Source organism: Coptis chinensis, chromosome 4 (assembly GCF_015680905.1).
Source record: "Coptis chinensis isolate HL-2020 chromosome 4, ASM1568090v1, whole genome shotgun sequence".
NCBI classification, from domain to species: Eukaryota; Viridiplantae; Streptophyta; class Magnoliopsida; order Ranunculales; family Ranunculaceae; genus Coptis; species Coptis chinensis.
The window spans coordinates 5,883,905-6,027,770 of record NC_141459.1 but is presented as its reverse complement, the minus strand read 5'-3'; the positions used below and the strand labels follow the sequence as shown (position 1 = coordinate 6,027,770).

Here is a 143,866-nt window from a genome sequence, read left to right as displayed (position 1 = left end):
ATCATCTGGCATACTTATCTGATTGTCGACAGTTTTTCCAGATCGTAGAGTAGTGATTGCATGCACCTCACCTTGGTTGGGGGTGCTTGTACGAGGGCATTAATTAGGTTCAAAGGTCGTGTTTGCTTTGGTTTAGGGTTTGGAAACTGCTTGTGTAGGAAACACCTTCTCGACTCTTTTCTTGTGCCAATTGCTGAAGTGATTGTTGGATAGACGTTAAAATTTGAGACTGTTGGTTCATGTAAGCCAAGAAAGTCTCATTTGTCCTATCCGTAATGGTTGGCACAAGTTGTGCAACAGGTAGTAGTTCTCGATTATTGCTTAGAAGTTGTTGATTATAGTTGGGATTTGGATTAGCTGGAACAAGGCTGCGGTTGGTCTGATAATTAGCATTAGAATTATTTTGAAATTGACCTTATTGGTATTGTTGATTATTTCCTTGGCGGTATGGAATAAAATTATTGGTAGGTCGAACAGGTTGATTAGCGAAACCAGGAGGAGCCCCCATTTGTTGGTTATTTTGACGCTTGGCGAAATTCGGATGTTGTCTCCACGGTGCATTGGGAATGTTGAATGCATATGCCTCCTCCGCTTGTTGAGTAGGGGAAGCATATAACAAGGGACAATATGCATCAGGATGATCAGGACTAAGACAAAGGACACAAGGAGTGGTATCAACATTCATGACTGGTTTTGGTAGTTGATCGTTTACTTGAACTGCAAGGGCATCTACTTTTTTAGTTAGGGATTCTATCAAATTTTTTATTTCAGGATCGGGTTTTACCTCAAAAATAGATGTGGCTTTTGTAACAGTATCCTTTGATGATCTAGATGACTTAGTGTTACCCCAGTGTGTACCTTTTTTCGTTTGTTTTTCAAGAAAAGTATAAGCTTCGGTAGCTCCTTTGTCCATGAAGCAACCTCCGCTCATTATATCAAGAGTTTTTTGATGATCGAGACACCATTAAAGAATGAACGAACAAGGACGACTTTTTCTAGTTGGTGGTGAGGACATTCTAACAAAAGATCGATAAAACGACTCCATGCTTCCGTAAAAGGATTCATGAGGATTTTGACTTTAAGAATTGAATTTTCTCAAGCATTTTAGTTGTTTTCTTCGAGTGTAAAACCGAAGCATAAAAGCTTGAACTAGTTTATTCCATGTGTCTATGGATTGTGATTGTTGTCCCGCTAGCCGATTGACGCTTTTTCCGCTAAAAGTGAATGGAAACAAATCGAAGCAAAAGAGTTGTTCCTTAGAGACTACCGGATGATGAAATGTTGTTGCCACTTGTTGAAGTCTACGAAGATGATTGTACGGTTTTTCGTGCTCCAAACCATGATATATTGGTAACAAATTGAAAACGTTCGGTGGGATACAAAATCACCGACAATGTCCTCAAGTTTGATCGCGGGGAAGAAGGTCCTTCCCTCAGAATGCAAGATAGAAGTCCGAGAGGGCTTCTCTGGCTGTGTAGGATAATAGGATCGTCGGCCATAATGACAAAAGTTGATGGCGACGAAGGATTGATGAAGGTAATTAGCAGAAGAAGAACAATTTTTATGTGAGAACTTACGCAATTGCTTATCGTATTTTTTCGACGATAGGTATGTTCGGTTTCTTTAGTGGAACCGGACCTTAATCTCATGCAAGCATAAAATTAAATCTAACTTACGTAAGGAATTATGAGGACTCGAATTTTATTATTATCTTAAGCATTAGGGTTGAACAACATATGCCTAAGCCACCGCTAACGTAGCGAGGGAAGCTAGGAATACGTGTGCATAAACCAACAAATAGTCACAAGAGAGATATGAGGGAGGATTTCCGTGCAAGCACGGTTCTAATTAAGTAACCTCAATCTTTCAAGTTTCCTAGACACCATTGGAATATGATTAAGATTTATGGAATTAAAATTTATGCAAAGGTGGTATTAAATTAATTTTAATTTAATTTAATTTAATTTATTTATTTATTTATTTATTTATTTTAAGATTTATGCAAGGTTTAAAATACAAACATACAAATACGATCTACTCATACAATACTAGGTGCAGTAGCATGTGAAGGTACTCTACTCATACGTATAGCTATACGAATAGGCAAGCTTGTGTCATCGATAAATATTTCCATACGTACAGGCAAATATACATCAGTAATACGTATATGTACGCTAATTTGTAAATCGATATTACGTAAATGTATATCAACAAGAATAAAGCGATTTGAATCACACTCATACATTATCTAAATACATTAGCATACGAATACAGTATACATACGCATGAGAGATGACAAAACTAAACATGCAAAGTATTATACCTAAACTAAAATACGACTCTTGTATTGCATAATAAATCGATTTCGACAATACTCATTGAGATTGTGAATGTCCCAGAGAGCGAAATTTTACCCCGTAGGTTTAGAAACAACTTACCCAACTCAGATTTTAACCCTCGTTGGAATGTTCTCCTTTTTCTTGACAAAATAGACTTATTAGACAATACCGTGTACGTATACGTAGAGAAATATCAAACATTGAACAAGCAACATTTATACATAGAAAGACATATACCCATGCAAAACAGTACCATTAATATGTAAATATACATTCATATGCAAATCATGTCCGAGTAATCTTATATAAATATTTACCGGTATACAAACTTGATTCATGCATAATTCGAGGCTAAAGCTTAAATAATAATCCATAAATTTTTCCTAATACTATATACATGGCATACATGCAAAAAACATAATAATAATAAAAAAAATTACAATATCTTGAAAATTGAAACTGAAGCTTCCGTTTTAAGCCAAAAACAAACGTTTCAATTAAATCGACGCGATTAATCCCAAAGGATTATCGATATTTTCAGGTACAAGGCCAGATATTTAGGCCTGGAAATGGATCAAGGTAGATCTAGGAGATGCTGGTGGTTGAAAGGAGCAACAACTGAAGAATTCATTCACCCGCTGACGCTGTCCCCCACACAAGACGCGCGACTCTACCAAGACACGACAGCACCACGCTTTGTCCAATAATTCAGAATACTTTCAAATTTTCTCAGAAGTCTTATAATCTCCTGTATTTATCTTTCCCAGTCCTAACTTTTGGTACCTGGAAGTGGAACGAATTTTTTTTTAGATTACAGGTCTATTTCAAGGCAAAAATACGAAAAAAAAAAAAAAAAAACGTAAACGAACGAAAAGGAAAGGAAGGAAGAGAATGGGGGTTCCCCCTTGATGCAACTTCCGATCTTTAGCACAAGTTCTATGGCTTTAGCCCGGCAGCGGCGCCATTTGATATATGCTTGGAGAACACTACTTAGAGTTTTGAACTCTCTAAATTGGTGCAAAAGCAATCAAGGTTCCTTACTCACGATCTTCGTTTCGTAGAGTTGGAATAAAGATTCGAACTAAACTAAAGCTTAGAACAACTACAAATTGGAATTTACAATTAAGGGAAACTAAGGAGTAAGGTCATAATATAAATGCTAGATTTTTCTTTCCTACATAAACATTAAGAAAACATTAACGTTGAAAACATTCACTTAATACCGAAATAAAGATTTGAAAGAGAAGGTGGAGAGTTAATCCTCCTCATGTGAAACTATCATTAGTGTTGATTTGAAAAAGGTTTTGATTCTTCCTAGACTCATAGACAAGTCCCTAATGGAAAAATAGATTTGATCCCTAACATGCATGACTCACTAAAGAGCTCATACATGCTAGCAAGTGAAACCAAACAATGACTTATCTCTAAGCTCATTGCTTGATTCCTAACTAAACTCTACACCAACTACCATTTTGGGATAGGATGTAGAGTTAGTTGTTCTTCCTAAACCTATCAAACCAACAACAATTTGTTTACCCTCACATGAGTTGGATTAACTCCCCAAAAGGGAAGTTAGCTCATGATCCTTGGGACAAAGATTTATGAACTAAGAAAAACACAAAAGAGAGAGAGAGAGAGAGAGAGAGAGAGAGAGAGAGAGAGAGAGAGAGAGAGAGAAGAAAGATAGAGAAAATGAACAACCAAACTCACTTCTATTATTTTCTAGAAGAACAAGTGTTCCTCCATTAAAACTATTACAAGCTTTTTTTTTCATAAAAACTAAAACTAACTTCTCCTTTTCACTAAGGAACTAAAATAATGTCATGTGAGGAAAATAAGTCAAGGGAGTAAATGGAGTGTCCCCACATTTGTCTAATTTCTTCTCCATTTGAGAGAAATCTCATTTTCTCCCACGTGAATTATCAAACCACATTGATTCATTTTTATCTACCACATTAAAACAAAGTGACACCTTGCCTTTTTTTCACTATTAACACCTAATCTAATTTATTACATGCAAGGTGTCAACTTTGCACCAATAATTTGTTATCTTTGTCTTGACATGCTTCATGATTGATGACTCATCCAATCTTGTGGCCCCGCATAGTGGGTCCATGTAATGCGATCGATGGCGGTCCCGGTATTTTTTTCGTTGTTACAATTTCCCGCCTATGCGTAGAGTTCATCGCCCTGATTGTCTGAGCATCTCTCGTGTCACATTCGGAGTCCTGGTTCGAGAGGTAGGAGCTTTGGAAGTTTGATGCTTCTGTGTGGATTTGGGAGAATTCGTATATACGCCGTTCCTCATGCTTTATTTCAGGTTTAACCAATATTTCCATGTTTACTGCAAATACCTGCAAAAGTATGAAAACATATTTATTTCATGATTATTAAACACATAATTAACCAAATTTATATGTCTCAATGGGGTTTCATAATACACTTTTGGGTGCTTATCAAAAAGCAAGATCAAGGGTTAGGTCATAAGAGAGAAGAGAAAACCTATGAAGAGATAAGAGAAAACCTAATAGAGAGGGAGGTTGGTTAGTAGGGAGAGGACTGATAACAGAGGGAGGAAGAATTAGGTCATCACAATTGGTGACGTCCGAGTGGACTGAACCCACGACCACACCGATTAAAAGCCATGGTGCTAAGAGAAGAGATGGCACCACCAAAAGGAAAAACAAGAGAGGATACAGAAACGGAAGTCTCGTGGAAGCAAATAGTAGAGAAGTGGTCAACCAAATAGTGGTGGTAGGAAGAGAAGCAGATCTGGCGGCAGTTGAGAGAATGAGAGAGATAGAGATAGAGATTTTTAGCCTGAGGGAAGAGAATGGAAAGCTTAGGAGAGAGAGAGAAACGGCAGAGACGAGAAGAAAAGAAAACGAAGAGGAAGAAGACTCAGATGAAGAAGACTCAGTGGGGGAACCTTTGCAGCCGTTAGACGGAGCAGATCCACAAGTGGAAGGCGGCGAAATAACAAATGGTGTCACTTTGCAGCAAGTTTAGTACATGTTAGAAATGGAGAGAGAGGCCATCCGACCAATACAGCTGGAGAACAGAGGAGCGGTGAACCAGATAATAGTAGGACTAAGTCATAATCCACTAGCACCGGTGGTAAGAGCAACGGAGGTCCTAAGGCGATTTACACTGCGTCCGGTTTGATCGATTTGACAAAAAAGGGGATCCAGTGCATCATGTCCAACACTTTCGCCAACAGTTGGCGTTATGGCAAGAAGATAAGTTCAATGGCTTATGGTGTATGCTTTTTCTGGCGAGTTTGAAAGAAAGAACTTCCAATTGGTTTTGCCAACTACCGGCAGGAAGTATAAACAGATTTAGTGATATGGAGAAGGCATTCGTCATTCACTATATCCACCAAAAGAAAAGGGCAGTGGATGTATCTGCGCTATTCTATGTGAACTAAGGAGAGGCGGAGACATTACGAGAATTTGTCTCTAGATTCAATGTAGAGGCTATGAAGGTTGAGAATCTGGATGAGAAGACTGCGGTGATAGTGTTCAAAAACAGAGTACGCCAAGGGAGCGAGGGGCACATGTCCATCGTTAGAAATGAGGAAAAAATATCAAGTATGGCGGAGTTGTATCTAAAACTGGAAAATACATCAGATGTGAAGATTATATACCGCGGACCAGCAAAAGAAGGGGAAAAGGAGTTAGTGCGGTGGAAAATGAAGGCAAAAGGAAAGACAATAGAGAAGAGGTAAGGATACCGGAGGATCATCGCATTCTGGGAACCATAAATGTCATATTCAGTGGTGAAATTCCAACGCGGAACAGACAGAGAGATAAGATGAGGCGGACTATGTTGATGCAACAAGTGTGTGAAGTGAATCTTTTACCCAGGGCAATACCACAGAGTGTCACATGATACAATAATGTCACTTTCACGAAGGGGGATAGAGAAAGGATAAGTCTTCCACATGATGACGCACTAGTAGTAATGCTACAAGTAGCTAGGTAACTATCTCATAAAAAGAATTTTAATTGATTGTGGTAGTTCTGTTGATTTAATATTTTGCATTGCTTTAGATGAAATGCATATAGACTCTATGGTATTGAGACAACCGGCAAAGGTAAAAATAATTTATTTGGCTTCAATGGAATGATGACTGAACCAATTAGGGAGATAGATTTGTTAGTATATGTAGATCCGGTTACCATCAATGCTACATTCGTGGTGGTAGATTCCACGTTGCAGTACAATATGATTTTGGGATGCAAATGGATACATGCAATGAAGGATGTCCCATCTACCTATTATTACCAAATACATGCAATGAAGGTTCCCTATTACAGTGAAGACTTATGAAATCAAGAGAGACCAATCCACAGCACAAGCAAGTTATTTTGCTATGGTGAAAGATATATGGTGAAGATAAATGGTGGGGCAGAAAGTTCTAAGCCCCAAGAGAAAGCATAACAATTACAGATAGGGCTGTCCGTAGATAAGCCTCATCTGCGGACCAAGTCTAATTGTGGAAGAGGTACAAATGGTAATGAAGTGGAACTCACTGATGTGGGAACATTGTTAGTAAAATCTATCATGGAAGAAGAGACTAGTAAAATTATATGAATCAAATAATGCAATTGATATAGTGTCTTGTAAATGATATGTAATGAAAATGATATTTTCTTTTCCATAACATAAATCTTTTTACTTGTTCTCTAAAAGAAAAAGGGGGCAGATAATAGTTAGTTGTCCCAGGACTTGGCATGGTGTGCCAGTTCGAATCAAAGAGATAGGGGCGGAGGTGTACGCCAGTCCAAATCAAAGACTCGGGGGCAGATATTAGTTGTTCTCGGACTCGGCATGGTACATACGCTGGTCCGAATCAAAGACATAGGGGTGGAGGTCCCTGGATGCTGCATGGTATGCTAGTAGGGCAGAGAATCGGGTCAAGTTTGACCCGAATCTGACCCGACCTGAATTCGAATAGTTCGAGTTCAGGTCGATTTTCATATCCGTTTATTTATTCGGATTTGAGTTCGGATATATCTTTTGGGCTTTTTTTGCATTTTTAGTGTTATCCGATCGGGTTGGTCGGGTTCAATTCGGGTTTGGGTCGGATTCGGATATAAGATTTCGGTTTTATTTGGATTCGGGTTCGAATATTGTTAAACTATCCGGGTTTGGATTCGAATATAGCCATATCCGACCCGTTCCCTACCTTATATGCCAGTCCGAATAAAAAACTTGGGGCGGAGGTCCCTGGACACGGCATGGTATGCCAGTCCGAATCAAAGACTTAGGGGCAGATAATAGTTGTCCCCGGACTTGGCATGGTACGCCAGTCCGAATCAAAGACTTGGGGGCAGATAATAGTTGTCCCCGGACTTGGCATGGTTTGCCAATCCAAATCAAAGACTTGGGGCAAAGGTCCTTGGACACGGGCATGGTATGCATGTCCGAATCAAAGACTTGGGGGCAGATAATAGTTGTCCCCGGACTTGGCATGGTACGCCAGTCCGAATCAAAGATATAGGGGCGAAGGTTCCTGGACTTGGCGTGGTATGCAATCCGAATCAAAGGCTCGGGGTAGATATTAGTTATTCCTGAACTTGGCATGGTGTCTCAATCCAAATCAAAGACATAGGGGTGGAGGTCCCTGGACGCGGCATGGTACGCCAGTTCGAATCAAAGACTCGGGGGCAGATAATAGTTATCCTTGGACTTAGTACGGTGCGCTAGTCCAAATCAAAGACATAGGGGCTAAGGTCCCTAAACGCGTACGCCATTCCGAATAAAAGATATAGAGACGGAGGTCCCTGGACGCACCAATCCAAATCAAAATTGGGGGCAGATATTAGTTATCCCTGGACTTGGCATAGTACTCCAATCTGAATCAAAGCTGGAGACATATATTAGATGTCCCCGTACATGGCATGGTATGCCCAAAATAAAATAAAGGGGTAATATAAATTGTCAGCAGACTAATAACAAAACAAAGGTGTCAATTACAATTGAAAGTAAATACTACAACACAAATTAAATATGTGTGTGTGTGTGTGCAGCAAAAAAGCAGCAATGAAAAGTCTAATATATATATCATTAGAAAAAGAGAATTCACTGTTTTGGCTAAAGGTCAATACGACAAAAGAAAAAATCAATTGCAGCTTCTTAACAAAGAATGGGCTGAAAAACCCAGTTATGACTGGGGACATGTACAAAGAAAGAAAGGAAAACAGTAAAAGTTGAATTAAACATAAAGAATGGAAGATGGGGAGTCTACGATAACATTATTAGACAGAATTTCAAAGTGACTCCGATTTCCTAGAATAGCAACACAAATACACTTGTTGTAATTGTAGCAAAGTACCATGACAAACTTTGTACGAGAGTGGTGGTGTTTGTGATGGTAGGTTGCATAGTATGTGGTCTCAGTAGTTTGCGTCGGCCTCATTGGCATCAAGACCATGACAAAACTAGGGGGCACGTGGATATCCGGAGGAACAAATACAAATATACCATGTTACAGTATCAAATGTGACACAAGAAATTATTAATTATTAACACCAAAGTGAAAGGAAAAACGTTCACATATATTCAAAGTAATTCTTAAATGCAAATTTAAGCACCGAAAGTTGTGTATAATGATCTCACGTGACTCATTGAAACAATTTTGGACCATTTCCTACTAAATAAGGCATTACATTTGTTGATTATGTCAAAACTAGTTTGTGGTGGCATACTTGGCACATAGAGTGTGACCCAGCTAAAGGGCATGCGGGCATAGCAATGGATTACAAAGGTGGGGATCACCAGTTTAGGGTGTAAGTCGGGAACTGAACATTGGCCGCCTCTGAGTTCGCAGATATGCTCCAATAACGGGGACAACTTTGGGGAACGACTCTTCATATCAGTGAATCAACCTGAGGACAAATACAACGGAGTGAGCAGTGAGCAAAAATGAAATAATCGAGATGATAAATTAATATCAGACACTCACTATCAAAGAAAAATTTTGAGTACCACAATGGGATGCGGGGTTTGGCTTCCACAGACTACAAGTTCCCCAACATATACAAGGGAAAGAATTCCCTATTTGTATATGGGTGATATCTAGATTCAAAATGAATGACTTCTTACAAAGTAATGTGGTATGGGTGATACCGCGGACCTATCTCTTGGATAGTAGACTAGCTGATAGAGCGAGTTGGCTATGGGTGATATCACGGACCTATCCGTTGGATAATAGACTAGTTGATAGAGTGAATTGGGCATGGGTGATACCATGGACCTATCCTTGAATAGTTGACAGAGTGAGTTGGATATGGGTGATACTGCTGACCTATCCCTTGGATAGTAAACTAGTGGACAGAGCGAATTGGGTATGGGTGATACCGCGGACCTTCAGATAGTTGACATAGCAAATTGGGCATGGGTGATACCGCGGACCTATCCTCGAATAGTTGACAGAGTAAGTTGGATATGGGTGATACTACTGACCTATCCCTTGGATAGTAAACTAGTGGACAGAGTGAATTGGGTACGGGTGATACCGCGGACCTTCAGATAGTTGACAGAGCGAGTTGGATATGGGTGATACCACAGACCTATCCCTTGGATAATAGACTAGTTAACAGAGCGAATTGGCTATGGGTGATATTGCGAACCTATCATTTGGATAGTACAGAGCAAGTTGTGTATTGTTGATGCCGCAGACCTATATATAAAATTCTTTCAATTAAACTTAGTAGATTGAGTTAAAAGATCTTTAGTGAGTTTTGATAAACTGAAGTTTCATGGCACTGCGGACCTATGGACAGTCAGCAGAGCAGTACTAGGGGCAAAGGGGAATTGTAATCATATGCCTCTAGACAAATAGAAGAAGGAACAAAGTAATTAAAGTGATTCTCCCTTTTGTGGTATATTCACCCTTCTACTAAGAGAGCGGGGCAATCTAATTGAGATGCTAGTTTGAACTGGAGCAACGCGACAAATACTTTTCAGTGTAGTAAGACTATTTACATGAGTCAAGGGTAGGTAAATTTAAAGGAGCTTGTTGAGTCTAGAATAGACATGCAAGGAGGGGAACTAAATCCTTATATCACTATTGGAGGCAAAATTCTTCACCAAGATATTCAAAAGCTTTCTTAAATGACCATATCGAGACAAAAGCCAATAGTGCCTGGGATACCAAGAAATCCACTAGGGGCCGATATGCGGAACAAACAAAAATCAACAAGTCTTAAACCAGAAGTGGTGAAAGCGCCATAGTAGTAAGATTACTCTGCAACTGGAGTATCGTCCACAACCACGTGATTTGATTCTTCCTCGATGGTTTTTTTCGGTAACGTCAAGGGAATTAAATCCGCAACAACTTCCTCTTGATTACCGACCATAGGAGAATCCGGCTCAACTAAAAGGGTAAGTGGCTGATATTCGGGGACAATATGGTGAATAGTTTCCAAGAAAGTTTCTCCTATAGCAATTTCAAGAATGGATGAGGTTCTGCCCAAATGAGCCAACTTTCGTCCTTTCTTAATCTGCTCCACGTATTCCAGGGCTTCACGTTGATACTGAGTTTGGAGTTTGGAAATTTTCCCTAGAAAACAGTTGTGGAGTTCATTTTCTTTCTCAGCTTCACCTTCACTTTCCCACGTTCTTCAACAGATGCCTTGGGAGGAGCAGTAGGAACCGCAGACACAGTGGAACTGGGGGCATGGGGTCTGTGGACCTGAGATTCTTTTGGGGGTCATTTGAGACATGGGTATCATGCACGTCATCATCAGAGGAATCACGATTGGGAAACAGTTTTGGAGCTGTGGGAAACTTCATTTGGGGTTGGAGGATCATTCCGAGACACTAATTAAAGGGAAGTTGGTAGTTAGAGAGCTATCACAAGTAGGAGCAAAAGAGTGTGAGTGAGAAGAACGAGACGGTTTAGCTTTCAAACAAGGAACTGGGGGACCTATTTTCTTTTTGGCCTTCTTTATGGAAATCTTGGAGGACTTAGGGGGACAAGGGTTTAACCCACAGGAACAATGATCTGACATATGTTATACATTGGCTCAGGTATCAATGATGATGTGTGGAATTGGTAACTTGAGATAAGTGTAATATTCAAACCACAATAGACCATAAGGGAGGAGTTCTTGGCACCGCGGACTTGTAGTCCGTAGCCCTAAGAGGGGGCAACTGTTACCGTCTAGTTTGAGCCTAATGGGATTCATAGGTCCAGAGGAATGAATGGGCTGTTAGGACGAAGACCAAAGAGGAGGAGTACGCAGAAACCATAGAACGGAGGATATCGAATAATTGGCTAGGCAGTGGACATATATGCCACGTAGTAGAGGACACGTGGGAGAAGCAAGAGAGATGGATGAAAGCAAGATCAAGGGCTAGGCGTAGAGTGCGGAGGACCGAGTATAAGAGAGAAGAGAAAACCTAATAGAGAGGGAGGTTGGTTAGTAGGGAAAGGACTGATAACAGAAGGAAGAAGAATTAGGTCATAACATACATAACCAGGTATGTGAGCGATATTACTTATATGATGATGCAAAGTAGATATTTTATTATTGTTACTAGTAGATGTTGAAGCATGTGGTCTATGGTTTGAATTTATATTCTTAAGTGTAGTGTTAACAAAAAAAGTAAGGTTTAGATTCTCCTTGTCAAAAGCTTTGAGTCTTCTTTTCCATTGAATCCTTATAGCTATTAGTATAGACCCCCTATCCGCTGCTCATCTATCAAACTTCTCCAGATTCCTATTATCCCACATAGTTTGCAATAGGGTGCATGCATACACACTCAAATTTGCTATGTCAGGGGTCTTGTTTTCACACTATTTCATGATCTCATCCACCCATCTTCTAATTGACCATCCTATGTTGACCTTTGTTCATAAACACAAAGCTTTTTCCCAATCACATTCAAGAAAGATATATTGCACAATTTCTTTTTTCCTGAAGCAAAAGCTACACATAATATCATTGTTCCTGATCCTCTTCTGTATCTTCTCTCCAGTTGGTAATATGTCCATGTATAATTTCTACATGAAAACTTGTTCCCTAGCTGCCAGACAAGCTCTCCAAATTCTTCTAATAGTTTTTGCTTAAAAAGTAGAGTCACATCCCTCCCAATCATTTGCTTTGAGCATATGAAAAGCATATTTGACAGAGAATTTTCCTTTAATAGCAGGCCACCAGGTTAACTCATCATCCCCTCCATCCTGTGGTTTGATGTGTGTTCCCTTGATAAGCCCGGCCTGATACTATAGGATCAAAAACTTCGTTAATAAGTTGATCATTCCATGCTGATCCTTCCTTATTCATGAGATTTTTCACTTTTTAGTATTTCTGGATCCCCACTGGTGGGTGCAAATCCTTTATTAGTATAGGATGATCATGGAACATAAGCCAAGGATCATTGAACAAAGAGGTGTGAGCACCATCCCCGATGGTCCAGATAGACCATTTATGCACCAGATCAAAACTTTTATTGACCCCCTTTCCAAAAGTAAGAGGCATTAGGTGGTAACTTTTGTTTTGTCCCCATACTTTTTTTTTCCATAAGCCGCATGAAAAGTTTTAAAATAGATGGAATTCTCATCCTTTAAAGCTCTCCAACTCTGTTTGGCCAACAAAGCTTTGTTCATATAAGAAATTTTCCTGAAACCTAGCTTAGTCCTCCAAGGGACTTAGGCTTGCAAAGTTTATCCCACTCAATAGTGTAGATACTCTTAGATTCATCATCACCATGCCACCAAAATTCCCTGCACACTTTATCCATATTGTCACAAATAGATACAGGGAGGGAATATGAGTCATGGCATAAAAGGGTGTAGCTTTAGCTATAGCTTGGATCAAAACTGTTCTGCCAGCTTGGGATAAAAGCATGGCTCTCCAACCTTTTATCTTATTATGTACAATATCCACCAAGTAATCAAAATTAGCTTTCGTACTGCCAGTGAGTAAAATAGGTACCCCTAGGTACTTATCTTTATTTGAAAATTCTCTCATGTTCTAGTATTTTCTCAAAATTTTCCTATGTTTAGCATGCACATTCCTACTAAAATAGATACTAAATTTATCAAAATTGATCTTTTGGCCAAAGTCCAGACAATACTCATGCAGAATATCTTTAAGAACACCTGCTTCACTTAAAAAAGCTTTAGTGAAAAACAGTAAATCATCAGCATATAATAAATGAGCAATGGGAGGAGCATACTTCCTAATTTTAATACCATGTATAGTATGATCATTTTCAGTTTTATTAATCATGCAAGAGAGAGCTTCAGAAATAAGAATAAAAAGATAAGGAGATAAATTATCCCTTTGTCGCAAACCCCTTTGAGGGAAGAACTGTTCCAAGGGAGAGCCATTAAGGAGCACTTTAAAAAAGAAAACAGAAGATAAATATTGATTAATAAAAGTTCTCCATTTTCACAGAAACCAAGCTTTTCAAAAATATTATTTAGAAAAGACCACTCTACTCTATCATAAGCCTTAGACATATCAAGTTTTAAAGCTGCCTAGCCTTCCTTCTTCTTATACATGTTCTTCATGTTGTGAAACACTTCACTAACAAGGCCTATATTATCCCCTATATTCCTACCCTTAACAAAAGCTCCTTGAAAAGGGGACACTTTAATCTATTATCTAAAAATTTTGAAATAATTTTATAAACAAAATTGCAAAGACTGATGGGTCTAAATTTTGAAATATGTTCAGGTGAGGAAATTTTTGGAATTAAAGAAATAAAAGTTTCATTGAACTTGAGGTTTAAGACACCATTACAGAAAAAATCCTGGGCACAGTCAATAATTGCTGGTCCAACCACATCCCAAGCAGCTTGGAAGAAAACCCCCTAGAATCCATCAGGTCCAGGGGCTTTAAGAGAGCCCATTTTTTTAACCACCAACCAGATATTCTCACCAGAAGGAATTTTAAAAAGCATATAATTTTCAATCTGTATAGTTTAAGCGCCTATTAATTGCCGATTAATCGGCAAGTAATTGCTATGCGCCACTTGAACGATCCGCTTTGACGAAAAAAAAATAAACTTTTAGCGGGTGCCACAAATCGGGTGATTTCTTCCGATTTATCGGCCGATTTCCGAGAAATCGACTACAAAAAATCGTTTTAACAGGCAAACTACACAACACAAAAAATCAATCACAAATTTCACAATTGCCAAACTACACACGCGACACACCTTAATCATCATTAATCTCTTAACTAATAAATGCAAGCCATACTTTGGGTTTTGTTTGCAAAAAGGAATCGCAAGGTTCTCCGAGATAACATCTAGGGCATCACTAAGTCTGCTATCCATCATTTGACGAGGCGTGGTGGTGTGAAGCATATTAGCAGTATGATTTATGAAGAGACCAAAGGTGCTATGGATGTGGTTTATGCTTTGAAGAGGCAAGGAAGGACTCTGTATGAGTTTTGTTGATATTAATAATTGAAGTGGTTTTTTGAAGTTCTCTATTTTCTCAATCTAGTTTGTGAAAATTGATTAGTTGTGAAATATGTTAGCTTGATTGAAATTGAAATGTTTGGTTAGTGTTAGATCTGATGTATGAAGTGGTTTTTATTAAAAATATCAAGTGGTTTCTCTTATGCCGAATTTTTCTCTGCGCCCGTCCCGTAGAAGCAATTTTGGTTGTTCGTCTCTTTGTGAAGATGGTGTGCTACTGTTACTGTAGAAATGAAACCCCTCCCTAAGTCCAGAACCAAAGCCCAAGACTATTGAATATAGGTTGGGTATTGGTTTATTATTATTTTTTAAAAGGGAAAATTAAGACATAAACAAATACTATAGTAAATAAAGGGTGATCTTGGACATACCCATAAAAATACTCCCATACCCCATAACTAACTCAGTTTTTGCCATATCCCAATAACCGCTTCAATCCAATAATATCTTCCAAATTAATTTGAGATATTTCCAATAGGGGTAAAGCAATCCAATAATATCTTCCAAATTAATTTGAGATATTTCCAATAGGGGTAAAGAAAGAGAAAAAACAAAAAGACTGAGAGACTCATTCCAAAAGGAAACAACAAATAAAAAAAATTGAAAATAATATTCTGGACCTTGAAGAATCTTTGTGTTACTACAACACACTACACAATAAGAGAACTTCTAATAAAGGTAAAAGAATGCCCAAAAAACAAATTGTTTTTTTCCTCTTCTAGAAGTTGCTTCAAATTTGATTTTTTTTTCTTATTGCAATTACTTCTTCTTCATCATTGTAGAAGGGTTAAAGGAGTTTAGTAGAAATATATCAAATTGAAAATTTCTCAAGCGGAAATGAGAAAAGACAATGAAGGAGTACTTGATGAGGAAAAAATACATTAATGGCTGGTGAGTGAGAGGAGGAGGAAGACTAAATTCTACAATTTTATCTCTTTCTAATTCCTTTCGTAAAGGAGAAAAAAAAAATGACAACAAAAAAGGAAAATAAATGCGAAGGGTTTGTGTTTGCTGGAAGGATAAACAATTGTTTTGTTTTGTCTTTGATATACTTAATAAAAGAAAGGGTAATTTAGGAATCTAAATATATCTTAAACAATTTTATTTATTTATTTCAAAGTTGGGGTACGGGAGTGTTTTTATGGGTATGTCCAAGATCACCCTAAATAAATTAAACTAAAATTAAAATTAATTTTCTATTAATTCTGATTAATCCCGATAAATCCGATTAATCTCTATAAGCTCTTAGAGCGATTTGATGCCGATTAACGCTTAAACTGCACAGTTTTCAATATCAGTAATACATGGGTCAAAAAGATAGTCTATATCAACATTATTCACAGACATATAAGATTTAAATAAGTCTTGAAAGAAAGAGTTTATGTTCTTACCAATCATGTCCCTACCTTCCATTATCATCCTTTAACTTATCGATACAGTTTTTTCTTCTTCTATAGATAGTAGGAGTATGAAAAAACTTGGTATTCCTTTCCTGTTCTTTCAACCAAAGAGCCCCCGATTTTTTGCGCCAAAGGTCTTCTTCCTTATCAAACTAGTCATTAAATTGACTTTTAAGAGCTCTAATCTCTTCACATATGACCTCAGATAAAATATTTTTCATAAGCTTCTCGAGCCGATTTTGGATCTTTCTAATATTAGAAAACACATTCCCAAAAACATCTTTATTCCATTTTTTTAAGTTTTATTCTAGTTTTTGTAAGTTTAGTTAACACATTGCAGTCCGATTTATTATGATTAGCAGCATTCCATGCTTCCTCAATGGTAGGAATACAAAAAGAATCTTTAAGCCACATGTTAAAAAATCTAAAATGTCTATACACTTTACCACTATTACTTTTCAGGTTGATGTTCAAAGCTAAATGATCAGATGTAGCACAAATAACAAATTTTACAGAAACTTGTGGAAACAATTCAAGCCAAGTTGGGGTAACCATAACTCTATCCAATCTTTCCATAATATGATTCTTAAATCTACGATTGTTAGACTAGGTGAATTTAGTCCCAGAGAAACCTAAATCAATCAAGCCCAAATCATTGATAAAGGGATTGAAATCTAGCATGCATTTAGTAAAAATAGATCTACCACAAATTTTTTCTTGCAAAGATGTTATGGTATTGAAATCCCCTAGAAGTATCCAAGGCCCAGGGATCCTGGGTGCCAAATCCCTTAGCTCATTCCAAACTCTAAGTCTATTACTTGAAACAGGTTCACCATACACTAAAATAAAACACCAATAATAATGCGAATTAGGGTAGTTTGTGATATTACCTGTCACATGATTTTGTGTTCCTCCCAAGATATCCAGTTGTACTCCGTCCTTCCAGAAGATTGCTAAGCCACCCCTAGCCCCAATAGCTGGTAAACATAACCTACCCTTATAATTAATCTCATTACCTACTTTTTCTATCATCTTCTCCTATTTTCCAAAAGACATATAATATCCGGTTGATGTTGCCGGATCAAGTCTTTAAGATTCTGAACCATCGTGGAGGTTCCTATTCCACGACAATTCCATGTTATCATTGGTAGTGAGGCAGCTATTTAGGGACAGGCATTGCAAACCAGAGAGGATAGGACAAAACCCCCACCGCCGAACAAAGATCCAGCCAAGAAAACGTAGTTAGCAAAAACAAATCTTTAAGACAACACAGATGGTGGAGCTTAGATCCTAGGGCAACACTACTACTGCAATTGGTGCTTAAAAAAGAGTAACCAAAAACTGTAAGTTAAAACCCGATCTTGCTCTAGCAGTCACAACAATCACTCTTGGAGAAAATAGTATTATGCTAGCATGCAAATGTATATGAATTAGTTGATTAAAAAAAAAGATATCTTGTTAATCACAACTAACAGAAACTCTAATATGTCACGATAAAAGATACTTGAACACAAAAGCCAGAGTTGGCTTTAGAGATTATCTGCGTGTAAACCCAGAATATGTCAATAAGATCGTCTCGCAACAAATAGGGAATATCCAGGCGTTAATATTCTAATTATTGCGCAGGAGAGTAAAGAGTAGGCGTTGTTGCAAGGTGGTGGTACTGAACTAGTGCCCCGTCAGAGATAAGCTCAAAGGAGCTACTTGTGATGGTGGCAAAGAGTCGTTTCTTGTGGTGGCAAAAGAGCTGTTAGTTTTCTCGCCAGAGAGAGATGTAAACACATATGTCGATAAGTCAACAAGATCGTCTCGCAACAAATCGGGAATTTTCGAGCCTTCCCACTATATTAAGGCGTTAAGATTCTGATTATTGTATAGGGGAGTAAAGAGCAGGCGCCGCTGCAAGGTGGTTGGACTGGACTAGAACCCTGTCAATAAATAAGCTCGAAGGAGCTACTGGTGGCACAGAGCCATTTCTTAAGGTGGCAAATTAGCTCTACACCATAACAACATATTTGTGACACCGAGCATTTTCTAATTGTGATGCCATATTGATGTCAGAAATTTTGTGACTGTGTTTTGAAGTCCGAAATTTATAATTACCATAAAAAAATACATAAATTTACATGATTTAATTCTGGCATTTATTCTAAAACATGCCAACAGCTTCTTGGCGTCAGAAATAAGGCACGTGTTAGGTCACGCAACTTCAAAGGGAAGCTCTCGTAAATTTGTAATAAAGTTTTATCGATCTCATCTCTTCTGTCGACTCCAATTTCTTGAAGAAGAACAAGCAACAAGCAATCCAGAACACCCCCCCCCCCCCCCCATTCTTCATCTTCTTCTCCATTCGCGGGGAGTCACACTCACATCCACAAAAGTGTTCGGTATTTCTCTCTCTCTCTCTCTCTCTTTTATTTATCCCATGTTCACAGGTTGATCTGAATTTTGAATCCCTAGAATAATTTTTATGGTTAAAATCCTGAAGCTATAGTTAGTGGTAGTAGCTTCAAAAGATTGTAAGAAGTGAGGTTCACTATAGATTGTTTAGAGTTTGAATGGTTGGGAGTTGAAGAAAGGAAGGGATGATCTTAATTAGGACAAGTTTTTGGTTCTAAGTTATGAAGAACAATGAAAACTAAAGTTGTTTTGAAGATTGAAAAGACTTTAGTCCTACTTTTGGTAGTCAAACTCGTTGATTGTCTTGTATTTTGCTTAATATCTAGAATACCCTTATACGTGCGTCTCACACGTTTGATTAATTTTAGGACCAAAGCCTAATATCGTTATTATAAATAGGACCAAAGGCTAAATACCCCTAATTTTAGACAGACAAAAGGTATTAATACAAAAGGGATTAATTTTTATTCTTCCCTTTCGATTGCCCTTTTCTTGCATGACAATTTTCTTACTGGTTCATTGCCACCACATATACGTAATTTAACTGATCTTCTAGTGTTGTTAGTTTCTGGAAACAAATTGTCATGTCACATTTCGGAATCGCTTGGTTATTGCTTGAACCTTAGAGCCCTTTAATTACTTGGCCAACAACATCTTTGGAAGAGATTTACCCAGGTCGTTGAGTGCTTTAAGAGGTCTAGAAGAATTTGATATTTCTCGTAACAAATTGTTGGGTGAGATTCCATAATATTTAGAGCAGTTCCCTCTTTTAAACCTAAATTTGTCCTCTAACCAGCTTAAGGGACGAGTTCTAACTAAAAAGGTATTTGCAAGCGCTAATGTAACTGCAATTTCACTTGTTGGAAATAAGAACGTACTTGTGCGGAGGAATAGTAGAATTGGAGCTCCCTCCATGCATCCAAAAAGGGATCAAAAAGTAAAAGAAAACTTCCTTTCCTGTTAAAGTGGTTGTTCCTGTCATTGTTGGGAGCATGTCATCTTCTATTATCGTGTGTTTTTCTTGTACGCTGGCGAAGAACAAAGGCTAAAAATGAACCATCTTCAAAAGAAACATCGTTCAACCAGCTTCTTTATGAAAGGATCTCTTATGGAGAGTTCTTTAAAGCCACGAATGGATTCTCTATGGACAATCTGATTGGTGTTAGGAGTTATGGCTCTGTGTTTAGAGGTGTTATCCAAGACATGAACAAAACTATTGTTGTGAAGGTCCTAAATCTTCATCGAGAAGGAGCTTCAAATAGTTTCCTAACCGAATCCAAAGCTTTGAGAAATCTCCACCATCGAAATCTTCTCAAAATCATAATAGCTTGCTCAAGTGTGGACTTTCAAGGGAATGATTTCAGAGCTCTAGTTTTTTAATACATGCCTAACGGGAGTTTAGAGGAGTGGATACATCTAACGACTGATGAGCACCAACTTCAACCAAGAAATTTAAGTTTCAAACAGAGACTTAATATAGCCATCGGTTTTGCTTCTGCACTTGATTATCTTAACCACTATTCTGAACCGGAGATTGTCCATTGTGACATAAAGCCAAGCAATGTTCTTCTCAATGATGACATGACTGCTCATGTAGCTGATTTTGGAATAGCAAAGATATTTTCTATTACTGGTGATGATTCTTCTCAAAGCCAAATCAACTCATTTGCAATCAAAGGATCAATTGGTTATGTTGCTCCAGGTAATTGTGAATTCATTATGGGATTTTTTGGAATATTTAGGCTTTGGTCCTATTTATAGTAGCAATATTAGGCTTTGGTCCTAAAATTAATCAAACGTGTGAGATGTACGTGCAAGAGTATTCTAGGTATTAAGCAAAATACAAGACAATCAACGAGTTTGACTACCAAAAGTTGGACTAAAGTCTAATTTCCAACTATAAATGTATTAAAGCTAAGCCTAATATCGCTACTATTATCTTTGTGTTCATTATCTTGCTAGCCAGCCAGTACTCCAACATGTCCATTCAAACAATACAATTACCTTTTCTACGTGGAGCATTTTTTATTAGGTGACTGACCCATTGCATGAGAGCTTGTACTTGGGATTTCACCTGAAAAGCTTTTTACCCACCTAACTTCTTATCGTATCCATGTACTGTGTTTATGGTCAATTTTGGATATATAGTGTATGTGTACGTTTTTCAGAATACAAATTCAAGAACAAAACCAAGGACAGGTTGGTCCTTCTCTTCTCCCATTCATTTTTTTCCCAATTGAATTACATTGAACTATTACTAATTTGGTATGTTTTTCAATTTTTGCAGCAAATCATGTCCCTTTATCCTTAGTAGGTTAGAAAAGTTTTGTTTGCCTCTTTGTAGATTTTGAGTACGAAATGTAGACTTGATTGGTTGAAAAGCAAAAGGAGAAAGAAGGCTTAAAAAGGGATGAAGGTTTGTTTCTTTTTGGCATCGAATTTTTGTTGTGACTAATTTGCCATTATTTAGAACTAATTTGGAATTTCCGGGTCATAGACTGGTTGGTCCATCTATGGTGCTTGCAGGTTCCATTTCTCCCATGCCCCATGTGAAAGAGAGAGGAACTTAACCTTCCATGAGGCCATCCTAGTATGATATTATCCATGGGGACATATATAAGTAGATCTTAAATAGTGTTAGCACTTGTAAGTGGATCCTTTTTTAGGTGATTGTTGAATTTGTGTTTGCTTTATGTGCTGATCATTTAGATGTGGTGTTCATTTTGTTGGCGTTAATGTGTTTGAATGCGGTTGATAAACCTTTTTGTGGTTGGACGATTTTAACATTGTTCTTAAGGTGAGTTAACTATGGATGTGTGTTGATTTCTTGGTGAGACTGTTTATTTGATGCAATAAAGATCTTAGTTATATGTTCTTTGAATGATTTTTTTCTTTTAGAAAAACATTATTAGTATCTTTGCCATTGCTGCCATACTTGAGATGGATGTTTTCCTTTTCATTTATAAGTTGTTTAGTTTTCAACTTGTTTACCATTAAATAGTTCATGTTATCATTTTTTATTTTAGTGGTCAATTGGATTTTCCGTTTACTTGCATAAACTTCTTTCTCATTTTGTGGTGGTACTAGACTGGTATTGCGGGTGTTGCTGCAGCTGCAGCTTCTAGGTGTTGTTGCTAGCTAGTGCATGAGTGTGTGCAGGTGGTGATGTGAGTGTGCTGCTAGCTAGTGTGTGAGTGTGTGCATGTGGTAATATGAGTGTACTGCTAGCTGGTGTGTGTGTGTGTGTGTGTGTGCATGTGGTAATATGAGTGTACTGCTAGCTGGTGTGTGTGTGTGTGTGTGTGTGTGTGTGTGTGATGGTGGTGGTGAGTTTTTTTTTTTTTTTCCATTTATCGAAATTTGGTTTATTGTTCAAATGCCTAGAGAAAAGGTGGTTGAGGCATTTCTTGACTTAACCAATATGTTCACAACTTTTGTCAAGTCGAAATGCAATGAGGGAATATATAAAACGTCTGATTTTGTAATTGTGCTACTCTTTTTTTTTGCCTCCGAGAATTTAGTGGAACTGAGGATGCTCGCACCTTGTTGGTTTGGAAGTACATTAGTAGTTTTGCGCCTAAAGTTCTCAAGAAGGCATTGGGATTTTGCACCATGCATGTAAATAACAATGACATCTTCTTCTTTGAATTTAAGCACCATTTTCATTTTCTGGTTTTTAAGTATATGTTTTTTTACTGGTTTTGAAGGGTTGGGCCAATTAATACAGAATGAAGGAAAGGAAAGTTATGACTCGCGGAAACTTGGTTAGAGTGTGAGTGTGGTGTTATTGCTGCTGGGTAGTGTGTGTTGGGTGCACACTGCTTCTTTTTCTTGTTCTTCTTCTGCCGTTGGTGCTGGCTGGTGCCTCATTACTACCGTGGACCACCGGTGGTGTAATTTCCGGTGCCCTTGGTGTTTAGTTCTTCTGTGAAGGGCTAAGTATCAAAAGCCTTTGGTACTTAAGTCCATTATGGCCTCACTGTTTCTATAATGTAGGCATTGTTAATACTATTGTTGAGTGAAATTTATAATTTGGGACAACGCATGTAGCCGGTTTACATTTGTTGACAATTGAGAATATAATACAATGTTGTATAAAGTATTTTTAATATAAGATTATTTTTTCACTTGTGATATGGTAATGAGTTATGGATGAATGGAAAGAAATTTATAGTAGTGATTAGAGCACTTGGCAGGTAGTTTCAGAATGCCCCATCAACATTTTTTTTTTTTTTTTTTTTTTGAAATATTAATACAAAAAAATGGCGTCAAAATCTAGAATAGCGTCACAAATTTGTGACGCCAAAACGCCACCACAAAATAAGTGACGCTAGAATGCCGTGTCAAATGTGAAAATGCCGTCACAAATTTGTGACGCCAAAATGTCGTCACAAAAATTACTGACACACCAAAATGCCGTCACAAAAATTAGTGACGCAAATTGAGACGCCAAATAGGCGTCACAAAAAAGTTGTTATGGTGTAGTATAGCCGAAAGATTCCTCGCCAGAGAGAGATGTAACCAAGTATGGAGCGTTGTTAACAAATGACGAAGGTGAGGAATAACGGAAGATCTGATTAGGTTATAAAAGATTGGATTTTTTTTCCTTTTTTTTCCCATAAATATGGAAGATAAGAGATTTTGGGGAATTAGTTGATGCTCAAAGAAGCCTCACGTGGAGATGATTCTCCTCTGTAATGCGCATTGTGGAGTTAAACTCCGGTGAAAGTCCGACTAGCGGTGCTCAAAAAGAGCTGTTGGATGTTGGAAACTAGAAGTCGCAGAAAAATCGCCCGTGACGTCACGGGAGCACTCAAAAAAGTCTATGGATTTTAGGATTTAGCCTTATCCTCTTGTGACGCCCAGGCTTACTGGAGAGTCTACTTTCTCAATAGTTGTGAACTTATGATGCATTTAATTTGCATTTAAATATGGATATAGCCCACTGAATATTCTTCACAATTTAGGCCATTATTTTTTACTAGGTATTTGATACTGTACATTTCTGCTCAGAAGTCCATTTTTATTGCACAGCAAACTTTTGGTGATTCACATTTCTTTGACTCGTCCCTTCTAGTTTAATTTACATTATGTATGAAAAACGAAGTCCCATGTTTATATGTGTATGAAATTATCTCTGTAATCATAACAATATAACATCATACGCAGTCACGCTCGCACATATGAAAAATCTCTTGTAGCAATTGCTTAGTCGCCTATAAGATCAGAAGTTCAGAACAGAACAGCATGAAATCCAGCCAAAATCAAAACTACCAACAAACAAACACCTATTTCACTCTCCAATAACACAGTACCGTTGTGTCTCATATGGGTATTTGTGCTTCTTCTCAATCTACAAGAAGACATGGACGGGGAGCTATGTTCACATGGTCATATACAGCCAAGGTTATTCATGCAGATTGTAGACTAGAGGAGTTTAATCAACCAGTTAGTGCATTGTGCAAGACACGTCCTCATACAAAATCCCAACTGTTTTCTCTGCAGCTTATAATCCATTTACCTTGAATCTTGCTTGCCTCATGTGCCAGACACACAAGAGTTGCAACTAGCAGGACATATTTACCTTCTCATGCCACTGTCCAAATCTTTCTCACCTCTCTTTATTTCTGATTTACGTGCATTAGCCATTAAAGCTAGCACGGCTTTAAGCAGAGTAGCAGACACCACCAAGAATTTTCTTCAAGACAATTAACAACCTTTCCCAGCAGGTTGGTTATCAAATTATTGGCTAGTTCTTGTGGAAGTTATTGGATTCCTGCAAGTTTTCTTGCAATGGGTAGGCACGCGGGCATTTGTTAAAGTTAAATTGTAATTTCATACGAGATTATATGGCCGCAAGAAGGGTGCACATGGTATCTGATTACCCGAAACCGTTTACAGTGGTTCTGACTTCTGAGTCTTAAAATATTAGACCCATTAAAAATGGGTCTTCAAAAACCAAACTGATAAAAGAACCGAACCACTAGAACATAATGGTAAAAAACTTGTGGATATCCGAATCGAAACTGGAACCGATTATTATGATTTTGATATATAAAGTTTAGTATTATATAATACTAAATAAATGCAAACCCAAACATTATAATATACAGTTTTTTTTTAGGTGTAAAAGTCTACTACATATATAAGGGTAGCATAATAGTAAATGTACGTTATTAAATGCATGTTTTGTAACATTACATTGAACATGTGTATTATAAATACTAGCAAAATGCACGTGCTCTGCACATGAACGATACACAAAATCACATTGAATACCAGTTCCCATGCCTAACTAAGCTTAATGTTGGTTGTTGTTATCATGGCAAAAAATGTGTTCCTCTTTTTGGTCCACCAGCTAGCTTGCCATACAGAAGCTTCATAGACCTTTAAGATTTGAGGTTATGTGTACTATGGAATAACCTGTTGTTATCCATAGACAAAGTTAAGACAAAAATGTCTTAAAGATACGAAAATTCAAGTCAGATACAACAAGGATAAAACAAACTAAATCAAAAAGAAATGTAACTTACCTCACATTGTTCAGCATCAATGTCACATGGTCCTAGAAACCCATCAAAACCTACAAAAAATCCATCAACTTCACTGAAAATAAGTAGATGTACGTAAATCATAGCCTCCAAACTATCCAGAAAAAAAAAAAAAAAAAAGGTCAAACAACTAATCGATGACCCTATGAATAATTTGACTAAACAACATAGGAAACAAATTAGAATAAAAAACTATAAAAAAAAATAATAAAAAAAAAATTGCTTTGGTGATGCTACGATGTTACATTTAACTAATAATCAGCTGAATAACTGATTGTTGATCCAGTTACAACTATACTTGGTTGTTATGCCCACTATAACAATGATCATTTGAATGGAACAAATTATTCATTCTTAGTGTAGTCTGAGCGAGCCTCACAAAATGCTCTGAGCCACACGTGCAAGTTTCCTGCAGGATTGAATATTGTCGTCCTTTCAACCCTCTCCCTGGGTTAGGGATAGGGAGGCCTCTTAGACAGGCAAGGAATAGTGATTAGTCACACCCTTAAAAAGAAAGAAATAATTGCTCACCATTGAATAGAAAAGAAAGGAAACCCACCATTCCTAACGTTAGGAGCGAATGGCATCCGGCCCGACCCTAACCTGGCCTTTGCTAATCAAAAGCCCAAGGTCCTGTCGGGCAAAGAAAGTCACACCCTTCCCTTTTCTGCTAGGAGAGGAAGATTGATCAAAGTTCCTTACTAGTGGAGCTACTTCCACTTCTCTTCTACTATAATTCAGGACTTGGTAGCAAGTAAAGGCTTCAACAAAATTAGGACTTGGCAAAAGTTTCCACATATATTGGAAGCAATAAGGGTAGTAGTAGGCTTTCCACCCTGACACTAGTGTATCCAAGACTCAACAATAAGGGAAGGAAGCTCTCCGCACTCATACCATTGCAACCAACAGTGTACAATGCATACAATAGAATTTAAGGTAGGCATAATTACCTCCTCCTCCTTGGCGCTGGTGAAAAACTTGTTGCCTCCAAAGTTAAGTAATCTGCATCCAGTTAAAGAAACAATCACAAACTGTAACAACACATTATCCATTCTGCAGTTTTATACAATAACTTCCCAGCAAACATAAACACGTCAAACATAATCTTGATGTAGTGATTTCAGGAAAACCTAACTTGTGTAGTTAATATTGATGCAGGAACACAATACAATATCAATTCCTTTGGTTACACATGCGAATGGATATGTACAGGCAAAAATTCAAAAATTCAAATTTCTTCTCAACAGAAATGAACTTAAGGGAACAACATAAAAATTAATTTTTTTCTCGAAAAAAACCTATTTAAATTTCTAGCTATAACCAAAATTAGTGCAATTGACTTGTGCAATTTCACACCAAATGATTACACATCATTAAACCTCCTTCGATGGATTAACCGCTGCATAACACAAGGAAATTGCAGAGGCAACTATAGTTCTATATTGTATACCTAAGAGACACAATCAATGTATGAAGTAAGCAAGATTAAAATAACATACATATGTCTAAGCCAATAATTAGGTAGCAAAGAACATAACACACCAATGGCTATTGTGCATTGCAAGAACGGAGGATGTCGTTGTAGACAACATTTTTAGTGTAAGTTCCAAAGAGACCCTTTAATGTTCCCTTCTTAACTAAAACTCTAGTCGAAGATTGTGACACTCCTCTTGATAAAGCAACATAGAGTTGGTCGTGGGAGAAAACATGCTCGGGTACATATACTCCAACATTTGGTATTGTTTGACCTTGTGATTTGTTTATTGTAAGAGCAAAGCTTAGCTTTATAGGAAATTGTTTCCTAGTTAGCTCAAAAGGTAACCTTGCATCTTGAGAAGGGTGCAGCGGAATGCAGGGCAAGAAAACTCTAGCACCAGCAGAATTTCTAGTAACGATTTTTGCATCAATTACATGTGTGTCGAACCCTCTACATATTAGTCGTGTTCCATTACATAGGCCACTCTTAGGATCTAAATTTCTCATTAGAATAACCAGAGCTCCCAACTTAAGTTTCAACTCGTGAGGAGGCAGACCACTAGGACAAATAGAATTTAAGTACTCTTGCGGGTACTGTATCGACCCCCACCTACGTGGCAAACGTCCATTGGTAGGAGTCTCCACTTTATTCATTTAATCAACAGGGCTAAAACCCAATTTGCAATATCATGGATCAATGTACAGGCCCATTTATAGGAACAGTTATGGTTTCGCCAAATGATTTACTACGAACTGCGAAACGCCCACGCGCAGCGGAATAAGGGGTGTCACAGTTTGGTTAGAAATTTACCTTTAGATCAGCTTCTTGATATCTCTGAGAATCCAATAGCTATGAAATCAGCAACCACCTCTTGATCTTTTGTTGTATTCCTTTTAATAGATTGGACATTGTGTGGGCAATGATCTACCAACCCCCTTCTTTCTCATAAAGCTAGAACCGATTTTGGATCTATCTTTTCTTGCCTCTCTTTTCAATCCAGATGAATAGTGAATTCGGCCAGGAGAGAAGGGTTTGTTTTTATAGGCTACAACAGGGACCATGAGGAGAAATTAGGGTTGGGCCTCCTGACGGGCTTGGGCTTCCCATGTTCACCCAGAACACACAGCCCAAGTCCATCAACAAATGGCTTATTCCACTAAAGGCCATTGTTGCACTACCGCCCTAATCCCAAATTACATGTCAGCGTTTATGGGCTCCATATTATATGCTCGTTGATCTCCCCGTGTTTAAGATATCGAATGCCCGTTGATTAAGTCAAGTTACTGACAACTACATTAATCAACTTCTTATGTCCTTGAGTAGTACCACTCAACCTCATTGTCATGTCGAATCAAATCTACTTGTAGAGTTTACATGACAATCCTTATGAGCTCCTCAAGGGGACATTATCAGCCCAACTTCTTGCTGGACACAGATTTCTTCTATAATCAATAGCATACCTTACATACAATGTCATTACCCAATCCATCGAGTTTGTTGATTCACAAAATAATCTCACTCATTGATGATTTAAAGTAATGTACAATGCACGTAAGTGCCGTTATTATATCCGGATTAAGAGGACAATCATCCATAATAATAGAGGCATTTGTTCTCTTATATAGTCAGTATAAAGAGAAACAACCTCACTTGGTCATGGTCAATACACACAAAGTGTACTAGTGTAATCCTATAGTCAAGATAGACTAATACCAGATTATACTACAACCGTACCAATGGCTTGTCCAAATCCATCTAGGTTATGATCGATTACTTATACTTTATAAGGTACTGATGATATGATCTTCTGTATGTCACCACACACCATATCATCTACAACATAAAGTATTAGACACATGCATATAACTAATAACATATATAATATGCATAACATTTGCCCATATGATTCTCATTCAAAATATAAAGAATTAGAGTTATTACAAAAGTAATGATTTTAGTTTATAACCATATCATCATTAACTCATGTGTCTAAGGCTTAACCTTAGCCACATGGCTCGCCACTAATGTACGTTAATTTATGTCCAAATTCATTTCTTATCAAAGAGATAATTATCAGTTGAGAGTTATATTCAATCACAATTACTTAAGATACAATAATACTTGAGCTACAAGGACTCTCTACTCTACCTATATAAATACCAAACTATTTTTCATACAGAACTACGTTCTTGAGACTTGATCCCATTGATAATTTGGGTACGTAGGCAACCGCAAGGTACAGTCTCATCATTCTCCCGATCACCATCCCTTTTCTAACTAATTTTCTACGTTCTTCGTCTCTTTCTTCACCACTTAGTGTTTTGATTATATTTGGTCGAAACATAATTGGCGCCGTCTGCGGTTCTTATTCAACACCCTCGATCACATTCTGCAAAAGTTATGACGTATACTCGAAGAGCTCAAGGTCCCGATGTAATTACTGACGATCATCACGAACATGATGGTCAAGGTCAACTTGGCGATGATGGAATAATACCTCCTCATACTGTCGTTCCACCAATGCGCCAAATTATTCAGCGCGAGTTTATTGCCTCTGACGATTCTCCAGTATCTGATGCGGATAATGTAAGTCATATGTCTCGCGAAACACTTCTTCAAAAGTTAAAGACTGTCTGCAAACAGAACAACTACTACAGGCGTCGTCTTAAACGACCCACTCCACTCGCAGATGATGTTGTATCTGTCACACACGCCAACGACATAATAGTGTGTGGGATCATTTAAGTGGTGAAGATGAGATTCACGATATTCGCAACAGCCATCAACGAGTTCAAAGTAATGGGCGACAAATTCCCGGCCTCCACCGAGAAACTTCCAACCACTTGGCCACGTTTTCGATAGGCAAGGTACTGCTAATAACCGTCCGACTGCACCCCACGGTCCTACAGATTATCGGCATGTCCCGAGGAATTCGGGTGGCAAACAGAATAATAGTCGCACTCATAATCGAAACCATCAGTATGGTAAAACACTTCAGCGACGCGGTTCTTATCATTCCAAACATTATCGTACTGAAGGTCCAACATACCAACCACATTCCTCTCGACACAGTCCCGATGAATCTTCGTCATTTTCTTCTCGTTCTGTTCATTCCCATAGGCGTCATCGCGATCATGATTATGAGCCAACCGATATGGATCTGATGACTCCTCAACGTGTTCGAGAAATGATTAAAAAAGCTCTTCTTGATAGTGATCCTTTTGAATCGACATTAGAGAATCTTGCAGTTGAAGATGGTATTTTTGACAAATTTTCTCTCACCGTCCAACGTGCTACTCACAACAAAGATTTTAAACAACCTGAGTTTGATCAATATGATGATGTCGAGGGATGTCCTATGCTTTATGTGATTAATTTAACCAACAAACTGGTTTTATCGGGTGGTGACGATGCTTTAAAATATAAACTTTTCCCTTCTACATTAAAGGGGGAAGCATTGGTATGGTTTAGTGAATTACCCCGTGATCTATTCATCGGTTCAAGGACTTAACTAAAAAGTTTGCGAAGCGTTTTCATCATAATCTGAAACGTCCAAATGGTGTTCGGGTTCTTTTCAACATCAAGCAACAACGTGATGAAACTCTCCGCAGTTTTGTCGCTCATTTCCGCCAAGCTGCAGCTGAGATTTCTGAACAATCCAATCTAATGGTGGTTTACGCTTTTAAAGAATCTATCTTATTTGATAAAGACGGGTTGTACAACTCTCTTGTTCGGGATATTCCATCTTTCCGACGTGCGTTATGCCAGCGAGTTCAACAATTTATCAATGTTGAGGATGATACGGCTGCTCGAACTTCTCGTGACAAAGATAATAAAGGAAAGGATTTCAATGATCAGTGGAATAAACAGAAGAATCCGATTTTTGATCAACAGCAACCCAGTCAGAAGCCTCCGTATAAGAAAGAAGACTCCACAAGCAGGACCGGAAAGCCTTTTACGAATTTTGAATTAACTCCGCTTAATACTAAATATGCGGTAGTTTACGATAAAAATCAAGCATAAAAGTCTGCTCACTCCGCAATTTCCCCTACGCGACGACACTAAAACAACTCGCGATAAATCATTATGGTGCAAATTTCATAATGATTATGGTCATGAGACTGAGAATTGTTGGTCTTTGCGGGGAAGAATTGAAAAGCTTGTGCAGAATGGGAAACTTGATCAATATGTGCAGAAAAAAGTGACCCAACTCAAGCTTTAACTGTAACCGATCACAATGTCATTAAGGTTGGACATGTCGTCATTGATTCATTGTCCAATACTTAGCGGAAAAATGCTCGTCGTTTTAAAGTCAAATATCTTGCTAATTTTTACGAAGTTAACGGGATCAATTTCATGGAAGGTTTTCGTATGGAGACTATTGAAGACGAACCATTGTGTTTCACTGACCAAGATCTAATGGGAGTGCATGTTCCTCATTATGATGTTGTCGTAATAACTGCGTATATCAGCTGTATATGTATACACCGTATAATGATCGACACTGGTAGTTCAGCTAGCGTCATGTTTTATGGGTGTTATCATAGTATTCCTTTTATTGATAACTTGGTCACTCCTGAAAATGCGCCTATCGTTGGTTTTGATGGTACCGCTATTCATTACATTAGAAAGGTTTCTCTCCCGATCACTCTTATGTAGAAGAAAGTCAATGTCATCATTAGTCGCGATTGGATTAATTATATGGAAGCTGTCGTCTCAACATATCATCAAGCCATCAAGTTTTCATTCAATAAAAAAGTTTGTAAAGTACGCAGCGATCAACTTGCATCTCTAATTTGCCATGACAATGTTCTCGATGATTATAAGAAGTCTAAAGTTGTTGGACGAATTATTCTGAGTTCCAATGCCATCAAATAGCAATTACAGCATCCGGGACCTTCAGTTTACTCTGCCAATAGAAATATTGAAGGACCCCCGACCGTCGATCCACTTTTAGAAGTTCAAATTAGCCAACTCCCTGAAGAGACAACTTTTATTTCAGCCGAACTTCCAGAAGTGGAGAGACAAGAGCTTATTTTGTTATTGAGGAAGAATAGTCATGTTTTTGCTTGGCGAATAGAGCAAATGCCTGGTATAGGTCCTTCTGTGGCTTGTCATAAACTCGACATTGATCCTAATGCAAAGCCGGTTAGACAAAAGCCCAGAAGGATGGCCCCCGATAGAAAGATGAAAGTGAAAGAAGAAATCGACCATCTCTTTTCTGTCAATTTTATAAGGCATGTGACTTATCCAACAAAGCTGTCAAATGTAGTCGTAATGCCTAAAAAGAACGGCAAGTTACGTGTTTGTATCGATTTCATGAATCTCAATAAATTATGTCCAATTCACCCGTATCTATTGCCTCGTATATCTGAAATGGTCGATGTCACATCTGGTTTTCAGCGTTTGTCTTTTTTGGATGCTTATTCTGGTTATCATTAGATTCGGTTATTCATTGAGGACCAAGAGTTAACTGCATTCATTACAGACCAAGGAATTTATTGTTACCAGGTAATGTCTTTCGGTCTGAAAAACGCTGGAGCCACATATCAAAAGCTAGTCAACACTATTTTTTTCTGATCTACTTGGAAAGACAGTCGTATCATACATCAACGACATGGTTGTCAAATCTATAGAAGCACCTGATCATCTTACTGATTTGCAAGCTGTTTTCGACAGACTCTCTAATGTCAACATGCGTTTGAATCCGGCTAAGTATTCTTTCGGTTTATCGTCTAGTAAATTCTTAGGATACATGATGACTAGACGCGGAATTGAAGCAAATCCGGATCAAATTCGGGATATCCTTGAAATGCCTTCTCCAACGTCAAAGAAAGAGATTCAACAATTTAAAGGACGTTTGGCTGCCCTAAATCGCTTTATCTCTCGGTATTCTGATCGATGTCGTCTTTTTTTCCAAACATTGAAAGATGCATCAATTTGGACGGAGGACTATGAACTTGCATTTCTTCAATTGAAAGCATACTTAATCCAACCTCCAGTTCTTGCCAGTCTAGCAACGGGGTAACCTATAGGTCTATATTTAGTCGCTACTGATCATGCCGTAAGCGCTGTCTTATTTGTCAACGGTGGCGATGGTCGTCTTATATTCTTTGTTAGTAAAACTCTTACAACGGCTGAAACAAAGTATTCTCGAGTGGAGAAAATTGCATTGGCCTTGGTTTATGTTGCCCGACGTCTTAAACCTTATTTCCAGGGACGAGTTGTCAAAGTTTATACCGAATATCCACTGCAAAAGCTTTTTCGCAATGCCCAGGAATCAAGTCGCCTCACAGAATGGGAAAATTACCTTAGGGCTTATACCATTGTTTTTGAAACTCGCACAGCTGAGAAAGGACAAGCTTTGGCTTTGCTAATAGCTGATTTTCCTATTGATGATATTCTTATGTCTGACGCATTACTGGACGAAGAAAATTTCATCGACAACACGCCATTACCTTTTGGGGGCGATGACTTGCCATACTTATCAGATATATCTGCTGATTGTTAGATTGTTTACACTGATGGTTCACATAATAAGTCTGGCTTCGGTATTGGGTGTGTAATCTTGCGGCCAAATGGAGAAAAAATTGAGAAGTCAGTGCATTTGGGTTTTGACGCTTCAAATAATGAGGCAAAGTACGAAACTGTCATTTGCGGCTTGCGCACTACTCTTCACCTGGGGGCGACTAAAGTACAATTATTCACAGATTCTAAGTTAGTCGCTAGCCAATTCGGAGGATCGTATGCAACTCGTGACGAGAGAATGGCAGCTTATTTGGACTTAATTCATCAGATTGCTCAAAATTTTGGATCTATTAGTATTGTGCAACGTCCGCATCATGATGTGCGATATGCTGATTCTCTCGCATATTTATCCATGGTAGTTAAGTCAGATGAGCCTCGCTAGATTACCATTGAATTTTAAAAGGAGCCGAGTATCGATCTATCCATCGAGGATTTGTGCGATATGTACATCACTCAGAGTTGTTTTTTCGTCCAGACATTTTTTGATGAATCACGTCAAGCCAATTTGATATCTCCTGTGCTGACTCAGAAGGGCAAGCGTGATCTTGATAATCAAGCTGTCGTTGCAGAGAAAACACTTGATCCACAACTTATGCTATCAGATGACCCCAATGATCTTGTCAATGATATTGTCTCGGCCCATACCGACGATGATCATGAAGCTGACAATGCTCCAGAAATTCCTGAGATAGAGCTAAGTTTTCCGCTTACGCCTTGTGACAAGTATGATTGGCGTCTTCCTTATATCACATATTTACATGATCACATCTTGCCTCCCGATCCTAAAGTGGGTGATCGTGTCAAACACGATGCTTGGAAATATTGTCTCATCTCGACTTTGGACGTCTTTTGCAGCTTTATCGCAAAGGTACAAGTTTTAACCCTATGCTTCATTGTCTCAACAGAGCTGCAGGTTTACTCATCCTTGCGGAAATTCATTCAGGCATATGTGGGAACCACTCCCGGGGGCAAAGTCTCGCTCACAGAGCAATGACACAAGGGTACTGGTGGCCATACATGCAAATGGATGCTAAGCATTTGTCTGAGAAGTGTGTTCCTTGTCAGAAATATGCTAATATAGGAAATCTTCCAGCGACGGAACTTCATCCAATCTTGAGCCCTTGGCAGTTTACGAAGTGGGGTCTTGACATTGTCGGTCCTCTTCCAAAAGCTCCTGGTAGTGTTCGTTTCTTACTCGTTGCAACTGATTATTTTACCAAGTGGGCTGAAGTTGTGCCCTTTGCCCAAATACATGCTTCTGATGTTAAAAAGTTCTTATGGCATGACATTGTTTGTCGTTTTGGTATTCCTACATCATTGACTTCTGACAATGGCAAGCAATTTGATGCTGAAGAAATTCGACAATTTTGTTCTGACTTGAAGATTAGTCACAATTTCTCAGCACCGTACCATCCTCAAGCTAATGGACAAGCTGAAGCTACTAACAAATCCATTCTTGCAATGCTCAAGCGACGACTTTAACAGGACAAAGGAAATTGGGTTAAGGAACTTCCTGCGGTTATGTGGGCTTATCGAACCACACCTAAGCATTCAACATAATTTTCTCCATTTAATCTTGCTTACGGTATGGAAGCGGTCTTGCCTACAGAGTTGATGACTCCAACCACACGAACTTCTATCATGGAATTGGAGTCGAATGATCAAGCACTTGCTTAAGCCAAAGCCTTGATAGATGAGATGAGAGATGTTGGTCTTTAATAGTTAATTCGTTATCAAGCTGATATGAAACGAAAATATGATAAGAAAGTTCGACTTAAAGTGTTTCAGAAAGATGACTAGATACTCTGTCGAAAGACGAGGTTGATATATTTCGGTAAATTTGGAGAAAACTGGACAAGTCCATACATCATTGATCGCTCCACCACCAAAGGATCTTATTTTCTCTGAGATTTAGATGGGAATGTTCTCGAGAAGTCGTGGAATGCATTTCATCTATGCAAGTTCTATAAGTAGATTTTAGTTGTTGATTTCCCGTTATCCTGAAAAAAAAAATAATACAATCTTTAGTTTGTTTCCAGTTCCGTCATTTATTTTCCGTTATTATCTTTGCATTTTTCAAGACTCGGTAATCAATAAAGAAGTAGTTCTTTCACTTCAGTTCCAATGGTATTATTTTGGTTCTAGAGAACCTTATTATCGCTACGACAAAATCTGACAAAGTTACCACTTTTAATTTCGTCAGTCTAAGTTTGAACGCTTTTACGCTCGCTTAGTCCGTTACTATCGTTACGAAAAAATCTGACGAAATTACCACATTTAATTTCGTCAGTCTAAGTTTGAACGTTTTTACACTCGCTTAGTTCGTTACGACAAAATCTGACGAAATTACCACGTTTAATTTCGTCAGTTTAAGTTTGAACGTTTTTACGCTCGCTTAGTTCGTTACTATTGCTACGACAAAATCTGACGAAATTACCACGTTTAATTTCGCCAGTCTAAGTTTAAACGCTTTTACACTCGCTTAGTTCATTACTATCGCTACGACAAAATCTGACGAAGTTACCATGTTTAGCTTCGTCAGTCTAAGTTTGAACGTTTTTACGCTCACTTAGTCTCATTTTGCCAAGTCAAAGTTAGCATTGGGGGTGTTTCATTATATTTCGTTTTATCTACATAACTCAACAACATTACCAGTTTTCCACATGGATGTTATCTGACATCGCAACGATATTCAATTGCCAACACATACTTTATTTTTATTTTTATCAATAGAATTTTTAGCTCTTTGCTATTACATTCACACATTCACATAATAATTGGTTTGGGAAAATCCAATGGTTCCTTACCAATTCTTCGCTTATACAACTCGTACAAATCTTTGTAATTCATCTTTTCACGTTCTAGTTCATCTCCCGTTTCCGTTAGGTTCTCTGTCAATTGTCTTACGGTCGATTCACAATGTGCCATTTGCACGTGATCTTGGCCGAACCGCTCGTTTAAATCTGTCATTCGCTTGTTAAGTTTTTATACCTCTTTTTGCATATATTTAAGTTCCTAATCTTTGGTCGCCGCGAGTGCCTTCAATTCTGTCACCTCTGTTTTTAAGCGTTTGTGTTCTTCCATTATCTCATAGGCCTTCTCGAATTCTTCATACGATCTGCGCTCTGCTTCTTCCGTTCGCTCGATTAAGTCTTTATTTTCCTCTTCTAACTCTCTGTTGGTTCCGCTTAACGCTTTGTTTGCTTCTTCCAATTTTCGGTTGAGTATCTTCACTTTCTTTATTTCTTCTAAGGCATTAACATCATTCGAAACAAAACTTTTTTTCGCGGCCTTTTTGTGAATTTCTTTTACCCGTCCTACCGCCGTTTTAACCTGCGGCAGGAAAATATCTAGTTTTTCATCAATCTTTCAGACTTGATCACAAGTTCACAATAACTGATAAGAAATACTGACATACCTGGTTCATACTGTCAAAGATTATTGACACTGCTCTGTCATATTCTCCGATATTCTCCGTGTTTTAGTCACATTTTCGATATTTTTCAAGCCCCTCCTTTGGCGTGGTCCCTGGCGATACCTTCGCTTCGTCTTCCAGACTTGAACATCTCTGCTTCATCTACCAATTTCATCGGATTAGTGTTGGATACAAATTTCTTTACCGTCCAAACGTAATAATAAAATTCAACGGTCAACTTACTGTTAACAGGTTTTGTGGTTTTCCTCCGTGAGTAGTATTACCCCTGACAGTACTTGCTAGTGGTCGTGGGATTCTTTGCTCCTGCATTTTGCTTTGCCGTTTGTTTTCTCTCACCAACTTTGTGTTTTTCACTGCACTATCTTTTACAAGTCTCACTGTTTCGTTCTTTCCCCTGCCATTCTTTTCCTACATATACCAAAACAAAACAATATATTACACCTCCCAGGCCGTTTTACATATCTATGTTTTCTACGGTACATACCTTTTCTTTTTTGTGTTGAGAACGTCTTATATTTCGTATGGGCTGTTTTGTGCATTGTAGTCTCGTCCCTCGGGGAATCATACATTGTCGCGTCGGTTGTCTCTCTTGGTCTCCGTTCGCCCTGTTTCTTGTGAAACATTTTCTTTTGTACAATTCACTATTTGTGCTTGGCAAGCTCAGCACTAATTCTCACTTTGTTAATTCCGTTCCATCTTCTTTTTCAATATCGATATCGCTGCCAAATATTGCATTTCTGAGTCTTTTACTCTTCTTCTCCATTTCACTATGTGTCTCCCTAGACCTATCAGGTCATTGTTCGATACTCCTATAGTTTCTGAAATTAACAATATCATCGAAGTAGCTCAGATCTACCAATCTTTCGTCGGAACATTCATTAAAGAAGAAACGAAGGTTGTTCTCCACTTCCTTGTCCAATTCAATTTCTGGTAGTATACTTGCGTTTTTTGTTAGCCACAAAATAACTCATATTAGTCAATAATTTACTCGTAGTACAATTTTCAATACTAATGTTTGGGCTTACCTCGAAATTTGTTTAGCACTTTAAACTCTGTAGAATTCCAGTTTCCTCACAAGCGATATAGAAATCTATCCATCCGGTATATATTTTTGGGAACCCTTTAAATCTTCTGTTTTGATTTTTGAATTCAACTTCAAATTTTATACACCCTTTCGTCAGTATGGCTTTCGGTTGTATCAACGCGAAGAATTCTTGAGCCCTGAACCTTCTGTTAAATTCATTTTGTAAACGGTGTGCTCTCGTAAAGATTAACCAGAATGATATTGGCAGTTGTCCCGGTGCAATTTGCCACCACTCCAATAATTACACAATTTCTTTGCTCAACGGAATTGCACTCCCGCAACTTAATTGTGAGTAAGCCATTACTACTTCATCTTCTTCAACTTTCGTTTCAAATTCATACACTTCGTCCATCTCAAATCTCTCGAGTACTAATATTTTCTGTAGTTCTTTAAGTGACCATCGCCGCGGCTTCGTGTGTTCGCTGTATCTGTCACCTTCTTTCCACCTCACCAAGTCTATGATCGTCATCGAGTTTTATTCTTCTCGATTATCTTTTGCCCGTATAGTATGGTCGTTTCTACCTATGAAAAAAAATCGGGTCAGATAACTCAAAAACCGGGTTCACTAATTCCACAAGGTGAACCGGGCCAGATCAATGCAACACAGGTACGGTGCCCTTCCTTTGCTGGCGCTGCACCGTATCATATTGTGTTGAAACAAGTTTTGAATACTGGCGCCATCAGTATCGCCATCACGAAGTGTCCTCCACACCAGACCATGAAGCGGTTCACTCCAACAACCAACGTTAATAATTTTTGTCGCCACCATATGTTCCATGCAGAGGATATCCTGAGGAAAGCGTTCCAACGTTCAAAGGCTGAGCTGTTGTCCAAAAAAAAAACAAGGATGCGCTGAGTAGTGAATATTTGATGGAAGCGGCTGTTGTTTTTTTATATACGGAGTGATGGTCTACAGAGACACACCACTTTGCAACCAAACTCACCATATTTCAAACACTTGAGATCAGAAACAAGATGACCATCCGCACCGACATGCGATATTTGGTGCTAGTTGATCGTGCACTGATCTGAAATCCTTATCACGTGAGTACCTCATACACACGTCGTTTCATTGAGACAGCACGAGCATCACATGCACACAGCTTCATGCAACAGCACGTACCTCGCATGAACACGACGCTTCATGGCGAGAGCACGTACCGATGGCCTGTCACAAGTTTATATATAAACAAAGGTTAATGGAGAGAGACGTACTTGTTGGTCGACGCGACGAAGAATCAAAGCGTTATACAGCAGCAGTGTTGGTGATACTGCAGCAGACGAATCACTTGTTTGTTATACCACGACTCCTTTCTCTGTCTCACTTAAACCTGGCGGGGGGATTTTGGGTCCGTGTACACGGCTAAGGGTTGGAGTAAGGTCGTGTTGGTTGCTGAGCTTCCTCGCAGAACTCTCGTCAGGTTGTGACCACGTTTTGTTTGATGAGAATGACTGTTTTTTCCTGGATTGGGATATGTGGCACACCACTTATATAAGGTTTTGTTGTTTTAGTATTTAACTTCCTTTTATTACTATTATTACTAAACTGCCCCTACACTTAATTTCAACGCGTCGTCCAAATCAACTTTAGTATTATTACGTAGTGCGTTCGGTACAGTTTTCGACAATCAATTTCTTTTGAAATTTCTTCTATGCATCTTTTATTTTTTCTGTGCATTTTTCAACCATTTTTTAACTACATTGCGTCCCGTATACATTAGTTTGATATTATTTCGTTTCCGATAATTCATGAATTTTTTCCAATTGTTCATTTTTCTATCGTTTACGTTCACACGACACTTTGTTATACATTCTGCTTACTCTTTTCTTATTCCATTTTTTTCTTGATTTTTCTTCTCTTCTTTGCCATATGAACTTTGTTCGCATGCCAAAGAGGGGGCAGTGTTTCGACCCCCACCTACGTGGCAAACGTCCATTGGTAGGAGTCTCCACTTTATTAGTTTAATCAATAGGGCTAAAGCCCAATTTGCAATACCATGGATCAATGTATAGGCCCATTAACTCATGTGTCTAAGCCTGAACCTTAGCCACATGGTTTGCCACTAATGTACGTTAATTTATGTTCAGATTCGTTTCTTATCAAAGAGATAATTATCAGTTGAGAGTTATATTCAATCACAGTTACTTAAGATACAAGAATACTTGAGGTACAATGACTCTCTACTCTACCTATATAAATACCAAACTATTTTTCATACAGAACTACGTTCTTGAGACTTGATTCCATCGATAATTTGGGTATGTAGGCAACAGCAAGGTACAATCTCATCATTCTCCCAATCACCATCCCTTTTCTAACTACTTTTCTACATTCTTCGTCTCTTTCTTCACCACTTAGTGTTTTGATTATATTTGGTCGAAACATATACAAACCATGCAAATCATTTTCCACCGAATCAAAAGAGTAATACGACACTTGGTCACTGAAACCGATCAATTATTTCATCATTCAATAACTCGACAGTTTCATTCCTAGGATTTATTATTGCCCTCTTAATCATGTAGTCAGTGTCACCCTGTATTTTCATGTAATCTTGGAAAGATCTCATTTATAAGATTCACACGTGAATGCTCATTCTCCCACGGCACGACAATATCTCTAGGAAGGTCAATCATGTCCCCATCAATAAATGGTTTAGTCCCATCGCCTATGCTCATAAGAAACTTCGCAAAAGCATGATCATTTTTCGCTCGCATGTTTTCCTTAAGACGTATCACATGCACTTTCTCCCAAAGTGGTGAGTTTGTAATACATGCATCAATAGTTTGTGCTCTTGTACTACGTGAAACAATATGGAGTACTTGACAGAAATCTCCACCCATAACGAAAACCTTCCCTCCAAAAGGCAATTCACTGCCTGTGATGTCTTTTAAAGTTCTGTCCAGTGTCTCAAACGCATAACTATGTGTCATTGTAGCCTCATCCCATATTAGTATGCTCGCTTGTTGTAACAAACATGCCAATTTGCCCTCTTTGCTTATTTTGCAAGTGGATGTAGATGTAATTGGTATTGGAATCTTGAACCTAGAATGGGTTGTACGACCGCCAAGCATCATTATAGCAGCAATTCTCGAAGTTGCAATTGCAATAGCAAGTTGGCCCTCACTCCGGAGTTTTGCCAGAATGGATTTATATAAGTATATTTTGCTTGTTCCACCTGGTTCGTCAACAAAATATACCCCACCCTCTCTCCGTTGAACCGAACTTATAATCTTTTCAAAAGCATTTTTTTTTTATCATTATTAAGTTTACTTATAGAAGTAATGTCTTCTAAAACAATGGGAATAGACAGTTCCTCTCTGACCAAATTAGATATATCATCTAGTTCAAGTTGTTCACCGGTTATTGCAGGCAAATTGTAGCCCAAAATATTTTGACCATGCTATTCCAATAACACCTTAAGTTTGCGTAACAAACGATTTGTCGCATACGTTGAGTTCAAACTCAATGCGGCATAATCTTTGACTATATAGCTAAGGAATTCATTCCACAAATCACGAACTCCGACAGGATTACAATAGACCAAGATTGTAACAAATAATTTCTGCAGAGAAGATGGCATTTGTATTCTCGATGCTTCTAGCAAACATTCATGAACATCATTATCCCTTTTAAGCAACCCCACTGCTTCAGCCGCCTCTTTGAATGTGGGGTTTACATTAGATCCGACAGTTCGTAGATGCTCAAATGATGTTGGTCCTTGAACATGATTAAGCAATACCCTCAAGTAGTACCTCTCACCTTCAAGAGGGGATACTAAATAAAGCCTTCCAATAACACGATTATGTCCATTTCTTTCTTTCCAATGATTAGACGACTTGTTCCATACATAATGTCCAGGGATCTCATGATAAAGATACTTTCGAGAAGCCTCATCAATGCTATTAAAATTAAAACAATTATGTTAACATTGTACAGGAGTTCTTATCATCATCCAAAACATCCTCAATGAGTTGGTTGCCTTGATAGGTTACCTCATGCATATTCTTAAGATGGACTTGCAAAGAATATACAGATGGCTATATCTGACTAAGCGAGAATTCAAAAATTCTCCAAAGGGCTTCCTATGGGCAAATCCAATGTCCATCTACATACTGCTTTATTTCATCTTGTTCTTCTATGTTTGTAAATGTTACTTCCACTGCCACTCGATTTGAACCCTTGTAGATATACTTGTACAAATATGTTACACTTTTAATGCTCGAGCATATCTCAACAGTGATATGGCAGTTGTATTTTTTAATAACCATGGGTTATAGGGTACAACCTAACAATTATCGACATAGTAACGACAACCATGATTCTTGACAATTGCAAAAGCACCATTGTCTCGCCTCATATATGTAGCATAGGAATCAATTCCTCGATTAGTTATTGGAGCAAATTGTTTTGGGAAATTTCTTGTACACTTCTGATCTTTCATGCAGACATATGTTGGATTCACATCACAGAACCACACGGTCCATGAATCATGGGTTTGACAACAATCTCATATAGCTCCGGTTTAATATTTGGATCTGGAATTTCCGCTCTAATAATATTGTCATAATTGTCTGCAGTTGTTAGCTTGTCATTCTAGTCAAGAATTAGATGGATGTGTGCATGAGGCAATCCTCTTTTCTAGAATTCAATAACATGAACATGTGCCACTACTTTCTCAAGAACTCCTTTAGTAAACAGATCATTCTTCAACTCTTCAAGCTTTGCACGAAAGATCCTTACTATCAAATCTGGCCTGTCATTTGAAACTTGACCTTCTAACAACTCATCAGTGATCTCCTCCCAAGACGGATTGCAAGTCATTGTGATAAACAAACCTGGCCTCCCATACTTTTAAACTAATGTCATAGCATTGTGATATCGCCGATGCATGTCACGGGGACATCCCACAAAAGATGCAGGCAAGATTGTTTTGCGTCCAACATTACCTAAATTTTATAAGAAAAGATGGATATAAGGATGTCTAGCCGGTTAAATGGTAATAAATTTTAAAACTTAATACACACTTGAATGAATTTCTCCCGAGGTTAAAGAGTCTTGCAATCCTTGATAAAGCTCAGCCCTAATTTCTTGTTGGTGATCACGTATCCACCTTATCTCATAGTTGATATTTTAACATAGTTCTCAACAATGTATTGTTGCAAAAGACGACCACTACGGAGAAGTAGAAGTGGATCATTTGGTCGAATCTAACAATGAGAGTAGACATTGGTCAGGTAATTGTTTTGGAAAACCAATACAGAACAAAACACTAAATAGATTGAAGTTGAAGGCTAACTTGGAGCAAGTAACAATAAAATTGTTGACTCGTGAGTCATTTTCTATTAGAACGGAACATATGCAAATTCCATCCCAGGCTGCCGTAAGGGAGTAGAAAAGGGTATTGAAGTGGATCATAATAGCCAGCTGTGTCAGGAACATTCTCAAACTCTCCAGATATTCTTTGAGCTATGATGTCCCTTTCATTTAGGTTAATTGGATCCTCACCACCAACTAATATCGTTACTACTTGAGAAGATGTAGGCATGCTATATTGATGAGCTCTTGTTGGGTTATCTCTAATAAGCAGACGAAGATTCGGTGATGACAACCATTGGGACACTTGGCAAAAAATCTGGACATATGGATTCTCCTTTAAAACATTATGAATGATAGCCAATACCCGTTTGTCCAACACTCCATTTTCAGCCATACGATTGTCAAGCTCATGATCTGTGTCGTATATATACATTTGAATAAATCTAGGTCTGTGACCAGGATTTGGCAAAAGGCTACCAACACGATGATAAATAGAACCCCGGGCTTTATACGTGTAAATTCCTTCTCGACCGTCAGCAAGATCATCATCTATGTCAACCACCATAGAAGTAAATGAGAAGACATGATTATATGCACGTATGTTTTTCCTAAAATCGACAGCAGCAGTTGATTGAGATGAAAATAAATTAACCAACTCAGTCGGTGCTCCTAGAGCAGGTAAACTTATTGTCCCATTTGAGCAGTAAAAACTAGGTGGTTCACGATGGAATAGTTTCACTTGGCATCGTGGACAATTCGTAGGTTGTGGTAAACGATGTGTCTGAACATCTAAAGAGTTGTCATAGCCTCGTGCACAATTATGGTTCCGCCTTTTTCTAGCCGCGACTCCCCTCCTCCGGCCACTCTAACCGTTACCTAAGGCAACACACTCTTCTAAGTAAATGTATTAATCATGGAAGCCTAACCACTAAAAACACCAAAATACATAAAATAGATATACTTAATTACAGTGCAAAGTTTAACCTTGCATAGGAACAACTTCTTCTCTTGAACTTTCATGGTTCCCCCCTACATCATCAGAGTGCATTACAGTATCAATCCCATTGAATGGATTAATGACATCCACATTGAAATCCCCGTGATCAGCGTATGTGTCTACAAAATAAATAAAGGTCCTTGTTTTGCAAGATACTTAAATGAAAAGAACTAATTTATTATTGGGTAAAGAGTAAGGTACACATGTAACCTTCAAAAGGCTCACCTTCACTGCCACTACTGATCTGGATGTCAACGTTATTGATAGCATAGTCATCAGGAATATCATCAGCAAGGATGCCCAAACCTGATTAGAGTCCATTTTTTTTCCGAGATAAATAATTGGTTGTGAATCTAAGCGGATAAGTAATTAGTAGGGGTAGTTACCGTCATTGCCAGCACTTTCTGATGTAGATGACATTGCATTAATATAGTTCCGAGCATATTGCCTTATATGAGTTAGACGTCTTTGTTGCACACCACGTTCTCCATAAAGCAATAGGTGTGAAACATCTCTAGATGGGTGTCGGCCTTGAATTAACTCGTGAGGCGTCGAATTGTTGGTGTCCAACGATCCATCAGCAAGAATCGATTGAGGGGCACGCCACGCTACAAATATGTGTTCTCTCTGAGAAGTCAATTCTTCATTTCTTTGGTTTCGGTTCGTTGGTAATAATTTATTCGCCTACGCTCCCTTCGTTCGGCCATCTATTCTGAGCTCATATTGCTTCCCCTTTCTCTTTCTTGATTCTGCCGGTTTTGTTGTTATTGTTGCCGCACGTCATGATCACTAAGGGAACTCAAACTTGGGTGGTCCTCGTGCGCATCCATATCTAAATGGCTGTAAATGGAAAATATGTTGGCTTCACACACCACTTTTCCAAGGTAGAAAAAGAAATGATATCTAGGCAATTATTCAGAAAAATCCAACGATAAAAAAGAGATATGAAACCAGCGCAAACAACATAAATTTAAAAATTAATAAAACAAAAAAAAAAATATAATAGTCTATACTTGAATAGAAGACACAAATAAGTTAAACATACCTTCAAGCACACGAGGCTTATAAGAAAAAAGAATTAAACATATAGTTGTTGATGGTCCAGACAATTAAAATAACATCATCATATTTGGTTAGGTACTAAAGTAATATTTAAATTAAAATAAGTTGTGGAATGCAGTTATAGTTTATCCAGAAGTGCATGCTGACAAATTTGTTATCGAAATTGATCAAATGCGATGCATGAAAAGATGGTAAATATGAAAGTGTATTTCATTTGATTGAAGAGAGGAGCATAATCAAAAGGTGATCCAAAATATCCCAATATACAACTTTTATTCGAATAATACCGATTTTGAGAAAGAAGAAGATGTTCAAGAGTGAAACCAGCTCACCTAAATTTCAAACTGGACGAAGATAAACTTATCCTTATAACGATGCACACAACTTGAAAGATCGACAGAGTGCTTCTGAACCGTATTGACTACAAACAACAAAAGAGAACAGGTAAAAAAAACTTGTGGAAACATACTAAAGGCTCCATACCCCTCCAAATGGGAAAAATTGGCTTTTGATGTTGTAGAAGCATTTGCTTTGACGGCTGCTTGACTTGATCCTACCTTGGGCCCTTTTTATGTAACACTAATCTAGTCATTCTAGTATAAATTTTAAAGTGAAATGGAATCATCCTTTTTTATTTAAGCCTTTTTTATATCATAGCATCTAATGAAGATGTAAAGACTGTATTGGAATGATCCTTATAAGGCTTAAAATACTTTTTAGAACGTGCGCAAGTGATTTTGATATGAACAATGTTAATGAAAAATCTAATCATAGCTGAGATGAATAAAAAAAAAAAAATCCATGACTACTGTGTGGATGACTATGAGGGGCACAATGACACTTGACCATAATTCTAGTGTTAGAGTAAAGCCTTAAAGGCTTAACCACATCTAAGTGTTAGAGTAAAGCCTTAAAGGCTTAACCACATCTAGTAAAATGAGTCGCCTTCAGGAGATTGTTTATCATGTCACATTAGACTTGGAATGACCTCTAAACAAAGCTGTTATAAATAATTAAATATGCATATACGAAATTAGGAGTAAAATCATTCCAAGCAAGAACATGGTCACGAAGTGTTTGATTAGACATCTGCCTAGTCGCTATAAAAATGGGAAAGGACATCAAATATTTGTAGGTAGGCATGTGGAATTGTTAGATATCTAGTTACTTAATTATTGCAGACTCTGTTTTGGTAACGCATCAAGGCAGGTTGGAGACAAAAGTTCATAAAACTAAACCACCAAACCAACTCTGTCAAAGGTGCGGTAAAGGCTAAAGAACCACAAAATCATATTATAATTGACCACAAAGCAAAATAGCCTAAATTAAAAGCAGAAATATATAAACACAACAAATCTAAGAGAAGTATTAAATTGATATGACTTGTATACTTATCAAACCGTTCGATAAGTATTAAAAAATTATTGTTCCAAGTATACATGTAAGGTTGTCTTGCACCTAAATGCCTCAAAAACGAAAGCACCATAGACATTGCCATTTAAAAAAAGCAGCTTGTTGGCTTATCAGTAATGAGCTAGATTATGTCCATTATGATTCGGAAAAACACACGCACACAAAAGACCAGATTCTCACTTATTGAACATGCAAGCCACTGATTAAATGCATGGCTCTTGTAAGATGTCCATTTCTATTTAGCAAATCCACAATGTCCACAGGCTAACAACGTAACTACAATAGAATCAACCCTATTAGACTCGATGCCAACTGATTTAATTTCTAATGAACTTTGCAAGCCCCATACATGGTTGGGTAACCACGGAGGATAAGATTAGAGTTGTCGAAGAGATCATTTTTTTATCATGCCCATCCAATGAACATAACATAAATGATACCAAGAGGAGGTTGGTCCTGTTTGTTATTAAATGGTGATATAGAACATCGGCTATGACTTAAGCATATCGAAGCATACAACTTTAATAAACAAACCATATAGTCTATTATAAACATCAAAGTCAAAAGAGCAAAGAAAGTGAAATAATATTATTATCTAGAATGAAGAAAACATAACAAATTTACAGAACATCTATCCATTATCACATATAGAAAACCACCTGGATTGAAGGTGCTATGTCCAACTAAATTTGCTATGTCCATATTTAGTATGATAAACTAAATTAAAAGTTATCTAATATGGACTATTTTCAGTGCAATGTCATCTTAAAAGGTTTATCATATTATGTCCAACTGAAGTGCAATGTCGTTCTCATTCTCACATAGCACAGCTTCATTCCAGGTCCTTCAAGGTATAATATACAGATGTATTAGTATTTAGAATCTTACATGTTTGCTCCTTTACACATTAGGAAAATGTGTCCGTCCTCATCCTACACAATAATGACAACGGCTTTTGTTTGCTACTCAACCCCATGGCTCCATTTCAGTTGGTAAGGCACTGGAAAACCACCCATAAAAATGAGCATTAATTGAATCCAAATTCAATCCCAAATGAAGACATAGTAAGTCACCACTCTTGCTAAACCAGTAAAAAAATATTCAACATTCTAATCTATGAGTTAAGGAAAATGAAATAAACAATAAAGCAATTCAAAACCATCAAATTAAAATGATTGTGAAAGCAAATCATCAAATTTAGGAAGTGGGAGAAGGGGTTCAAAAGTATTGAAAAGAGGACATCTCCTGAGGGTCGAACTGGTTTGAATAGTGTCAAGTTTTAAGAAGGAAAATATAAAGATAGCAGGCAATCATAACAATGTTTTACAACCACGAGCAATACATATTAGAATTCAAAGTGAACTCACCTGCTACAGGTGGAATTAGTCTCTTTCATGGTGAAATCCTGCTACAGAAATCATGAAAATGAAAAGTTATAAAATCAGAATTACAAAAGATTGATCAAAAGAATAACAATAATGACCAATGACCACACTCAAGCCTATATTCAATTCTGGCTACTTCGAACCTGATGAGTAAATACCCATCAATGTATAAACAACAACATAGCAAAATTAAACACAATCAAGTCTCATTTCACAATATATTAAAATCAATGCATAAATCGTAACATGCATACACAAAAAGTTGAATATAACTAAAAACCAATCATCATATCACCAGTATTACCTTAGATATTGCTTTGATACGTAAAAACTCGAACCTACATTCCTTTAAAAAAAAAGCAAACTCAGAAACCCATCACCAAACAAACAACAAAAAATTAACAAAATCCCAACAAATATCAACCCTTACCAATTACCATAGACTGATATGCAAAGTTGGACTTGAACTCAACCCTAACAACACCACTATGACCGTGAGGCCCAATAACTTTTCCCCCAAACGCGCCTACAATGAGACCCATTCTTCATTTTTATTCACACCCAGTCTTGATGCAAAGAAACAAACATTAACGAAGAGGACGAAGAGATGCGCAAGAGTTTTAAATCAATATCGATATCGAAATCAAGTAATCAAATATAACTGGAGAAATATATTACCTTTGAAATATATATATATATATATATATATATATATATATATATATATATATATATATATATTTTTATTTATTTATTTTTATTTATTTTTTATTTTTTTTTTTTTTTTTTTTTTTGTTGTTGCTTTACTTATAATAATAATCGGCAGTAGAGAGACAACTAGGGATATATATATGTTTTTTTTTTTTTTTTTGGCTTTCAGTTTTAGTTTTTTTAAGAGAGAGCAAATTAGGGGAGATTTGGGAGAGAGAAATGGGTAAGAAGAAGAGATAGACGTCTGGTTTCCTTACATTTAAATTCGGTATAAATGGTAATAATTTGGCAATTAATGTAAAGACTAAGTTGCGAACAATTGAATAGTGGCATGTAGTTGATTTCCGACTTGAATTTTACATATATGTCCTTAAGGGTACTATGTAATCTTAAGGGTATAAAACTATAAATGGTAGTAAATTTTGAAATGACAAAGTAATCCTTCTTAAAGGTAGTGAATAATTTGTTTGAATATTTTATCAAAGATATTTAATGGTAGAAAAAAGGTTGGTCCAATTTAAATGTCCATATTAATTATGGTGTACTCTACTAATTGAGATTAATAATAATGTCAACGACTACACGCTCAATTTGAAATGCAAGTTAATACACGCATACGTACGATTTATGAGATGTATTAAATTTTTTAGAAAACTTTCAAATATTATTGAATTTAGGACCATTACAAGTGTTATTGTCGCACTAAAAACCAACTTCTATATCGGTTACGTAATTAAAAACGTAATTTTAGCAATAATAATGTATAATCTGAGAAAGAATTGAAACCCGAACCCGAACCTACTTAATTAATTGGTACAATTTCGCGTTTTCTAAATATAAGAAAAAAAACGAAAGAACCGAACCAAATAAAAAGTGTTAAAAATAAAATCGACCCGTAAACACCCCTACTTGCAAGCCTATACATTAACTAAAGATAAATTGATAAATTTAAAATAGTTTCTATTACTACCAGACATGGATTTGAGGACTGGGTGTGTTTGATTGCACCTTGAAAATATTCGTTGGGTAAATTTCGCTATTAATGGGAAGCTCGAGCAGGGGCGGATCCAGGGGGGCTGTAGCCCACCCCAAGTTTGACAAGAAAAAAAAAATAGTAGTAATAGTATATAGTGTATAATTCACCCAAAAAAAAATAGTAATATAAATTAGAAGTAGCAGCACAGTTAGATTGGAAATCCTGAATCCGCGCCTGAGCTCAAGCATTCTTAAAATCTATCAATTTGTGAATCGAATAATGCAAGAGATATAGACATATAGCAACGTGAAAAACTTTTATTTTGCCATCATAGTATATTAATTCAAATAACGGAACACACACCTTATGGCAATTACAGATGATCACTTTTGTCGAATAAACAGACACATAGTTTAGAGCAAGTCCAATGGGATGCTCTATGGGCTGCCCAAAAAATCAAAATTTTATTCCAATGGGACTGTTAGAATTAGGGGTGGGAATTTGGCCTTAACGACCCTAACCCGGCCCTGACCGACCCGATCTTAAGCCCTATAAAACCCTTACAACTAAAGCCCTCACAGAGTTTAGGGCAGGGCCGACCCGACCCTAAGGCCTTCTAGGGCAGGGTTAGGGCTAGGGCTAAGGTTCTGAAACATAGGCCTGACCCTAATTCAAAAACTAACCAAGCCCTAGTTATAGTTTCACATTTTCACTATAAATACACGCACTATAATTGTCCAACTCTTTTGTTAAATATTTTAAATTAAAATAACATCATGTCCTTTCAGTAATTTATCACTTACACCCAAGGGTTTCTTTCAATAACTTGTCTTATATAACAAAAACTTGCATTGTCAACCTATCTAGCAGCGACCATGAAGAACAATGAGCACTAGCCTAATAAAAAAATAAGACTTTATTCCTTTGATCATCAAATCAAAGTCTATAACTTATTATTTTCAATTTATTTTCCCACTTACTTCTTATAAATTATATTTTTATTCACATCCAAGCCAAGTCTAGAACTAAAAGTTTTCGTCCACACCATTAAAGCGAAATACAGAGCAGAAATTTGTAACACAGAAACCAAAAAAACAACCTTTGTCTGAAAAATGACATTTGTAAAACGAAGAAAATATATAGGCCCGGCCCTAAAACCCGGCCCTAAAGCCTTTAAAGAGGGCTTAGGGTAGGGTCAGGGCTTGAGATTTAGACTTGTGACTCGGCCCGATCCGATTCTATGCTGACTTTAGAGTCGGGCCGACCTGGACCTGACCTTAATATCTAAAAGGTTTTTAAATGTTTAGGGTCGGGCTAGCCCCGACCCGGCCCATTACCCACCCCTAGTTAGAATGCTTCTAAATTTGGCTAGTGTGATAAACCCAATCAAATTTGTGACTTTGTTTAGCAGTTGTCATAATAAGTTTCGAAAAATGAGCGACACAGTTTATGTCGGGTGTTAAATTTCGATAGACGGACAACATAAACTGTGTCGTCATAATCCATTTAACACTTCAAAACACACAAAAGAGCGATTGGAATAAAATTCAAATTTTGGTCGGCCATATTTAGTCAGAAAAGATAAAAATCCTAAAAATCTTATGTGGCAAGAGTTTAGTAGCTTCTTTTAGCAGCCCTCCATTAGACTTGCTCTTATAGTGAAATGACGGATCACCCACCATGTGCAATTGTGCATATAGTGAAATGGCGGTTCCTACAACCATGTGCATATTTAGCATTGGAGTCCTGCACACATTGGATCACGGGCCCTAGCTTATCATTTTCACACCCACACAAAATTTCACAGTGATCCTGCAAGTTTTATGAAGCCCATACCAGCGATATGGATCGAATTTCCACTCATTCAGAAGATTTTTGTAGTGGGGACGGGGGACTATGACCCTGTCTATATCTCATGGGCATGACTGCAAAAGTATCATGTCGACAGTGTACACGTTTTGGATTCAAGTTGCAGGCTCTCTTATATTTTTTGTGGGCCCGTATTGTGTGTTAAATAGGCACTTTTCCTTTCATTTGATTAACTTTGCCTACCAATACTCACACCCTGACATGCTAAAGGGCCATGCCCTTGATACTCATTTTTCACACCAACCATACAGAGATATCCTAATGTGTTTCCTACAACCTACATAATAATGAACGTTGTAGCACTATTTCTAGGTATAAAGCTACAGCCCATGTGAAATGAGCACGGAGGGTCAAACACTGTCAACCACTTCCTTTTACCTTCTACGCGGTTTCTAGCTTCTACTACAAGTCTACAACTATCGTAATCAGAAGAAAATTAGGAAGAAAATTCATCACTTAAAGTGGTGATCTTCTACCACAAAGGAAAAGAAAATTATAGTGGCCCTTAATCTAATCATCGGACATAATAATCCATAAATCCAACTCATGCTCATGCATGCAAACTGAATATGTACAGCTCTGATGTTGATCGAACAGCAGAAAACAATAAAATGGTATGTCGGAATGTCGGAATGTCGGATGATGTACCAAAAGCTGGAAACTAGAGGGTACATTAGAGAATATAATTCCCAATGCAAGGGTGCATAGCGCCACATGGGATAAAATACCCCCACAGTTGTCTTTGTTTTGGGTAAGTTACCCTGGGTTGTCCAATGCAAATCTAACTACAAAAAAACCGGACGGAATCTAAGAAAAAATAAAATAAATAAAAAACACTGAAAAATGTCGAAAATCCGTAAAATACCAATGGTAAATAAACAAAAACAATTGAGACGGAAGGTTAGATTCTTTCTTGTTATTAAAAATACGTGAAATATAAAAAATAAGTGAAAAACCGATAAAAAAATCATTAAAAACATATGCAGTTGACAACTATATAACTTTCAATTTAGCAATTACTACTCTCAAAATTACATAGTTGGGAGTGATATGATGACATCCAAAATGGCTCTTGCATGGGGAAGCTCTTTTTGCCTCAAGAGTGTACTTGACATCTAAAGTTACCAACTTCCATTGGGAATGCTCATATATATACCATCTTTAATTTTGGATAATGCAATTTATATAGAGTCATCTGGCATGCAATGCAAAAGACGAATGAAAACACTAGATTGGACGCATTTTCTATAAATAAAGATGAAATAACCAAAACAAATATATTAGGAATTTGATTGGTGATAGATTGATGATCGATGATCGATGACGAGTGTTCTTTTGTATGTGACGTGTACAAAGAAAAACTAGAAGCAAAAGCAAATAACTAAATATGGATATGTAAGGGTGGCAGGTAGGGTTGTGCAGGGACGGTCCTGATTGGGCCCTAGCCAGGGCAGAGCCAGAGGGGCCCAGGATACACCCTGGCTCACCTTGAATTTTGGATTTTGACAGAAATATTTTTGGGTTGCTTTCTTTTATATTTATGAATTGCCTATTTTGCCCATAGATAAAAACTTTAGTTTGCTGGGTCTAAAGGTATTTTTGGGTTGCTTTCTTTTATATTCATGAATTGTCTATTTTGCCCATAGATAAAGGCTTTAGTTTGCTGGGTCTAAAGGTGATTTGGTAATTGACATATTAATTTGACTTAAGCTTCACCTAAAAACCGAAAACATGGTCCTCCAAAGAATGAAAAACAAATGCATAACACATGGGTCTCTCCAATGAATGAAAAGTAGAAGTGATATGATAAGTCTGGTTATTTTGCATGCTCCTTGTGTGGCAATACACCCTCACCCCCTTGGTTATTAGAGGGCCAGATGCTGGAGCACAGGTACAACAGACATATACTAGATTTTGTATAAACTAAATTACTACAAAACATTTTGGTAGTTAGAATTTAGAACAAGTGAATTTTTCTTTGTTGCTGCATTACGCAAGCTTATTTTGCCGTTAGAATTTAGAACAGCTGACATGACAAATTTACAAGTGAACCTTTCTTTGCTGCCGCATTACACAAGCGTATTTTGCATTACGCCCAAGTGATATTATTTATTCACAAATGAAGAGGGGAAAAAAAACATATTATGGGCTATATAAGATTACTAGTTAAACACCTTATTTAAAGCAAAAAATATATTAACAATTTTATTTAGTCTAATTAACCAAACTAGTAGGTTCGATTTGTCATCCAACACTTTCAAAATAAGGAAATGTCTGTTATCTAAAATATATATATACTTTTGATTTTCAAAATATTAATTTAACTAGAGAAATTAACAATTTGTCAAACAATTAGATATGCAATTATTTAACCAAAATAAAACCAACTAATAATTAATCACATGTACACACTATTTGATATGAGTTGGAAACTTGCGGGGTTCACTGCCGGCTCACTCTAGAACAAATTCCTAGCTCCGCCACTAGCCCTAGCTGAGCTCTTAGTTTGAGGCCCCCAACCATAAAGATTTTTAACCAAAAAAAAGCTATATATAGAAAGTTGATCTGGTGATAAAATGTGAAAAAGAGAAGAATTGATAATTTAGAGAACGAGGTAGTGTTTCTCTTTTTGATTTTTAGTCGAAAATGAGAAAACTTTTTTTTTTGGGGCGATAAAACCATCTTAATAGTCCAAACCGGTTGCACCAAGTGAGTTGGGTTATCAGAATTGATTTGGTTTGGTTCGGTTTAAAAAATTAGAAAACCAACATGGAGAGAAAAATTGTAATTTGGACTTTAGAGAAGATGAAAGTGGTTTTTTTTTTTTTTTTTTTAGCATTTAGGGGTTAGGCAGACCCCAACCTGTATTAAAAAACTCTCAAGTACACATGACCTACAGCATCCTCTTTTACAATTTGTTCTAGACTTTCTTCTAGAGGTGCCAGGTAGATCATATCAAAAGCAACATTACAATTAGCAGTCTTAGCAATAAAGTCTGCTGCCCTATTACTTTCATGAAAAGTGTGGGTGTATACAAGCTTATCAAACCACGGGTTTAGCAGCTTGATGGTGGCAACTAAACTCTGACAGTACCAAGGAGCACTCTCCGAACCTAAAAGTATGCATACTGCTCTGAGTGAGTCAGATGCAACATTTACCTTCCTAAAACCCATTATCTTGCATCCTTTCAACCCTTGAAGTATTGCTCTAAGCTCCTGAACAAGTATTGAACTAGAAGGATTACATCCCTTGTACATGAAGTGCACTCCTCCTTCTGAGTTTCTAACCAAACCTCCATAACTCGAGCCATTAGTACTTACTGAGCCATCAAGATTCAATGTGACTTCATCGGCCTTAGGTGAAGCCCATGTACACGTGACAGGGACCTTTGTCACAAACTGAGTTTGGATACCTAATCTCTGCATTAGAACTCTTGCGCCTAGTGAATCTTTAATCTCCTTCAGTTGCCCTTGCAATGAGATTTTATGCTGGTTTAAAATAGCATTGCCAACTTCAGAGATTGAATGTTGCTTACCTTGAAATCTTTTACTGTTCCGTTCCACCCATATAGCATTGATGGTAGCACATACAAAAGCCTTGAAGATATCAGCTTGAATTGACTTTCGATTAGTAGTTTGAAGGATGTCAAACCACTCAGCATTTGAGTCCTTAACAGTTCTACTTAAGCCCAATTCTCTATTAATTCTAGCCCACAGTGCTTTTGAGAAAGAGCAATCAAAATAGAGATGTTTGGAGTTTTCCCTTGAGCCACTACATAGGCAACATGAAGAATTGGATAGAACTTTTCTAACCATTAACCTATCTTGGGTCAGAAGTGAGCCCGAGAACAATTGCCAGCTTGTGAAAGAATGCTTGGGTGTAACCAGTTTTCCCCACACCAGTCGATACCATGGGACTTTAGCTCGAAAGGATTTCAAAGATTGATACACAGACTTTGTTGTGAACATACCTGAACTAGTCTCAGTCCACACCACCTTGTCCTTATCTAAGTTTAGGTGTATGCTCGTATTAAGGATCCATAGTTTGACTTGACAAGGGGGAAATTGTGCACAGCAACACACCAGTCACCAGAAGAAATAAGTGAATCAACAGTGGTGTCCTCGGGGAAGTTTAGAATTAATCTTGATTTTGTATTCAACCACAAAGGTCTGCTTGAACACCAAGGATCATGCCAAAGGGAGGTGTTTCTGCCATTGACAATCATGTGTCGAGTAAACTGGCTTGCTGTCACCCTATGGTCCAAAACATTTCTCCATACCCAAAAGCAGTCTTTGGGCACCTCCATAGTCTAGAAATGCTTGCTTGTAATCTGATATATCCACACCCATTGTGCCCACAAAGATTCCTCCTTACTAGTAATTTTGAATACAAGTCCACAATAAGCAGCTTTGTTCCAAATTTTTGGGTCAATTATACCAAGGCCACCTTCCACCTTTCTCAATCGGATAGTGGCTGAGTTTGCTGGATATACTTTCAACTTCATGTCAGCTCCACACCACAGATATCTAATACACATCTTTGTAACACGATCCAAGACAGTCATAGGTAGAATGAAGACTCTAGCCCAATATGTGTGGAAAGAGGATAACACATTTTGAACAAGTTGGAGTCTACCGGCATAAGATAACCATCTATTCTTCCAATTAGAGATTCTAGATGCAAGTGATTTTCTGTATAAGAGGAAAACAATCCTTGATGCCAAGTCTTGCTGAAAATAGAGGAAAGCCTAAGTATGATATGGATGGAGAGGCAGTAGTAACTTCCATACAATCAGCCAAAACTTTAGTTTCATCAATTGTTAGACCTCCTGCGAGCAAAGATGTTTTGGAGGGGTTGAGGTTTAGCCCAGTTAATGCAACAAAAGTTTCCAAGTCCTGCTTAATGGCCATGATAGACTTTTCATCCCCTCTACAAAAGATCAAAATGTCATCCGCAAAGTCAAGATGAGTTATATTCAACTTCTTGCATTTTGAATGAGGGTTGATCCTGCGTTCCTGTAGGCTATGAGAAAAAATGCCACTCAACAATTCCATGACAAGTACAAAGAGGTAGGGTGATATGGGATCCCCCTGTCTGAGTCCCCTTTTACCTTCAAAGTACCCATGAGGCGTGCCATTGATCAAATTGGAGAAATGAGGTGCAATATAACACATTTTCACCCAATTGATAAACTTGCTGGGGAAGTTGAATCTGTAGAGAATAAGTTCTAAAGCTTCCCATGAGAAAGTATCATAAGTTTTTTTGAGATCCACCTTGACAGAGCGTCTGGCAGTACCATACTTCCTTATGTACTGCCTAATCAATTCATGTGCCAACAACATATTGTCTTGAATTAATCTGCCAGGAAGAAACGCTGCTTGGCTAATAGAGATCAAAGATGAGATGAAAGGCATTAGTCTATTAGTAAGAATCTTTGAGATGCATTTATAAATAATATTGCAGCAAGAAATGTGCCTAAACTCTTCAACTTTTGTAGGCCTAAACCTTTGGGGATAAGGCATAAGAATGTAGAGTTAACACCTCTTGGAATATTGTTTCTTGAAAAACAAGAAAGAACAGCTGCAGAGAAGTCATGTCCAAGGCAGTCCCAGTTGCTCTTGTAGAAGCAAGCATTGTATCCATCAAGCCCAGGGCTTTTGTTGTCATCCATACTAAAGACAGCCTCCTTGACCTTATCTACAGACACAGATGTCACTACATATAGCTATGGATTGTTCCACAGACACAGTACTCCTAACAGGAATGATTTCCAGCTGAGACACAGAGCAGTTTGTAGGAGAAACTTATCCTAGAATGGACTTGTAATATTCAATAAAGGCATTTGCCACCTTTTCTTGTCCCTCACATCTTTGTTGTTGCATATCTGTTACCACCCAAACATAATTTCTGGCCTTCCTCTCCTTGATGGCATTGTAGAAGAATTCAGTACCTCTGTCTCCGTGCACTGTCCATTCAGTATAGGCTCTCTGTTTAAGATCTACTTCTTCCAGTCTTATGTTCTCACAGAGTCTGATTTTGAGCTCCTTTTTCCTCCAAACCCAGGTTATGATCAAGTGGTAATACTTGTAGTCTTTTTTGGAGCTCTTCTAATTCCTTCCTGGAGATTTCAGTTTTCTGGTGAAGATTGGAAAAAGATTGCTTTGACCACCTTTTCAATTTTGATTTTAGCATCTTCAGTTTCTGAGTTAAAACATACATCTCTCACTACCATACAACTGAATTGACCAGCAAGATTGCAAAGTATCCTTGAATTCTGGAGTATGAATCCAAAATTTGCTAAATTTGAATGGTGGTCTACACATGTATGCATCTATCCAAGAAACCATAATAGGTGAGTGGTCTGTTATACCTTGAGTCAAGAAATCTGCCACAGAACTTGGGAAAACGGCACTCCAACATTGATTCGCCAAGCACCTATCCAATTTTGCCCATTTCCTATTCAAGCCTGAACCATAGTTGGTCCATGTGAGTGTACACCCCACTGATTTGATGTTGTAGAGTCCAACTGCAACTAGACAATTAGAGAAAGGAATTGTTTCTCTTGGATGGACAGGAAGGTCACCAACTCTCTCATGTGTGAATAAAACATTATTATAGTCGCCCAAGCAACACCAAGGGCTAGAGATGTTTGAACTTATAACAACCATGTCATGCCATAATCGAGCTCTAGTATTCATATTATTACTAGCATAAATTGCAGTAAACAAAAACTCAGCTGAGTTATGCATGAGAGTAACCTTACAGTGGATAAGCTGCGAAGTTTCCCACACCTTGTCAACTGAAACTCTACCAACATCCCAAAAGATCAAAATTCTTCCCGCATCATCACTGTTGTAGTTATGTTCATATTTCCAAGATGGTTCACACAGCGAACTAATGTAATCAAAATTCACAACTTTAACCTTCGTTTCTAACAGACCTAACAAAAGTAACTGTTTAGCCCTTATAAACTTACTAATCTGCTTTGCTTTATTTGGGTCATTGAGACCTTTTATGTTCCAAACACACATAGCCATTTCATAAACTATCTAATGACCTCGACCTCTTTTTTTCCCAAACCCTTTTGGTCGACCTCTTCCCCTTTTAGCTTGGTTGTTAGTTGCATCTCTGTTATTGCCTAGTGGGCTTGTTCCACTCCCATCAGGTACAACCACCTGAGTTGTTTGTTGGGCAATGACTTCTGCTGCTTGTGTGTGCTCAACAAACATATCTCTTGCTTCTCCCACCATATCAGAAACAATCTCATCTTGACTGTCTGCCAGGACATCAAAAGAGTTCCTCTCATTGGTATAAACTTCCGATTTATCAGTAGCTGCCAATGAGAGTTGTGCTGGAGCCACCTGTCTTGGAACTATGAACCCCACCCCCACCTCTTGCGGATTAACTGCTGTAATAGCATTCACGACATAAGGGCTCACCACAGGAACCACTGAGAGTTCTGAATTTACTTCCATCAGAGGATTTTGAAGGATACTAGAGGGAGTTACTTGCACTGTAGGCTCCTCATTTGTTACATGAACAGCAGCTGGACTATGCTCATCTTCATTCTGTGGATCCAGTGGCATAGTTGTGGTTGTTGCTGGAACCACTTGAGTTGGCCTCACAAATACTGGAATGACTTCATTTTGTCTAACAACAGTTCCATTAGAACCAAGAGTAGGTTGTAGGATTACCAGCTCTGTTGGTCCTTAAGATGCATGTAACCCTGATATAGTTGCACCATTTCCATTACTAGTTGTAGTTACAATGTTAGCTGGTCTACTAACATTTCTTACTCTCCACCCAGTTGTTGCACCCATATGGCACTTAGATGGTAAGTGACCAAACTTGGAACATTTGGAACATGCTACTGGCTTCCAAGGGTATTCTACTTGAACTTCAACTTCTCTTTCCCCTACTTTTAGTTTAACAGATGAGGGATAAGAGTGATTGAGTGGAATAACAATACAAAGTTTGGCAAAAGATAATCTTTGTTTCTTCGCAGTTGCCTCATCCATGCATAAGGCTCCTCCCATAATGCAAGCAAGGTACGACAAGCCATTTAAAGTCCAAAGTTCTTTTGGTACATGAGCTAGTTTAACCCATATAGGAATTGTATTAACAGTATTCCTAAAAGACTCTGCTTCCACCGTCCATAGCCGGATCATGAAAATCTTGCCCGATATAAACAACGGTCCACCTTCCAAGACCATAGTTCAATCTTCTTCTGTAGAGAACTTTATGTAAAAAAAGATCACAATCTGTAGTGATTTCCATGTTGCCTTAGATTTGGTTTGGTTCAGTTTAAAAAATTAGAAACCCAACATGGAGAGAAGAATTGATAATTTAGAGAAGAAGAAAGTGGATTTGTGCAATCTTCTTTCTGTTTTGAGAACGAGGTAGTGTTTCTCTCTTTTTGATTTTTAGTCGAAAATGAGAAAACATTAAAACTAATATTATTATCATTTTTTTGGGGAGGGGAGAAATTGAGAAAACCATCTTAATAGTCCAAACCGATTGCATCATGTGAGTTGGGTTATCATAATTGATTTGGTTTGGTTTGGTTTAAAAAATTAGAAAACTAACATGAACGGTTTGGTCAACGATTTTTAAAATTAAAAACCAAATATAATCTAACCGAACCATATTATCACTAAAATTACCAAAGTAGATTTTTATTTTTATTTTTATTTTTATTTTTTTGTAGAACCCTATCCGACTATTCTTCAACAATTTTCTTGTTTGGTTAAGGTTAAGGTTAAGGCCAGTTAACAGAAAAATTAATAGTTTGGATTGGTTTTCGGTTTTGTATAAATAAGTTGGTTATTTGGTTTCTGTAGAACCTTCTTCTTCTTCTTTCTTTTTTTTTTTTTTTTTTTTTTTTTTTTTTTAAGTTAAAATTTATTGATTAGAGTGAAATAGAAATAGTTACAGAATGTGAGTGAGATCCTCACACTAAGCTACAGGAGAGTAAAAGTAGCATTTAGATCACTACTAAGAACATCTCTAGGTGGTAGTATAACCTGTCAAATCCTTCAAATTTGAAGGAATAATTCGGAATTTTCCGGAATTCCAACTCTAAGTGGTAGTAATTAAATTCGGTCGTATAACATGTTCGTTCGCATTCTTGTTTGCAAATTTGGCAATTTGGATGCGGATACAGAACGACATTGGTAATGTCGCACGTCATTGCAAATGTCGCCCCAATTTTTTTTTCTCTGACCAGCACCACGCGCCAGTAGTACTGTCTCGCGACATTCCGCACTACTAATGTCGCACGAGTTTTTTTTTTTTTTACTTTTTCAATTTGGTGCGACAGTGGGAATGTCGCGTAAGTTTTTTTTTTCAACTTGTGGGCGACAGTGGTAATGTCGCGCGATAGTATCAATGTCGCGCAAGGTAGCCCTATTCCAAATTTGCGAAGGATATTTGCGACCACCTAGAGTTGGTCGAAATTTGCGACCAGATTCTCCAAACTTTTTTCTTCAAATATGAAAGCTACCACCACCTAGAGATACTCTAAGACTTTAATAGAGTTAAATCCCCAATATTAAAGTAGACTAGTCCAAAACCATGTCTTTGAAGGCATAGTTTTTTCTCAGCAAATAGCCAATACCATAGGGTTTCGGTTTGGTTTTTGTAACACCTAAACTGATTAGGCCATCGGTTCGGATATCGGTTTCAGCCCAAAACCAAACCGAACCGAACCATGCACAATTGCACACCCTTTGTGAGAATTCCTTATATAGTTAGACCATGCCATCTAATTCTTGTACTCCCAACTCGGCAACTCCCAAGCAAAACTAGAGAATATTCTTGTACTCCCAACTCGGCAACTCCAAAGCAAAACTAGAGAATATGCTGGCTTGTTCTTTTGGAATTGGGATATCACTATTCTTTTACTCAAGTAAATATTTTTTTTATTTTTTTTATTGGTAAATTTATTTTAAATGAGATCAGTAACTCGAGCAACTCAGATGTTGACAAGGATCAAACCTCAAATTTCTGATATATATCATCACTAAAAGATTTTACCAAGTTAGTGACGCATGCGTAATAGAGATATCATTATTTTGTGAAAATTGTGATTCTTGTTATTGTTGGAAGAACACGCACAACTTCTTTTGGAACGAAGAATTGAAGTGGTTATACAATTCTTCCAATTCTTATTATGTGTTCCTGTTGTTTATTGTGTTAAGTTTTAACTTTTAAGTCAATAGAGTCCAATGGTGGTCCAATGGCTTTGTACCAGATGAGCCTGAATTTATTTGATGAGATCATAGTCTGATGCTGACTTGCCGAGAAGTGCGACCATGTCACGCGTGAAGAATACGAACTGTTTTTCCAAACAGACTATCGAGTACTGAGTATGCCGAGCATAGTATAAAATATCCCGATATATCGCAATATATATCTATATATCAGAAAAGGATACATAAATATCACGATATGTTTCAGGATATATTCAACTATAAATATCGATAAAATTTCAATGATATTTACGATATATACGATATTGAGGGATATTTAGAGATTTTTTATGATATTTTGTATAGTTAACAATTTTATTTAATATTTATCATTATATTTCAAATAAATATAAATTATATATCATGATATATCAAGAAATATCCACAATATCTATGATATTTGTCGATATTTTGAATATATCCATGATATTTGCATGTGAAACAATATTAAATATCCCCAAAGAGGAGGATATATCCACGATACATATCCATAAATCAGATATCGATATTTTACCATATCTTGATATTTTGTACTATGATGCCGAGTACTGAGTATGTCGTGGTTGTTAAAATTTATAATCAAAGCTTAGGCTTAGTGGGTGTTTGGATCTCATTTTTTTAAGAAATTAGTTTTTCTTAAAAAGTATTTTTTTGAAAAAAATATTTATTCTAAAAACAAATTTTAAATAAGCATGTTTGGTTTAAGTTTTTTCTTAAAAACTATTTTATCAAACTAGTAAATTTTGTGATATTTCTCGAAATATTTTGGCATTTCTCAATATTTTTCACTAATGACACCGCAATCTATATGTCTTTGGCCCGGATAAGAAAGTGAGAAGAAAAAACTGTTTTTAAACTTGAAAAACAAGTTTTTGCTATTTATCATAAAACATATTTTTTTGACCAATAAATATTTTTTTGAGTAAAAAACTACTTTCTACAAAAATAGAGACCAAACATATTTATTTTTTCACTAATTAATATTTATTGGCAATAAATAAATAAATTAATGTTCACTAATTAATTTTTTTTTTCACCAATCAAAAAGCGCATAGGTTCTATCATAGGCTAAAGGATTTTTGACAAAAATCACACTGGAACTTGCCCTCGATAACCAGTTACAGCCCTAAACTTTTTTCTAAACGAAAAAATCCTGAAGTTGTTAATGCCAAACGCAACTGTTAGTTTGTTTAATGTCGTTAGCAACATATGACGTATCTCGTTTTTTAAATGACGTTATATATAATTTTTCTTACGTGGCGTGTGCTTAATGGATAAGGTGGAGGTCAATGCCAACTCACATCAGTTATTCAATCAAAATCCAAAATCGACTATGAAGACCTAAACCCGACCCCCAAATTGAAACCCAAGTAAAAATTCCCACGCCCACAAATTAAAAACCAAGCCCAGCCCAATAGTTTATCTTCTCTAACTTCATAAATCAGATCAGTTATTCAATTAAAATCTCATTAACATCGTTATCTTTCAAAATCATCGTTGTTGTCTACATTTTGGATTTTGATTGAATAATTGATCTAAGTTCCGAAGTTAGAGAAGAGATGAATGTTTGTCCGAACCTATTGAGTTGGGCTTGGTTTTTAATTTGTGGGCGTAAAAATTTTTACTTGGGTTTCAATTTGGGGGTTTAGGTCTTCATAGTCGATTTTGGATTTTGATTGAATAACTGATCTGAGTTGGTGTTGACATCCACCTCATCCATTAGGTACACGCCAGGTAAGAAAAATTATATATGATGTTATCTAAAAAACGAAATACGTCATATGTTGCTAACGGCATTAAACAACTAATAATTGTGTTTGACATTAGTAACTTCCGAGTTTAGAAAAAAGTTTAGGGCTATAACTAGTTATCAAGGGCAAGTTCAGGGGTGACTTGTCAAAAATTCTAGGCTAAAAGTAGCATAATTATTGAACTTAATATGTAACAATAATGAGAAGGAATGTTGGTGCTAAGATTCTAATAAGAAAGATGTTTCTCCCAATCAAGCAAGACAGATCACTCAGGACTCTAGCAAGAAAGTTTGCCCTCCAAAAAATAAATAAAATAAAACTTCGACAAAAATATATAAGACTGGAAATTCATGTAAACATTTAAAAATGCTATAAATCTCAAGGACTTCTGAAGTTCAAATCTTTAGAATTTGTTGACAACTGAATTAAAAGAGAGGTCTTCGTAAATCAAGAAATGATTTTTAAAAGTAATAAAGTCCCAATCCAAATGAAATTAATCCGACGCATTCCTCTTATTTATGCGTTTTTTCAAGGTCAATTATATACGTTCCTATCAAGAAGAAACATTATCTGCTCTTACAACATTATCAAATCAATCCGCATACAAAAATTTATCAAATGAAAAAGGCTAATAAGAAACACAGTAAAGAGTTGCACTCTAATTTGTTTTACTCGAAGCTGTTTTCCGCAAAGTGACAGAGAATTTGACGGATGTACAATAAGATTTCCCATAAATTGTAACAGCTTAATTTCATTAACTAGATTATCGAAAAAAAAAATCATTAACTTTTCGGTAAGGGATATAAGTTTCGTATTCGACTTCAAGCTTGCATGCCCTGCAGGGGTGTAAATGACAGCCAATATGGTTCATATGGGATCTTCAAATAACACTGCCTGAGTTGCTTTCATGCAACCTCTTCTCAGTTCAGAGTGTTGAGTATTACCATTTTTCTCGTCGAACTATGAAAGCGATTCTGATAAATGTCTTCTGAGCGTGACTTAAAAAGAGTCACAAGTCACAAGTCACGCCAACCTCTTCATTATTATTTTTTTCGATAGGAAATTTCTATTTCGCCAATCTCTTTGTAAACGTGTATTTTTATCCTACAGAATTAACAGGACATTACAAACCAAGTGTTTATGACTTGGTTCTAATCTAAAAAAGAGGGGGTTGTTTTGGTAGATAGTAATGGTTATTTTTTATGAGTAAGAAGATGTCTACGTATCTAGTATCTTGAGGCAAGACTGGAATCAAACCAATGTAGTTATAGGGTTAGCTCTTATAGGTGTATTGTTGGGAGCAAGTAGTTGGTAAAACACGTGTGGTGGTATAGACATGTGTGTTGTTAGGATGAGTGACACGTCTTCACAAGCTGCATATGTGTGGTGGTTATAGGTATTATGTTGTTTGAACTGATATAGAAAGAATGTGGTTAAAAATGTGATAATGGTAATGATTTGAGTGTTACTGGTAAATGCTTGATACTAATGATAACAATAATAAGGGTGGCAGGTGATGATGTCCCGAAATGAAGTCGAGTGACGAGTCATTGATGCTGAATTGGTTTTAACGAGTGAGCGAGTGTTTGTGTTCTTGGAGTCGTTGTGTGTGGACTGCCGTGCACATCAAGTGCTTGATAGGATGTCCCTTACACTTTCCGTTATATATATATATATTAAAACTCGGTGCTCTTAAAATCGAGTTAAACATCGCACAGACCTTTACCAAAAAAAAAAATCGCACACTCCTCTCTCTCGTTCTTTCGGCAGAGACACACGCTTATACATTTCACTGGGAGAAATGGGTGTATGTGCATCATCTCAAGCAAGTAAAGAAGGTGGAGGTATAAGTAGGCCATCCACAGTAAAGATAATCCACGCAGATGGAAGAGTACAAGAGTTCAAACAGTCAATCAGAGCCATAAATATCCTCTCCCAGAATCCCAACTCCTTCCTATGCAGCTTGGAATCCATCAACCTCGACTCCCAGATGCCACGCCTGGCAGAAACCGAAGAGTTGCAACCGGATCAGATTTACTTCCTACTACCACTTTCTCAATCTCACACTCACCTTTCTATATCAGACTTGTGCACTTTAGCCATTAAAGCTAGCAAAGCGCTAAGTAAGCTCGAAGCAACGTCATTTCCCAATGGACACGGTGTCAAATTACGACCATCTTTAGGAGGAGGAAGCAAGATTCCGGCAAGAACAGATAGAATCCAAATGAGTTCACAACTGGGTCGTGGTAATCGATGAATATAGTATATTATCCAAGCCTCCAAGGTAGAAGTTGACAAAAACCATTTATTACTGGTAGGGAAAATGAGGGACATGTTATGTATTATTTCTACTTGAATTGCCCCCATTTTTTATACAAATTCCATCACTTGGTGCGTAACGTATGCTATGAAGCTTTTTGAAATGCTCTTTTTTATTAAAGCCCGCATGCATTCATCCAAAATCCAGACTCAACTTGACTAGATTGTGGAGGAACTTTAGAATTTTGTATGCCAAACACTTGCTTTTGTTACATGTGCACTTTAAGAATCTTTCAGAGTATAGGTTTTATTGATCATACAATACAATGTAGTAGGTTACTTTGTTGAAGCTTCCAAAGTCTGCTTAATAAAGGGCCAAAACCATCTTGGTCAACATATCATCAGAATTTAATTATTGATTATATGATGCCAAATTGCCAAGGTCACTAACACGGTAACACTCTTAACACTGAAGCTGTTAAAACCTGGCGTTCATTTTGGATATACCGCAGAACTTTTTGGATAAGTTGATGTTCATAAACTTCGGAAGAGGATCCATACGTTGGCTGTGGCTTGCCCACTGGGCCAGGTCACGGGCCTCCCAATTGAAGAGCAGTATTGTTAACACGAAGCAGAAATCATTTATCAACATCGTTTCCAAGGATATGATTTTTATAATTTATCGAAAAAAAAGAGGATATGGTGGAACCGTGGTAAAGAAACAGATCGAGGGCAAAGGAGAAGAGAGGGATGTAACGGTGGACTGGTGGTTCAGTGGTTGTAGAGGAGGGGCATAATGGGTAACTCATATTCTTTGGGGGGAGCATATCCGTGCGTGGGGGTGAATATATTAGCACCCTTTTTTTTTTATAAACACATGATAAGGTACTCATTTTTCCAGCCATCCTACTTTTCTTATATGGCTTTCCTCCTTCCCTTGTTGAATACACTTCGAAATCAATAGTTAAAAGAACACACACGTCAGTTTTACTCGAACACAATCCTCTAGAGCATAGGTTCTAGATTCTAACTACATCAAGACAGTAGTACTAAATAAGATGATTGTACACGTACCTCAAAATTGTTTTAAGCATTGTGCTGCGGTTCACAGCAGATTCTTATTAAGTTTTCTACAAAGGAGGGTCATCAGCGAGATAAAATGTACACCAAATAGCAACCAGATTGATAGAACTTGCTCATCTATCACTACTTTTTTTTATTGGAGGTAACTGTATAGAACAAGATGCATCAGACATTGTCTAGTCTGTGTCTCTCCACTAAAAATTCCAACAATGAAAACAAGTGTGGAGGATGTATGCTGTAATTCCTAGGTATGAAAAGCCTTTCTTTCAATCATATAGGAATAAGTTGTGTGCATTCGTGTATAGCATCTCACGTAAAACGTGATTAGGCATCTATGTCTGCGTGTGCTCATATAAGTTAGAACTCTCGATGCGATTGCTCAAAAACCTAAAACGACATGACACAATCCATGCACAACACATATACGTCTTAAATCATCTTTTCACCTTGAAAACAAATGTGTGCAAGTTAACGAGCGACAATACTTCTTAGCCACGGAACAGAGGAGGAATTTCTCGCTGACAAACAGAGGTACAGAGACATGGGCATAACCTATACGATGGCCATGGGAGAATAAAGAAACATAATAAGATCCCTACACATGTTCAATATCTAAGACTCCAGTAAGGTCACATCCTATTCTCTTCTACATTGTCCAAACAAGTACGTAGATTATGAACCAGAAGTAGTCAGTAGACTTTCTGTTAATTTCGCAGAAGGATATTGAAATATGTCATCAGTCTCTAACATAAAAACATTAAGAACCGAGACATAAAATAAACAGCTGACACAAAGATTGTCAACAGACAACTCATACTTCACAACTAGTGCCATCTAGTCATCTTGGTCAGAGGTGATACTTGCAGATGGTACAGAAGCCGCAGTATTACTAATTTACTCAGATGAGAGTCACCACATGCACTAATTGTATAACCTTTCACCACCTCTCATAGTTGACAATCTTGTATTAACTGACATTTGTACAGAACTGTTCCGGTCTTCCCTTAGATGCATTATCCTCATTGCTGCTTCAGCTAATAGTTGCAATCATCTGACCCGCATCTCCCAAGAAAACAACACAATATGGTAACACCATCAACTTCATCAATACATGCCATAATCAGAAAACAATCGCTAAAGGCATTGAAACATGAAAGACTATGTCATGTATAATACAGGTAAAGGCAAATAAGAACGTTATCACCCAGATGAACAGCATATTTATTAAGTTTCACAATTTGTTTAATAACTTCAGAATTCCGATATTCCTCTAGATCTTTAGTCGTCTTTATTTTTATTGCTACTGTGGTGTCACCATCCTTCAATGGGTCCTATTCACAATCGACTCCCGCTAGCTCACCAATCGTTTCTCAAGGTAAGCCAGAGCATAGCATATCATACTTCCTCTTCAGTTAATCTCCTTCAGTAAATGCAGGCGAGGGGATTAAAAAATGTCTCTCTTCCGGGTTTGCCAAGTTTCAGGACTACTGCACTCTACCCTGATATTCTTCTAAATCATATTCTTTTCCTTTTTGTTGTTTTATTTACTCAATTGAAACTTAACTAAAGGTGATCTAAACCAATTAAATCCTAACAACATTGACAGATACCCCCCAACTACTAATTACTGAACAATAATGACTTAAACCGAGCAAACAAAAAAGATTTTGTTACTACAATTTTCAGGCAAGACCGGTTACTGGACGTGCAAAGTTCTATATGAGTTTAATGTAACCAAGTGTCCACACCAACTTGAAGTAGTAAGTGAAATAACTGCCGCAAAACTGAAGTTTTCTTCAGCAATTCAGGGGTTCAGATGGAAAGGAAAGCTATGACCTGTTGAATATAGTATGATTTGAAATCAAACTCTACAAAATATGAAACAGCAAATGTGGAACCATGTTCTAAAGTATTATCACACTACACATCAACATCAATTAAATATTTCCTTGAGTCTAAGATGTCATAAGCTGATCAATTATTAAAAACCGCAAGTGATGGACTCAACCACAGTTTGGAGCAGAAACAAGACTAAACTAGTACCATATTGCTACTTAATTTTGTCACTATCTACAGCCAAGGTTTGGATTAACTGAACTTTGGGCTGTATATGCAATTATGCGTCTTGATTTCGTGAGCAATAGTTTTAGTAAACCAGTAACTTCACATCAACTTTTTTTTTGAAATATTTAGAGGGTTAAGGCAGACCCACACCGGTTACATTGAAAGACCCTAGCCCGAAGGCTCATCAACCCCGAAGGAAACTTTCAAGAAAAGAAAATGTCTGTTAAATAAGTTCTACCAGTAAACAACAATCAATTCTAATAAATTCAGCTTCTGTGACACATACAAAAGCAGCAATCTACCTTAAATTCAACTTAGAAACATATTTGGCTAAGTACTGCATCTAGGATAGTGCTTTGTATAATTGTATCATGTCCAGCCAATCTTTTCAATAAAAGAAACATTTGTACCTTTTCATCCAAACCCGTAACTGACATCTGGTGTTGCAACCAATGGTTCAAACGGAATTTCAACTCTCTCTTTCACAAGGCATCGAGGCTCACCATTCTCCATCACGAGAACCTTCCCAGGTGGACACTGAGTGTTAGCTTTCTCCTCGAATGAAGGAATTTTAAACTTAAATCCCGTAGTCCTCCTGACCCTTGGCTCAAAACCAGCTAAGCTCAAGATAGATACCACACCAACAAGGGTAACCACCGTTTTAGCAGCTACACTTAAAAAAAATCTGAATCCTGCGAATGCATTTCTAGCTGGGGTTTGAGCTTGCTCTTTCTCCAACTTGCTTTCTTTGTTTATTGGGAGAAGGCCATTGACTACATTTCGGGAGAAATTATGTTTGGAAGGGAAGCTAGAAGAATATCCATTATCCAAGATAAGTGGATGAGGATGGCTTGGATACGGAGGAAGAAGGAGATCATCATCATCATGCTCAACTGTCTCACTGGCAAAGGCAGACACTTCGTGTATCACTTCCAAGTCTCCCCCTTTATACTCCTTGATCTTCTTTAGTAAAATTTTACGACTGTGATCAATCTCGGCTAGAGTTGCTTCCCTCTCATATCGCTGCTGTTGTTGTAGTGCCTGACCATTAATAAGAATTGTCAATTAGCCCCATAAAGCCCATCACATAATTTTCTTTTCCCTTGATATTATTACTATCAATCCAAAATCCAAAGCAGCAGGGTTATTGACATGGATAACTTTTCAAGAGAATGCAAGAAAACTAATGTCATAGAGGACTAAAAAGATGGCTAATTTAAGTAGAAAGCAGACCTGTAAAGAAGAGAGAACCTCTTGAAGAGATTCCAAAGCATCCCGGATACTAAAAAGACTAGTTGTTTCATCCTCCTCCTCGGCACCAGCCGGTGTTAAGCTCTTTGTTGTTGCTTTGTCAGAAATGCTATTTGTTATCTTGGATCGAAGTTCAGATACTCGTGACAATACTACACTTATCTCATCTCCCTCCATTTCCTCCTCTGTTGCGCCTCCTTTGCCTTTGAGAAGTGAGAACTAGTAGAGTCAGGTTTGTAACAAAATGTCAGGAAAAAGAGGAAGGGCCCAAAGTGTTTCTCGACCGTGTATGTGTGTACTTATAATATACTATCTTGGTACTGACAAACACAAAAATATGAAAAAGATTATCATTTTTTGTTTTGTTTCGGACTTCATAAGGTCACCTTTTCCTTTGTTTCGCTTTGTTTATTATATATATATATTATTATTCTGTTCGTGTGTGGTCTTGATGTACCGACTTCAGTTTTAGGGTTGGGCTCGTTCTTGGCCCTGATACAATACTCTATCCACTTACGATTATATACCCGTGTGGCCTGTGTCTTTCCAGATTTTCCTTTTTGAGGATTTGCTATTTTGCTGCTGCGTGCTAGACTGCTAGGCTATTTCTTCACCAAGAGCAAGGAGGGTTTGCAACAGCTTACCCTACAAGCCTCACTCTTTTGTGTAGATAGCTACTTGCCCACTTGTAATTGAACTTTGGGTCCTTTGACTGGTAAAAAAACCAAGAGTTTTGGATTTGCCAGCCCACTTCAAATTTGTCCTAAGCTCCAAATTCATTATACAAAATACAAACTCCTAAGGCTAAGTATTACTGAACTATCATTAGGTTGATTTGATATTTTAGACCACTCATACATGAGCTAGTCTGTCAATGAGTTCAGTTAGAATTTTGAGACCATAACATACATCAAATCTACATCTAAACTATCATTGGAACGTTTGATGGTACACTACAAAAAACATAGGCTTTTCATTACACAAGCACAATTGAGCAGATTGAAGGGTGTACATTATACAAAAAACCCGCCCACTTCTATCTTCATATCTCTTGCCACAACTTCTCTCCCATTTGTACAAAAAGTGCTATAAGAGCAAAAAAGAATTCAAGGCTTATCTATCTCATAATTAACCAACACACAGGCACTCAATATATGGACTGTCAGCGTTGATAGGCTAACTTGGATCATTTGATTAGCTCTTTAGATATCAAATAGCGGAAAGCAAAGTTATGAGGAAGCCACTCTATGTTCTTCTGATTTCTTCCTTTTAAATATCTCTGCATGCTCTTCCGTAGAGTCTCAGGCATACCTTTTTGGATCATTTCCACTACACCAACTGGACATAAACCCGAATCCTTCGCAAATGACTCCAACAGCTTCGGCAAAAGAATTTTCTGTTTCTTGCGTATCCCAAAGTTAGCACGAATATACTCTTCCTTTGCAGCTTCTAATTCCATGACGACTCTCTTGGGTGTGTATACACGGATCTGAACATATTAAAAGGTAAGGTACGGCTTGCAATAGGAAAAAAGATAAACTAAAAATATGAAAATAAGCTAGAACTACATACAGCAGGATCAGAATGGCTTCCTGAACATAGTGCAAAGTGTAAAAGAGGTTCTGTATGCCCTATTGCATATGCCTGCCGATTGTCCCCAGCTTTAAGTTTGGTTTTGGGAGAAAATAGTATCCATAGCCACTACAAGAAGAAATTTAGTTTCATTAGCCCCAATTACATATTTTAATCCATAAACAAAGTGGACATAACTCCCAACGTGCCACTGTGACAGACTGACAAGTAAAACGGTAGAAAACATAGGAGTTAAAAAATATTGCTACTAAAGACAAACTTAAAAATATCTAGCAAATGCAATTTCAAGGAAAAAGTAAATAGATATTATCCACCTGTCCCGGACGAGGCATACGACATCCCAGAATAGAAGTCTGTATCATGTCTGCACTTATAGTCTGACCACCCACATTGTATGCAGCCTGGATTGAACACAAGTCGATGTAAACTTCAGTCATGCAAAATATCATTCTTAAAGAACATCAATGAAACTCAGCTCACCTTGAGAAGCAAAGACACTCTTTTAAGATTATTTTGTGGAATCCCATAGGCTAAAAATGCCTGTAGAACAAAAACAGAAGAGGGGTTATTCTCTAGTCACAGTGCAAGAAAAATGCTAAAACAAATATATGACAGCTATAGAAAAATTATTACATGCATCACCAACGCATTATGTATGTTGATCCAGAAAGCAATCTTCTCCTCATGCTTCATCTTTCTTGGATCAATTTCTTCTAACCGACAAACAAGTGACCTGAAATTGAGCATCAAATTTTCAAGATTAAAAGTGGTAGAGTAAGAGCACTACCAATAGGTTTGATGCTCAGTGACACTAAAAGATGTTGTGGATGAGCAAAATGAGGAGCCTATATCTACAAATGTACACTTAATACAGTTTCTAGTATGTAAAATTTCATTGTCATCTTCTTATCAGCATGAAATACTTGTCACCAGCCAATATTTCTTTCTATATCTTCTCCAATGCATGGTATCCCCTACCTTGTTTTTAGTTAATTTGCAAGTTGGAATACCAATATACCACGGGTTGATTAAGATAGTGATACATTCTTAAGGTATAAAGAGTGCAACTGTGCAAGTAACAAAACTCACCTATAAGTTTGGAGCAGGTCATCCACTTCAGTCAGCCTCTGGTTATCCCTATAAATACAAGGCACTTCTACCATTGTGCTGTAAGGTCCACTGAACTCTTTTAAGCCTTCAACATTGAATGGATTATCTAATCTTGCATCAAAAGAAGAATCTTTTCTGTACCGAGGGCTCCACATATCACATTGATCTTGAGGAGAAAAACTGATCGATGATAATGACGAAATAGGAGAAAATGAGGGTCCTTCACCCGTCAAAGGTGGGTCTGCAAGTTTGCAATATATAGCTGAAATGCACTTGATCATATCTTCAGAGAACTTGTTGGGTGTCTCAAGAATATGATCAGAAATACGTGTACCAAGATGTTCTGCTAGACTTATCACATTTGTAGTAGAACTCTGTACATGCTGTAGAAATGTAATTGTAAGTTATTTTGTGGAGGGACTTAGACTGTAACACACAGAAAGATACCTCACAAGAGAAGAATATATATCTACCTCTACATAAGACAAAGGTTGGGAATGGCATGTCCGCACAGTTTTACCCAGACTTTCCATCGGCGGCGAACAAGCTGAGAGTTGAGATAGAGAGGAACGGCTGCGATAAACACATGAATCCAATACCTTCTCTTTGACTTCAGGGGTAGAATGTTCGTTCTGTGAATCGGCAAAGGAATTATGAGGAAACACTTGATTACATTGCAGTTCAGCATTTTCCTTCTTTGGTGTTATCTCAAGTCCAGAAACTTCTAGTAGGATCTTCTTTTGAGTGATTGAAGGTGATCTTGACCTATCATCGTCAGTAGATGGAGACAAGGTAGGACCTTGTTGGTCATCATATGCTTTGCGGTACAATGACAAAAGATATTGTTCCAAATGCACAACTTCATACTCCAACACTGCAATTTCCTTGATTAGTTCTTTGGCAGGCTGCATTCAAAGGACATATGGAAGTTTGTTAACTGAAATCTAAGTTAAAAGCATAATAGAAATATATGATATGATCATGACAAAGAAATCTGCTATGTGAGTTTGACATGTTTTGGAATTAGCCAAGGATGGTGTCAAACATGCTAAGAGCCTTTTCGGTCCCTTGACGGAAGTTGTGAGCAATTTTACCTTTGGCACTGAAGTTTCATTTGAACTATCATGTGAAAAAGACTTGTATCCTAAAGCCTTCTCAAGAGCCCTCCTTTCTGCAAATTGGTCATTTAACCTCTTCTCAAGCTGTAGGATCTGAACAGATAATAAAATTGAGGGATTATGAATAATTTAAATACTAACCCCAAAAGCTGAAAGAAATTCATGGCTCAAAGACATTAAAATTTGAAGGGAAAAAGATACAGAGGAATGAAGGGACAGGATTGGAGAACTCTACAGGATTGGAGAAATCTACCAGAGACACAACTCGATAGTTGATTTACATGCCTCCTAAATGTTTGAACTAATAAGTTCAGTTCCATACCTCTTGCTTTAAAGAGAGCTCACTCTTAGGCGATTGCTTCTTCTTGGTTTCAGTAGGATCGTTCAGCTCTTTTGCATCCTGTAACAAATAAACATATATGTTAGTAAAAAGACTATAGAAGTTAATCGCAATGTTGCTGTTACTGCTCAAATGAAGCTATTAAAATCTATTCATGCAAAGAAGTAGACTTAAAATGGTTGTAGGAACCTGAAGGTGTCTTACCAGCTTAAATCGGTTAGAAGCTTCATCTATCATAATGGAACCGTCTTCCTTGACTTTCTGACAAGAATCGCTGTTATCACAGAACAATAAACATCAGTACCATTTTAAAGGTGAAGTCTAGTAAATTGCTGTAAAATGGGAAATACAAAAATAAAAAAGGCAACTAACATCTTAAAATAATCTACTCATTCCTCCACTACTTATAGCAGGGAAACCTGCATATCTTGTTTGCCATAATATTGCAGGTTGGAATTATTATCACTCCATAAACATGGCCATAAGCCCATAATGATTTCCATGTGTTACAATGTCATTAAAAAAAAAATGCTACAAGTACAGAAAATATTATATTTTAACACCCCACATAGCCTGAAACTCAAATTCTGATATCAACACCGGCCAAGTTCTCACTGACAAGACCCATTTAGCCCAAAAATCCTCTGCTTTTGCATTTCCAGAGTCCCCTTTTCTCAAAATTCCACTTTGGTTTTCTTTTTCTCCCCGTTAAGTGAACACATAACTAGAAATAGCGGAAAGGACTCTTCTCTCTGTGTGTGTTTTTTTTTAATAAAACAAAACTGTATAAACGTGAATCCTCAAATAAACAGTATGAATGTCTACAATTCCAAAATTTAGTTTTGGGCTAAAAAAGCCCATCAACAAAACTAGCAGAGAAACAAAACAGAAAGAACATGCCTGAAGATTTTAAGTAACTTCCCATTAAAACTTGGGAAATGTGAAAAACAGAACAACCTTGTAAACTAGTAATGTGAATGTTTACATACCTCTTAGAACGTTTGTGCCTTGGAGTTTCTACTACCATGAACTGTGAAGGTTTCAAAGAAGAATCATGACACTTGACTTCCTGCATTTTATTAGTGCTATTCCAACTTGTCTGAAACCCCATTGTTTAGAAAAGCTGTTGTAATGAGTAGAGCAAGATTTCCATTTCAGTGAAACAAGTATGAAAAAGCAAAGAGTGAAAAAAACAGTCCAAAGAACTCAAAACCATGTAACAAGAAAATGCACAAAAAAACAAGAAAAGAAAACATCAGACAGAAAAGTGAGAGAGAGAATTTACTAAAAGATTAGTTTTTGATGAGATGAAACTGTTCCCAACAGTGTAATGCCAAATGGGTTTTGCTTAGATTCTCATTTTTGTTTGTTCAGTGTAGATGATCATAAATGCTTAATAAAAACTCAGTTACAAACTTACAATACATAAGTAGTCTTTGACTAGATACTTTAATTAACAGAACAGCAAGTCTGTTCTACAAGACTACAAGGGACTCAAAACTTTGTAGCTTTTTGTGTTATGACTTTTTGTATTAAAAGAACAAATCAGTTTAGTATATTTAATATAGAGAGCATAAAGTTAGGAAAATGGGTTAAGTAGATCTAATGAGAGTGACACACACTGGAAGAAGAAAATAATGGCTAATAAATGTAAGTGAAATGCAACAATCCCATGTATATATTATGTTTCTTTCTCTAGTTAGAAAGCAAGTGGGAGTTGGTGACCCTCCATGTTTTGCAGTCTGTTCCCTATATATTACTAGCTAGAAGTCTAATGGAAACTGTTTTTGTACACCAATAAGTTGGATGGAGACTCAACTCTACTCACCCTAAGTGGTCCACCGGGCCTAATGGTCTAAACCACATATTGCTGCTGATTCAGAACATTGGCCTGGCAAACTATCCACAATTCACAAGATCAATTGCTTGAAAAAGTTCATGAATTAGGTTTAAAAGTTGGTTGTTTTTATTCATCAGTTTGGGTAGAACTATTGTCACTAGGAAATTATAATTTTTAGGATACAAAATTATTAATGTACCACACTATCACAATATATTGACAAGTGGCCATTGTGGCCTTGTGGGTGTTGCTACATGTCGACATGTCGTTCAACCTAATGATCCTCGAGAACAGTAGGAAAAATCTGGAAGTATAGTTAATTCTTGAGCTGCACGATAAAACCCAGACTACATGCCCACATACTTAAACTTTCCCATATGCGTACTAAAGTTTATGAGAAGACCAGGTTTCCAACAAATGTAACTATGTAAGGTTCAATTTCACAAGGTTTGTAACACATAAATCTCACGCTATGTAATGTCCAGAACTCCAGATTGATCTTTCATTAAGCACTAGTTACCGTTGAATGTTCAAGAAAATAAATAAGATTCCATTGCAAGCAGTCTTAACTTGTGTAACTTATACACAATAATCCTTTTTTTTTATGAAACCAAGTGGAAAAACGCGTAATGTTTTTGTACACAATGAGGCTCATATATCCACGTACATAAAATGCAAGTATGGGCGTATGGCCGTATATAGACATATAGTACACAACAAAGATATGTGTTAGATAGAATGTATAAAGAGGGCACAAAGCAACTCTCAAAAGGGATGAAAGGTGAGAATAAAGGACTAATACGAAGCTTAAAAAAGAAATGTGTTTTGTCATTTGTTAGTAAAGCTTTTGTATTTGTTTTGGGTGTTTGGCTAATGAGCTAAGCTCACCTTAAGCGACTGGACGTGCCCAAATTGTCCTTCTGCAGGCAATGAGTAACGTTTGTCGTAGAATCCATTGAATAGAATAAGATTTGTTGGGTATTGACCTTTTGTAAAATCGATACAAAATGAAAATGGGTGAAGCAAGTTAGTCAGGTTCTTTTTTTCTGTCTTTATGCAGGAAAAGTTGTTTATTACAGCTACCACACAAAGGGAGATAGGGAGAGTGCTTTGAGGTTCATAAGAAGTTGCAGAAAAGACATAAAAGCTTGTTGTTGTATACGAAAGTAGAGAGAGGATTTAAGAGTATAGAAGAAGAAATAGGACATGGACTCACAAGGTAACAATTTTGTTGTTTATATCTTAATTTCCGTTCAGACTCTTTCTGATGCCTGTAGCAAATGATTCCATAATAGACATACGATCGTTGACTCTTTGTTGTAAGAGTGACGATGGTGCTCGTGAGTCCTGACTATAAAACTGTATAAACCCTCCAAAAACTTGGCACACATTCACAACTTCAGAGTTCAGACTAACTCATGTTTACCTAATATTAGTAATATAGCAACAAATCCTAAATTCCTAATGATGGATTCTTGTTTTTCCTATTTTTCCATAAATTTAAGCAAGAATCCAATCTTGCTAAGAAATGCACAAAGTATGTCAATCATGTATGTTATAATGTTATATGGCATTCCTCGGATTTGTTTATTTTTGTCAACTTCTACGGAAAAGAAGTGACCACAAAAATGAAAACATTCTAGCCACCAATGTAGAAACTTCAGCTCCACCAGGCCGCCCCATTACAAATTAATGCTCGGCTCTTTCCCAGTGTATGAGTGAGTCTGACAGAATTACTTTAACGATCTCATCAATTAGTTTAGTTTAAGTTCTTAACTAACAAAAAAAATTATTTTCGAGAGAGAAAATGAGAACACTGATGTTAAGCGGAAACTCATGATGTATTTTAGAGGCACTGCGGACATCAATCTTGAATTATGCACAAATTTAAATATGAAAAACCACTAAAAAGGATATCGAATTTTATAAGTTTTGGGACTAAAAATTTTTTTCAGTTAAATTGGGTACCAAATTTTTTAATTTTTGCAATGGGGGGACATGTGTAACATACATAGTTCGTGATTCCGAACGAAACTCCGGAATTCGCCAGAATTTCGGTTTTTCAAAAAAACAGAATTCCGAATATAGAGTCGAAATATCCGAAATTCGAAATTCGAATACAACAAGGGTCGAAATTTAATGAATTTCGGTTTTTGAATTTGTCAGAATTTCAAAAATTCCGAAATTCAAACTATGGTAACATAACATCTAAATTTCTCACACGGTTTTTCACAATTCGAATTAATTTCTATGGTGATGAGGTTGTAGCATGAATATACTTTGGTAAAAAAGTGTATAGCAATGTACGTAACTTGTGAATTATGAAACACCATGTGAGAAATTTAGACTACATGTGTAACTAGTCCCCACATTACAAACATTAAAAAGTTTAGTCCCTAATTTGATTGAAAAAAAAATTTAGTCTCCATATTGTCAAAACTTGTAAAAGTTCGATACCCTTTTATTGTGAATATAACACTGCGGAAACAACGTTACCCACTACAATAGATCAATCATACACAAGGATTGATTCTTCTTACTAGACAAAACCTCAACACCCTCCAAAGTAATCCCGACATTTCTTAATATCAAATAACAAGTATCTAAAGTAAAACAATTAATATAAAAGAAGCACAAACTACAAGACGAGATATATCGTGGTTCAGCAAATTGTCTACGTCCACACTGCGAGTTCCAAGCTTTACTAGATGTCCGGAGTAACAGATTATAAGTCTCTCAATTCACTCACAAAGAATGAACACTCAACTCACAAAGAATTGCTTACTTATAATATTTCTCTTTCTTTGTTTTAGAAAAGTTAGGTTTCTACAGAAAAAACCTATATTTATACTATTTCAGAAAACTTCCGAAAAAGGACAAATTCATGCTGAAATAAGGTGGAGCGCGGGTCGCGCTGAAGAGCATGTAAGTCACCAAAGGCATGAGCGCGGGTCGCACCTTGCCCAGGTGTAAATGGAGCGCAGGTCTCGCCCTTCACACCAGAATGAGAAAACATCGTTTTTCTCTACAATTCTCCATCTCGGTGAAGTTTTAACACATAAAACCAAGCCGAACACATCCAACAAGAATACATCCATCCAGAAACTCGCAGTCCATCCGCCCCTAAGGGCCATGCCCACAAAGAGCTCTATCAAGCATGTAGGATTTGGAGTAAGTCCAAACAGTATTGGAACTTAACTCCGGTGACAACCTTAGTCAGTATATCAGCAGGATTGTCATAGGTGTCCACTTTCTCAAGTGCTACATCACCATCCTCAAACGACATCCCATATAAAATGATAACGGACATCAATATACTTGGTCCGAGCATGATGAACCTGATTTTTCGCCAAATGAATAGCACTCTGACTATCACAATGCAAAGCAACACTGTTCTACTCAATACCCATATCATTCAGAAGACTTCGAAGCCATAATGCCTCTTTCATTTGCCTCGCCCTTTGCCAGCATCATATATTCTCGCCTCGGTGGTAGATAGATAGAGCAATTGTAGCCTGTAGCATAGACCTCCAACTAACCGGTGCACCATGCATCATAAACACATAACCAGTAGTCGATCGTAGTCTATCTAGATCACCTGCATAATCTGAATCCACATATCCACTGACATAACAAGTGCCTCCACCATAAACTAGTCTCACATCCAAAGTACCTTTCAAGTACCTTAATACCCATTTCACTGCCTCCCAATGCTGCTTCCCAGGATTAGCCATATACTTGCTTACAACACTAACTGTCTGTGAAATGTCTAGGCGTGTGCACACCATAGCATACATCAAACTGCCCACTATATTAGCATAAGGAACATGTGTAATATGCTTTTGTTTCTCCACCAAACTAGAAGAGAACTTAGCTAAAAGCCTAAAATGCCCAACCAAAGCGTAGAAACCGACTTTGCATTCTCCATACCAAAACGCGAAAGTACTTTCTGAAGGTATTTCTTCTAAGATACAACTATCCGTCGATTCTGTCTATCTCTGTCAATCTCCATGCCCAGTATCTTATTGGCTCCATCTAAGTCTTTCATCTCAAACTCAGAGCTAAGTTGAGATTTTAACTTGTCTATCTCCACCATGCTTTTGGAAACAATAAGCATGTCATCCACATAAAGCAGGAGATAGATGAAGTCATTAATTACCACGAAGCCTACGAAAGTAAACACAACAATCATACTTACTTTTGGTGTACTCATGTTGCATCATGAACGTGTCAAAGCGCTTGTACCATTGCCTGGGTGATTGCTTTAATCCGTACAGTGACCGATTCAATTTGCATACATGATCTTCTTTCTCAGCAACGACAAACCCTTCAGGTTATCTCATATAGATCTCTTCCTCCAAGTCCCCATGCAAGAAAGCAGTTTTCAGATCAAGTTGCTCTAACTCCAAATCAAAGTGAGCAACTAAACTCAATAACACACGAATGGACGTATGTTTGACCACAGGGGAAAATACCTCATTGTAGTCGACTATTTCCTTATGTGAAAAACCCTTTGCTACCACTCTTGCCTTGTGCCTAGTACTGTCGGACTCAGGAAGGACTTCTTTCTTTCTGAACACCCATTTACTACCTAATAGTCCTTTTGCCCTTTGGTAATAAAACTAGGTCCCATGTGTGATTTTTATCAAGAGATTCCATCTCTGCTTGCATAGCTACCAACCAATCTCTGTAATGAGCATCTCTAACAGCTTCCTTGAAGCTATCTGGCTCATCATCTTCGATATTCAATGCATATGCCACTAAATCTACCTGACCATAATGTTTCACCGGCTTGTCGTGCCCATACTTGTGCACTTCTTTAACTTGTCTCTTTGGCCTAGGGTCAGCCACTACAAGTTGCGGATGCTCTTGCTCTTCTTCATGTTGTTGTGTGGTTCCATGATTTGGTACCTCACCATAATCTAACCAAATCATCTGGCAGATCGAATAACTCGAAGCTTAGTAGCTTGAACTTCTATAGACTCACCATTCTGCCCAGCTACTTCCGGCTTACTAAAAGATAACACAGAAGTCTCATCAAAGGTAACATCTCTGCTGACCAGGAATTTGTGGTATTCTAGACACTACAATCTGTATCCCTTTACCCCATTTGCGAAGCCTAAGAATATGACATTCTTAGCTCTAGGATCTAACTTGTTTTCCCTCACATGTTAGTAAGTTGTCAATCCAAATACTCGCAAAATACTATAATCAGCTGGGTTACCTGACCACACCTCATAAGGTGTCCTGCAATCTATAGCTGGTACTGCTGACCTATTGTACAGATAACACGCCATGGACATTACATCTGCCCAATACTCTTTGCCTAGACTGGCATTAGACAACAAACATCTCGTTCTTTCAAGCAAGGTCCTATTCATCATCTATACCATTCCATTCTGCTGTGGCGTGCCCCTGACTGTCCAGTGTCTGGCAATTCCCTGTTGCGCACAAAACTCTTAGAAAGGTCCATAGGTATACTCAATACCATTGTCAGACCGTAATGTCTTTACCTTCCTATCTGTGCGATTCTCAACCCTTGCATTCCATTTCTTAAATGTCTCAAACACTTCATCTTTCGATTTCATCATATACACCCACACATAGCGAGTATGATCATCAATGAATGAAACATAGTAGCGATTACCTCCCTTTGAAGCCACCCTGGAGGGTCCCCAAACATTCGTATGCACATAGTCAAGAATGCCTGTTGTCGTGTGCTTACTTGACTTGAACTTGACTCTGCACTGCTTCCCATAGACGTAATGCTCACAGAATCCCATACTTGGCTTCTTCAAATTCTTCAAGAATCCTCGCTTGCACAACTCAGACAAACCTTTTTCACTCATATGCCCTAAACGCATATGTCATATCTTAGTGCACTCATAATCATTACTACATGCACCCACTGCTACATCGCCTATCATCGTACTACCTATTAGAGTATACAAGGTTCTATGTTTTTAACCCTTCATAACAACTAAAGAACCATTAACAATATTTAGGACTCTACCTTCCCCCACAAACTTGTGGCCTTTGGAATTCAAGGTACCAAGAGAAATAAGACTTTTCTTTAGCTCAGGAACATGTCTCACATTAGTTAAAGTCCTCACTACACCATCATACATCTTGACCCGTATAGTTCCAATTTCTACCATCTTACAAGCAACGCCATTATCCATCAAAACGGAACCACTATCAATGCTCTCATAAGAAGTAAACCATTTTTATTTGGGCACATATGATAGGAACATCACGGAATCAAGAATCTACCTTTCGGTCATATAGTCTTGTGTGGACACACAGAGACTGAACTCATCCCCTTCAAAGCCTGAAACATAATTTGCCTCAATTTTTGCCTTACCTTTTTTATGACCATCTCTCTTGTTCTCTTTCTTCGGGTGAGGACAATTACTTGCATAATGTCCATTTTCATTGCAATTGTAGCACTGTACATGTTTTAAATGCTTATTTGACTTGGACCTAGAATTCTCATTGCTTGTAGAATTCTGTTCATATGAATTTCATCTTGCCACTAGCCCTTGTCCTACATCAATGCTATTCTCAACTCGTGTCTTCTTCATCAACTCATAAGAAAGAAGCGCAATTTGAACTTCGTCGAGATCTATATCTTCTCTGTTTATAAAGTTAGTCATTAGATGCTCATAACTTTCTAGCAAAGAGAATATTAAACATGCCGCTTGATCCTCATCATCCATCTTCATGCCAACATTCAAATAATCCGATAGGCGTCGATGGAACTCACTAATGTACTCTTGTATCGTTGAACCATCCACCATCATTACTCATACTTCTTAAGGTGAAGATGAATTATTTTAATCACTAACGTGCTTTTGCATCGTTGAACCATCCACCATCATCATATTTGGTTTGCTATTCTCTACACCTTTTTAATCATTTTTCAAAGTTTAATATATGTATCATTTTATATTATAGGAGTATGTTCTCCTTTCCTGTCCTTCTATAAATTTCAAAACCAAATGTTTTGAATTAGACAAACAAACCATTTTTATTATTATTATTATTATTATTTTTTATTGGCAAACCTGTTTTAAATGAGATCAGTAACTCTTTGACGCTGGCGGGGTTCGAACCCCAAACTTCTAATATCATCACCCAAAAGTTTTACCGACTTTACTAATCATCAACTCCAACCATTTTTAACTTGGTTATTGCTCAAGCTTGTATAGGGTATAGACTATAGACTACGTATTGAAGTGTGCTTTAGAAAATCGTGATGGTCAATGAGATTGAGGACCTTAAGCATGATGCTAACTTGCTAAGTGACAAGATAAGTGATCGGAAGTTGGAAACTTTGAATCTTCTTATCTTAAGAAGAGATTAACAAAATAAATAAGATGGTTGAAACTTCTGTTTTATCGTCTACCAAATTTTTAATGAGCTATCCAAGATGGGTAGTTTCCCACACCAGGCATAAGAAAATGTTCTCCATTTTCGAGTTGGTAAGAAGATCAAATAATTAAATGAAAACTGACAGACATGCTTCTGGTTTTATGTAATAATCAAGTTGCAATCATGAATAATTAATGCAAACATTGCTGAAGAGTGACAGAGATTCTTAATAAAACAGACTCCCATGCTACTTGGTTTTCTCCCAAAAGTAATCTTTTTAAGGCTAGGATTACTATATGTCCATCAAACCATGCATCTAAATAATTTTTAAGTTGAGTTTAATATAAATCATGATCTTGAAAGGAAAGGAAAGTCAAGTTAAACTTGAACCTAGCTCATCAGTGAGGGTGACAGCAATTAAACTGTTGTATAAAACGTAGGCACTCAGAACATACGCAATCAAAGACTGCAACTATATGACTTAAAAAACGAATACCATGACTAATATTCTGATTGCTAAATATCTTATTAGACTTCTTCTTTTTTCGATAATAATATCTTATTAGACTTCCAGGACTCGAGTTGGAACTTGGAAGTTGTGTAATTTAGCCAAGCACTTGTCGAACAATATATCCTGTGGTTACTTAGGAGTTAGGAACCATTTGCTCCATGATGGATATACATGTGTCGCAACTCGCAACTCTAATTGTGTTATTAACTTATTATTGACAACATTAAAAAAAATTACATTATCAAAACAAATTGAAGTGTAACCACAATACGTCAATACCACATTCAAAAACTACAACACCACTTCCCAATGAAAAAGACAACTATCTCGAAATGAAGCTTAGCCCAACTCAATATCTATAAAATAGATACTAATAGGTATGAATTAAACATAGTAAAGAAAAAACTACAGACGTAGAAGGAGAACATGTTCCGAAAACGCGAATCAGGGGATCCTTTCATCTCGAAGTTGTGAACAATGGTCGTGCAGTGCTTCTTCTCTATGTGGAGTCAAGACAGAAGTTGTCAAGTTTAAAAGGGTGCCTTGAGATTGGGAAATGTAATCTACTGAAAACGTCCCTAGTGATAGAGGGGGAGAGCGCGGAAGGTATAGAATCCGAAAAGCAGACAGAAAAAAGGTGAACTTTCCAAAGACATTTGGACAACTGAGTCAATGCCAATGATATGAGCAAAAAGCATCTTCTCTCCATCTCTCACAGTCCCACTTCCACGCACCCTATCCATTTGTGTCTGCATTGGTCCCTACCCCTTCACTTGCTCACTGCACCCACCACACCACGCCCTTTCTCTTCTTTGATTGTCCATCTCTTCCCTTATTTAGTGTTTACCAAGATTCATAGATCCTCTAAACAACCACATATAGTCCACCCCTAGAAAGTTTAACTTTACATGCAATGCTACAAGCACATAACTAAGCTACCATCATTATCGAGTTAATAAATATATAAAAATATATAAAGAGATAAACATTAATACAACCTTTAGAAATTAATATCACCTTCAAAAAGATATGTCCAGTGCAACATGAGTAAATTAAAAGAATTCTCAATGGAGCTAGATACTAAGGTGCAGAAAAAAATACTCCTACAACAGTTAGGTGCGACATTACTGATTATCACATGCTGCAAAGATTCTACATCTATACTAACAAAGTTGTTTTGGTGGCTGCCAATTACTAAGCACAATTGGAGGTCTTAAAAAATTTGGTTGAGGGGAGCAGGGACGCTCACCAAATTCCACAATAGCTTGAGCTAGAAGTTACTGCAAAACGTAGCTAGGTAACTGGATCTGAAGTCTCATGCTCACGAAAATCATTTTCCTCTGACGTCTAAAATAATTCTGTCTATATAACTAATCTAAGGAAGTTCGTTTCAGCAGAGATAAGAAAACACTAACATACTACAAAAAAAATATTCCAATTTTAAGGACCCCCAGAAACCAAAATTTTGGAAAGTTCAAAAACTGAAAAAGCAGTGTCCCGTGAAACTTTATATTAACTTTCAAAAAATCGTTTACGGAACATTTTTCAAAAGATTGTTCACGTAATTTCAACCATTTTGTTCCATGCACGGTACAACCTGAAAAAGATGATAGGTTAACGAGTAATATCCACCACTAAATGAGCCAATTAAGATTTCCCCCACCCAATATATATATATATATATATTAAAACATCGTAGGAATAGTACTACATAACAGTGTAGTTGAGGTGCGGAGAGGCGCAGTTTGGTGCCTTGCCTCAACCAAGGCATGAGTGCAAACATAAGGCGCGTACCTTTTGTGCATTTTGTTGAGGCGCAAGGCACACGTCTTATCATCATTTGTAGTTTTCTTGTTTTTTGTATATTTTTGGCTATATATGACGCATCCAATAGTTGTATGGTACAATAAATCATACAATTTTTATAAGTTTTATATTATGGTACACTCTAAATTTGTATTTTTACAAATTTTTATTAAGATGAATAGATTGAGAGAAAGACACAAAGATGAATTAAATGAAGTTTTATGGGTTTCCAAAATTTAAATCATGTGTTCTATTTTGTGAAGTCTCATTGGCTCAGTTCAATTTGTTTGCTCCTTTAGTTTAGGGCAGCGGTATTGACACCCCATAAAATGGGACTAGCACTCTTTTTGGATAATATATATCATATACCAATCAGAAAAAATAGATGATATATAACATATATCATCCAAAAAGGGTGTTATTCCCATTTTATGGGGTGTCAATACCCGCGGCTCTTAGTTTATTGAATTGAACTAGATTGTTTTGAGAGATACAATTTTCATTTGTCTATTTAATTGTTGCTTACGTTTTTTTTTATAAGTGATCGATTGTTATACAATTCGTGATTTTTACGGGTGTTGCTTAATAATTTACAAGTTTACAAGCCTATAGAATTGATTTTATTGTTTAGCTATGGAAATCAATGATAATGCACGTTATATTTTATTTTATTTTTATTTTTTTTAATTACTCTGCGTCTCACTTCAATAAGGCGCGTGTTGCGCCCCGCGTCTAAGGCACAAAGAGAATGATGCACTTTAAGTGTGCCTTAATGTCTTGACTACACTACTACATACTAATAAATTACTAGGTAACAGGCTCACATCATGGTTATGGTCTTACCCAATGTAGTCAAGGCATTGAGGCGCATCTAATGCGCAATACCTTCTTTGTGCCTTAGGTGCAAGGCGTGCGCCACGACTTATTAAAGTGAGACACACACTAATAAAAAAAGAGATTTAACAAATAAAAAAATAAAATAAATATTAAATATGACATGAATTATCACTTATTTGCTTAGCCAAACATTAAAATTAATTATATGTGATTGTAAGCATTAGCAAAATAAAACTTGTATTTCTTAATACAATCTAGCTCAACTTCAATAAACTAAAAGAGTGAACCAATTGAATTGAGCTCAATGAGTTTTTCACGAAATAGAACACATAATTCGAATTTTGGAATCCCGTAAAACTTCATTTAATCCATACAACTTAACAAAAACTAGTCAAAATAAAAACTAAGAGTGTACTCTAAGATGAAACTTATTAAATTTGTACAATTTCTTGTACCATACAACAATTAGATCGAGTGTAAATATATCACATAGAGCAAAATTTGTAAAAAAAAATGAAAAAAACTGTAAATGTTGATAACGCCCGCGCCTCAAGAAAAGGCGCAAAAAGAAACAAAAGGCACACGCCTTATGTTAGCTCCCACACCTTGGTCAAGGCGAGGCACAAAGGTGTGTCTTGCCGCACCTTAGTCGCACACCTTTTTGCGCCTTGACTACAATGGTCTTACCTCTACATTAGATAACCTGCTTATCCAGTTAAACTTACAAAAATTAAAAGGCTTACATAAGCCAACAATCACAGACCTAATTTCTAACAGCCAATTAAGAGAGTTTGGCTCTAGAGTGGCTCTAACCGCCAATCATATACTTTCCTCCTATTTATCCAACTGCCATGCACTTGTAATACGCTTCCATTCACTAATTTGTAGCCATCTGTTTTGGAAAAATAAACAATTGAAGTGAAGGGAGACCGTGAAACTCCATTACTCCACAGGAAACATCATGAAAAAGAGACCACTGACTATCCAAAATCCATCTAAATAAAATCAGATATATACAGTTTAAAGAAGGGCCCTCAGATAGATGTCAGATTAGATGGAAATTACAAACAACTCTGGTTAAAGTTATCCTTATTCACAGTAATGTTTTGGCCAAACGATTAGCAACATTTTTGACAATGGAAGTTACACACAGTATGGAAGAACACTATGACCCGGATAACGCTTAAAAATACTCTTACCCTACATACAAAGAATGGAAGCTTAGCCTACCACATCTAATGTCCTAATTTCAGTCAGTAAATTCTAAATTGTGATCTTACCTTCAATCGAAAGGATTTTATATTTCCAGAGGCTTCGCTTTATGCATGTGACCCATACTATTCACAAGATCTTTGCGGGTACACACAGGGAACATATTGATATTCTTGAATTTCAATCGCCTGAGAACAAATGGAAAGCTGAGCTGATCTCGCGAAGTGAAACGAACTACCTCATTAAACCAGAGACACATGAACAGGTTTGTCAATGGTGTGTGATCCCTCACAATGACAGAAGCTTCAGATAGAGCTGAAAAAACCAACAAGCTCATTAGCTGGAAACACATACAAGAGGTACTTGCACTCATAACTGAGATAAATTGTATGATGTGCAAATTAAATTGTCAATAAATCGTATTCCACAGCCAGTCATGGTTTTTAAACACCGAAAGATTATGGAGTAATTTCCACAGCCAGTCCTGGGTTGTACGGCATTCTGGACAAAAACTCATCCAGAACAAATCTAACGTGGAAACAAGTCTAACTTGCAAACATTTTCCCACAGCGAAAAAAAAATGGTTCCCTTATAACAAATATTTCTAATCTCTGCTAACACCATACAAATTTCGCTGGCCAAAGTTCCAACCTGAACAGTTTTCCCACAAACTCAACCGACTCAAACCAAAATTTAGCAATTGTTGAATCCATTGAGAGTTCTTAAGAAGGCGTGCTTAGCAACGAAATCGGGCGCGTCTGTGTGTGTACCGGGGGTGGCGGGCGGTGGCAGCGGAGAATGAAAAAAGAGGACCTCCTTTACTTCTAGAGGGTACAATATAAGAAGGATCAAATCTATCTTTTCCAAATTCTGCTTCCCCTTCCCACAGGAGTAGCTACTAGCCTACTATACACCAAAATCCAGTCTTCATAGTGGTAACACAATCACTAGTCTTCAAGGCAGAAAGGCAGAAGAACAAAGGATTCTCTGTCCTTTCTGTCTGTTTGTTCATAAGGTTTCCAGTGTTCAACACCTACACTTCCACTGTCAGTTCCAACGCAATTGCTGTCTCAACAATCCATGATCCTCCTCGACGCCAACCAAAGTTATCTGCAGGGGGTTTCCATAAGAGGCACTTTTGTTCCCAAACATTGAAAGGGGGAGGATAGAAATACGTAACACGGTTCTTATGTTTTTCTACCTATTATCTATATGTTAAATAATGAAAAATGGTATCCAATATAATGCACACCAATTGATAATATGTCTAGAGGGAGGAGCCAAAACTAGGAAAGAAGGGATGCAAAACAGATTCAAGGACATAGGCTAACACCATCATGGAATAACAAAGTCAAGTAAACAATGTTGGGTCATGGCCTCACATGAATCACTACACAAGCAAGCACACGTTGCTTAAAGCTTTCAAATGCGAGAGAAGCTCAGCTTAGATTCAAACGGCCAATATGCATCATGTTCGACTATAGGCATGAAAAATGGAATAGGTAAATCACACAAAGCAAAGTTATCATGTGCTGTGATACTAAGTAATGCATTTATAATGAACGACATGGCTGGACACATACCCTTCTTGCCATTGAATCTCTTTTCATCCGGGTGCCCATCACGACGGTACTGACTCAACTGTACTTCAACTTCTTCTGGGGTTGCCTTGTGCTTCTTAACAACAGCCTTTCCCTCATCATAGACACTACTACGAGCTCCATGTTCTGAAATTGCAAGCTCAGAATTTGTACGCCAAAGAAGAGCTTCCAACACACCCAACGGATCTCTCCTGAATTGGGATTTAGAGTCTACCCAAATTGAATACCTTGCTTGAGGGAACAGACGATGACTCAACATCTGAAAGTGGAATAGAAGAAAAAGCTAACCATCACAAGGATAACTAAACACCAGGAGTATGGAAAACCCATCTAAATATATCTTGCATGGAAAAAATCAAGTCAGCGATCTAATTGAAGACTAAAAGCAAGATATAAATCAAAGATTCATGTGAGCTAAGAGAAGTGTATCTGCAGAAGTTTTTCTATTACCATATGGACACTGAGAAGAGAACTCTCAAGACCTTATCTTGGAAAGTTTCATATATTTGCAAATATTGAATCTGGTCTTCAGAAACTAATCATGATTCATGAAAGATCTAAGAAAACAAATAAAAATCAAAAGTAATTTAATCTTGAGAAAAAAGAAGGAAGATGACATGAGCTTTTTTTTCCTTCCCTTTTATTTTAGTGAACCCTTCTCCTAGTTATTTCGAGAGAAGACATGGTTTATGGCTTTATGCAGTAATTCGAGATTTCAAGAATGCTTGATGTAGTTTTGGTTAACTAAACTAAAGCTGAAGGTTGGGATGGCTTTGACCAATCCCAGGAATAGCTTCTTTGTATTCAGTTGAAATAACTCTATGCAAATCATAGGAATGTGTTTTATTCTGACTTTTGAATCTCTTTGAGAAAGAAAGTCCAATTGTGAGGGTTCACCAGAGCAAGAATGGCAGTCGAGGAATTTAGCAAATACTCAACTTCCAGTGAAGAGGATCCCACTGACAACAAATAAGCTCAGTTCGACTACTTACTGTTAAATCATAGTCCCTCACTATTATTCTATACAATGGCTAAAGGCCCATGCTCATGTCTCCACACACACATTTATTATAGACATTTCACCAAAAATTTCCATCCTGAAGGTCCAAAACCATTTTTTTTTCAAAAAAAACTGTAGAGATCATGGACTGACTGTTTTCGGAAAGCCATAACTGTTGGACCCTCGGACAACACAAACTCGGCGTGAGGTGCATGTGGAAGACAAGAAGTTAAAAAACGGAAACAGCAATGCAAAAGGGGCCTTGCCGCAAAGACAATGGCTTCTTTATTAAGAGAGCACATCAGTAGGTTAACGTGGCAAAAATCTAATTCTTGAAGCTACTGGCATACTTGAAAAGCACCTTCTTCATAAACATCCTTCATGACAAGACACTGTGTATCAGATATTAAGAAAGAGGGACAGGTTGCAGTGTCCTCGAGAATACTTGGCAGTTGGCCCACAAAATGTTGGCACTCACATTGGCCAGTCAGCATTCCAACCAAGTTTAGTTGCTTCGGAGGATTTTTACTTTGTGGACTACAAACCTACATCTAGTTAATCCTTGAACATGATATTATAGCAATTAGATACATTGGGACTTTCCAAGATATCCAATTGATGAGATGTAAATACTGGTAATTAGTAGTCAATGCGTATGTTAGTACACGGTTAAATGTTGCTCCTTTCTTATTTTATCAGCATACTTTTTGAGTTTTAGTTATGCACTTATGCCCATATTCTGCAATTCCTATAGGTTTCACAATATAGGTGCATGAATCAAGTGTCACGAAACTTATTCTTAAAATAAATGGACAAAACAGAAATGATCAAGGGGATTATTAGTTTACTACCTTGGGGATTTTACCATTCAAACGCTGGTCTGTGAAAGGAAGGTCTTTAACAACCACAATCCTCCATTTGCCAATCATGTGATCCTCTCCAATTCTCTTCCCATTCGTTTCTTGACTTGCAAGAGTGATATCATCCCAAAACGCAACGTAGCAAACCTTCACAACAACCATATTTGAGATATTAAGTAACCAGCCAAAAACTAAAAATAGATAGCATTTTGTGCAAGATAACCTTTCTAAGTGATGCACCCGACATCCCAATAGGTTGATAGAGGTCGTCTCCACCACCAAATGTACAAGTAGACACAACAACTTTACAGGTTTTCATGTAATTCTTGTCCTCATCAGGAATCTTAAAACCTCCATTTTCACTATAGAAACCACAATGCACCTCAGCAGTTCCGTTGACCTGAAACATTCATTTAAAACCAATGCAATCTCTATAACGTGTAATTCTTAAACAAGGTTTAAAGCATCAATTTGAAACAGTGATGCAGTACCTTAAAACTTTGTTGTCTCTCCGACATAGTTTGGATGCCGGTAAATAAATTAAACCTCCCAGCTTCAATACTCCTTTGAAAATTTGCTCCTAAATCTGATTTGTATATCATTCTTTTAACACGAGAATCGGGTCCGTCAGCAATAGGGATATCCAGATGTTCAAGTTCATCTGGGGGCAGTAGCTTCAAACAAGCTGACAAAAGAAAACAAGAAATAAGTACATTCAATTTCCAGTGTAAACAAATAATAACAATAACTTACGTTGTCTGGTGCCATTGAACATTCTTGTAGTGTGATCAAGCCGGTTCAAATTGTTCCCAAGCAGGAGTTGGACATGTTTAGTTTCCGTCTGTTTAGATAACCTTGAAGCTTCAAATATAAGTAAAAAAATTGCTGGAACAAATATCAAAACAGTCCACCACTTAATTACTTTCCTAGATATTCTATGTAACAAATTATTATTATTATTTCCTCCTCCTAGTAAATTTTTCTTCCGTTTTCTTCTCACTTTAACTCTCATTTTCCCTGCTGCCAGCTCATCTGATTCGTCATCTGATACTGAGATTGATATACTGTTAAACATTGATTGATATTGTTTTCTTGTAAAAACTGATCTGCGTTTTCCCTTTGATACTATTTTTTAGAATTGTGGAAACTGATTAAGAGTATTAGCTGTAGGGTGAAATACCTTTTTAGTCCTCTCCCCAAAACGGGTCAGGGCTTTCAAGGGCCCAAGTTTCTAATAATAAATAAAATATGATCTCGAGGTGCCCAGATGATACTAGTCATGACTCATGTTGAGAGTTGAGACATTTTTTCAGGACGAGATGGAGTAAAACACCTTCCACTCGTATTGTTAATATTGCTGCTCCTTACTCGGATGATTGATAATTGTAGGTTCAGTGACACTTTTATTGCCAATAATCAGTACTACAAACTCACAGTTATGCTGTAAACACATTCCTCTGCTTAGTCTTTATACACAGCTTCACATGCTATCATTGCCAAATATTGGAACTCAAAATAAACTCTTCACTACAAGAGAACATTGAAACAGGAAAAACCTAAATTTGACAGAATGGAAGTATGAAAAATACATGAACAAGGTAGGATTCAAAATAGACAATCACCAAAATGGAGAGATGGTGTTAGACCCTTGATCACTAACTCCACAACGTAGTTGGCACTTGGAAATAAACAGATGGTTGTGGTTGAAAATTCCCATATCAACGCTTCGAAAATTGTGGGGCCTTTCTTGCCTTCTTGAGACCAACTTTCTTCCTCTCCACTACCCTAGAGTCTCTGGTAAGCAGACCTTCCTTTCTTAGAGGAACCCTGTGGTTTTCGCTAACCTTCAGCAAAGCACGAGCAATGCCAAGAGAGATTGCCTGAGCCTGACCAGAGAGACCACCTCCATGGGCTTTGACAAATACATCATAGCTAGTCTCATAGCCCAATGTCACTAATGGGACTTTAATGTATTGTAGCCATAGTGGATTCCCTTGAAGATACTCCTGCAAAACATGAAAAGACTCAAACTTGTGATTCACTTTTCAATAGTACAGCAATAGACTAGTTACTTGGATATACACATCAGATAGGATGTTTATATGAACAGAAAGATAGACAATCGTGTACAAACAAGGATACAAATCTTTATTTCCAAGAAATTTTGGAGATATGTAAATATGGTCCAACGATATCATATCTCTCTTTCTTTCAGGGGACAAAAGAATTGGGTCCTATCTAGTAAGTCAATGCTTTGCGGTGGTATACCTTTCCTAGGCCAAGAATCATTTAATTTATAACCTTAATTCACCGTTTTAGACCACATAAAATTCAAGGAAAACCTAGCATTCCAAATTGCCTGTACTTTTAAAGTAACCATAATAAATATATGAATTTTAACTAAGAAAGAAAATGTTGGAGTGTAGAAGTTTTAATATTGCTATCTTCTTTTGTAGTAGAATCATTCTGATGATGATATTTTATACATTGGGCATTTCCTGCCTGTATGTAAGGAACATATTTTGTTTATACCCTCAACTTCCATCCCATGGTCCTTTTCCAATAAAACTTCTAATAATATCGTCCACTAGAACGATTCTAAAATGGACATTAGATGAATAGACAATATTGAGGTGTTGAAATCAAAAGGGAAAAATTTGAGAATTGAGATGTAAACCATGTTTGAGTTGTTTCTACAATGAAACAACTTATTCAGCCCTTGTGAATTGTGATCAAAGACAAAATGGAGAAATTCAACTGCTAATCGCCACATAGTGTGAGAGATTGCAGAAAACATCTCTAGCAAATTGTTCCTCGTATGATCCAAAAGCTTCATTTTGGTTTCTCATTTTGATTGTTTCTTTTTGTTTGAATGACTTCTATCCAATCCAGTTTCAGCCATTAACCAAACGTGAGTGCCACAAGGCAAGGAAATGAGATAAAAAATTTCCTATACAGTGTGTACTGAATCTATTACTTATCACACATTGGTGCTCACCTAAAGGCGGTAATGAGCATTTCATGCAAGGTAGATTTACATCTAAATGGGTAACCAAAAAGTATGTCCTAATATAACAAGATTTGGAGCCTATTAATCTCCTTGCCTCATTTGTATTTTATCACAAAAAACAGTGTCCCTGGAACACACTTCATTAGGATGCCCTTCTAGTTTTTAAACTCTTCCTTCTCTACTACTAACTTCCCTAACGCAGTAAACAGACTTCAATCATCTCGTTATATATTCAGTTCAAATCTTAATTCACCCATTTCAAGAGCATATGATAACACTCCAACTATTATAATATAGTTATGAAATGATTCAAACCCCCACTCCCACCACCATATTCCAACACCAATTGTTTGTTTAAACAGAAGACAGCAATGGTACGCAGAGACCGTATTTGAGTAATTGCACTGGAAGTAAGCTGCTTATCCCATAGAGTTCACTCTTCATTACTGAACTCATTAGTACAGCTGCTTCTAATCACTTATGCTCCTTTCATTTAATTTTTTTTACCCTCGGGTAAATCAGCAATTTATCGAAATGGAATAATTACTAAACAGTCAAAACTAGCCCTTTTTTCCATGCATTTCACAAACAGATAACCAACTTATCCAACAAACCCAACTCCCCAAGAACAGTAAACAAGCTATAATTACAAAATCAAAGAATTGAAAAAAAATTACCTTAGCATCACGGTAATTGATAATAACTTTCCCAGTCCCTTCTTGAAGAACAACTCTGGCAATAGCACATTTACGTCTACCAGTACCAATAATAGTCTGTGCCGCAAACCCACCTGGAAGTCTTGACTTAACATACTTCTCAATACTCAATGCATCAGATTCCAAAGAAGTGGCAGATAGTTCTGCAGTTGCTGCTGAAGTTGCAACGATAGAAAGAGATGGTGTTTTGTTTTTGGAAGAATGTTTTGTTAAGGGAGTGAAATATAAAGTTTGTGAAGATTTGGTGGAGAATGAGAGGGAAGAAAAGGAGGATGTCAGTGAAGTGAGTGACATTGAAGAAGCCATTTTTTTTTTTTTTTTTTTTTTTTTTTTTGTTGGATAGAGAAAGAAAGAAAGAGCAGAAGAATAGCAGATAACAGGCTGTTTTGAGATAATATCGGTATTTACCGATATATTTGACTACGAAATATTGGACACGATATATATTTTTATGTATAATTAAGGACTACTTATCAAAACTAGCTAATCTGTCTGTTCTATGGCCAGGCTTACTATTATATCTCTTTTCTTATTGGTTTCTGTCCAAAGCCATTTTTTAGATCTTCTTCTTAAGAGAAATTGTATAGAGAGAGAGATTAGAAATATGTTAATATTTTGAAAGAGTTTGGAGTAGGATGAGGTTTTGTTTTTGTTTTCGGTGGTTAATTACTCAATTACCCCGACGTATAATTCAAATATGAGCGTGTATTTGGTTTTTGTTTTCCTACACATGAGAAAAGACCAAAACGTTTTTTTATAATTTGCTAAACACACCAATAATAAGACTAGTTTGGTAATCAACATAGTAATTATTTTTTAAGTAGGAATTTTTTTAAAAATATTGTTGATGTGGCTTTCTGTGAGCATATTGGGAGAAACGGATATCTTATATATAATGGGAAAACTTGCCCCGTTTATTAGTCCCCGTATTACCGGTTTTAGACCAATCTTTTAAATCACAAGGGTACCCCAAAGTTTCACCCACCACTCTTTTTTTGCTCTTTACATAAAGGGTAAACTGGGAAAAACGAAGTGACATAATTATAAGCCCAATAATAACGAGAAACAGATGCACCGTTTCGAGTTCTTTACCCGTTTATAAAAAATAACGAAACTCCATCACTTATCTTTCTTCACCATTTAGACCCCGTTTCCAGATTTGGCAAAAAAGCGATAAAATTATACGTACAATGTTCCATGGCGATCTCCAGAAACAGGTTTGCACAATGTTCCATGGCGATCTTCAGAAACAGGTTTGAGTAAATTATACCCATAAATTTTCGAAAGGTTTTAAGTAAAATATCGGTTACAATCTAATTCTTCAAGCAACAATTTTTTTTTTTTTTTAGTCTTTCTCTTCACCCACAAAACAATTTTCTCATTCAAAATAATTAGCCCTCTTCCCATCTCCCTATTACTATTCCCATTCCCCGCTAAAACTCCACCAAAACTTTATGAAGATTTTCAAACCAAGAAGCCAAGTGTCGGGTTTGGTTCAACAGTTCAAAGTAAAGATGGAAAGAAGAAAAAGAGAAGTGGAGAAAGAGCAACGATTATTCGAAGAACCCCATTACAGAAACCATAATTTTTAACTAAGAAGAAAGAAACTCAAGTTCCGAGAACCCGAGCAGGTTATGAGACTACTTTTCTTTTAACTTGGTTGGGTCTTGGTTCTTTGATTATTATTGAAGGTCTTGCTCTTCCTGCTTACGGTATAATATTGAATCCCCTTTGTTCTTAATATTGTTTTTCCGGTATAAAACTGAAAATCTACATCGTTAATGTTTTTTAACCTATTATAACTGTTATGTCAAAGTATATTTGTTGAAAAAGACAGCCCTGCATTGTTGTCAAGTATCATATTTTGTAGGAACTTTTGGATTTAGAAAGAATAAGAGGGGGGTGGGAGATAGTTTGGCATAAGTTGTTAATGTTTATATTTCTTCATTTAGCTTCTTAGTAGGTAGTACTCATTTTGTCCTAAGTTGAATTTTTTTCGCATGCAAGTATGAATTTTAGTTGAAAGTAAGGATTCCCTCCTTAGTTGAAAGTTGCTATTGTCATCTCAAGTTCTCGTCCCCAGTAAGAGTTCTTTCCAATTGTCTATGTATGCAACCTCTTTTACTAATTTTAAAAAATCATTACTGCCATCTATGTTGCCTTGAACGTCTTCATTTTGGATTGCCTGCAATCCTAGATATTTTGATCTATGTTGCGTTAAACCATAATTACTATAAATTCTACAATGGTCAATCCGTCCATTTCGACTTTCATGCATAGCATACAGGCAACACCCATCACACACCTAGCCAAGAATTATCATCCGCTAATCAATAATTGTCGATTTCTTTCAGGATATATTCGTTGACAAATTCAAGGGTTTTGAGTGTGCAGTAAATCCGTATGCACTCTTATACATTGTTTCAGGGGTCCTGTTGCTTGCTAAACATCTTGCCAAGGTAATTTGTATTTAAAACTATACTTTAGTTTTGGTAGTCATATTATTATTATGAAAATTTGATTACTTGGTAAGCTATATTCGATATACACAAAATGGTGTGGAGGAGAATCCAAGAAACATGCATGGCATGGAGTAGACTATCCTCCAGTTGAGAATTTAAATTCGATCTTCACATGAGCAATGTGGTGTGATGAATAGACTTTAGTTATGTATTGTTTTTTGTGAAAGACTAAAGTCCTTTGTAAATGAACATGAGAAATTGTGCACTGTACTACTCTCTGAAAGTTAGACCAAACTCAGCAAGCCGGACCACAGACTCTCGATTACGGTTTACTTTGATTATATTGTTTGCTCAATCACTTTTTGTACTTTTTGTTGTAGGCGCTAATTGTTTTGGTAAGACATTGTCATATACAATTTTTTTTTTTTCATTTTTTTTGCGCTTTAATTGAAAATTTAATGATTTGTTTTGAATTTGGTTGAATGAACGTGTTTATGGGTTTCTGTAGTGGCAAGACCTTTACCATATATATTTCTTTTGTTTTGGTAAGACATTGTCATATACATTTTTTTTTTTTCATTTTTTTTTTTTTTAATTGAAAATTTAATGATTTGTTTTGAATTTGGTTGAATGAACGTGTTTATGGTTTCTATAGTGGAAAGACCTTTACCATATATATTTCTTTTGAATGGAATTAATTGTATGTGACCTTAAGCTATATGCAAAAAACTAAACTATGCAAATTTGTTACTCCCTTCGTTTTTTATTTTTTTATAAAATATGTTGATTGTATTTAGTAATATTTGTTTTGGTTCGTCATGTTTAAATTTTGTAGAATGCAAAAAAACAACACAAGGTTAAAAAAACATCCTACACGATGCTTAACCCAATGTTATGAAAGATGCAAAAGCATAAATTGACAATGAATGCCTCGCAATGCTTAAGAAAGAGGGATGGAAATTGCTATCAAAAGGGGACTACATCAATCCATTGTCAATGAACATATGCAAGAGTTCTCATCTTATTGTACTGAAGGTAAATTTTTGACTACCAATTTCCATCAAACTATCACTTGCAACCTTATTGATTTGTTTTGCATCTTAGTATGATTTTTTGAAGTTTGAAATTGAAATTACATACAACGTCTGATTTCAACATCATCAATTTAATTCGATGTCCTTAGGTTTAGTACTAATCCTATATCGTGTTTTTTTTTTCTTTTTAATCGATGCCCCTTTGTCAGGTTATTATTATTTATTTAGACAATTTCAGAACCATTAGAGTCATATACACATACTATTGCATTACTTTCATGTGTTATAAAGTTATTTGTGTATCTTAGTTATCCAAAAGAGAATATGGTAATAGCATTTAGTCTGTGAATGAACGAATCTGTATGCAACTGTGTTCCATCATTCAAAGTGGGCATGTCTAGATATCAAGCATGTTTTAGGTCTAGGTGATGATTCGTAGATTATTGGTACTATAACTCTATGAACATCCATCATAGAGAGTTGTCTATCAATTTGTATGTGTGAGTTACCTCACTTCCATGCTGCTATTAAAGTGTATATGTTGTCAAGAGGACTGAAGGAAATTGAAGTTGTACCTCATGAATGCACCTGTCTTATCAACACCTATGCATGAAGGCCTATGCTCCTTTATGTTTCTATCACTGAAACAGCGCTAGGGGTAGTTCTAGCTCAACATGACGATAAAAAGAGTACCTATAATCACATGAAAACCATGAAAGCCAGTTACTAAGGAAAAGGTAGAACCATAAATACTATCCAAAATAGTGGAGTCTTAGGTTATCAATCCTATATTGTTAAAGCAGTTCGTATGGTAATAAAGTGCTGCTAATGTGTGTTATGATAGTAGGGCTATTGTATTTCTTTTTGCACTAAGTGATCAGAAACTTAAGCCTATTAGGTTAGGGCATCTAGACCAATCTACCATAAGGGCCTGGACTCCAGTTATGGCTTAAATAGGCCGATCAATTATGTGGGCATGCTACGTCGTTTGTGAAATCAGTTTAACGATGTAGAAGCTTGCCAATGTGAGTTACAACTCAACTGAGCTTAAAAATATTGATCGTACTTGAAGCCTTTTGCATAATCTATTCTGAGGCACTTACGCGGTTGGTCGGTGTATGCAACCTTAGGCAGTTGAGCTATAAGCACTAGGGGTTAGCCTAGCTAGATAGGCATGCTTTTGACATAGCACCTTAGTAATCATTTTAGTTATTTTGTTTGGCGGGGGTATGTGCAAGTTTTTGAATATTTAACGATATTTTGGCATTCAAAGTCGTCCGAGAATAAAATGCTAAACCTTAGCGGATATTTGAGAAGATAGTTCTTTGGTAGTCCGCTTTCGAGAACCTACAACCAAAGAAAAAAAAAAAAGATGCAGATCTTTGTGAAAACCACGACGGGCAAGACGATAACACTAGAAGTCGAGTCAAGTGACACCATCGACAATGTGAAAGCGAAGATCCAAGACAAGGAAGGAATTCCACCAGACCAGCAGCGTTTAATCTTCGCTAGAAGATGGTTGGACACTAGCCGACTACAACATCGAGAAAAGAGTCAACGCTTCATTTGGTCCTCTGTCTGTCTACGTGGAGGTGCGAAGAAGAGGAAGAAGAAGACTCACACCAAGCCGAGAAGATTAAGCATAAGCATAAGAAGGTTAAGCTTGATGCTTTGTAGTTTTACAAAGTGGATGACTCGGTAAAGTCACGTAAGGCGAGGAAAGAATGTCCTAATCGGGGGAGTGTGGTGCGGGCACTTTTATGGCCAATCATTACTGCAAAGAAGTGTGGTTTGACTTATGTTTATCGGAAGGCTGGTGGTGATTGATTACTACTATATTCATCTCCTCTTGGTACGGGTAGAACTGCAGTCAAACTATCTTTGCCGGTTAAAGGGAAGTACGAGTGGAAGGATGATCGATATTGATGTTTGGTTTTCTCTTGTTTTTTGTAACTTTTTCTATGTTGGCGATTGCTTCAGTTGGGATTTTAAATTAAACCATTTCTAGATTTTAATTGGGTACTATCTTCGTTACCATGTCTACTTGATGAATAATGATGACTAGGCTCGGCATCGGCTCAATTGCTCAATTACCATTTTACTTGTTGTAAATTGTTAATTCTTTAGGCTACGCTTCGACCTCGTATTGTAGTTTGCTCGTAAGGTTAATTGGAAAAACAAAAAAACAAAAAAACAAAACGAAAATGATAATAAATGTTGTTGCTTACAATCCAAGCAACTAAGTGTTATGGCCCTGAACTTAGTATATGCCAAACTTAAACATGCTAAAGCACGACTCGCTCGACTGGAAGACATCTGACACTAAGTAGTCTCAACACTGACTGTACCCACTTCCCACACTAATCCAAATGACTAGGCCATATCCTTGATACTCAATTAAAAACACAAAAAAGCTCAAATTCAATGATGAAGTATGGATCTTATTCCAGTTAGAGTATACTTAACAAATGTTTAGTGTTAATTAAACACATTTTAACACGTAATTACCCAGAAAGGAAAAGGAACAAACTAGAAACCAAGCAAAGCAAGAAAACCCACCCCACCACCAAGCAAACTTCCCATGAACGACCATGAACGATAGAATCCAATTCTCTAATTTCTCACAACATGTTTCTAATAACAAACTCCCAAATTTCCAAAAAGAAATAAAAAAAAAAAAATTGGAAAATAATTTTCACAAAAAGCAAACCCAGTAACATGTTGATCAATCTCGGATGTTTCTATTTTTATCAATCTGCTTTCTAATATTGATCCAGTAGACACATTATTACCGTAGCTTTGTATATTTGAAGTGCTATACTCCCGTGACTATCTTATAAGTATAACTATTAGGACATCTCCAATGGGGGCCTCCACGTAGACTCCATGTAGGTGTTATTAGGATTTTACAACTCTAATTGCATACGTACTATTGTATAGCCTATAAATATCCACACTCTGTAGTCCCCGGCCAATAGAAAAGTGTAAAAAAAATTGGATTTTACACTCGGACGCTCTCTTTAATTTAAACGTCCGAGTTAAAAAATTGCAAATTATGACTTTAGAACTAGAAAGGGACGTGACTTAAAGTGACGTCCGGAATTTTTTGTTCAGACGTTGGTTAAAGTGTCGCCCGAGCTATTTATCGACTTATAGCGAGACAGAGAATTTCCCCCCTCCTCTATCAACTAATAGTCTATTACCTACGGTATACCACCCCCATTGGAAAGAGTTTTTTGACACTTGGAGTATAAACTTTACACTCTATATGGTTTACACCCCCAATTGGAGATGCCCATTATAAGTAGAAAACACGTACTGATTTTCTATTATATATAGTTCAAGTTAAGATTGTCCAAGTTGTCTCGGATATCCACGTGATGTGTTGTCACACCATTTAACATGGCATTTTTTAAGGGATACATTATCTCAATAGGCCAGAGAGAACAAGTATATTGCTCCTAGATTTGCCGATATGGACTTATTGTTTCCTTAGGACTATCTAATCTAAAATCCAATGCTTTCTTTTCAGAATGATTTTTTTAAAGGTAGTTAAGTTTTGAAATTTATAATAAGTTATGGAGATGTAGTTTATTAGATATATATACGCCTATCTCAGATCTCAAAGAGAGTATAATTTATGTTGGCTCGCTGAAAATTCTCCAGCCAAAGGTAACAATTATGCATTTTATGGCCGCGGCAACAACCAAACCACTCCCTAATGGCATGCAAAACGTAAGTATTACACTACCTAAGTCTTACTCCTAATGAATTTAAGGTCGGTAAACATTAAATTCTCCATAAAGGTAACGATTATGCATTTTATGGCGTGGCAAGAAACAAACCACTCCCTAATGGCGTGCAAAATGTTCAAGTATTACACTACCTAAGTCTTACTCCTAATGAATTTAAGATCAGTAAACGTTTCATTGTGGTATCAGTTAGCACTTTGCATTGACTTATGTATATGAATAGGTAGCGTAGTATCTTATGCTAAGAGGGTTACTGTTATACCCAAGATATTCAGTTGGCTTAGAGGATCTGTGGTGCTTTAGATATGAGAATTTGGGGTTGGGTAAGAGTAGTTGGTTAGGGTTTCTTCTGTGTTAGGGGTTGGGGAATTTATTAGTAGTTAATTAAATGTGGTTAAAAGTGTTTGATAGTTAGTCTGACTGGGATTTATTTTAAAATATCTTGATATATTAATGAGCTTATATTTTTTTTTGTACTGGTAATGAATATTTAGTTGTTTTGTTTGATTATTTAGATGTGTTATGGCATTAATATCTACTCTCTTTGGAAAGATAATGGCTATTGATATTTAAGAAACCATGTTTAAATCTACTATACTCTTTTTCTCTCAATTATTTCTCGACTTTTATTTCATTTGGTTAATATGTTGGAACCATAACTTGATTTGAATTTTAATGAGTGATATGATGTGATATTGGTTCGATGATAGGTGTACCTCAAATTACTTCACTGCATATTGCCTATTGGTAATGTTATCATGATGTGTTTCAATAGAGGACGGAAGAACCATCTTACTTGGTTTTTCTCTTGAGAGTACTTCCACAGTGCGTTGTTATTGGCTTATTGCCTTTTCACTTTAGGAAAAAGTTGGGAGCACAAATTCTCATTCCGACACTGTCCCCGTTTGAACAATGAAATAGCAATTTGGATTTGATACATCGCAAGTTTTTCAAGAAAATGTTTCTTTTGATTATGATGCACAATTTCGGAGAAACTTAAAGTACATACAAATTTGAATGTGATGGCTATGCTATCCCAGCCTGCAGTGGATGTTATGTAGAACTTTGGTTGTTTGTCCAACGCAAGGTTTGTGCAAAAAGCTTCAATTACAATCTTGGTTTTGACAAACTCATGCGTTTTCAATTCATCGGCAATTATGAGACTTTGACGAGTTTTCGATTTTTACCAACTTTTATATGTTTTGCAGAGCCTTAAAAGTAATGCATTTCAGTCAAGGATCTCAAGTGTTACTCTTAAGGGATTTGCTTATTTCGTAGAAGCGTGTTTGTATTTTTCTTTCTCTTTTCATTTCCACTCTACCAAGGGAGTAATTATTGTATTTTTCTTATTAACATTTTGACAAAGCAGTTATTCTTCACTTTGTATGTTTGCCATGTAAGATAGGGTCTTCAACAAAATTTATTTATAATCGAGTAATTGACAACTCTAACATAATTTTATAAAATAATTTAGAAAAAAAAACTTGGCACACAAAAGTATGTTACCGTACTTTTTTTTAAATATTTATTTGTCATCTACGTGCAGAACAATAGATTAAAAGCTGCACTGCTGGTTTTTTACTGCTAACGTTTTTCCCTTCTAATTTTAACACAAAAAAAATTAGTGTATGTTCGTTAGTTGCTATAAAAGTTTCTTCAACACCATGAAACCTTTCAAGCCGTAAATGAATCGTAACCTCTCTCACTTTCGTTCCAGTCTCTGTAACTCCCATAAAAAACTTGGAGCCTCTCACTTTTGGCATAGTTATATTGAAAATCATAATATGAAACATAAACAATTGAAAATATCCATTGTTTACTTCTTTGTTGTGCGGTCCTAGGGAATAGAAAGTGCATAAAAAAGAAGATTTGCCAATACACTTAGTTCCAGTCCCATTATTTTCTTTTTGCATGTGTAAGTGTCATGTAGTTTGTTTATTTTTTGCACTACTATAAATAAACTTACTTTTAATACTACTGTTTTCTGTTGCCTTAAATTTTCTTCAGTCATAGAATCAAACGATGGTCAAGTTATATCTATGGTGAAAATTTTGTTGAACATGCATGGAGACTCTTTATTTTGACTCCAGAGTACTAAATGATAGGAAACCAACATATGGAAGAAAACTTCGTTTTAAGACATTTGAAGATGAGGTTTTTATTCAACATGACACCTTTGACATATAGAAGTTCCATCTATTGGAAACAATATTAGAGTTTTAATACCCGGTCCAACAATTTTTTTTCTTTACGAAGAACACTACCATTTTTCCCAATACACCGGTTTGTATTAAGGATGTTTCTATAATCAAATTGTTGCCGCTTGACAAAATGTTTCTATAATCATCTAACTAGACATAGCATAGTGCTTATGCACAATGAATCACGCTTATAATTAGGGCAGGGAATCGGGTCGGGTAGACCCGAATTCGACCTGACCTGATTACCGAATATATCGGGTTCGAGTCGATTTTTATATCCGTTTATGTAATCGGGTCGGATTTGGGTTTGGGTATGTCGGGTTCGGATATAATTTTTGGGCTGTTTTTTAATTTTTAGTGTTATCCGATCGGGTTAGTCGGGTTCGGGTCGGGTTCGGATATTAAATTTCGAATACAATCGGGTTCAGGTTCGAATTCGAATATTATGAAACTATTCAAATTTGGATTCGGATATAGCCATATCCGACCCGAACCCGACCGGATCCTTGCCCTACTTATAATGCCTCTGCACTCCTTCACCATGCACTATGCACCTGGTCTTAACTACTCAATCATTACACTTAATTTGACTATCAAAGAACCAATATTCCATTACATTATGTTAATCAAGTTGAAACCCAAAACCTGCAAAAGTTATGCATGTGGCGTTGGGTGCTAATAATATTTTCATAATGGGGACCAATAACCAATGTAAGAATTCAGCGATACAACTAGCTAGAATCCATATTTTCTTCCTTTTATCGCCTCCATACATACAAATGGTTTGAAAAAATCAACACTCCAACATTTGAATCATTCAATCTCCATGCACATGAAATAAGATCAACATTATATTGAAAGCTTTTAAATTGTAATCTTGGTGCATAACCATTTTCCGGAAAGCTATTATTTACACATTCAATTCACTCCAAATATTAACAGTGTCCAATGCATTTTTTCTAATTGTTTCCAAATGTGATCGTTTCTAAATAAATAAATAAATACATAAAATTTATTTTTTTTTAAAATTAGCTACAAATTCTTTCTCTGTCCAAACTACCTACTTATTTAAACAACAACAAAAGGGCTGATGGTAGAGCATAATAATTCGAATCGAATTAAGAATACAACTAGGGTATTGAAGTGTTTTTTTTTTCTTATTGAACTTTTTAATTTACTATTCTAATTTACATGCGTTCATTCTTTTCCCCAATTTTTTTTCCTAGCACGTGCAACGCACGTGCCCGTTTACTAGTTAATATAGGTAGGATACTACTAGAATAACTGCGATGCTGCAATGGGGTGTGAGCGGAGAGCCATAGATGGAGGGGTAGAGAGAAGGTACATTCAAACCCAACTCAATAGTTCGTTCTGCTCACAGAATATGGGCATTTATATTTTATTATAAGAGTATATAACTTCATAGAGAAAGTGATCAAGTAAGATGAAGCAGCTTATAGTTAAGATTTAAGAGAATGCGTTGGGAATGAAGTATTTAGAGTATATTTAGCACTGCCGATGAAAGAGTTACTCTAACACGGTACATAGTACAAACCACTGCCTACTGTTAGTATCTCCCCTTGCAGAAAGGGTCATTAGCCCACACGCAGACAGAATGAATACTTCTTTTCACAGATCCAAAAGTGGATATATATACTCAATGGTGTTCTTATAACACTTCGGCATGGACACTGGAGAACGAGACCTTTGCTTCTGGTGAATTGCAATATCTTCTCTATATGGTCCTCAGTAAGATTTTTGCACCAGTTGATAGTCAGATTCTCAAGCACCGATGAATTTAACAGCATGAACTGTACAAATCCTAATTCATGTTGCACTCCCTTGACTCCAGCTTTCACAAATTTCAGGTGAGTAAATATATTTTCCTCTTCCTGTAACCGCTCATTCCAAAAGTCTTCTTCGTACAAAAGAGCATTCTTTCAGTTACAAGCGACCTGAAAACGTCAGTAAAAGTAAGTAAACAAATAGAACTAAAATTTGCACCTACTGCTAGTCTAATTTTAAGTTGTTGCAGAAAAGTACCTACTACAAAATACTCACTATAATATCTAATTCCTTCAGATATGGTGCGCTTCTACAGAGGCAGAGAACAGCAAGAACTTGTTTCAAGTCTTCCCAATTGACAACCAATATGACGGATTTGAGGTGACTACAAGTTCCTGGTAATCCCTCTCTTGCAGTATTGATTGGGGAAAGCTGGAACCAGCAAAGAGAGAAAAGAACAGTCCCTAAACCCAGCAACTAAATTGTATGAAAACATATAGGTATGCTGTATGCAAAAGAAACTTACCTCTGTGAACGGATATTCAATATTAATTTCCTGGATTTCATCCCATGAAATTCTTCCAACCTCAATGATGTACTTGCAGAGAGCCCGAGAGGCCATATGCGAATGCTCGCATATTCAAGTTTTGGGGTATTCTGAAATTTGAGGCTCTCACAATCCCCCCGGCCTAATGAAGAACTTTCGTAGATTTGGAGAATTAATATTGAGCCTAGTCAAGGATTTGCAATGCCAAACTCTTAGATAAAAAAGAAGGGGGCTCTTGATGACCAGACTTTCAATTGTGTCACTTGTTATAAAGTCTAAGGAAAGTTAGCCGATTAAATCCATTAAATTGGGATGATAATTTCAACTCGCAGCGTCCTAATTTAAGCTCCTGTAAATTCTGACAACAGAAGAGGCAAGTCGGCACCTGATAGGAATCCGACCTCTTCAAAACAAGGGCTAGATGCGTCAATGTATTCTTTAAAGAAACGAATGCAATCCATCTATCATCGTCAGAGCAACCACGATTTAAGTAGTTACTGGTTTTAAAGTTGGAAAGCATACCTTCATGAAGCAAAAGAACATTATTAACTATTGTCACCAGTTCAGTGTCTTCTATGATTCCTTTCTTAGAATTGATACTGGCCTCCAGCATCAAATGTTAGATTTGGAGTAGACCTCCTGGCTCCATCTGTGTTTCCAACTTCTTGATAACAAACTTGTTTTTACAGCATCCCTCGTCAGTAAAAGCTTGATAATTTCACCAATCAATTCATCATGTAAATCGCTGAACCTATCTAAATTCTCCACGGAACCAGTTTTTTCGTTATACTCAAGGTTACTAGACATTTCCTTCATCCCACAACTTTGTCTAGCCAGATGAATTACCTACAAACAAATTAGGAAGTGGAGTAAATAAAAAGTCAGAGATACAATTCTTTTGGGTGCAAGCGGAAATTGGAGACGCACAACCACTTATTACCTGCTTGTATAAACTTGAAGTTTACAGTTCATACGCTTCTCACTTCATAATTCACAGTAACTGAAAGCACGCTATATATATAAACTAGATATTTGTACCTACCAGACTCAAATAGTCAAATGCATGCAGTAATCATCATTATTTCACTTCCTAGATACATGTTTATTTGGACTTCATATACATACCAATTTAATGGATTTGATTGCCTAACTTTACTGGGATGGGATGAACTATTTAGACGTTGTTGTTTCAAAGATAGTCCTTTCTAAATATACATATGGTCAGCTCGAAGCTATTTAGAAAGGGTGGATCATTTTAGAGAAAGTATTGGTCATAAAGTAGTGCTAATAGTTGAGAGAGTTTCAATAGTTCAATGATAGTTTAACGGTTCAACCTAAAAGGACAGCATCCAGCTAAGAACCAAGTTGTCAATTCTGCACTAATTTTTGTAATCCTGAATCCTGATTGCTATATGCACTATATATAACGCTCCAGCAATGACCAAATCTTGAAACATGATCAGTCCGACTAGCTAATGTTTTCTTTTAGAACGCCATGCAGTCCTATTACTTGAATAACTTGAAAATTGACACTATGGGAGTTTCCCTCTTAACAAAAAAATATAATTGGGGGGATCCATAACTTGGAGCAAATGCAATTGAGAGAAAATTTAACTACTTCAGGCCGGAGAATTTAACCTCTGCGCTTGATGAGGCTCTCTTCAACTGTAACATTTTCTCTAATGCATGCACTAGTCCTGGTTCCTTGTGATCATTTCTTCCCCATTTGATGCTCATGGTCTCAAGCACAACAGCATTTAGCAAGATGAACTGTGCCAATCCGAGTTCAAACTTCAGTCCCTTGAAACCGGTCCAGCTCATGGTTTTAAGATGATGCAGTATATGTTCTTTGTGTATGCGTGTTTCCCAGAAATGTCCATCATACGAAAGGTCCTTCGGTTTGATACTTTTCCCCTGAATATTAACATCAAAAGCAAAATGATACAGAGTAGTTATTAGTTATTACTTGTAGCTTCACACAACAGGACTAAGTCTTACTGTCTTGGAAAATACTTACAACGATAGTTAACTCCTCCAGATAAGGCGAACTTCTACACAAGTATATAATGGGAAAGATTTGCTTCAAATGTTCAAAATTGATATGCTTGTGGACTGACTTGAGGTGATTATATGTAAACTGTGACCTCTCTAGAGTCAATCAGCCGGACAATACTAGAAGCACAAAAAGAAAGAGTATTTACTAAAGACAACACGAGAATTGTTAGAAACTTGATACAAGAACCAGAACTTTACCTCCATGAAGGAGTGAACAACGCTTAGGTCGTGAATATTGACTAGTCCATCAGGCACTTCATCGAACCTGACTGTTGTACTCAGGGGCGGAAACCAAGTGGTGATGGCAGCACTTTCTAGTTTTGCTGTATTTTGGAATTGGACGTGTTTGTAAGTCCCCATAATAGTACACTTCTAGAGATTTGGAGCGAGAACATTAACATTCGTTAACGAATCGCAAAACATAACGCTGAGCTGCTTGTATTTCCGAGGGCACTTCACAACCAAACTTTCAAATGACTCATTTGTTGCGGTCACAAGGATAAGTTCAAGAACAATAAGATGACTAAAGCGTTGAAACTGAGAAGGTAAACTTATTATGCAGTTACCCAACTTTATGTTTCTCAAAGTTTCACAAGCATAAAGAGAAGACTACACCTGATGGGGTGGTTTCTGCCTATGGAACAGAAGCACCAAGTGGCTTAACGTTTTCCTTGATAGCATGCATCCATTGATCGACATCAGAGCCACTGCACCACAATCTAAAAAGTTTCTGATTTCAAACTTGGAAATCACATCGTTATGAAGAAAAAGAACCTTAGCAACAAAGTTCATCAGATTAGTGTCTTTTAGTTCAAATACAAGATTGTGCATAGACATCCACCTATACCTCCAACATTTTGACAAGAAACTCGTCTTAACAGCATCCCTTATCTGCGAACTCTCAAGTACTAAATTGCACACCTCTTTCGGTAAACTGCTAATCCTATCCAATCTCTGATTACTAACCATTGCTCGTGTCCTTCAGTTTACCTTGACCTAAACATACAAAAACCAAAAACATATTGCTGACTTTCTTGTTCTATGTATGTACAGATCCCAAACATCCAGTCAACATTTCTAAATGAACTAACCAGATTTTGATCTAAGGCTGTACTACATCGTGCATAAAAAAAATTCAACATGAACTGATTGTTAAGAAATCAAGTGAAATACAAAAACGTACCTTATTAATTTTGATAAAATGAAATGAGATCTAAACAACAAAAATGGAAGAGTGGTAGAGAAGTCTGTTCACGTCATTAAATTTGGATAAACCCTAAAATATATCTAACGAGAGGTTACTTGCAGTCTTAAAATTCTTCAACTTCTCAAATTTAGAGTGCCTTGAATCCGAAATTCCAAAAAAATAGATTACCTCTATTTTAGGAATTTGTAGATTTCGACAAAGTTTTTACCCACTATGGACTGAGAATTGAACCGTTGCTTGTGGTTCAATTTGAGTTTTCTGTTCTTCTTTTATACTTCAATGTTCCCTAGGTAGTGATCATACACATATCGAGCCCAAGGTCTGGGACATTACCCAAACCAAACATTTCGGACTCCCTCACTTGAACACGATGAGAGCTTTCACCAAAGCAGATGCTCTCAAAGTTTTACTTTCTAATGATATTCTGTTTTGCAGTTTCCATTAATTTTATTCCAACGTGGTAAGTTTTCTTTTATTGAGCCTTCGTTAATAGTTTTATTTCTTTTAGATGGTTGTTTTTGAATGCTTATATGTCTTGTACAGTTCAACATTGTGTCTAGTTCATAAATCATTGTAGTCAAAAGCATCAGAAGATAACTCAAATGGTTTTTGTTCTGTTCTATGTAGGTCTTAAAGAAAAATAAGAACATACAAGAAATGACAAGTGATATTCTCCCTATCCCTAAGAGAGCTACTTTTGAGAGCTTCAATAGGATTAGTTCTTTGCCAAAGGAAGTAATCTCCGAAATCCTTGAGCGTCTGCCGATAAGGCAGGCTGTGAAGACGAGTTTGTTATCAAGTAGTTGGCGGAACAGATGGAGGTCGACACAAGTACATTGATGATTGATCTGGTTAACTTTGTCACTGCTGCACTTTTTCTTCACAATGGTATGGTTACAAAATTTGAAGTCAACAACTTCTTACACACACAGTTGCTCTGACGTTGATCGATGGATTACAGTCTTATCAAGACAGAATTTAAACGACTTCGCGCTTCTATTCAATGCGTATGCGTGGGACACCTATCGGGTTCCTGCTTGTCTCTTCTCTCTTCGGACTTTGAGAACTCTGGCTTTCAAAGGTTGCACATTGAGATTACCTTCTCAATTTGAAGGATTTAACAATGTTGTTGTTCTTAAACTTTTATCTGTGACCATAATGGACGAGACATTTGAGAATCTGGTTCTCAAGATCCCACTTCTCCCAACGCTGCATATCCATTTTTGCATATCATTGACGCATTTGAACTTTGACATTCCAAATCGATCTGTTACTAGTTCAGATTTCCGGGCCTTGTCAGAGCATCAATTTTCGTAACACACCTAATATCAGACGTGCAACCTTTGGTAGCACCTTACTTGTGGCGACACAAGGTGCAGATTAAATGAAGTTCTTGGAGGGCTTACTGCTGTTCGATAAATAACCATAGACCATCCTTACCTGGAGCCCTGGAGGTAAATCTTTTTACTAGTCCAAATCAAAATTTAATTGAACAGAGTTGCTCAGTATGTTATTCACTTAATTGTTATTGTTGTTTGCCAGTTTCTTACAATGGATACTGCACCAGAGAGATTAGATATTGATTTTGATCGTCTCACATACATAGAATTATTTGCCAACTTTAAGGATTTGAAAGAAATTGTAGTTGTTCTTTGCTTGTGCAGAAGCTCACCTGCGTCTGAGAATTTTGAATATTATGGTATGTCATATCGAATGTGAGAATTTGGTTTGTTGCAAACATTTTAGATTTGATAGGCGATGTTTGATGACTTGGATGTTTCTAGGTTGTCTGCGATAGACAATCTATGCTACATTACAAGGCAACTATTGGGCAACACTATTATGCAAAGAAGATGTTCTCCATGGCCTTCGAACTTTGAGCTTATCTAGGTTCACGGGTGGACGGCATGAAGTGGCATTTACGGAGTTCGTCCTGTTTAGTACTATGGTGCTAGAGACTCTTACTATCAAATGGAAAAAAGGTTGCGCCAAGAAATCGCACGTAGTGGAGAAGATAAAGCAGTTCAAGAGATCTTCATCAAAAGCGAACGTCAGATTCTCCAGCCAAGCATAAGGTTTCGGGTCGAAGACCTATGCATTCTACTGTTGGTCAAGAACTAGGAGAATCAACAGAAGAGGTAACTCTTCATCATAAACTGTATTCTTTGATTGAAGCGCTGCTATTCCTTTTGTCAATACAATAATAAAAGATTAAAAGTAGATAACAACAATGCATTCTGCGCAAATACTGTAAACATGGCTCAATCCATTAATCATTCTGTACTCTCCATTAATCATTCTGTAGGCTACATGGCGCAACTGATCACAGTTATGATAAGTTTTATTGCTAATCAATGGATTGAACCAGATCATTCATATGCAACTCCTCAATTATTCATGTTGCCTTTCCTAGAAGCATATCGTATCAAATCGATCAAGAAGTTCAGACCACACGTCATTCTTATCATGCATTCATGCTTACGTTTTTTAGTTCAGAAAAGCAATCAACCAAAAAAAACAAACAAGTGTTCAATAAAAGAATATATGTTGACAGATAGTGTATTTGTTACCACGTCCTTTAATATGCAAACCATAACAGAGAAGTTTGGTAGAACTTCGATGAATCCCAGACGAAGATACAGCTTGATTTTCAATTTATCACAAATCATCAGGTAATAGAAACTAGAAAGCCTTTAGTTAATAAATGGTGTTCCAGAAGAGGATTGTCATGAAATAAACAAAATTTTTGATTGAACGCTTCAACATACTATGCTTAGCTGGAGAATATGACCTTTGCTTTTGTTGAAGATCTCTGGAACTGCATCATCTTCTCCACTACAAGCAATTTTCCCTCTGGAAGAAGACCACTTTTTTCCCATTTAATTGTGAAAGTCTTAAGCACCATAGATTTCAGCAGGATGAACTTCGTAAATCCACATTCATGTAGCCCTCCTGTGAACCCAACTATGCTCACTGTTTCAAGACTATGGAAAACGTCTTGTTTGCATAGTAATGCTTCCCAAAACTGTGTGTTATATAACAACAGAGACTGTCTACCGCAGATCACCTACAAATATCCATGTTAGACATCAATTACAATTATATTCTACATGGCGTATCAAATCTCAGATGCTTCCGATAAGTTTTCTAGTTCGAGATACTCACTGCGTATGTAACTGTCAAACTTTTCAGAAATGGCGAGCTTCTCAACAAGCAAAGAACGGCAACAATTTCTTTAAAATCTTCAAAGTTGACAACTAATTCAAGAGCTGTGAGATGATCAAAATTAAAGTTCAATCTCTCTGGTGCAGTTTCCATCTTCAAAAACTGGCCAACAACAATAACAAAGAATAGTCTTTAGTGATTAAGTGTGTGTAATAGATATTTAACTCAGACCACCAAAATGTTTTTACCTCGAGAAAGGGATGGAAAATGAATATGACTTGAATTGCACTAAGCCCTCCAAGAACTTCATCTAACCTGCACCTTGAATTGGACCCAGGAAATTTTATGCAGACGGCTGCACTGGTGACATTTGGTGTGTTTTGAAAATTGACGTTCTCGAAAGGCCCACAAATCCAAAGTTCATTAAGATTTGGAGCGTTAAGGTTGAAACGAGTCAAAGATTCACAGGAGAAGATTCTCAGCGTTTGGAGAAGTGGAATCTTGAGAACCAAATTCTCAAGAGACTCGTTCGTTATGGTCACATGAAAAATTTCAAGATAAGTAAGATTACAAAATCCATGGCATTGAGATGGTAATTTTATTATGCAACCTTCCAAATTCAATTTTCTCAGAGTCTGACAATAGAAGAGACATGCAGGCACCTGATAGGGGTTCTGCTGATTGAACACAAGAACCAAGTGGTTTAAATTTTCTCTTGATAAGACTAGAATCCATCGATCAACATCAGAGCAACCATGCATTAAGAAGTTATTGACTTCAAACTTGGAAATTATACCATTGTGAAGTAAAAGTGCATTAGTAACAAACTTCACCTGATCACTATCTTTTTGTGCTTCTGCCGGGAGAGAGCGAGCGTCAAATACAAGATTCGGCATAGACATCCATCTGTACCTCCAACTACTTGACAACAAACTCGTCTTCACAGCTTCCCTTATAGGCAGGCGATGGAGGATGTCGACCATTACTTCTTCAGGCAAACTGCTAATCTTATCTAAACTATAGAGCATATCAGTTGACATTATTGCCTTCTATATTATAGTTTCTGAAACACCTATATATGAACAGTACTTAAAGAAAAACAACACTGCAATATAGGGCACTTTATAACGTTAAATATCAAAGAAAAACACTAAACATATCGAAGTCTGAACTTACGACCGTTCCCCTTGTTGAACAAAAATCCCTTTTTTAGTGTTTTTCTTCTTATAGAGGACGAGGTTAATGGAAATTTGTAATTAGCAAAGCCTTGCTAATATGGTACGGGCCCACTCGGACTCATGCTGGGGATTGGCCGATTGGGCACTATTATGGGCAATGAAAAGAATGTTTTCCATGGCCTTCGGACTTTGAGCTTATCTGGGTTCACGGGAGGACCGGAGGACGGCATGAAGTGGCATTTACGGAAGCTATTTGTTTGAACACCTTGGTTTCTGGTAAACTGAAAATTAATCAGTAGCACCTTCGTGTATATTAATCAGGTGCTTGGAAGTTGGAATGGCTCGTGAAAATGAAACTTGACCCAAGTATATGAATTCTATCTTTGTCATTTGTGCTTTGCTCGTTAGTCAAGCATTAGTTTAATTTCTATTGGCTAATTAAACTTATGGAATACTTTGGACTCTGGAGTGCCAATAAGTTCAGCTGTAAATTAAACGCGATAGAAACGAAGTGTGGTTTGAACTTTGAACCTGTCGATTTGATTCTTTTGGAAAAGGAAATACAAACAGATGAAGAGTTGCATATGATTGGACAAAGTTATTATATGTTTGCTTCGAGTTCTGAGTTCAAAGAATCAGTCCCAAAAGACATCCGTTTAGGCTCTTGCCTAACTGAAAAATATGAGCAATTCGTACACAATATCAGTCTCATCACAATTGAGTAAGCGTTGTCTTTCCATCTCACATGCAACGAACTTAAGCTTATCTTCCCACAGCGCACTCTAGCTTGTTTATATAAAGCTCAGTTTGCACGGGGCCGGACATGTTGAATTACGAATTGTAAAGGCCAAGTCCTACATAGTATAGTTACCTCTTCTGCAACCGCCAAGCTGTCTCTAAGTAGACGAACATATGCAAGCCAGCAAGAGTCAGGACCACCTGGTAAGTGCAAGCGCCACCAGCTCACAAAGTGGAGACAACTGATTTGCATTCACATAAAAAACATGCACGCCATAATTTGTCAATAGTCGAACGAAAGAATGATCTTCAGTAGCCCTAATTTATCCCACGTCAAAAAACACAGATGTGAAGCTGACATAAGATGTACCAAGTATACACAAGTCCCTTGACAAGTGACTTTTGCTTTACCTTCAGAAGAATATCTTAATTAGAAAAAGAGAGTAAGAAGCCAAAGACTGAAAGTGTAAACAGAAAAACAAATGTTCATAAGACCTATTCGTCTAGAAAAAGTCGAAAAGTTACAAAACCTAATACTATGCTTTGCCAGAGGAACGACCCTTTGGACTTCGAGAGCACTCTCCAACTGCAAGATTTCTCTACTATACTAAATGTCAAAATAGTCTCCAAGAAAATTTTCAATCCATTTGATACTGCAAGTTTCAAGCACCACAGCTTGATGAACTCTGTAAATCCCAATTCATTTTTATGCCCTTGAAATTGGCCAATGTCACAGTTTTGAGGTGAAGAAAAACATCTTTGCGCAGTGGTGCTTCCCAAATGTTCTCTTTGTATGAACGCACAGGCTGTCTCTCACAACGAAGGCCTGGAAACATTCGACTAACAAGCAAAATGATTTTAGCCATTATCCAAAAAGCCATCTATTCGCCCTAGAAATAACATCTATTCATCTGAATTACTGATATTTTTCCTTTTGGCCGCTCTTGAGGACTTGTAACTTATCTTCCTACGTCTTGAAGTTTCTGATTCCACACACTTCTTCAATTTCTCCAACGCAGAAGTGTATTCAGGACGGAGGGACTCGATAGAATCAGCAGCTATAGGGTAAACACTACAAGTATTATGATCAGCTTTCTGTAACAGTTTCTTGAACCGTTTAACCTCATGTTTACGTAGCAAAGTGAAGCAGCGCCCAGCTTGCCCTGCTCTAGCAGTCCGGCCTGCTCGGTGAACGTATGTCTTGATATAAGCAGGCACATCGTAGTTGATTACAGTTCTCACTCCTTCAACATCCATCCCACGAGTCATAGCATCAGAGGCTACAAGCACCTGTATATCCCCGTCGCGAAACTCCTTTAATGTCTTGCTTCGTACAGACTGACGTTGGAGGCCAGAATACTTCTTGATCTTAAATTCTAACCCACCAAAACATTTTAGTAAGGTACTGAGCCGGTGGGTTGATTCTACAGACGATGTGAAAACTATGCATTTCTCCCCTTTTAAATCTTGTAAAAGGGCAATCAAACACAACGGTTTGAGCTTTGATTCGCATATCAGTTTATAAGATTTCAGCTTTTCCGGTAACTGATAACGCTGAGACCCAGTTGTTAAGAACAAAGGATGGTGCAGATCAAGTTGAGAAAGCTTGCTAGGATCATGAGTTAGTGTAGCAGACATAACCATCTTCACAAGTCTTGGATAAGTCTTACCCTTAAATCCCCTTTCAACACCAGATTTCCTTGTGGTTTTCAAACTCCCGGACATACAATGAGGAAATATCAAAATGTCTTCCTTATCTGATTGTGTCAACTGAAGCACAGTAGGCAACCAAGACTGGTATGCCTCTCTGAGTAACCGGTCTGTTTCATCAACTACAAGATAACGAAGATGCTCAAGAGTGAACCCCTTTGTGGTATTAATGTGGTCCATCAGCCTTCCAGGAGTTGCCACTAAGATATCCACTGAGCTCTGTAACTCAACTCCCTGTTCTTCTAGATCATAACAAACACCCGCCTCCAGTTTGGGTCTCTTAATAAGCTCAGAGATCTCATCCGCAATACAAGTTTGACCAACAGCTAAACCAACTGATAAGCCAACTGCAGGTGCGATAGAAGCAAAGACTTGTTTAACCTGGAAAGCCAAATCACGAGTAGGCAGCACCACTAAAGCACGTATACATTTCACTGAACGAGTGGAAAGCATCTGAACTATAGGCAAAGCATATGCTAAAGTTTTCCCACTTCCCGTTGGAGAATTTATACATAGGTCTCGGTCAAAGGCAGCAGGTCCAATAGTTTCTTGCCATGCTGCAACCTGAATCGGAAAGAGTGAAGTGAAACCCATTCTTTCCAAAGCCTCCTCCAACCTTGGATCGAGAAAAGGAAGTAGCTTCAGTGAGCACTCTTCAATTAGACTCACATCAACTGGACTTCTCATCCATGGTAGCACGGCCACACTCTTCTGCTTCTTATCCTCCATATGGGTAATAAAAAATTAAATGGAGCGGCGAATGAGTTTGTGGTAAACCTGAAAACCCTTGAAGATGATATAGTTACGATTAAAGATAGGTATTTACAGACGACACTACTAGTTATTTGCAGCCACACAATACCATAGGGGGGCCACTTTTGTCATTTAAGTCAAGAGCCTGAAACTGCTCGGATCTCTCTTACTGACAAGGAGGTTGAGGAGTTTGCTCCCAAAATTCAACAAGTAATAGACTGGTAAGTGACACAATTTTTTTTTTATTATTATTACATTGAGTTGTGATGTAGTTAGAAGAATGATATGAGTGGTCTGGTTGTTCATCAAGAATAACTCCCCATTGAGTTGACATTACCCCTCATTTGCACCAATTCTGTCTCAAGATAGTTGCTAACTTGTTGTTTGCTTTTGGCTGAAGGAGTCGAGGTTGTGAGAGAAAATGGCTAGCCTATTGTATTCAGCGTCTAACACTTTATTAAGTTAATTGTTGCTACGAACCGTAAAGATGGTTTTTCTGCCATCATCTTTAGCAACTATATGTAATTATGTAGAGAGCTATTCTGACCTTGCGTCACATTTTGAGCTCTTTCATCTTCCAAGAGTAAAGCCAAAAAACCAAATCTATTTCCATCATATTTGTGGTATATTGTCCTTATGACCAACCACTTCTTAAGTGCTTCAACATTTTCTAGAGTTGCAGTGGTTTCATTGTTTTGCGACTGTTTGGGTAAGAATTTATCCAAACACACTATTGATTCTACAAGGAAGGATGTTGTGAAAAGAGTGAAAGCCTACGTATCTCGAATATGTTCCCAGAATCAAGTCTCCAAAAACGTAATTCTTTGTTAAGTGAAGAGTCACATTTATAGAAATAGAAAATAAGAGTTCTTAGAGCACAAGGACTCTCACTAGATAAGACCGGTTAACTGAACACGTGACCGGCTTAGGTGATTAACTAGGCCTATGAGCCGTCCAGTGGCTAACTGGAATTGTGAGCCGTCCGGATATTCCGCTAAGACTTGAGCCGTCCAGCACTTAAGGTTTCGATTAGGATCGGTCACTTAGACTTAATATAAAGACTAAGTCCCTAATGAAGTCGTTAGCGAGGGTACGAATGTGGAGTTCCATACATTGCCCTCTCTTTGTCATATGGAATTTATTGGATGTGGCAAAGAAGAAAATAAAAGAAGTTGAACCATATTAACCGGTAAAGTAATTAAACCATGCATTCCAAATAAATATCATGGACATATAAACGTATTGGTGGGATGAAACATTATGCCCAAGCTTTATTTGTTTGGGTCGGCTAAACTAATGTGTTAGGTCTGTTGGTATATTGTTGTAATGTTAAATTGATAAGGATTAATTAAAATCAAAGTGGCATAGGTGTATTGATTAATAGGGAATGTTGATATAGTGGATTACTTCAAGGCTTGAAGTAAGAGTAATCCCATTTTATTAGGAGAATGAGAGTTAGTGAACTTCATCTACTATCATGTTGTTATTGTATATATAAAGGGGTCGTATACTTGTGTTTAAAATATAGAAAAATTATAAATGAATAATTCGTCTGAGAGAGTTTAAATATAACCAATCATGACAGATGGTAATTGTGAACGGGAATAAGTATGACGCGAAAGTTCGAAGTAACCATGATGATGCGAGAATGACGATGATAACATGTACCGGTGAAACTATTCGACAATGGTGGTTAGAACTCTCGACTATGCCAAGATCTATTATTTGGGTAACTAGTACTGAAGGAATGAGGTGTCTTTATCAGCTGAAGAACTTTGACGCTAAGCAACTTGAAAATTTCAGCACAAAACATCCAGTGGAAGAGGGAGAACTGGTCATAACGTGTGCGCAGATGGATCAAAGTTTAACAATCCTACTGGATTATGACGCAGCACGCTTATTGTCTCTATGGCAGATTGCACCAATACAAATCAGGATGCCGTTATGGTTGGTATTTGCACGTGCTAAAGCCTTGGCAAAAAGCTACAAACGTCCCTTTGGTTTTGAAGAATTGTTCTTTTTGCTACGACCGCAGCAACGTTGCGTGGAGGAAGATGGGGCGTCATATTTCACCGTAGATTGGAAGACCGAGAAGAAGTTTAAAAGTTTCCCGAAAGGCTACAAAGATTGGGATAAATATTGTTTTTTCATTGCAGCACGGTAGTGGAGTAGACGAGCTATACTTTTTTCGTGAATTTCATCTAAATTGGCTTTTGAGTGAGCTACCATTTTGTCATTACAACCAGCCCTCATTGCAGTGGTGCGAATTGTTTCAGCAAAAAATTCAATAGATAAGACCACCTCCGCACCATTGGCCAAGTTAAATGGAGACAACCAGGTTCAGCGCTTTGGAGTGGTTTTGTATGCCCACAACACGGCTGTCAATTCTCTTGTCCATTTGCCCTTAGCTTGTTCTAGACGACGTTCAAGGATAGCTAGCTGGGATTTCATATAACCACCGTAAGGCTTCCCCTTTTAGTGTTGATAGAAAACGTTTGCATAAGAGAGCATCATCTTTATGCCAAAAAACTAGCCTGCTTTTAAATTCCATAATATGGTTGTTTGGATCACCTTCTACTTCATCGTACTTAGGCAACTCTGGCTGTTTGAATCCTTCCTGATGCTCTGCATACGCAAGGAAAAACGTCCAACGACATCTTCATTTATGACTAAGTCTTTCAAGCGTTTTTCTGTTAGATCAGTATTGTTCATTGTTTTTTTAATGATATCTTTAATCTGCTTCTCAGTATATGTTACTCATGCATTTGCCTGGTGTCTAACGATTAGTGGTGGGACTTCTTGACCTTGTGTCACATTTTCTCGCCCCCAGTTGTTGCTTAGATCTGGAAATCTTTGATGCTCTGGACTGTGAGATCTGTGACGGTAGTTTGAATTTTCTCGGCGCACTGGGGAGTAACCTAGATGATGAGGGCGATCTCTATATCTGTCTTCAAGATGTCTTCTATATTGATCCCTTTCATTCAAGTCGTGATGCAGATTTTACTTGAGGTCATAGCTTGATCATCCCAAGTGAGTTATGTTGTTGGATGGTGGCATCCGATCTGATCTCCTTGATATGTTGTTATCTTGGCTCATGGGGTTTGTGGTACCTCGGTAGTACGGCTGGTACCTTGTTGGGTTTGAATTAGACTCCCTTGGTGAGATACGACGACTGCTATATGACCTATGATGTTGTCCATCATGTCTGTTGTTACGACCATTGCTATATCTATCAGAGTGGACATCTGGAGTCCTCAATCGCCTTAATAAATTTGTTGAAATATTTCTGGGCCTCGATTGATTTAAACGATTTTCAGGGACAACATCAATTTGTTGTAATATTTTATTATTGTCTTGCAATCGGTGAAATATACTGCGGTTTTCACCAGATCTTGAGTCTTGATTGAGTGGAAGAAGCAATATCATCGTCATCATTATCTGTCTGGCCTTTTTTTTCCTTCATCTATTTGCTTTCGGAAGTCCTCATTATGCTTCTTTTCCCGTCTGAGCTTGGTACGCAGTGCCTCCAAGCCTCCAAGGTCAAGTTTTCATCTTCTATCTCCATAATTTTTGGATATGCATCTAGCGGATTATTTGTGCCATTAGGAGGAAAAAATATTGGAGCCTGAAACCTTGGAGGTTTAGATTTGGGCTGTCGTGGTACTTGAAGCTTCAAAGGTGGATCTTGGGGGCCTAATGGAACCTGATTGATTGGAACTTCAAGATTTTTTGGATTGTTTCCAACAAACGCTTGTGCTCTTGTTTGATTGCTTACTTGAGATCTTGTAGTATTAGCCATTTTACAAAGAGTAAGATAAATCCGTGGAAGATGACACATTACTAAGAACCATAGACGACGCCAATTATGTTTGGGTAGAATTTATCCAGACACACTACTGAATCTGCAAAGGATGTTGTGAAAAGAGTGACATTGTGCCTTTAACGGTTGCCTACGTATCCAGAATATGTTCCTGGAATCAAGTCTCCAAAAACGTAGCTCTTTGTTAAGTGAAGAGTCCTATTTATAGAAATAGAAAATAAAAGTTCTTAGAGCACAAGGACTCTCGCTAGATAAGACTGGTTAACTGAACATGTGACCGGCTCAGGTGATTAACTGGACCTATGAGCCGTCCAGATGTCTAAATGAACATGTGAGCTGTCTAGGTGGCTAACTGGAACTGTGAGCTGTCCAGGTGGCTAATTGGACATGTGAGCCGTCCGGATATTCAGCTAAGACTTGAGCTGACCAGCACTTAAGGTTTCGATCGGGATCGGTCACTTAGACTTGATGTAAAGACTAAGTCCCTAATGAAGTCGTTAGCCAGGGTACGAACGTGGAGGTACGTACAGCGGCATTCATCAGTATTGTGACAATTAGGTTTAATGTATACCTCCTTTCTCAGTACATGACTAGGCACCCAATATACATTGACTTGTTTAGTCTTCCTTCTTTTCCTCTTCCTATGTATACATCTCTGTAACTTGTTTGTTTTTATCATTTTCCACTTCTTTGCCTTTTTCTTTGTTAATCACACCGTTGAGTTTTGCAAACCTTTTGGTGTGGGTTTTTGACATACACTGATGCACATGTTGGTCCGAAATGGACAGAGAGGCCTGCGTTAATGGCCATTGTGATTTTGGATTGCTCACTCCTCTAGCTATTGACATAAGAATTCAGGGTCCCAATATTCCTATCCAAGGCTACAGAGCCTTATCTACTCAAGTGCATGCTTCTGTCTTTGTGATTCTGGACTGAAGTTGGGTACAGCATTGACTGGGTAGATGTTACGATCAACGATAGTCAATGATCGATATTGGGCTAATTCGAGGAAACCCAAACCTCCGGTATGGTTTATCGAGGAACCAATGACCTCCTATTCACACAATTGTGCAAACACTCAATCAATTTTCATTCTCCTGGCTTGTGAGGCTCAATTACAATATATAGAAACTACCCACGCACATAACTACCATAAGAACCACCTACTTCTCCACTACACCATAACATAAACTACCCACACACAACATCCACTACTAATAGTTAGTTGCATAAAATGCCTAGATAATAGGAACTACATGCAAATTAGTTGAAACTCTTGACTTTGCAGACCCAATTCCGTAAGATTTCTTAAAATAGTAAGTAGTTGTCCCAAGGATTTAGAATCCTGATGGAGGTGGGTTGCAATTTCTTGAATACCACAATCAAGGGGAAGAACAAGATTATTATCATAACCTACACAAATCCAGCAACTATCCCTATTAACACACGTACATATCAGTAGAAGTGGAATGCCATTTAAGTTGTAAGAGCCTCCATCTAGATGAAGTTGAAATTGCATATGTATAGCACTATTTGTCTAAACAATTGTAATCAATTTTCCAATAGACAGTCCCACACTGTTGTTTTCAGCGTCCAAAAGATGTGTTTCACGCGATTTCTTCCTATATTTTGTTGTGCTCAATTTTTCACTTCTTGTGGTTATTTTGTAGTTCTAATGGTTTTTATCCTCTCATGAAAGGTTTGGGCAACTTCAAGCTGTTGATCTTGAAAGTATTGAGCCTGCACTTCGAGCAGGTGTCTTTTGTAACTTTTCCTTTTATTTTTCGTATAAATTGCAAAGAACTCCTACTATAATTCCCCATGTAAATTGAGAGTTGTGATGGATTTATGGAATGCAATGTGGGAACAATAATTTCAAGTGCAAATGGATTTTGTGCTACTTGATATGAAAGGAAAGAAATAACGTTAGGGTAGAACTTACTATATTGTACTATGTAGAGTTAAATGTTCTTGCCATCAAAATGAAGTACAATGGGATTTCCTTGCAACATGTAACCACTGCAAAAAATGGAGTTAAGATGGAGTCACTATGTGTCCAGTTTCCGGTCCCTGTGTCTTCTGTATAGAAAGACTGACATTTGTTTCATAATGTACAATTCAAGAAATCAGTTATTGTATGATTTATTTAAATATCCTCTCTCCAACAGTTGGTAGTCTAAAACTTTAGATGCGAGTGAGATATATTTGTTCTACATGATATGTCAATAGTAACTACGGTTTAATTTTATGCTATACATTTAGGATTAATGATCTTTGTGTCCCTTATGAATTTAAGCATTTCTGCTAGAGTATTAGCTTTTAACTTGAATGTGGAATTTATGGATGTCAGAGTTTGCTCGACCACTTTATTTTTTTATCGGTGCTAGTTATGTGCTTATTAATGGTTATGTGCTTTTGGTCCCTTTCTCACATTCAAATACTGCATTCAGATGCTGAAGGGGACAACCTGCGACAAGATACACCTGAAACTTTTGAGAATAGGTAGGCGGGATAGTTGTTGTCTTCTAGAAAGCTTGTTTCATATCGATCTACTTCTTAAACTGAATGCTCCTGTCTCTCAAAAATCAGAGAGGCCATAATAGCTGCTGTTCCAAACTACGATGATCCTTACATTAAAGTTCCTCAAGTTGTGAATAAGGAATGATATTATATAGGTACTTTCCTTTTCTTTTATACTTCTTCTTCTTATTGTTTTTTTTTTTTTTTTTTGATTTGTGTTTATTTGTTAGCATGGGCCTATTCATTCACAATGGTTCTTGCGCTCAAAAACTTTTTCCATTACATACCTTGGTATAAACACTTATATTTCAGACTGAAAATGGTGGTTTTGTTGTACCTCTTAGTATAAAGACTGCCCTGTTCTAGATTTCAGTTATACCATTTCGCTATTATATTTACATAATAATTTCCAATTTTAAATAGGTAGAGGTGGCCGATACAGTTAGAGAAGCTTTTTCAACGCAGCATGTGCATCTAAGGGTGTCAAATACTTTTTCGTTGCATTCTATGGGTTAAAGATAGTCTAATTGCGCAAGTGGGTTTGCTGAAATGTTGGAACTATGGTGTTCCTTTCCTCCATTTTACATTCAATTGTAGTACCTGGTTGTATACCTCAGTATGGGTTGTGGGTGAAGTTTCGTGACAAACTTGGGAGGCAACTCCACTCCATCTTTTAATGAAATTGCTAGAGGAAGTCTCTGTTACTAGATTTCTGCACTCTTGCGAAGGCGGCTTTAGTTGAATTTAGCTCGGTACTATTGTTTCTTCAGTCTCTAACATTAGTAGTATACTAGCTAAACATATTTTGACAATTATTGATGCAGTAGTTTCACCACTCATTCAACTCATCATGAACGACAGGACATGATGAGTCATAACACTGATTGGCCGAATTTTTTTGAAATAATTTCTGCTGCTGGAGTGCTGTAGTATTCGACATTTTCGTAGAGAACGGTCACTAGCATGTGGTGTGGTGGCTCGGTCAATTGGACTGGATTATACCATTATGGCATTATCCATCAACACAAGCACTGTCTTTTTTCTTCACTTATTATCTGTGAGAGATGCGAGGTTGTTCAGAAGTCAAATAAAATGTTGTTCCCACTTCCCAGTGAGTTTAATTGGATGCATGTTAAAATCCTTCAATCGGCCACACCTAAAAAGTTGATTAGACCAATTTCAGAAACAGCAAATAGTTTGCTTCAACAAGATTTTTAAAAGGCAATCTGGCGGTCTGCCCTCCAAAGCTTAGTTTGTATCAGGTTCTACAACAGGCATGCTCTGCTCGTGAATAAATTTAAAAGGAATGCTAATAAGCCACTCCAAAATTCCATTAATATGAAAACAGTTATATGTAGCATGAAACATCTCAAATCTTAAAGTTGGAATGCTAGGATAATTTAACAACTTAAGATTAGTGAATCACACATTTGACTTCAAAATTCAAGAACTGCCTCTAATTACATTCCTAAATCTACACAAACATCCTAGATGAACACGCCAACATCAGCCGCGCATGAAGGCGTACACAACCGTTGATATATAAGTCACTAAACCAGCAGACACCAATGTTATCAAAGTTGCAACAGCACGAATGGTAGAGTTACTGCCACAAGAAAGTACGCCAAGCCTGATTTCAATCACATTCACCATCGACAACATCAAGAAAATACATCCAATTACCGACCCAATCGCCGAAGCTAACATTCCAAACTTGAGGACTGTGAGATTAATATGAGCTTTAAATACTTCATCAACATCTTTACTGTTAAGAAGATTTAAAGCTAGCTTCAAACCCTGGGCTACTAAGCTAGAAAACAAGAAAAAACTGAAAGAAACAACTTCAAATACCAAAAGTCTTTTAGCATGGCTAATATCTGCATCACAAACATCTTTCTCTTCAAGACTTTTCTGACCTGGTGTTGTTAGTGACAAACCAACAAAAACCGCTATTGTGAAAAGAGAGTTAACATTTACCAACCCATCTAGTGCTGTGACATGAACACTTGTTGTTGATGCAGATGATGTTGATAATGTTCTTGATGGTGTCATTCTTGATGGTTTTGTTGATAACAATGGAATAGATTCAGATCTGGTAATGAGATTAATTAATAAAAAAGAATAAACTAATGATAAGTTAAAAATGGATTTGGTGAGAGAGCTTACACTAGTTCCATAATTGGATGGCATTCATTTTTCTTACCTTTGTGGACTAATGAGGTTTCTTGGTTTTTCTGCTCCTCCTAAAAAGATGGCAATAATGGTAGAGATTCTAAATCATGTGGGTGATTGTCCTGTTTTTTTCTTCAACAGCAACTTTCGTACGAGCATCTTCAAAAGTTAAACAAGGAAAAGAACCAAGATCTAGTTCGCAATGGCCAATGGGTATTGGGTTCTCTTCTTTTCTGTCCCCCACGTCAGCTTTCTACTTCAAGAAAAATCCCTAAACACTTTTCCCACTTGGTCATTTAAACTTACTTCGCTCAAAGCTAATTTCAAATTTTACTTTTTTTTTTTTTGGATTTTCACTTCCATCTGACAGCATAATAGATTTTCATTGCTTCTGCTTTAAGAAATACAAACTGCTCACAAAAAAAAAAAAAAGAAATGCAAACTAAATGCTTTGAGTTTTGAGAGTTTTGAGTTTTTTTCTAAACGGTTCAGTTTTTTTTGTTTGATGATAATGTCTAAACGCTTCAGTAACAAATATGAAATATCACATACATATATGAGTGATAGTGCGTTGTTAAGCAGAAATGAGGACACACATGCATTCCGGTCCTATTTAGTTGTTACTTGATAGGGAATGATAACAGGCCGGATTCAAGCCGGACGAACAATAATTTTGGCCTGACCCAATCGTGAAATATGTGAGCAAATAAAAAATTCATTTTATATTTTCCTTCTTTCAAAAGGGTTGAAATGTTCCAAAATTTTTATCAAATTCAAGAACCAAAGATCGAATGGGAAACAATCGCAGCGTAACATGCGAATTAATGCAGATTCACAACTGGAAAGACAGGATCCGTACAATAAAACCATCAGAAAAGTAAAACCTGAAGTATAATATAACATAGGTCCTTGTAAATTTGAGAGAGAGAAGATACCAACTCCATATACCTATCCACTGATCAGGCTCTTAGAAGTTAATCAAGTGAAGCACCAAGGTTTGCACACGCATCTGAATCGACAGATGGAGTCTTTGAAAGAACTCTTACTCCGATTCAGGTGCGTTAGCAAAACATGGTGTGACTTAATGGTTAGGCTACTTTTCTTCACTGTTGCGCTTCTCTTCCTCTATGGGGTTTTAGGCTGTTAGCTAGGGTTTCACCTTGAAGAAAATAATATTGGTTTTTATAGAGACAGATGCCAACTCTTTTACGCAATTTAGAAACCCTACTTCAAAAAATTTGTTTGGACTTTGGACGAAAATAGGCATAGCTAGACACACTCATCAGTTGGACCTTTTAACTCTTGTTGTTAATAGTTTCTTTTGCGTGCATGATAATGTCCATAGCAACTTTTCCACCTACCACCACAGACAGTGAGGTGTATAGCTGCGCACTATATAGAGAATTTACCGCATATGGTTAGGATTCTCTGCTCCATTTTCTTGGCTGCAGAAATGTGGTAAATTTTACTCTTCTTTGATTTGAAGGTAATAAACGTTAGTAGATATTAAATTCGACTTGTCCCCATACCAGTAGTCCAATGAGTACTAGTGTACTTACTACCCATTTGAGTTTGTGTGTAGCTCCATTTGCTGTGTTTCTCACATCCATTTAAATTGAGTCAAACAGATTAGAGGAACATATATTACGGTGTTTGGTACCAAAGCATGGAACAATAGCTTGGATCACAATTCACACATTGACAGGACACATTTACAGTGCCACCCTATGGCCCTGTTTGGCAGCATGAATTGCCCAACCAGTTGAAGGAATAAGACCCTGTATACCATGTCTTAGTATTTGGTCCGTCTATTTTATGAATTGGGGCCACAACTAATGAGTAGGGTATAAACCAGTTAGATTGTGAAACCAAAAAAATATATATAGTGGATCTTTGGGTTTAGGTGAGATAACATAATACACGAGAGAAATACAGGAGAGAGAAAACATCCTTTTATTATTCATTCAAGTTATATACTCAAAAAATTGAGTCTTCTTCTTCACCCACTCATTTTCTTCTCTCACAAATTTCTCCCTTCACCTTTCCAAATTAAAATTATATATCATAAACAGGAGGAGCAAGTAACAAAAAAAACATAAATGGTCTATGGTTTTTCTTCTTCACCGTCTCCATTCCAATCGACCGACCATCACTTTAATTTTTCAATGAAATTATGTTGAATTGAAATTTGATTTTTCTTTTTGAAGTTATTAATACGGGTTTTCTTTTGTCGATTTGTGTGTGTTTTTTTTTTTTTTTTTTTTTTTTTGGATTTTATTCTATTGGGAGAGTTGAAAAAAAAACAATGAAAAACAACATGAGACAATCTCTCTAAAGAAAACAGTTTCTAGAGTAACTACTTTTTGAGTATCCACCACTTGTTTTCCAATACCCTAAACATGGCGAGTACTACAGAATTTCACATGGCCAAACAGAGCCTATATGAATGAAGACATCTCCAAATTAAATATAGATATACTTAATCGTGCTTTTTGGCTAGGACATATTCTGAACATCCATAGATTACGGATTCATGGCGACCAACGCAAAAAGAGTATATTTAAGCCTAGCTTGTACATCGTTTGCTTCATAACTTAGAACTCCTACCGATTAATTTGAATGATGACATTATCAGCGCCAAAACTTTGTTGTTTGACACTTTGACATCAAAAGTCTTCAGTTGTTTATGCAAGATAAATGGACAATTTTTCACTAAATTGGAGTGCAATACAGTGAATATATGTTACATATTTTTTTTTTTGGTAAAACCACTATATATATATGCACTAAAGTGCATCAGGTACCTAAATATAACATGTCATATCATCCTCCTGCAAAAGTCCTAGTAAACAAGTGGGTGCTTCCATCTCCCAAAAACAGTCTCTGAGATGATGAGCACTGGTCGCTAACAGATATGCGACCTTATTACATGTTCTATCTACATGAGTTACACTTAGGAAATCAAAAGAAGAGATGAAGTGTTGTGCATCTATAATTATATTAGCGGCTATCCTCCCGATGTTAGTAGCTTGGTGATTCCAAAAGTCAGCTATTGTTTTGCAATCAGTTTCAATGATAATCCTGTTGTAGCCTAAGACATACGCCCATTGGATGGCACACTTGAGCCCTCGGCTCTCTCCCTCCTCGGCGTTTCTTCCACACGTTCTTTTGGCGTACCTGCTTTGCTAAAGAAAATTTCATTGTCATCTTGCATAACATAACTATTACCGGCCAACAGATTTAAACTCCAAATAAAAAGCTATATCCATATTAATTTTGACATAGGATGATGGTGGTGCAAGCCAAATTTTGTTTATAGGTAAATGGGTAGAAGGTTGTATTGGTGTTTTATGATGTTTAATGAGGCGTAGAGAAGTGAGGTGGTTGGCAGTCTTGACTATACCACAAAGTAATGGAATAGTTTTTCTTGTGAAAATGTGGGCACATCTTTCTTTCCAAATGGTCAAGTATGTGTAAAGGCATGTTAATTTCCACTCCTCTACCGCCACTGGGCAACCAGGGGGTGGTTTAAACCAGAGACCAAAATCTTTAACAGCTAAATGCTTGAAAGTATCAAGCCTGAAATGCCATTGAGATACAAACCAGACTGCCCTAGTGAACGGGCAATCTATGAGCAGATGGTGTAAAATTTCGACCAGTGCTCTACAGAAAACACAACGCTGATCTTTGATAGTGAAGATGCGATTGATACGCTCTCTAGTCGGGACAATATCATGAATGCTTTTCCATGCGAAAAGCTCGGTCCGTGGGTTCCTATCTGATTTCCATATTTGGAGAAAAAAACTTGGAATATCCACAATGTGTTTGCTCAGCTTGGCATGATTGAGGTACTCATAAAAGGATTTAATACTAAAAGACCCATTTTTCGTACCCCAAAAACAAAGATTCATCAGTAACATCGTCTTTGACATAAACATTCATGATATACTAGACTATAAAGGCAGGGAACTAGTTTTAGTTGCATAAGGGGGTGTTTGGATTCTATTTATTTATTGTCAATAAACATTAAATATTTATTAGTGAAATTTAGATTCTATTTATTTATTGTCAATAAACATTAAATATTTATTAGTGAAAAAACGTTTTTTGAAAAAATAAACATGTTTGGTTTCTATTTTTGTAGAAAGTAGTTTTTCACCCAAAAAATATTTTTTTGTCCAAAAAAACATATTTTATGATAAATAGTAAAAAAACTTAAAATTTTTTAAGTTAAAAAACAGTTTTTTCTGCCGGATGTCATTGGTAAAAAATGTTGAGATATATCAAGATATTTTGAGAAATATCACGAAATTCATATCGATTTGACGATTATATTTATTCGGGTGATGCTGACATAAGGGGCAGAAGTATTCCAATTTCCAAAAGTTATCAAGACACATTTGAACCAAATTTTAGTCACTGATTCGCAAGTTTAATCAAATACGATCGATGCCAATATTTTAAGATTTGAAGCATGATTGAAAACTATCCAAGATTTGAAGCATGACATTTTAGTTTATTAAGCTAACAGTTCAGAGAACAGTCACACGCCATTCACCAATGGGACTCGAGGTAAAACAACTGTCAATGCGAGCAGGGAAACATTATCACCCATTATGCCCTTCGGCCCGAACCGGCCCTAGGCTGTCTAAAGCGTTAAAAAAAAAAAAAAAAATATATATATATATATATATATATATATATATATATATATATATATATATATATATATATATATATATATATATATATATATATATCGGTTTGTCTAGGGTGCCACTCTTAGAGTGCCACCCTTATCTCACTCTTCATTTGAGCCGTCCGATCTCGCCCTCTAGATCTCAAGATCTAATTCACCCAATTTACCGATATTTACCGATATTTCGATATTTCATCATCTTCTCTAAAAAACAAAAACCGATCTTCACCAATACTCTACAACAACTCGGTTCAAAAAAAAAAAAAAAAAAAAATTTAGATTCTCTCTCTACTCGGCTCTCTCTCGAACCTTCTTTCTCATCATTTGGCAATTAGGTTTCTTCACTTGGTTTCTTCTTCTCGGCAGTATCATTTGGCACTTCAACTATAGTCCACATTTGGTTATGGTGCTTGCCTATTAATAATGCTTTAATTGACACTTGGATTGTCATTATACCATAAAACCTTGAATTTTGATTTAATTTAGGTTGCTATGATTATAGTTATGATTAATACCCTCGTTTAAAGGCGGCGACAATTTCGGTGAACTCGTGCGTTATTCTTCCGCGTCGTGATACATGGGAGTTCGGTGAACTTCGTCATTATTCTTCATGTCGTGAGTTCGGTTTTGAACTCGTCATTCTTCTTCATGAACCGTATCGTGAGTTTTTGAACTCTGTCGAGTTCGATGAACTCTATCGAGTTTTGAACTCTTTCGAGTTTTGAACTCTGTCGAGTTCAAATTCTTTTAGCATATTCGGTGAACTCGTCGAGTTTTGAACTCATGTCGTGATTCATCGCCGAGTTCAAAACTTTCGTTCGAGTTCGGTGAACTCGTCGTATTCTTCATGCCGTGATACGTCGAGTTTTGAACTCTGTCGAGTTGATGAACTCTCTGTCGTATTCTTCATGTTTTGAACTGTCGAGTTTTTGAACTCTGTCGAGTTTATTCGTGAACTCTATCGAGTTTTGAACTCGTCGTGATTCGCCGAGTTCAAAACTTTTCGGAGTTCGGTGAACTCTGTCGTATTCTTCATGCCGTGATACGTTAGAGTTTTGAACTCCCAGTCGAAGTTCGATGAACTCTGTCGTATTCTTCATGTCGTGATTCATCGTCGAGTTTTGAACTCTGTCGAGTTGGGTGAACTCTATCGAGTTTTGAACTCTTTTCGAGTTTTGAACTCTGTCGAGTTCGGTGAAGTAGCATATTCGGTGAACTCGCCGAGTTTTGAACTCTGTCGTGATACGTCATAGTTCAAAACTCTTTCGAGTTTCGTGAACTCACTCGTATTCTTCATGCCGTGATTCGCATCCGAGTTTTGAACTCTCCGAGTTCGATGAACTCGTCGTATTCTTCATGTCGTGATTCGTCGAGTTTTGAACTCTGTCGAGTTCGCCAAGTAGCATATTCGGTGAACTCTGTCGAGTTTTGAACTCGTCGTGATTACATCGAGTTCAAAACTCTTTCGAGTTCGTGAACTCATGTCGTATTCTTCATGCCGTGATACGTCGAGTTTTTGAACTCGTCGGAGTTCGGTGAACTCTATCAGAGTTTTGAACTCTTTCAGAGTTTTGAACTCTGTCAGAGTTCGGTGAAGTATCATATTCGGTGAACTTTGACTCTGTTAGAGTTTTGAACTCTGTCATATTCTTCATGCCGTATTCTGTCAGAGTTCGGTGAACTCTTTCAGAGTTTTGAACTCTGTCAGAGTTCGTTGAAGTAGCATATTCGGTGAACTCTGTCAGAGTTTTGAACTTTCGTGTCGTCGCCGAGTTCAAAACTCTTCGAGTTCGGTGAACTCTGTCGTATTCTTCATGCCGTATTCTGTCAGAGTTTTGAACTCTGTCAGAGTTCGGTGAACTCTATCAGAGTTTTGAACTCTTTTCGAGTTTTGAACTCTGTCGAGTTTTGAACTATCATATTCGGTGAACTTTGACTCTTCGGTTTTGAACTCTCATATTCTTCATGCCGTATTCGTCGGAGTTTTGAACTCTTTCGAGTTTTGAACTCTGTCGAGTTAGTTGAAGTAGCATATTCGGTGAACTTCTGTCAGTTTTGAACTCTGTCGTTACGTCGAGTTCAAAACTCTTCGAGTTCGTGAACTCGGTCGTATTCTTCATGCCGTGATACGTCGAGTTTTGAACTCTGTCAGAGTTCGGTGAACTCTATCAGAGTTTTGAACTCTGTCAGAGTTCGGTGAAGTATCATATTCGGTGAACTTTGACTCTGTCAGAGTTTTGAACTCTGTCATATTCTTCATGCCATTTGACATTGAGTTGGTGAAATGGCTTCTGATCGTCGCATACTTTTGAGGGTTATTCATATTTTATTGAAAAGATTGGTGAAATGGCTATTGAAATTTCAAAGTTTAATGAGACTTCCTACAAAGGAGTTCAGAAGTTCTTTCGAGAGCCTCGATTCTGAGAGCCTTGATACCTTCATGGTTAATACATCCACGTGTTTTTTATTTGAATGTTTAATTTGATATAAATTTAGTGTTTAATTTTGTTTAATTTGATATAAATATTTATTTTAATTAGGTCTTTATTTCATGCTATTGATGATTTTGAATCCCAACATTTCTCAAACAAAGGGAGGGAAGAAGAAAGCGGATAGATGGAAATCCCCAAAAAGATAGCCCTAAACAATTCGGGAAGAAAGTGTCACGGATGTGGAATGATTGCTAACCATGACTCGAGAAATTGTCCGGAGAAAAATAATCGTAATCATCTATTGTAAGTATAGATTTATTCAAAACTCTTTGATTCTAAATGTTCACTAGTTCTAATGATATTTTTTTTATCTGCTTGTCATGGACTTCATTGATGTCCGACTTGTTAAGAGTGGTTTAGATATGGCGCCTTGTTAGAGTTTTATCAAGTGTTGTTAAGTTGAACTAATCGAGGGTTGTGTTCCATTGCATCATTCCATTGGATAGTATCTAATGTTGTCCGCTAGCTAGGCTCTAGATAGGAAACATCATAATGATAGACCGGTGCTTTTTGATAACTTCTTTCTCCCTTTTATTTTCAAATTTTAATATTCTTTGGTTTAGGTTACATTTGGGGAGTTTAATTAGGAAGTTCTAATCTCATTGATATTGTAGAAAAAGAGAAAGTATGGCTCAAGGAGAAATGGAGAATGGAGGCAAAGCTTTGCTTTAGGTTATGTTAGTTTCCAGCCCCTCATCACGTTCGTTTCCAGCCCTCGACTTTGCATCAATCGATCTTGATCTTTTCATCATTCTCTGCGGTTATGTTTCTTCTTTCTCTGAGTTCCACAAGATGCCACAATTATCAACGCCACCTTGACTATGCACCATTCGAAGAAAGTCGCCAAAATTGAGTTATTAGCTATAGCGGGAGAAATTGTCGTGAAAAGAGCGAGGGAAGAAGCGAAGTGTTGAAAGAAGGTGGAGAAGTTGAAGAGAGCTGAAACTTGGAGTGAAAGGCTTGAACAAGCCAAAGCTAGGTCTTGAGCGGGCTATACTTGTTGCTAATTCATTACGATGTGCTTAAATGTTGTAATACGAAACAATAATATTTGGGATTGCATAAAGCATTTTGATGTGCTTATTATAAATGTTCTTGTTGTTACACAAAAGCGTGCCCACTTGCAATTTTGTTCCGTAAGTTGATATGATGTATTGATCACGGATACTATACCACCCGATTATAATGCCAACGTTTGTCAACAACAAATTTACCTCAACTCATATGATCATCAATGAACATCAACACAAACAAACCAAACTGATAAATTGCCAAAACATCAACATCAACGATATGGACTTGAATGCGGCGATATCGTTTGGATTTGAATTTGGATAAAAAATGGCGGCTGTTTGGACTTTGTTTGGACTTTGTCCCCAACCGCGGCATGGCCAAACCGTTTTGGACTTAGTCCCCAAGCGGTTTGGGACAAAGTCCATGCGGTTATGCCGTTGGGACAAAGTCCAAACAAAATCTATTTTTGCAAGTTCAAAGTCCAAAAGCGACATGGCGAACCGTTGGGCCTTAGTCTCAAGCGGCATGGCCACACCGTTTGGAATTAAGGCCAAGCGGTGCGGCCATGCGTTTGGACTTTGAACTTGAAAAAATGGTGTCTGTTTGGACTTTGTCCCCAAGCGGCATGGCGAACCGTTTGGACTTTGTCCCCAAGCGGCATGGCCACCGTTTGGTACTAAGGCCAAGCGGTGTGTCCATGCCGTTTGGGACTAAGTCCAAACGGTTCGAACATGCCGTTTGGGACAAAGTCCAAACAGAACCGCCATTTTTTGCAAGTTCAAAGTCAAACGGCATGGCGGAACCGTTTGGACTTACTCTCAAACGGCATGGCCACACCGTTTGGTCCCTAAGGACAAGCGGTGTGGCCATGCCGTTGAACTTTGAACTTGCAAAAAATGTTTGTCTGTTTGGACTTTGTCCGAAGCGGCATGGCGGAACCGTTTGGACTTTGTCCAAAAGCGGCATGGCGCACCGTTGGAACTAAGGCCAAACGGTGTGGCCATGCCGTTTTGGACAAAGTCCAAACGGTGCAGCCATGCCGTTGGGGACAAAGTCCAAACGAACCGCCATTTTTTTGCAGTTCAAAGTCCAAACGGCATGGCCCGGACCGTTTGGCCTTACTCTCAAGCGGCATGGCCACACCGTTTGGTCCTAAGGACAAGCGGTGTGGCCATGCCATTTAACTTTGAACTTGCAAAAAAATGTGTGTGCTGTTTGGACTTTGTCGAAGCGGCATGGCGAACCGTTTGGACTTTGTCAAAAGCGGCATAACCACACCGTTTGAACTAAGGCCAAACGGTGTGGCTATGCCGTTTTGGACAAAGTCCAAGCGGTGCAACCATGCCGTTTGGGACAAAGTCCAAAAGCGGACCGCCCATTTTGACGCAAGTTCGAGTCCAAACAGTTTCGCCATTTTACGCCAAGTTCGAAGTCCAAGCAGACCGCCATGCCGTTTTCTAATGCAAGTTCGAAGTCCAAAGCGGACCACGACACGCCATGGCGCAAAGTTCAATTGCTAGATTACTACATTCTTTGTAAGCATTTCAACCCGATCAAGCAATGCATGGCTCATGCTCTCTAAGATACGAGAATTAGACAACCAATTTGTATACAAGCATTACTTTGTTATAATGCTTACTCTTATTCCTTGCCAATCTTATTAATGAATTCATCACATGAACAAGGTTGATAATGCCCCGAATCCCTATACATCAGTTTGTCACTCTCGTCGGTTTAATCACCCGAGAGATTGTGGGCGAAAGCATATATGGAAACATACATCCGCGTAGAAATAATTCAGTTATAAGACCATCGAACTCCCGCGGGATTACAAAACGAAGGAAGAATTGTACTTCCATTATTTCAAAGTAAAACATATGAGTCCACAAAAACGGAAGCAAAAGGCTGGATTATCATATTTTTACATATTGATCAAGAACATAAAACCATATGGAGGTATCGAGTTACAAATGTCTTTATTGATAGAAGTGAAACAAAAGAACCCGGCGATGCAGAAAATGAAACCACATTCACGCAAATGACAAATGAGAGGACAACCAATAACCATTCAAGAACATAAAACCATATGGAGGTATCGAAGTTACAAATGTCTTAACCCTTTTCTTTGGTAATTTACACGAAAGATAATCTTTGACAAAAAGACCGAAAATAACGGACTTCGACCCGACACCTCTCCACACACAACCTTTTCCCTACCCGACTTACGACTTTCATCATGCTATTATTATACCGTCGAGCACCCCGATGCAGTGCGGCATCGCATCAATTTCATCACCGTCCTCCATTTCGAGCTACAAACATCATAACAACATAAAATTCAAATTTCAAATGCAAAATCATGATTTCTAAGATTTTCATATATATGCCATTGTCCAAAATATCAAACTCATAGTTTGGGAAATTACTGCTCATGAGAAGTGGCGGTTTCACATTGAGTAGACTAACTACACTCTAGACCCCAGAAATACATTAAGTAATTGCTGCATCATGAGAAACACCATTGTTACATGACCTAATCAAGACTTAACACTATCATATTTAAGTGACTGCAATGACAATTTGCCAAACTAGCTATGTTTTCTAAGACCCTATCAAGTCCTCAAACTTTGTCGTTATATGTCTACTAAGAAAAGATCCAACTAATGTAATGCGAAGGTCGCGAAGTTCCTCCTTTTTAAGCATAAAACACTATTGTTGATGCCATTGAACAGCCGGGTGTCTATTTCAAACTCAAAAGTGGTGGTGCTAGAGATAACTAAATCATATGAAGTTAATAATCTCTATCTTTTCTCCAATTTTCCCTCTTCATATGTGTATTGTGTATGAGTTTTATCTATGTATATGCTTTCTTGGGGGCCACAAGGCTGCAATCCTATGCTCAACATTTTCAAGAGCAAAAATGAAGCAATTGATGGATACTAGGGAAGTGACTATATGGACACCTACATATAGGACAATGAGACTCTCCCATTCCACTCATTGCCCAAATGACACACCAAAAACAAGATATATGGCCACAAGCTGCAATCCTATGCTCAACACACCAAAAACAAGATATATGGCCACTAAACCCTAAAACCCTAAACTAACCAAACTCAACATACCTAAATCCTATGCTCCTTCCGATATCGTCCGCCCAATGAACTTGCACGGGTCAAATTGTATGCCTCCATGAACTGGTTACGTGCATCCTCTGGAATCGCGGTCCCACCCATTTGCGGGCCTTGATTGAGCAAGCGAGAAATTTCATCGGCGGACGGGGTCTTTGTCAAAATTAAAACACAAAACTACATTAGTATATACATTTACATTTATAAAATACCAAAACAAAACAAAACAAAACAAAAATTAGCGTTGTAAGATATTAACTCACGCAGATTATGATATGGAAGACTCTGTAGGGAGTAGTGACTAAGATGATCGGGGTTTATCATTCTCATATGACTATTGTTTTCATTACCAACTCATGTATCTACTAACACACTCCCATGGATAAGGCGGAATGGGTCAGCGTTGTTCAAGTTGAATCAAGTGATTACGCCAATTACTCGATGGGAAGGCCTTGATATTAAATTTTACATCATACCAGCGTCCGAAGTAGTTGTCGAGCTCTTTGGTTTTGGGGGATCACGAGGGTACAAACTGCATATGACCAACGCCGCAACCACCATGACATTATGCTTTGCTTTCGACATTATCAAGAAAGCATATAAATCCCTCGAAAAATGCTATTTCATCCACCGGCCGTGTAGCTCGGGACTTCAACATAGGGATACCATTCAACTGTCAAATAGCATATGATCGAGGAAATTAATCATTAATCACATACTAATAATATTAATTAATAAATAAAACTATTTACATACAAAAATACTTACATCGGTACAAGTCATATTATCAATGGTGGCTCGGGTATACTTGATGCATTTGTTGTGCTAGCATAAAAAGACCGAAATGGCGAGTACCTATTAGCCGCGGGACATGCTCAAATGATAGTCCTCATTTTGGGTATGGCACGAACAACTGGAAGTACTCATAAATCCATGCCTACATTAATATAGACACCGAGTTAATATTGTAATAGATAGATAAAATTGACATTGAAAAGAAAAACAAAAACTAATACACGTAGGAGAGTGAAATAGCACGAAACACCCTTCACCTTGGCACTTGTGGCGGTCCCAAGACCCACAATACAAGTAAGCCCGGTAAAGGCTGCACCCCCAGCGTAGTCTCGATCTCGGCAAATTTAGAAAGCGGTCTCGGATAACAAGCGGGAGCTGCGGTTCAGGGCGATGTCGGTGAAAGGCGGTACATCAAAGAAAAATAACGGATAAGCTCTCACGACAAAGCTGCACCTCTTTTTTGGGTTGGCGCCTTCTTCCACAACAACCCCATTTTCATCCGTAAATCTTCATCTCTTACCTTCCCGAAAAGCTGCTTCATCAAGAAATCCATCCTAACTTTGGAAGTGAACTTATTGGATTTCATCTCCGCATCTATCTTATCCATGGGTATGCCAAGATTTTTGTGGAGAAGTCTTTTTAATACATTCCAAGGTCAAATCGGTGTCCCCGATCCACTGCTTTGCCTCTGATCGGAACTCCTAAGAGTTGGGAAACATCGTCAGCGTGATTGTCATCTAAGCCCGCGGCATATGAAGCGTGTTGGTCTCACGGATGCCACCTCTCCACAAACGCGAGACCAACCGCGGGATCGATGCTGTATACACCTAAGACCCGAGCACATAAGCCGGTCCTTTGAAGCTCCACGAAAAGTAGAACGGTCGAACACTCTCCTCGATATCCCATTGTACCAACTTGTTGAGGTGCCCATGACACTTCACACCCCTCATCCGCCCTAAAACAACAAAAACTTAGTATTAATGTATGCACAAGTTTAAGTAATACAAAATTTAAATACTAATAGACACTATATGATAATATTACCTGCCCCTCCCAAACATCGCGAGCTCGCTACGTGCACTGCATAGTCATACAATAGATGTGACACCGCGAGGGCCACCTCCATAAACACCTCTGGGAACTCCAAGTCATTGTTGGACTTTCTCACAATATTCAGGGAGGTGCAGTCACGAGGACTTCGGGGACTTCCTCGTCATCATCATCCTCCTCCTCCTCCTCCCTCCGCGTCCTCCTCATCCTCCGGCGTCATCAACACCCTCTTCGTCATCTTCTTCATCATCACCTACAGCTACACTCTTCCCACGATCCATATTTACATCATCTACATCTCTTCATCTTCATCTTCATCTAAATCTAAATCTAAATCTAAATCTACATCTACATCTAAATCTACATCACTCATAATTGTTTGCTTTCTTCTCTTTTGATTTCCTAACTCTACACCAATTACTACATTCTTTGGGATCATCCGGCTTTCCGATCCCCTCTGGACTGATGCGAGGTAGTTGTTGCCCTTTCTCTCTTTTTCGGGCTCCTCATGACCGAACTACTACTCCCCCACTAACAACTTCTTAGCACCCGTGAAAACACTTTTTCTTTGCATTCTTCACATTCAGATTCTTTGTTCGAGGCATTGCTACAAAATAAATAGGAGTTAAAAATAAGACATTCAACTAATTCAAATTGTTGCAATACCAACGTGAAAAACAAAGAACGAAATAAAGGCGGTGTGCATGCCAATCTATATCTAAGGTGTGCATGTATTTCTAGGCCATTTACCCGAGCTTGCTTGGCTTTCAAAATGGATTGAAGGGATAGACCTTCTTACGTTAATCTTAGGTGTTTTTGTTTAGTTGAGGGAGGACTATAATGCAAAAATGATCGAAATGACTAGGCTTTGGAAAGGGAGGAGAAAACAATTCAAATGGATAGCATGCGAAAATGATCTACTATTATTATAAGAGGGGGCCGCCCTCTTTCTTAAGTTATAGCATCGTTTGAATGGACCCGAGCGACAAGAGCTTGATTCCGGACTCACTTACGTTTGGATATGTCGGCAAGTCCAATCTGAGACAAAAAAAAAAGAAGTTGGACCCGGCACCACCAGCGTTTGCATTTCATCTCGAAAAGATGAAATAAGCATTTACCTTTTTGCTTTGGCAAAGACTACTTTCGCTTCGCGGTGGAGACTTTTCTAGCTTTATTCGCTAGCTCTAAGCCTACCACTTTGAAAACCTAACCTTCGTTCGATAGAGCTAACCCCTTTGATATGAAAGTTTTCCAACCCGCCCACCCGAGAGGAGAGCTAGGAACCTAAGGAAATAAATTCGAATTGGCTCTACATCATCGGAACTAAATAAGCCGAGTCTTAATTTCAATTCTAATCCGCATATAGAATTAGAACCGGGCTATCCATGATCGTGATTTGATCATCATTATAGAGGCGTGAGAAACCACGCCTATGACGAAAAGGGGAGCATTATGTCCGATCAATACACCCGGTCTGGCGCTCTAATTCTAATAAAGGGTGCTATGGAAGAAATTAGGCACTAAACTGAGGTTTAGCGGTGCTTATCACTCAAGGCGGCCGGACTCGGTCGTCGGTTTCTTGGAAGATATTACTGAAAGCTTAGTGCAAGTTAATCGACTACTACGAGCATTCCCTTACTCGGCGAGAGCTTTCTCAAGAAAAAAAGAAATAACTTCTGACGGATAATCTTAGTTCGGACTACACGCCGATCTTTTTTTCAAGAGAGCTTGTTCCGACACTTGGTGCATAAAGGGAAGTACTTTGGAATGATTTGATTGGGACGCTAGTGAGTTAATGAAACCTTGTTTGCATGGTTCCATCAACGCTTTTCTTGTGTGTTCTGAATCAATTCATAATCTATAAAGCTATAAAGAAGAGATGCCCGTAGAAGACTCGTGCCACCGGCTAACAAAAGGCTAAGGATACCCATTTAGTTGTTTGTTCTTATGCCGACTAAAGCTAGGCTGCGCCACGGCTTGAATCTCCCTAGAAATCCCCTTTCGTAGCCCTTGACTTGGGTGTGTTAAGCATATTCTTGGTTTCTTACCAAAGCCTTGGTTGGCTCAACTTTTCTCTATCTCTAATTGCTAGACCAAAATCCCCACTTAAGCTGCCCTAGAATCTTGCTTCGGGCTGCCCCTCTAGAGAAGTCGCTTTAAACCCCATCCCCCCATAAGAGGTCGAATTGCTTGTACAAATTAACCCGCTACCTCTCAAAGAAATCTGAAAGTACTTAACATTTTCGATCCCATATCGAGGAAGTGAGCCAAAATGAGCCATCAATACGATTATAGAATATATAGGACTCCCTTCTTTTTCAGCTTAGCCCGCGTCGACCCGATCAATCCACTTTAGCTCAAAACTCTAATAGAGTTCAAAACTTCGACGAGTTCACGAATATGCTAATTCACGAACTCGACCGAGTTCAAAACTCGGCGAATTCACCGAACTCGACCGAATTTTAAAACTCGACAGAGTTCAAAACTCAATAAATTCACCGAACTCTAACGAATTTAGAACTCGACGAGTTCAAAACTCGACAATTCAAAACTCGGCAATTAAACTCGATGAATTTAGAACTCGATGAAATTTAAAACTTCGACAAAGTTCAAAACTCGACAATTTAAAACTCGACGAGTTCACGAACTCGACGAAATTTAGAACTCGGCGAGGAAATTCAAAACTCGGCCGAAATTCACGAACTCGGCGGCCCTAATTTAGAACTCGACGGCCGAAATTTAAAACTCGGCGAGTTCAAAACTCGGCAAATTCACCGAACTTTCGGCGAGTTCACGAACTCCTCGGCAATTTAAAACTCACCGAATATGCTAGTTCACCGAACTCGACGAAAATTTAAAACTCGACGAGTTCAAAACTCCCATTGAGAAATTTAAAACTCGGACAGAGTTCAAAACTCACGAATTCACGAACTCGAGCCGAGTTCACCAACTCCGCGAAATTTAAAACTCACGAATATGCTAGTTCACCTAACTCGGCGAAATTAAAACTCGGCGAGTTCACGAACTCTCAAAACTCTGCCAGAATACGGCATGACGAATACGACAAAGTTCAAGCTAATTAAATAACATTCAAACTTCAACGAAAATACCATTAAAGCATGAAGAATACGGCAACGAAAATACCATTAAAGCTAATTAAACTAAATACCATTCAAAGCTAATTAAATTTGCAAAATTATTACATGTACCCAATTTGAATAAAGGTTACCCAATTCGAATAAATTCACTACCGAAAGTTTACCCAATTTGAATAAAGTTCATACACGCGGTTGTCTAATGTTTTCTTCAAATACAGAAACTTGTTTTACTTCCAAGTTTCTTGTTCCAAACAACAATATAAACAATTTCATACCCAATAAACGGTTAAACCAAAGCGTTTTAAGCTTGTTTACTTATTCTGATATTCACCCAATTTAGCGTTTTAAACAATTGCCAAGAATAAAGTTTACTAGGTTCAACCATTTAAACAACATCCAACAATATACCCAATTTGTTGTTTACTAATTAAACAACAAATCAAAGCGAATTAAATGTTCGAAAATACCTTAATCCGAAGCTTGGTTCAAATTGGAGAAGAAGAAGCCGAGAGAGAGAGAAACCCAACCCAATTTAGGTGTTTTGGTATTTTTTGTTAATAAAAAAAATCGGTCTGCATTTTTTGGTGAAGATCGGTCTGTTTTTTTGGTGAAGATCGGTTTTTGGTGAAGATCGGTTTTTGTTGATTTTTTTTTTGGTGAAGATCGGTTTTTTTTTTTGGTTAGATCGGTCTGTAGAGTATTGGTGAAGATCGGTTTTTTGTTTTTTTTTTAGAGAAGATGATGAAATATCGAAATATCGGTAAATATCGGTAAATTGGGTGAATTAGATCTTGAGATCTAGAGGGCGAGATCGGACGGCTCAAATGAAGAGTGAGATAAGGGTGGCACTCTAAGAGTGGCACCCTAGACAAACCGTATATATATATATGCCCCGTAAAGCTTTTAAAAGCCCACTATAGTATTAGAAACCAGACAAAATTCTTTACCGGAAAAGAAAAAAAGGAGTTTTTTGACTTAACACCTCAAAAGTAGACCCCCTTTTTGAGATAACCCGAGAATCATTACTGATAGCCCCCAACTCTATATGTTTTGTGTGTAACGTCGTTGGTATTTTTTATATTGACAATTTTGCTCTTATTTCAAACTTGTAAAAACCATCCATTTTTAACATGCATCTTTGATCATTAACCAACCTTCTCAAAAAATCAGAAAATTAGGAAAAAAATTAAAAGTTAATGAAACTTAAAACACAAATTTATGTTAAAGTTTGTGAATTCACTATTAACTTAACATATCAAAATAAGTAAAATAAAAAACAATCAAGACCCAAACTATCAAAAAAAAAAAAAAAAATCCAACATTTAGGTCTAGAAAGAAGAGCATCACCATAATAATCCAATGGTCTATTATCTTTTATTCTCTTCTTTTTTTTATAACAAATAAACAACAAACTCAATACAACAAACACTACTACTCCACTAATAGCAATTCCAACCACCGTTCCAATCAATATCCCATTCGAAGACGGAGATGGTGGTGATAACCC

General features: G+C 37.4%; 10 protein-coding genes, 4 long non-coding RNA genes and 3 pseudogenes across 23 annotated transcripts; 7 read left to right on the top strand and 10 right to left on the bottom strand.

The window, feature by feature from the left end:
* Positions 1–20,585: 20,585 nt before the first annotated feature.
* On the top strand, positions 20,586–22,402 carry LOC147501465 (uncharacterized). The gene is made up of 3 exons (XR_015219818.1): positions 20,586–20,785; positions 20,874–21,002; positions 22,294–22,402. It is a non-coding gene; the product is annotated as an uncharacterized LOC147501465 (long non-coding RNA).
* An 8,568-nt stretch (positions 22,403–30,970) lies between these two features.
* Positions 30,971–32,056, top strand: LOC147501464 (uncharacterized). Its single transcript, XM_086604313.1, has 2 exons — positions 30,971–31,246; positions 31,493–32,056. Exons 1-2 carry the CDS (start codon positions 30,971–30,973, stop codon positions 32,054–32,056), a joined length of 840 nt encoding a protein of 279 aa, XP_086460439.1.
* Positions 32,057–40,194: 8,138 nt separating this feature from the next.
* Positions 40,195–40,740, bottom strand: LOC147501463 (ATP-dependent DNA helicase PIF1-like). The gene has a single exon (XM_086604312.1). The coding sequence runs from the start codon at positions 40,738–40,740 to the stop codon at positions 40,195–40,197; it is 546 nt and encodes a 181-aa protein (XP_086460438.1).
* Positions 40,741–67,389: 26,649 nt separating this feature from the next.
* On the bottom strand, positions 67,390–70,422 carry PDV2 (plastid division2). Of its 3 annotated transcripts, none has more exons than XM_086606521.1 (3): positions 70,036–70,422; positions 69,213–69,843; positions 67,390–67,837 (listed from the first exon to the last, which is right to left on the bottom strand). In XM_086606521.1, exons 1-2 carry the CDS (start codon positions 70,228–70,230, stop codon positions 69,217–69,219), a joined length of 822 nt encoding a protein of 273 aa, XP_086462647.1. In that variant the 5' UTR covers positions 70,231–70,422; the 3' UTR covers positions 67,390–67,837; positions 69,213–69,216. The 3 variants fall into 3 exon arrangements, with proteins under 3 accessions (XP_086462647.1, XP_086462648.1, XP_086462649.1); XM_086606522.1 differs by having other exon boundaries at positions 67,390–67,789; positions 70,036–70,379; XM_086606523.1 differs by having other exon boundaries at positions 67,390–67,800; positions 70,036–70,325.
* A 580-nt stretch (positions 70,423–71,002) lies between these two features.
* Positions 71,003–75,733, bottom strand: LOC147501461 (uncharacterized). 3 transcript variants are annotated; one of them, XM_086606519.1, is made up of 12 exons: positions 75,635–75,733; positions 75,204–75,337; positions 74,419–74,488; positions 74,197–74,274; positions 73,851–73,967; positions 73,230–73,661; positions 72,736–73,139; positions 72,280–72,379; positions 72,127–72,186; positions 71,961–72,047; positions 71,626–71,754; positions 71,003–71,542 (listed from the first exon to the last, which is right to left on the bottom strand). In XM_086606519.1, exons 2-12 carry the CDS (start codon positions 75,323–75,325, stop codon positions 71,240–71,242), a joined length of 1,902 nt encoding a protein of 633 aa, XP_086462645.1. In that variant the 5' UTR covers positions 75,326–75,337; positions 75,635–75,733; the 3' UTR covers positions 71,003–71,239. The 3 variants fall into 3 exon arrangements, with proteins under 3 accessions (XP_086462645.1, XP_086462644.1, XP_086462646.1); XM_086606518.1 differs by having other exon boundaries at positions 75,500–75,641; XM_086606520.1 differs by lacking the exons at positions 75,204–75,337; positions 75,635–75,733 and adding an exon at positions 74,587–74,727.
* An 8,385-nt stretch (positions 75,734–84,118) lies between these two features.
* On the bottom strand, positions 84,119–92,463 carry LOC147501460 (DNA-directed RNA polymerase subunit beta (DUF616)). Of its 3 annotated transcripts, none has more exons than XM_086606516.1 (7): positions 92,009–92,404; positions 91,747–91,940; positions 91,479–91,655; positions 91,247–91,402; positions 89,378–89,654; positions 87,863–88,109; positions 84,119–84,855 (listed from the first exon to the last, which is right to left on the bottom strand). In XM_086606516.1, exons 1-6 carry the CDS (start codon positions 92,328–92,330, stop codon positions 87,880–87,882), a joined length of 1,356 nt encoding a protein of 451 aa, XP_086462642.1. In that variant the 5' UTR covers positions 92,331–92,404; the 3' UTR covers positions 84,119–84,855; positions 87,863–87,879. The 3 variants fall into 3 exon arrangements, with proteins under 3 accessions (XP_086462642.1, XP_086462641.1, XP_086462640.1); XM_086606515.1 differs by lacking the exon at positions 84,119–84,855 and adding an exon at positions 86,993–87,474; XM_086606514.1 differs by lacking the exon at positions 84,119–84,855 and having other exon boundaries at positions 87,657–88,109; positions 92,009–92,463.
* A 168-nt stretch (positions 92,464–92,631) lies between these two features.
* RPS9 (ribosomal protein S9) lies at positions 92,632–95,352 on the bottom strand. The gene is made up of 2 exons (XM_086606517.1): positions 94,943–95,352; positions 92,632–93,261 (listed from the first exon to the last, which is right to left on the bottom strand). The coding sequence occupies exons 1-2, from the start codon at positions 95,285–95,287 to the stop codon at positions 92,974–92,976; spliced, it is 633 nt and encodes a 210-aa protein (XP_086462643.1). The 5' UTR covers positions 95,288–95,352; the 3' UTR covers positions 92,632–92,973.
* Positions 95,353–96,089: 737 nt separating this feature from the next.
* On the top strand, positions 96,090–99,550 carry LOC147501458 (uncharacterized). Its single transcript, XR_015219817.1, has 3 exons — positions 96,090–96,234; positions 97,336–97,440; positions 98,279–99,550. It is a non-coding gene; the product is annotated as an uncharacterized LOC147501458 (long non-coding RNA).
* Positions 99,551–99,833: 283 nt separating this feature from the next.
* LOC147501457 (ubiquitin-ribosomal protein eS31 fusion protein-like) lies at positions 99,834–100,304 on the top strand (annotated as a pseudogene).
* A 5,606-nt stretch (positions 100,305–105,910) lies between these two features.
* On the bottom strand, positions 105,911–106,867 carry LOC147501456 (uncharacterized). Its single transcript, XR_015221387.1, has 3 exons — positions 106,742–106,867; positions 106,492–106,647; positions 105,911–106,385 (listed from the first exon to the last, which is right to left on the bottom strand). It is a non-coding gene; the product is annotated as an uncharacterized LOC147501456 (long non-coding RNA).
* LOC147501455 (uncharacterized) lies at positions 106,276–107,035 on the top strand. Its single transcript, XR_015221389.1, has 3 exons — positions 106,276–106,403; positions 106,513–106,859; positions 106,925–107,035. It is a non-coding gene; the product is annotated as an uncharacterized LOC147501455 (long non-coding RNA).
* Positions 107,036–107,476: 441 nt separating this feature from the next.
* Positions 107,477–110,532, bottom strand: LOC147501454 (F-box/FBD/LRR-repeat protein At1g13570-like; annotated as a pseudogene). The gene is made up of 5 exons (XR_015221388.1): positions 110,193–110,532; positions 109,016–109,813; positions 108,780–108,934; positions 108,401–108,676; positions 107,477–107,608 (listed from the first exon to the last, which is right to left on the bottom strand). The product of XR_015221388.1 is annotated as an F-box/FBD/LRR-repeat protein At1g13570-like (transcript).
* Positions 110,533–110,681: 149 nt separating this feature from the next.
* Positions 110,682–111,743, top strand: LOC147501453 (F-box/FBD/LRR-repeat protein At5g22700-like). The gene is made up of 2 exons (XM_086604311.1): positions 110,682–110,855; positions 111,567–111,743. The coding sequence occupies exons 1-2, from the start codon at positions 110,682–110,684 to the stop codon at positions 111,741–111,743; spliced, it is 351 nt and encodes a 116-aa protein (XP_086460437.1).
* Positions 111,744–112,584: 841 nt separating this feature from the next.
* On the bottom strand, positions 112,585–115,368 carry LOC147501452 (F-box/FBD/LRR-repeat protein At1g13570-like). The gene is made up of 3 exons (XM_086606510.1): positions 113,438–115,368; positions 113,190–113,351; positions 112,585–113,091 (listed from the first exon to the last, which is right to left on the bottom strand). The coding sequence occupies exons 1-3, from the start codon at positions 114,227–114,229 to the stop codon at positions 112,798–112,800; spliced, it is 1,248 nt and encodes a 415-aa protein (XP_086462636.1). The 5' UTR covers positions 114,230–115,368; the 3' UTR covers positions 112,585–112,797.
* Positions 115,369–115,564: 196 nt separating this feature from the next.
* On the bottom strand, positions 115,565–117,720 carry LOC147501451 (DEAD-box ATP-dependent RNA helicase 1 pseudogene; annotated as a pseudogene). Its single transcript, XR_015221386.1, has one exon. The product of XR_015221386.1 is annotated as a DEAD-box ATP-dependent RNA helicase 1 pseudogene (transcript).
* Positions 117,545–124,617, top strand: LOC147501450 (glutamyl-tRNA(Gln) amidotransferase subunit C, chloroplastic/mitochondrial-like). Its single transcript, XM_086604310.1, has 6 exons — positions 117,545–117,586; positions 117,683–117,789; positions 123,088–123,143; positions 123,839–123,890; positions 123,978–124,063; positions 124,332–124,617. Exons 1-5 carry the CDS (start codon positions 117,545–117,547, stop codon positions 124,051–124,053), a joined length of 333 nt encoding a protein of 110 aa, XP_086460436.1. The 3' UTR covers positions 124,054–124,063; positions 124,332–124,617.
* Positions 124,618–125,221: 604 nt separating this feature from the next.
* Positions 125,222–127,308, bottom strand: LOC147501449 (maternal effect embryo arrest protein). Of its 2 annotated transcripts, none has more exons than XM_086606511.1 (2): positions 126,075–127,308; positions 125,222–126,000 (listed from the first exon to the last, which is right to left on the bottom strand). In XM_086606511.1, the coding sequence occupies exons 1-2, from the start codon at positions 126,083–126,085 to the stop codon at positions 125,415–125,417; spliced, it is 597 nt and encodes a 198-aa protein (XP_086462637.1). In that variant the 5' UTR covers positions 126,086–127,308; the 3' UTR covers positions 125,222–125,414. The 2 variants fall into 2 exon arrangements, with proteins under 2 accessions (XP_086462637.1, XP_086462638.1); XM_086606512.1 differs by having other exon boundaries at positions 126,112–127,298.
* Positions 127,309–143,866: the final 16,558 nt, after the last annotated feature.

What these genes read in the sequence shown, in the direction of transcription:
- LOC147501464 (XM_086604313.1), top strand. Translation starts at nt 30,971, where the DNA reads ATGGAAGGTTTTCGTATGGAGACTATTGAAGACGAACCATTGTGTTTC. An exon ending in CTATTCATTACATTAGAAAG is followed by an intron (nt 31,247 to 31,492) that starts GTTTCTCTCCCG and finishes GCCATCAAATAG; the next exon opens with CAATTACAGCATCCGGGACC.
- LOC147501463 (XM_086604312.1), bottom strand. Translation starts at nt 40,740, where the DNA reads ATGATGCTTGGCGGTCGTACAACCCATTCTAGGTTCAAGATTCCAATA.
- PDV2 (XM_086606521.1), bottom strand. Translation starts at nt 70,230, where the DNA reads ATGGAGGGAGATGAGATAAGTGTAGTATTGTCACGAGTATCTGAACTT. An exon ending in AGGTTCTCTCTTCTTTACAG is followed by an intron (nt 69,844 to 70,035) that starts GTCTGCTTTCTA and finishes ATTAATGGTCAG; the next exon opens with GCACTACAACAACAGCAGCG.
- LOC147501461 (XM_086606519.1), bottom strand. Translation starts at nt 75,325, where the DNA reads ATGGGGTTTCAGACAAGTTGGAATAGCACTAATAAAATGCAGGAAGTC. An exon ending in CTTCTAACCGATTTAAGCTG is followed by an intron (nt 74,275 to 74,418) that starts GTAAGACACCTT and finishes TATTTGTTACAG; the next exon opens with GATGCAAAAGAGCTGAACGA. An exon ending in GAAGCCATTCTGATCCTGCT is followed by an intron (nt 71,543 to 71,625) that starts GTATGTAGTTCT and finishes TAATATGTTCAG; the next exon opens with ATCCGTGTATACACACCCAA.
- LOC147501460 (XM_086606514.1), bottom strand. Translation starts at nt 92,330, where the DNA reads ATGTTTAACAGTATATCAATCTCAGTATCAGATGACGAATCAGATGAG. An exon ending in CGGGTGCATCACTTAGAAAG is followed by an intron (nt 91,403 to 91,478) that starts GTTATCTTGCAC and finishes GTTGTTGTGAAG; the next exon opens with GTTTGCTACGTTGCGTTTTG. An exon ending in TGAATGGTAAAATCCCCAAG is followed by an intron (nt 89,655 to 91,246) that starts GTAGTAAACTAA and finishes TTCCACTTTCAG; the next exon opens with ATGTTGAGTCATCGTCTGTT.
- RPS9 (XM_086606517.1), bottom strand. Translation starts at nt 95,287, where the DNA reads ATGGCTTCTTCAATGTCACTCACTTCACTGACATCCTCCTTTTCTTCC. An exon ending in TCAATTACCGTGATGCTAAG is followed by an intron (nt 93,262 to 94,942) that starts GTAATTTTTTTT and finishes CATGTTTTGCAG; the next exon opens with GAGTATCTTCAAGGGAATCC.
- LOC147501453 (XM_086604311.1), top strand. Translation starts at nt 110,682, where the DNA reads ATGACAAGTGATATTCTCCCTATCCCTAAGAGAGCTACTTTTGAGAGC. An exon ending in ACAGATGGAGGTCGACACAA is followed by an intron (nt 110,856 to 111,566) that starts GTACATTGATGA and finishes GTTGTTTGCCAG; the next exon opens with TTTCTTACAATGGATACTGC.
- LOC147501452 (XM_086606510.1), bottom strand. Translation starts at nt 114,229, where the DNA reads ATGTCAACTGATATGCTCTATAGTTTAGATAAGATTAGCAGTTTGCCT. An exon ending in TTTTCCATCCCTTTCTCGAG is followed by an intron (nt 113,352 to 113,437) that starts GTAAAAACATTT and finishes GTTGTTGGCCAG; the next exon opens with TTTTTGAAGATGGAAACTGC. An exon ending in GTTTGACAGTTACATACGCA is followed by an intron (nt 113,092 to 113,189) that starts GTGAGTATCTCG and finishes GGATATTTGTAG; the next exon opens with GTGATCTGCGGTAGACAGTC.
- LOC147501450 (XM_086604310.1), top strand. Translation starts at nt 117,545, where the DNA reads ATGGGTAATAAAAAATTAAATGGAGCGGCGAATGAGTTTGTG. An exon ending in ATTCAACAAGTAATAGACTG is followed by an intron (nt 117,790 to 123,087) that starts GTAAGTGACACA and finishes CTCTCATGAAAG; the next exon opens with GTTTGGGCAACTTCAAGCTG. An exon ending in TGAGCCTGCACTTCGAGCAG is followed by an intron (nt 123,144 to 123,838) that starts GTGTCTTTTGTA and finishes TACTGCATTCAG; the next exon opens with ATGCTGAAGGGGACAACCTG.